The sequence below is a fragment of the Pelobates fuscus genome, chromosome 11 (assembly GCF_036172605.1).
Source record: "Pelobates fuscus isolate aPelFus1 chromosome 11, aPelFus1.pri, whole genome shotgun sequence".
In the NCBI taxonomy this organism is placed as follows: Eukaryota; Metazoa; Chordata; class Amphibia; order Anura; family Pelobatidae; genus Pelobates; species Pelobates fuscus.
This window is the reverse complement of record NC_086327.1, coordinates 47,387,122-47,531,300: the sequence shown is the minus strand read 5'-3', so window position 1 is coordinate 47,531,300 and position 144,179 is coordinate 47,387,122.

The following is a 144,179-nucleotide window of genomic DNA, read 5'->3' as shown; positions in this document are numbered from 1 at the left end:
TCTGAAAAGTCAGAGCATTCATCGGTTAAGGCAGCCATGTTTGGGCCTATAACACCCTGAGCTTGTCTCCAGAGGTTGCCGATGCTCATGTTCTGCCGAGGCTTATCAGGCTTTTTTGTCTTCCATCCCATTATGTTGGCAACAGCCTGAGGGTCCAGTTGATATCAAATATGTGGGTTTTGGGGTATATTGGCGGGTTATTAATAGCTTTTTGTCCAGGAGCTCGGACAGCATGCGACCGTTCAGTTCAGTGGCTTGGCTCCGCCCCCTGTAAATTTAACTTTAATCACACACATAAGGCTCTTGCAGGCTCTAGCAGGATATTAACAGAGCAGGAACAATTCTAAATTAAACAGACTGTGCAATAAAGGAAGTATAAACAGTAGATCTCTTTACATGAAGTGTCTAGGAGGCTTTGCGTGTCAAATTCAGGGGAGGTTTGACTATTGTTGCATAAACAACATTATTTAACTCCTAAGTTGCAGAGAATTAAGCAGTGATACTGCATGGGCATGATATGTACACCAAATCTGCCTCATTAAGCTAAAGTTATATTGGTGACTATAGTGTCCCTTTAACTTTTGTTCAGTGTTCATTGTAGAATCAGCAACCCACATTCACGCATACACACACAAGGTGAGCCATCAGGCCTAGCTATCTCAGATGTTACACCATACCATTTTTTTGCACAACCTATGTGAGGGACTCATTATGGGGTCTAAGCCCTTACTTCATTAGAAATGTCGACATTCACAATCCTTATTTACCCTATAAAATTGACTATACAAAGGCTTAACACTTCCTAAAGTCCAAGTGAACAAATATGGCTTCAGGAGGTAATATAGACATTCTTCATCATTTGTTGAGGCTCATTACATCAAAAGTGTTCAGGAGATATCCTGAGAGCAACTATGTAACTAGACAATGTTGGCAGTACAAACAAATAGGTATATACAATATATATCTACATCAAATTGCATAACCATTATCCAAATGTTCCAAATTCAGGATACAATATCAGAATGACTCAGCTTACAACAGACACAAGTTTAATTCAAAATATGGCACCTCAATTGGAACATGTTATGTTGTCTTTTTCAGAACCCTTCTATCGTTGGTTTGTCAGACAGGACAGATGATTACATATTAAAGGTTATCCACATAACATATTTGATAAAGGACATTTGAGAAGATAAATCAAAAGATGCCTTTAACGAGTAAAGCTCTAAGGTGGAGGAGTATGCATTACAATGATTACAAGAGAGACAAGGAAAAGTTCCATTCACTGTTTGAAGATGAAAATCTGTTTTTTGTTCATTTGTAGGTCTCTTTGACAGCCATGTCATGGAAGTTTTTTTTTATCTTCATTAAAAAATGCACATTTAGTCTTTATCAAGACAGGCTAGTATTAAGTACAGTGTCTTTGAAACTGTTTGAAGCAGTGCAAACTGTTCTTATTAAGGGAATTCTCTATTTTTGTCCTGGTGTCTTGTTGCTTGAGGACAATTCTTCAGTCTCTTTGAGGTGCCTTTGTTATAGCTATTCATAAAACAGATAGTGATGTTGTGGCCCCTAAATATGTGTTGCTCACAAATAAAATGGGATTCCAGGTTTAATCTCAATTGACCACCTGACTCAAGTGTTTTCATATAGATAAGGTACTTCAGATACTTCTTCTTTGTATTTTTGTACACATTTTTTTCAGAGCTTGGCTATTTTAGGCACAGTTTTGCAATTCATATTTTAGTTCGATAAAATTCTGAGATTAATGCATAACCTTGACAGTGCATTTTGCCTGTTTTCCCTCGTGCACAGAGGTGATCCAAAGGTCAGTCCCCAGCTTTTGTTCACCTTACATGTAAAATATATTTATTTATTTATTTTTTAATTCTAAAATATTTTACCAGGAAACATACATTGAGATTTCTCTCGTTTTCAAGTATGTCCTGGGTATCATGGATATGGATATCATGGATATTGTAGTTCCTCAGTGTATGGGACATTGCCTTTAGGCCACACCTGAATGTTTTTTTAAAGATCATCATTCAGAATTCTTCAACAATAACTTTATAAACACTAATTTAGGAAAATATAGAATTATGTACACTACAGGGTAAAAATAGTTCTTCTAAAACAATTTATAAAAAAATAAGTTTAGATCATCATAATTTAGTTCATGTTGCTGTGCTGCTTGGCTGAATTGCGTACCTAAAACAAATTTGTGAAGGCCAGACAGACAGGGCCTGAATACTATGAATAGTGGTACCAGTGGTAGCCAAGGCACTGGTGGAAGATATGTCAGAAGTCCTCATAGCTTAAAAATAGGTGTTCCAACTGTCAGAGGCCATGTTTTTCATCTTATTATATTTGTGTTATGAATGATTGTGTATTATGTAAGCCAACATAACTTTATTCAGCAAACGTAGGTCTTTATGTTGCAAAATTAGTTGGTTCTTGGTGGATTTACTACTGTAGCATTATTGTACTTTACAATGATCAATAACAAAATGTCTGTCAATCCCCTATCTTACACTCAAGACTGTTTTAAATGCCTCTGGCACCAGCTACTAGTTAGATACAGCAGAAACTGCAAAACCTAGTCTCACACTAGAATTAAGAACCCATGCTAGGAAAATGAATTTTTTCTTCAACATAACATTCCCCTAATGAAGGATTATATTTCCTTCAAACAGTTAATAAAAGAAAAAATAAATGTAACATTTATTTTGTCAACCTAGTTTCACACTAGGATCAATGACAAAATGCCTGCCAATCTCTTATCTCCAACTGAAAATTGGTTTAAGTGCTCATATCAGTAGTTACTAGCTAGATATGACTTAACCCCTTAAGGGCCAAACTTCTGGAATAAAAGGGAATCATGACATGTCACACATGTCATGTGTCCTTAAGGGGTAAAAGCTAAACCTAGTATCAATGAACCAGGCTAACTCCTACTCTAACACAAGCACAACAAGGGTAAACATCACTGCTGGTTTGTCTCTGTCAGTCATGTGATAATTGTGTGGCTAGAAGAATCCTGTTTGGAAGTATAGAGTATACAGGTATACATTTAATAGCTGTCTCATAACCATCAATTATCTTTATTGATACCTCGGGAGATCTAGCTCTCCTAATTGGGCAGACCTTTTGTCTATCATGAGAAACTAAGCTCCATATTACCCCAACTCATAAAAGAAAACAGCCTCTTCTCCATTGCATCCATCTTTTTTATGGTGTGAGGAACAACACTCAGAATCAAGTACCAAACATGTTCCTGCTCGTTGGTTCCCATGACATTCTGACATGTGGCAGCTCAACAACTGGATTTTCTTCATTACAGTTTGAAACAAATCTACCAGTCTCTTGTAAAGTCATTGATTTGATCACTTGCTTCTTCTGTCGACTTTCTATTACTTTGCGCACCTTATGAGAATGGATTCCACCACATAGGATTTGAAATCATCAGAAGAGCATTTGGACTATGTATTTGATATTTTTCCTGGTTTATATGCTTTTATTTTTTTATTCTGGTTTATCTTTTGCTTTTATATCTGTTCCTTATACTTTGCGGTTTTTATACAGTATACAGTGTGTACAGCCTTTGGTTAATCGGTTTAAATACTTTTCAGTGCTTATCCATATACCTATATAATAAGCATAATGCATGAAATAATGCTCAAATACAAAAATTGACCTACATTAGAAAAATCTTTTGACAACTGCTGATGATATAATGAATAACTTGGGTTACTGTGTTTAGTCTGTTTTCTTGTGAATTCATATATAAATTACTCTCATGACAACCAATTCCATTATGTGACCTCATTATATTTTTCCAGGCACATTGTTTCTTAATGCTTTATTCTGTCTAAAAGTGAAATAGTGGGTTGCAATAGAGGAATTAGCAGTATTGCTGTGAAATAGTACAATTATATTGTGTCACTCTTTTTTATGAACTACAATGCCCTCAGCAGCAGTGTTTGTATTGCTAGATATGATTTTGCTGGGATAATGACTATATTAGTTTTATGGACTGAATCTTAAATCTGCTACGTGTTACATTTTTATATCATTAAGATGACTACTAGAAGTGTGTTTAGCCCACCAATGGAAACATTGCAGTTACAACAAAACTGCAGTGTTTTACATTGCAGAGTTAAATCAAAAGGGCCACTACTAGTGATGTACCGAACTGTCCGCCGGCGAACAGTTCCCGGCGAAATTAGCGTGTTCGCGTTCGCCACGGCGGGCGGACACATGCGCAGTTCGATCCGCCCCCTATTCGTCATCATTGGGCAAACTTTGACCCTGTGCCTCTCGGTCAGCAGACACATTACAGCCAATCAGCAGCACTCCCTCCCTTCCACACCCTCCAACCTCCCTCCCAGCATCCATTTTCAATTCATTCGGAAGATGCATGCTTAGTGAGAGGAGGGAAAGTTTAGCTGCTGCTGATTACATAGGGAAATTGATAGCTAGGCTAGGGTATTCAGTGTCCACTACAATCCTGAAGGACTCATCTGATCTCTGCTGTAAGGACAGCACCCCAAAAAGCCCTTTTTAGGGCTATAACATCAGGCTGCTTTTTTTTTTTTTTTTTCCTGTGTAATGTAATTGCAGGTGCCTGCCTGCCAGCTTCTGTGTGAGGTTCACATTGGATACTGTGCCTATTTGCCCAGTGCCACCACTCATATCTGTTTTAACAATAGGTTAAGCTTTACATTTAAAATAAATATTTTTTTTCACTGTAATAGAAGAGCAGTTGCCTGCCTGCCAGCTTCTGTGTGAGGTTCACATTGGATACTGTGCCTATTTGCCCAGTGCCACCACTCATATCTGTTTTAACAATAGGTTAAGCTTTACATTTAAAATAAATATTTTTTTTCACTGTAATAGAAGAGCAGTTGCCTGCCTGCCAGCTTCTGTGTGAGGTTCACATTGGATACTGTGCCTATTTGCCCAGTGCCACCACTCATATCTGTTTTAACAATAGGTTAAGCTTTACATTTAAAATATATATATTTTTTTCACTGTAATAGAAGAGCAGTTGCCTGCCTGCCAGCTTCTGTGTGAGGTTCACATTGGATACTGTGCCTATTTGCCCAGTGCCACCACTCATATCTGTTTTAACAATAGGTTAAGCTTTACATTTAAAATAAATATTTTTTTTTTCACTGTAATAGAAGAGCAGTTAGTTGTCTGCAAGCGTCTGTGTTTCAGGCCTACTTCAGCGTGTGCTCTGCAGACCTGTGCCAGCGTGCTTTGACAGTTGCCAATCATATCTGGTGTCTCTATAGCGTGCTTTTACAACCAAAATTTTGTTTCCACTGTAATAGAAGAGCAGTTGCCTGCCTGCCAGCTTCTGTGTGAGGTTCACATTGGATACTGTGCCTATTTGCCCAGTGCCACCACTCATATCTGTTTTAACAATTGGTTAAGCTTTCGATTTAAAAGAAATAATTTTTTTTCACTGTAATAGAAGAGCAGTTAGTTGTCTGCAAGCGTCTGTGTTTCAGGCCTACTTCAGCGTGTGCTCTGCAGACCTGTGCCAGCGTGCTTTGACAGTTGCCAATCATATCTGGTGTCTCTTTAGCGTGCTTTTACAACCAAAATTTTGTTTCCACTGTAATAGAAGAGCAGTTGCCTGCCTGCCAGCTTCTGTGTGAGGTTCACATTGGATACTGTGCCTATTTGCCCAGTGCCACCACTCATATCTGTTTTAACAATTGGTTAAGCTTTCGATTTAAAAGAAATAATTTTTTTTCACTGTAATAGAAGAGCAGTTAGTTGTCTGCAAGCGTCTGTGTTTCTGGCCTACTTCAGCGTGTGCTCTGCAGACCTGTGCCAGCGTGCTTTGACAGTTGCCAAGCAATCATATCTGGTGTCTCTTTAGCGTGCTTTTACAACCAAAATTTTGTTTCCACTGTAATAGAAGAGCAGTTGACTGCCTGCCAGCTTCTGTGTGAGGTTCACATTGGATACTGTGCCTATTTGCCCAGTGCCACCACTCATATCTGTTTTAACAATTGGTTAAGCTTTAGATTTAAAAGAAATATTTTTTTTTTCACTGTAATAGAAGAGCAGTTAGTTGTCTGCAAGCGTCTGTGTTTCAGGCCTACTTCAGCGTGTGCTCTGCAGAACGGTGCCAGCGTGCTTTGACAGTTGCCAAGCAATCATATCTGGTGTCTCTTTAGCGTGCTTTTACAACCAAAATTTTGTTTCCACTGTAATAGAAGAGCAGTTGCCTGCCTGCCAGCTTCTGTGTGAGGTTCACATTGGATACTGTGCCTATTTGCCCAGTGCCACCACTCATATCTGTTTTAACAATTGGTTAAGCTTTCGATTTAAAAGAAATAATTTTTTTTCACTGTAATAGAAGAGCAGTTAGTTGTCTGCAAGCGTCTGTGTTTCAGGCCTACTTCAGTGTGTGCTCTGCAGACCTGTGCCAGCGTGCTTTGACAGTTGCCAATCATATCTGGTGTCTCTTTAGCGTGCTTTTACAACCAAAATTTTGTTTCCACTGTAATAGAAGAGCAGTTGCCTGCCTGCCAGCTTCTGTGTGAGGTTCACATTGGATACTGTGCCTATGTGCCCAGTGCCACCACTCATATCTGTTTTAACAATTGGTTAAGCTTTAGATTTAAAAGAAATATTTTTTTTCACTGTAATAGAAGAGCAGTTAGTTGTCTGCAAGCGTCTGTGTTTCAGGCCTACTTCAGCGTGTGCTCTGCAGACCTGTGCCAGCGTGCTTTGACAGTTGTCACTCATATCTTGTGTCTCTATAGCGTGCTTTTACAACCAAAATTTGTTTTTCACTGTTATAGATTGAATAGCAGTTACTTGTCTTCAAACGGCTCTGTCAGTCCTTCCTTCAGCGTGTGCTCTGCAGAACTGTTCCAGTGCACATTGCCAATCATATCTGGTCTCACAGTAGCTTGCACGCATAGTACCACTAATCCCCAAAAAAATGACAGGCAGAGGCAGGCCACCCCGCAGGGGCCGTCGTGGTCGTGGTGCTGTGATTCCCTTTTGCCCTAGAATAATGCCCAGTTTTCAGAAGCCACGTACCCTGAACTTGAAAAGTTCTGAGGACTTAGTTGACTGGCTAACACAGGACACCCAATCTTGTACAGCCTCCACTCGGAACCTTGATGCACCATCCTCCTCCAGCTTAGCTTCAGGCACCTCTCAAGATAGCACTCACCTGCCTGCCGCCACCACCAAAACTAGCACCACAGCCGCTTTACTTGGTATGTCAGAGGAGTTATTCACACACCCGTTTGAAGAAATTAGTGATGCGCAACCATTATTGCTAGAGGATGTAGATAACAGGGATATGTCTCAGGCAGGCAGCATTAAACACATGGAGGTACGGTGTGATGATGATGATGTTGTACCCGCTGCTGCTTCCTTTTCTGAGTTGTCAGATACAAGCGAAGCGGTTGATGATGACGATGCGTCCATGGATGTCACGTGGGTGCCCGCTAGAAGAGAAGAAGAACAGGGCGAAAGTTCAGATGGGGAGACAGAGAGGAGGAGGAGGAGACCAGTTCGGATGCAGGGGGGGGTCGTCGCAAGGAGCTAGTGGCACAGTCAGACAGCATGCATCGGCACCCGGGGTCAGCCCGACAGCACACCAATCAACGCATGCTGTGTCCACCACCAGAATGCCGTCATTGCAGAGCTCAGCAGTGTGGCATTTTTTTGTGTGTCTGCCTCTGACAACAGCGATGCCATTTGCAACCTGTGCCAAAGGAAACTGAGTCGTGGGAGGTCCAACACCCACCTAGGTACAACTGCTTTGCGTAGGCACATGATCTCACATCACAAACGCCTATGGGATCAACACATGAGTACAAGCAGCACGCCTACTCTAAGCCGCCATCCTCCTCCTGGTCCAGCATCTTCAGCCACGTCAACCACTGCTGTCCTTCTTGCCCCCTCTCAACCATCCGCCACTCCGTCTCCCGCCTTGAGCAGTTCCCGCTCATCTGCCCACAGTCATGTGTTTCTGTCAAGGACATGTTTGAGCGTAAGAAGCCAATGTCACCAAGTCACCCCCTTGCCCAGCGTCTGACAGCTGGCTTGTCCGAACTATTAGCCCCCCAGCTTTTACCATACAATCTGGTTGAGTCTGAGGCGTTCAAAAAATTTGTAGCTATTGGGACACCGCAGTGGAAGGTACCCGGCCGGAATTTCTTTTCACAAAAGGCAATCCCCAACTTGTACTCGATTGTGCAAAAGGAAGTCATGGCATGTCTGGCACACAGTGTTGGGGCAAGGGTCCATCTGACCACTGATACCTGGTCTGCAAAGCATGGTCAGGGCAGGTATATCACCTACACTGCGCATTGGGTAAACCTGCTGACGGCTGACAAGCAAGGAATGCGTGGCATTGCAGAGGAGTTGGTGACACCGCCACGAATTGCAGGCAGTCCTGCTGCCACCTCCTCTACTCCTCCTACTCCATCCTCTTCCATAACCTCCTCGGCTGAGTCCTCTTGTGCCGCTGCTTCTTGCTCCACATCAACGGCACCCCCCCAGCTCCCCAGGTACTATTCCACATCCCGGATATGGCAGTGTCACGCCGTCTTGGGTTTGACTTGCTTGAAAGCAGAGAGTCACACCGGACAAGCACTCCTGTCCGCCCTGAACGCACAGGTGGAAAAGTGGCTGACTCCGCAGCAACTGGATATCGGCAAAGTGGTGTGTGACAACGGAAAAAATTTGATAGCGGCATTGAAGTTGGGCAAGTTGACACATGTGCCGTGCATGGCACATGTGTGTAATCTAATCAAACAACGCTTTGTGCATAAGTACACAGGCTTACAGGATGTCCTGAAGCAGGCCAGGAAGGTGTGTGGCCATTTCAGGCGTTCCTACACGGCCATGGCTCACTTTGCCGATATCCAGCGGCGAAACAACATGCCAGTGAGGCGCTTGATTTGCGACAGCCCTACACGTTGGAATTCAACACTCCTAATGTTCGACCGCCTGCTCCAACAAGAAAAAGCTGTTAATGATAATGAATATTTGTATGACCGGGGTGCTAGGACAGCCTCTGGGGAACTGGGAATTTTTTTGCCACGTTACTGGACGCTCATGCACAATGCCTGTAGGCTCATGCGTCCTTTTGAGGAGGTGACAAACCTAGTCAGTCGCAGTTGTGTGTGTGCGTGTGTATGGCTGTCTGCCTGTGTGTGTGTGACAGGGTGAAGATTTCTTGCACATGGGTGTGACAGGGTGAAGATTTCTTGCACAGGGCGCCCAAAGGCCTAAGGCTGGCCCTGCGCATGGGTCAGTGGCTCTGCACCAGACTTCCCTCCAATTGATCAAAGTTAAAGGATTTCAAGTGGACTGATTACAATTACAGGGCCTCTAAAGAGTCCTGTATTGTTATTTGTCGTCACTACCTTCCCGCGTCGGGAAGATTTCTTGCACAGGGCGCCCAAAGGCCTAAGGCTGGCCCTGCGCATGGGTCAGTGGTTCTGCACCAGACTTCCCTCCAATTGATCAAAGTTAAAGGATTTCAAGTGGACTGATTACAATTACAGGGCCTCTAAAGAGTCCTGTATTGTTATTTGTCATCACTACCTTCCCGCGTCGGGAAGATTTCTTGCACAGGGCGCCCAAAGGCCTAAGGCTGGCCCTGCGCATGGGTCAGTGGCTCTGCACCAGACTTCCCTCCAATTGATCAAAGTTAAAGGATTTCAAGTGGACTGATTACAATTACAGGGCCTCTAAAGAGTCCTGTATTGTTATTTGTCGTCACTACCTTCCCGCGTCGGGAGTGGGTCATTTGCGCCCCTGCTGCCTTCCTTGCATGTGGTAGCTGTTTGTCAGGGATTTGTCAATCCATATCTGCCAAGTGACCCTATGACAGGGTGAAGATTTCTTGCACATGGGTGTGACAGGGTGAAGATTTCTTGCACAGGGCGCCCAAAGGCCTAAGGCTGGCCCTGCGCATGGGTCAGTGGCTCTGCACCAGACTTCCCTCCAATTGATCAGAGTTAAAGGATTTCAAGTGGACTGATTACAATTACAGGGCCTCTAAAGAGTCCTGTATTGTTATTTGTCGTCACTACCTTCCCGCGTCGGGAGTGGGTCATTTGCGCCCCTGCTGCCTTCCTTGCATGTGGTAGCTGTTTGTCAGGGATTTGTCAATCCATATCTGCCAAGTGACCCTATGTAGGGGGAACAGTCTCTATTCTGCTCTGTGTCAGTGTGTATCAGGGATCATTAGGATAGGTGTCAATCCATATCTGCCAAGTGACCCTATGTAGGAGGAACAGTCCCTATTCTGCTCTGTGTCACTGTGTATCAGGGATCATAAGGATAGGTGTCAATCCATATCTGCCAAGTGACCCTATGTAGGAGGAACAGTCCCTATTCTGCTCTGTGTCACTGTGTATCAGGGATCATTAGGATAGGTGTCAATCCATATCTGCCAAGTGACCCTATGTAGGGGGAACAGTCTCTATTCTGCTCTGTGTCAGTGTGTATCAGGGATCATTAGGATAGGTGTCAATCCATATCTGCCAAGTGACCCTATGTAGGAGGAACAGTCCCTATTCTGCTCTGTGTCACTGTGTATCAGGGATCATTAGGATAGGTGTCAATCCATATCTGCCAAGTGACCCTATGTAGGAGGAACAGTCCCTATTCTGCTCTGTGTCACTGTGTATCAGGGATCATTAGGATAGGTGTCAATCCATATTTGCCAAGTGACCCTATGTAGGGGAAACAGTCCCTATTCTGCTCTGTGTCAGTGTGTATCAGGGGTTTTGAGGACAGATGTCAATCCATATCTGCCAAGTGACCCTATGTAGGGGGAACAGTCTCTATTCTGCTCTGTGTCAGTGTGTATCAGGGATCATTAGGATAGGTGTCAATCCATATCTGCCAAGTGACCCTATGTAGGGGGAACAGTCCCTATTCTGCTCTGTGTCAGTGTGTATCAGGGGTTTTGAGGACAGGTGTCAATCCATATCTGCCAAGTGACCCTATGTAGGGGGAACAGTCTCTATTATGCTCTGTGTCAGTGTGTATCAGGGCTGGGCTTTGAGGACAGGTGTCAATGTTAGGTGATTTCTGCCCTTTATGGATTAAAAGCAGACTCTGCATCAACTGTGCATTTTTCCATGGGAGTTTTGCCATGGATCCCCCTCTGGCATGCCACAGTCCAGGTGTTAGTCCCCTTGAAACAACTTTTCCATCACTATTGTGGCCAGAAAGAGTCCCTGTTGTTTTTAATATTCGCCTGCCCATTGAAGTCAATGGCGGTTCGCGCGGTTCGCCGGTTCGCGAACATTTGCGGAAGTTCGCGTTCGCCATTCGCGAACCGAAAATTCCGGGTTCGCGACAACACTAGCCACTACACAAGCCATTTATTTGACATGAGGGGTTCTGATGGCCTTTAGTGGTCCTTAAATCACAGCCTACCAGTTAACTAATTGTAGTAGAGCTAGCTAAAAGCACAGCCTAAGAACGTATGTAAATTACAATTGATGTGGTGTACTCATGGTGCATGCATGCCTATGGCACTGCTGGAGAGAATGCCAAGTGCAAATGTTCACGTACAGCATTTCTTCTTTGTTAGATGCTAGAGTATACATGTGTATGCCCAAGGCATCATATCGTGGCAACATCACTGCAACATGGAAATGCAGGGGGACAAGTAAGTGTATTCACATATCTCTAATAATAATAATAATAATTTTAGATTTTTATAGCGCTTTTCTCTATGTGAGACTCAAAGCACTTTACAACTATATAAACATAAAGAAATAACAGTTAGGAGTTTCTGAAGGTCAGCTGAGTGGACTGAATGCCTGATGGAAGAGGTGGGTATTTAGCTTCTTTTTTTTTTATTTTAAAGTCCGTAAGGACATTGCCTCTCTGATTGCGTACGGTAAAGAGTTCCAGAAGATAGGGGCAGCGTGGCTGAATGCCCTGGAACCTGAGTCTGTCTTTATTCTTGGCACTGACAGGAAGGATTTGCTGGCTGACCAATGTAATTGGAATGGAATGTAGGGTGTCAGGAGCTCTTTCAAGTACTGTGGGTCTTGATTGTTTAAGGCTTTGAAGGTTAGCAGGCCAATTTTAAAATATGTTCACCATTTAATTGTAAGCCAATGCAGGGAGTGTAGAACAGGTGTTATGTGGCAGGAGTGAGTTTGATTGGTCAGTAGTCTGGTTGCTGTATTTTGTACAGTCTGAAGGCTAAGGAGTTCTTTTTCTGGCCCAAGTAAAGTACATTGCAGTAATCTAGCCGAGAGGATACAAATGCATGGATTAATGTTGGCATATCATCCTGTGGAGTTAAGTGTTGTATCCTGGCTATGTTTTTCAGATGAAAGTAGGCAGATTTTATTACGGAGGAAATCTTCTGTTTAAATGATAGTCCAGAGTCAATCAGCACTCCAAGGTTTCGTACCTTTGATGAACTGATGAGTTCAGAGCTTCCAAACTCCAGGCCAGTTGGGTGATCATGGGACATTTTTGTTGTCCAGGGTCCCCTCACCAAGAGTAACTCTGTTTTGTCTGGGTTCACTTTAAGCCAACTAGCATTCATCCATTCTATGAGGTCTGCTAAGCAATTGTTGATGCGGCGTGTTGGGTCTGTGGTATCTGGAGCAAAGGAGAAGTAGAGTTGTGTGTCATCTGCGTAACAATTTTGCCTAATTAAGTCCCCCAGTGGTAGCAAGTAAAATGTTAATCTCTACTGCATTAGTAACCCCAGTAAATGCTGAAATTGCATTTACTGCTGAAGAAAATGTCTTGCTCATATATGCTTGCACTGCATATCAACATTAAATGTCTAAGCATACATTGTATGCTCCCAGTGCATTATGGGGCAGTAACATCACTCCAACATGGAAATTTGTTGTTGTTTTTTTTTATTTTTTTTTACCTCTGTTGCATAACCAGGGGTCAAGTCATGGGGAAAAAAGTGTGGGAACTCATCCAAGATTCACCCTTCTCCCTAAAAAAAAAACATACGCTCATATATATATAGCTGGGTGAAGGGGTGACAGTGTGTGGAGGTTGAAAGTAATTGGGGGATGATAATATGGTATGGAGGGTGTGTCAGTGTGTATGGGGATGATAGAGTCTGTGTGTGGGTGACAGTGTGTGTGGGGGGGGAGTGATAGGGTGTGTGTGTGTGGAGAGGTGACAGGGTGTGTGAGTGACTGTGACAGGGTTTGTGGGGGGGCTGTGACTGTGTGTGGGGAGACAGGTTGGGGATGGCTGTGAAAATGTGTGGGTAGGAAGACTGTGAGGGTAGGGGGGCTGTGAGAGGGGCTGTGATAGGGTGAGTTGGTCTGTGCGAGGTCGAGGGCGTCTGTGAGAGGGCGAGGGGGTCTGTGAGAGGGCGAGGGGGTCTGTGAGAGGGTGAGGGGCTGTGAGAAGGTAGATGGGCAGTGAGAAGGTAGGGGCTGTGAGAGGTGCGGGGGTCTTTATGGTGGGCTGGGGGTCTGTATGGTGGGCAGGGGGCTTGTAAGGTGGGTAGGGGGCTGTGAGGTGGGTAGAGGGACTGTGAGGTGGGTACGGGGTCTGTAAGTGGGTAGGGGGGGTGTAAGTGGGTAGGGGGTTGTAACTTGGGTAGGGGGACTGTGAGGTTGGTAGGGGGACTATGAGGAGGGTAGGAGGGCTGTGAGGTGGGTAGGGGGACTGTGAGGTGGGTAAGGGGGCTGTAAGGTGGGTAGGGGGACTGTAAGGTGGGTAGGAGTGTAGTGAAGTGGGTAGGGGGGCGGACACATGCACACACACACACACACACAATTTTTGTAAAACCCACCCAGCCTCCCTAAATTTGGGAGAGCTGGGTGGATAATCTGTACCTGGGGTCCAGTGGGGCTGCTGGCCAGTCTGTGCAGTGAAGGTCCAGGCGGGCGATGAGGGAGCGCTGATCTGTGAGCTCTCCCTGCTCAGCTCCCTTGCGCTCCGCAGAGTGATGCCGGGAGCCAGAATATGACATCTGCGGTCACATGGGTGCAGTTCCATCCATGTGACCATGCTTTATACCTAGTGATGTCACAGAGACTGGACAAGATCAGAAGTCTGATGACTACTTGATGTAAACTCTGCTGCTATAACTTGCACATTAGAGAGCATTAATTAATGACTTAAGGCATCATGGGCACTGGCATTCTACTACCCATCAACCACAACTACATCTGCACTGACTAGACCACTAATGGCAGCTTCTCAACCACCCAGATGGTGTGTAACCATTGAGCAAGTCTGAGTGTCACCAGCGAGAGTAAAGAAATTATTTATATTATTTATTACCCATAGGAGACATCTGCCTCACTTCCCTATATCACCACACACTATCGATTTTAAATTCAAACTACATTACAATTACAAACAGATTATAGTCACAGTTTAATAGTATACCCAATAATAGTATTATTATTTAGTGTGTCAAAATCCTGCTTACTGGTAAAAAATATTTTGACACATGATGATGTCCCAAGCTGTCGTGGGTGCTAGGTATTTTCAGTCATCTTGAAAATTATTATTTAAAAAAAAAGGAACTGGCTCCACAATGATTATATTAAAGTATAGTGGTTATAGTGCCAGGATTGTGCCTCAAAATAATTAAAAGTAGGCATGTGTCAATATATATACATGGCAAATCAGTGAGCTGATTCTACCATGTGATGCATGTACTACCAACTCTATATAGATTTAGCAGCAAAACTTGCAAATCGCACACAAATTGAGTATTTGCATTTTGTGTGTCAAATAGTATTAGGAATCACACAGTTTTTCATTACTGCTTAATATTAACAAACAAAGCAACAGTGGTTTCTTCCATATACTTTCCTCACAGCTTTACTAATAGCTCTCTCACACAAGTAAAACTAATTGTTCACATAAAACAACAACACAGATGCCCTCCACAGAGCTTTCCTGGTAGCAAAATGCATGCAAAAGTTAAGCAAAGCTTAACACAATCTCCTACAGGAATAGTCAAGGATTGCTTTGGCCAGAGTGTCCATTTTTTACATCATTGTCCCCAACTAGTGTGCCATGGCTTATACATCATAGCCACATGTTATTCTCACTGCTCTACACTGTGCAACCTTGGCATGCCAGCAAATATGGCAAGCCATAAAATCATAGTCATATGTACATTCTTACTGCCCCTACGCTATACAGTCTTGCTCTTTGCTTTGCATGTCAGAGAACCAGCAGCAAGTTAAGGGTTTTTAACAACAATCTATTTTGTAGCATATGTATTAAACAGTACCTAGTGCCTTCATATAGCACTCCCTCACCGCCCGCCTTGCAGGCAAACAAGTCCTGCAGGAGCAGAAGGACGGGACGGCGTTCCTGCTATGGAAACAGTTCAGGAACGCCGTTCCCACGCATTTCTGCAGGACTCGAGCCCTGTGCATAACTCACTCCAGTAAAATCTGAAATCATTTTTACTCTGGAAAGTTGAATGGAATTGTCACTTATCATGAAGTAACAGTTCTGCTTTAAGAGCTATGATGTATTTTTCAGCCTTATGGCTAGCAAAGCATCAAGGAAGATGTAATTCTTCAATATAGTTTTTTTGGTGAAAAAAAAAATGCACCATTGCTTGATTAGTATAACAATCACCCTCTGTTATACAGAGGTTAAGGTATGTTGAAGTTTTTAAAAAGGCTCTAATCTTAAATTCACTAAGCAACAGTTGGTTCAAATACAAGAATAGTGAACATAATCCCAATGGTTATTTATTAAATGTTGCCGATCTGTATTTTTTAATACAACTTGGCAAAATTCAATGGTTAGTGCATTGATGATTCCCTAAAATAGAGAGGGGGGAGGGGGTTTCTTTCATTCTTTCACTGGGAACAAGTAATTTCTAGTTAGTCCCTTGTTTAGAATCAAATGATTGAAATGAATGACCAAATTATTGAAACTAATTTTATAAAAAATTAATATGTAACTTAATCATTGCAAAATAAAGTGCATGAAATATGACCTCATATTACATTGTAGCATACTCGCAAACTAAACAACAGTCAATGCATGTAAAATGTTTATTACAAATGTATGATAAAAAATGAGAACAACAGACATTGAAAATATGTGTATGAATATAAATAATAGAATGTCAAAATATTGCAAGAAAAACAAAAATGTAGCTTCATAAGATTGGTAGCTTGTAGTCAACAGAATAAATTATTTTCACCCAAACCATTATGTCCAGAAATAAATACAGAAATAAATAAATCGGGGGTGACCAAATTTAGTCTATTCCACAGTTCGGCGCATCAAATTTTGTTACTGAATAACAAATTCTGAAAAAAGCATTACAGCCAATAAAAGTTTGTGCTGACATACAAATACAGGTACAATATTGCCTAAATGCCTAGCTAATTGCTATACATTATCAGGCATTTTTGCAATGCCAATTAATACAAAATACAATGCCAATTAATGCAAAATAGCAAAATTAGATATGTTGGCAAAATTAGATATGTATCTAGATTAAAAAAAAAAAACAGTAAGTGAAATAATGTATATAGTTGTATAATATATAAAGTTTTATAATGCTTAATTGTAATTTTTTTCCTTCTGCTATTTTGTATTAATAAAAAATGGGAAGCATGAGTCATTATAAGTTGAAAAAGGGGATTTTTGGGATAAAAAATGAAAGGTAAAAGTCAGTGGGCAATTAACCACCCATTCAGACATTCCTCTCTGGCAGAAACAAAGTTTTATGACATCAATGAGATGCTGAAAGGGCACTGTTTTTTTTTCTACACTGAAGGGGGGCTTCAGTGTAGAAAAAAAAACAGTGCCCTTTCAACATCCCGCAAATATGTCTGCAGAAGTGACAGGCAATGCAAGACTCAGCCAGGTAGGGTAAAACCACTACATTGAGAGGCATTTAAAAAAAAGATGGAACAGCAGAATGAGTAATTAATGCTTATTATACTTATTTTTTATAAGGTGTGACTCAAAGTATCTTTGAAATTTAAATTGACACTAGCTGCCCTATTATTGTCCAATCCTTATTCTAAGGTGTTTAAAGATAGACTATGGATTGCCCTCTGCTGTTCAAACATTATTTTCAACATGTCTAAAGTGGAGATCCACAGTGAGCTGACATCATGTCATAAATGGTGCATGGGAAGTTGGCCAGTTCTCATCTTTTGGAGTAAATCCCCGGCAATCCTCTTGCAAGACTCAAGTACAGTTTTGCAGTACGTTTGGGTCTCCTCCATTTTCACCACCATACTCATGACTGCCACAAGTGTACTATCAATGAAAGAAATGCATGCTGGCCAGTAGAAGTACTCCATTAATCTGGTGTTAGCCTGCCGATTTGACACGGCCCTGGAGTGAAATACATATTTACATCGCATACAAATATTTTACATCTACCGATTAGTCCTTTGATATTTATTTACTATCTGTACAAATATTTAGTTGTGCTCTTGTTTTATATCTCAAGGACTATACTGGAAACCCCCATAGTTTACCCATTTTTTTTTATTTTGTGTTCCTTATTGACCTTTTTACTAGGTATATTAAAAAGTTATGTTTTATATATCAATGGGCCGGTTCTTTTGTTACATTCATTTTCTCTTTTATTAGTTTGCTTTGTGTGTTCATTTAGGGAATACGTCTCATTGGTTCTTCAAGCCTGACATCCTCTCTCTGCCCCTCCTTTTTTTTTGTGTGGTGAGGAGACAGGGGCTATAGTGTGGTGGCTTTGCTGTAGGTGGACTGTAGTGGTAGTGTGGGGATAGTGAAAAATAGTGGGGGAATATTGGCTAATTGATTTTCCTCACCCCTTCTGGGTGGTATATTTATTCCTCCTTCTTGTGTCCTCTACCAGAGTCCTTGGAGTCTGAGGGTTCTGTGTGGTATATTAGCTGTTCCTAGAACTACACTCTTCTAAACAGCAAACTCAGATTTCCCACCTGTAATCTGTTGAAGCCTGTCCCCAACTTGGGAGTCACAGCCCTGAATGCTCCTGTTACAACTGGGACTACTACTGCCTTAACTTTACACCTCCTTTCTAGCTCTTCTTTCAGTCCTTGGTACTTGTCCATCTACTCATGTTACTTTTTACTGATGTTATAGTCACTGGGTGTGACATCCACCACCACTGCAGTCTTCCCTTGTCAATCACTACGATGTCAGGGTGGTTGGCCAGTACTTGCTTCTCTGTCTGGATCTCAGCCCTGTCATTCTCAACTACCCTTTGTCCAGAGGGAAACAAACCATGCACTTATAAAAACACAGATAAAGAATACTTTTCTTTCAAGCCTTTTGGATGTACTGTATGGAGAGTCCTTATCCAATAATGTTCTCGTTGTAATAATAGGTTTTTGTGATCACATCCTCTTCTCAATGGAGGAATGTGGTCTATGGCCTTCAACTTAAGTGTAGGTAGCATATGTCATAAAAAACATATTCTATTCTCTGCATCAGTGGTACGCATCAGTATGAAGCTCATACTTCCCCTTATGATTGCAAATGCTATCTTGGGGCTTCTCCTAGTCACATATCAGATGGATAACTCTGGCACATAAGGGGAACTTGTTCTATCTAACTGGGGATCCTAGTACCTGCTTGGAGGAATGCTGTGAGACTTCCCTTGTGTCATATATCCAACCCAATTGATGCTGTTCTTGTGCTGACTGTCCATTTTGATTGGGAGGCTGGAACGTATTGCTCCCAGTCTGTTAGCAATATGAAAGCTGCCTACTTGTGGTGCATACCTTTTGTTGACAATCAGGTGCATTACACCACTCCTAGACGTAACTGGATCACATCATAGCTGTGATCTCATTATCATAATGTTTGGGGTTGCAGGGGCGACATAGACAAAGTAAAGTGGTCTAAACCACCAAAGTGGTAAACCATTTAAGTGGTGTTGCCCTGTTGTGGTTTCAATTGTGATGCCCAATAAGTCAATTTTAATTTATTTCTGACTTCTCTTGTTAAACTTGACTTGTTTCATTGACTATATCACTCTGGCCTTGGCTAGTTTTCTTGTTTTTCTATATTATCATAAACCTGACCTTGTTTTGTTTCCATTTACAAATTTCTTTCTATATTCTTGTGGAAGCCCAGCAACACTAAGTACCAATGATGCATCCTATATTGTATTCTCTGATTTTGACCTACGTTCTGTTTAGTGGGATACAATATTCATGACACCTGGTAACCTCAGCATGCGCACCTGCTCTCAACAGGTGGAAAATTTCACAGCTTTCCTTAGGTTGCAATCTTGATACCCACTCCAGGTATTACTGTGAGCTCAGAAATACTTTAGATTTTTTTTTGTATTTGTGTTCCTCTTATTTTCACCATTTCTCTTTGTCATATAATTACAATATCTAAACATGCATTAGCAAACACCAGAACCAGTGAATGGACAAGGGAAGCTTAGATGATTCTGTATTTTTTTTTTTTTGCCAACCTAAATCTGGGTAATTTCATTTGGTCAGATACTCAGTAACTGGCTTAAATGCTTAGTCTTCCTAAATTGTCTCAGTGACTTACACGTATGTACACACTTGTTGCCAAACTCCAATGACTGAACTTCTTCAGATCAGGATTAGAACCCTTTTCAGAGTTCCCACTGTTAGGAGAACAATATAATCTGATTAAACAGATTCAAGCTCATAAAAAAGTTAGTCTGTACAGATATCTGCAAGGAAAAAAGACCTACGCACAGAGCATTTCAAAATATAAAGTGGACTGCATTACCAAGACTATTAGCCATTACAGTCTGAAGCAAGCATAGACCAGAAGATCAATATTGCCAGACTATAAATTAAAAATGAAGGTTTAGAGGACCAGCTACAAGGGAACAAAGTTCTCTTTGAGTGAATCATAAAATCCTTCAGAGATCCTGCTGCAGTCTTTCAATTAATCAAGCAACTGTTCCCATGGGAGCCAGTTCAAGCCTTTGTTTAGGACCAAGCTCATGTGATTCTTTATACCATATTTCAACAATGCCAATAACACCATAGTCTGGTCAATTTATTCAGAGTGAATGTTGTCTAGTGCAGTCCATTTGGAAGGATAGTATTACAAGTATTTCTAGGCTTCTCCCCAATAACTCTGTTCAAGAATAGATTTTTTTTTGACAATCTTTATTTTGTATTTTTGCTTTGCAGTATTCAGTTTTCGATCACAAAGTAGAACAGAAGTAAAGATAAAACAGCTTTGACATTGTGTTATGATATTATTTAATATAAATGCATGCCGTTAACAGTGAGCATTTCATGAAGTTAAGTTCTACAAGTTAGTCCACCGGTATGGCATTTGAGATCTTTGCATGATTCTGTGAGTCTTGTCTATGTCATGAATGCGTAACTAGCTGCGGTTATCCTCTTGAGTGTTTGTAGGCTTTGAATGTGTTAGGCCCAACTATTCAATTCGCAATGTGGAGCGGTGGGAAGATAATGGGTCGTCCGCCCATTATTTTGGCTGTGTTCATAGTGGCTTTTTTGTCCATATAGAAATTATCTAACCCCATCATTCATGAGGCCAGTGTTGTGTATCAGAGCAGTAGTGAGGGAGGGGGAAGGGGAGAGAGCAAATAAGAGGGGGAGAGTAAAGGAAGAAGAGAAAAAAAAAGTTATCTCCTCTCCGCCCCCCCACGCCGTCCAACATAATTATTCCACTAGGAGTCATGATCTGGTAATGATAGCACCTGATTGAACTAATGTTCCCGCATAAGCACTCGAGATGTAGGTAAGCCAGGGGGCCCAGGTTTGTACACATTTCTCAGAGCATCCCCAAGATTCCATGGTGTAGATCTCTTTGACTTTAGCTACCTATTGCTGGAGGGTGGGGACACAGGACTGTTTCCAGAGTGCCAGGACCAGGCAGTAACGGCTGTTAGCAAAGGGAGGGTTAACGATTTTTAATATGTTTTCAGTTGTATTGTGGTGTGGTGTAGCAGCATGGCCAATTATTGGAATGCTAAGGGGGGGTCAGTGATTTCCTGTGTTCTACCATGAATCGTTTTCCAAAAGGGGACGATTGCAGGACAGGACCACCATATGTAGAGCCCGATCCTCTCTCCCCTCCCCCCTCCCGCAAAGCCAGCATTCCCTGGGTTTTCCGCAGTCGTTCAGTGCAGGACGTCTGGCACCAGCAGCTTGTAGCTTAACTCTGGAACTTAGAGCTTATCAAGCATTTGTGTGTGAATGTAAAGATTTTGTCCCATTCTTGGTCCGTGAGAGTGACTCCCATTTCTCTCTCCCACCTACTTGTGTACCCAAGGGAAACGTCATTTGACAGGTGCAGCAAGTACATGGTAGAGATGCCCCTTAAGACATGTGCCCTTCTGGTGCATAGAAACTCATATTGCGTCAGGGGTCTGTGTATCTGCCCTCGGTCTGGCATGGACCCGTAGTACCTTTTTACTTGGTGGGAGCGGAACTGCTCTAGTAGGGTTGGTTGTCTGTCCTGTACTAATGCATTGATGGTCTTAAGCTGGGTGGAGGTGCACCAATGTAGCCTGGAGACAGGCCAGTTCTCTAGCGCTCAGTCCACCGGCAAGTTCTGGTTTATTCATGATAGGGGTTGGGTGACGTCGTCAGTTGTCATTGAAAGCGGAGTGTGCACCAGATGCCAATTGTGGCATCTATCATGGGGTTATTTGTGTATAGAGCATTCAATGTCAGGTTACCCAGACATAGTGTGTACGGAATTTTGACTTCGGCTTGTTGAATCTCCATGTCCACCCACTGCTTTTTCAAGGAGTGAGCGTGCCAGCTATTACGTCATTGTCCAGGAAGGCCCCTGTTGTCCAGATGTTCAACTTGACTGCGCGGTTCAGGCAGGACTGATCCCTGTCTTGCGGTGGCTGTTTCAGCAGCCTGCTGGCTCTGCAATGTCAGCTGTCTGCCTCCAGCTCCTCTACTCTAGTCTCTAGGGCCTTAAGGTCCCTCCCTACCTCCGTACCTCCATTATCTCCTTTCTGATAGCCGTCGGCAATTCAGTCAGCAATTCAGCTTTATCCGTACGGGTAAGCATGTTGGCGGAGATGAAGGCCAACTCAGCCGAGATTTGTGTAAGTGTTTCCCCACCGGCTAGGCCTTCTGTGGAACTTGCCATGCTCTCTGAACCCAGCAAGGCCAACGCCATCTTTTCCGGATCACGGGTGCTCCGCAGGCCGTGTGGTGTGGCTAGGAATTCGTTCATGGGACCGGTATGCCTTGGGGAAGCAGTGTGGTAAGAACCCTTGGGGTAAGAACCCTTCTTGATTTCCACATATCAGATTTTAGCAAGTGATTTTTAAGTGCTTTTGTGATTTTTAAGTGCTTTTGTGAGCTTGGGCTTCGGAGCTGCTGGAGAGTGTGCCTTACTCCATTGCCAGTCTGGCCACGCCCCCAGGGTAGATCTTTGAAATAAATTATCTTAACTCTAAGAGACAACATAATCACCTACTGTTGGGTCTACCTCTTTAAAGTCATATATACATTCCAGAATACCCTGTATTCTATTTAGGCCCTAGATAATTGCATTACATTGATTCCAATGTCTCCTACAAACATTTACCTGCAGCATCAAATCATGTACCTGTCAGTCATCACCTAACCCAGGAATGGGTAATGGAAAAGACTAAGGGGTAAGTAGTACCCTGAAAGGAAGGCAGCAATTTGTTTTCCTTATTTATATGGTAAGACCCTAGAAAATAATCTTAGTGAATTTTTAAATTATACACATAGTTACCCGGCCAGTGGGTGGTATAGGTTTGACCTAGAGCAGCGGCCGGAAGAGAACATGGCATTCATTCAGTAAATCTGTGATGCCATCAGTAATTTGGAAGCACATCTTGATGTCCGTCTTTAATGTTTAACCCCTTAAGGACACATGACATGTCTGACACGTCATAATTCCCTTTTATTCCAGAAGTTTGGTCATTAAGGGGTTAAACCATATGTGGACCTACATGGTATATTTTATGTAGTTTAGACCATATAAATTAATCTATAATGTATAACACACCAAGGTTCACAAATGCTTTATTTTGAACGTTTAATGTTAGGATAACAAAATAAATTTCACATTACTATCTTTTAAGTATTTTTTGTCTTGTGGCTTGTTTTTTGTTGCTTAATGGTCCTTAACTATAACATACACAACACAAACTCTGTAAACCAGGAATATTCTTAGTGCAGCATGCGTTTATGTTCAGAAGTAGCCCTAAGCAAAGCAAGATTCCACTTATATTACTTTTTCAAGACATAAGAAGAGCTTATTTTGCTTTTGCATTGCTGAACTCAGATCTCAGATGAAGCTGGCATGAGAACAGACAAATGATTTTCTGAAACATTATGAAACAACCATTCTGGATTATATCAGATACACTGAATTCAGGAAAAGGAAATACGTGTCAGAATATTTACACTATTTTCCAGAAAAGTAGGCACACAGAGCTCACTTGTCACATTTTATACCAGGTGTATTCTGAGAAGAGTCTTACTAAACAACTGCTCAGACACTTTTTGCACTCAGTATAAACTGGGCTGGTACACACAAACACTAGTGCACAGGAAAATACTTTGTTTGTCCAACCAATCAGAGTGGTTTGACTGAATTTCTAAGCATGGAAAGGAATTTACGCAAGTTTTTTCTGCCTTGAAAGCTCAAGCTGCTTGGAGCACAGGAATTACTTGATTTTTTAAAATTGCTTTTATTATTTTATTTATTTTTTCATATTTAAATTTGCATTAAGAGAAACGAGAATTATGTTACATACAATCAAAGAAAAATACAAGAAGAAGATGGAAAAGAAAAATGGAAGAAAGTAATAGAAACCCCTAAACTAATGCAGCTACTTGCGAGAGTTGGATAGAGCATCTGGAAGATAAAGATTGCATATGCCAAGTCACCTCTTTATTCTACAAATTGTCGAGGGCCCGAAGGGGCAAGAATTATTTTTGGACCCCCTTCTAGCACAATGGTAGCCAAAATGTAGATCCCCATCTGTCATACAAGTCCACAATGCTTTGCTAGCTGGGGATCTACAAGTTGCCCATCCTTGCAGGGTTGTAGTAAGCACTGAGCAGTGTTTGTGTGTTTGAATGTAAGCATGTTTTTATATGGAGCATGTGTTTCTGAATGTTGGCTTTTAAATGTAGACGTACATTTGTATGTAGTGTATACACTGCCACCCACAGATACACACATACACACACAGATACACAGACACTCACGCATACGCACACTGGCACACAGATACACACACTGGCACATACAGACAGATACACACACAGACATCCATTTGGTAATTATGATAGGGTTTGGGGAGTAGGTGTGAGGGTGGGTAAACATGCCACAGGTAAGGAGTAAGCGTGACAGAGTTAGGGGGGTGAGTGTGATGGGGTGAGGAGTCGTAAGTGATTGTGGGAGGGTGGTGTGTGTGACAGAGTGAGATATTGTAAGTGTAACGGACGCTTTTGCCACAGTAAGTGATTGTGGGAGGGTGGTGAGTGTGACAGGGTTAGGGGGATTAGTAAAACAGTGTTAGTGTGACAAGGTTAGGGGGATTAGTATAACAGTTTTAGTGTGACAGTGTTAGCGGGGTTAGTGTGACAGTGCTAGCGGGTTAGTGTGACAGCGTTAGGGAGGTTAGTGTGACTGTCTTAGGGGGGTTCATGTGACAGTGCTAGTGAGTTCAGGTGTAGTGGGACAGGGTTAGGGAATGTTAGTGACTGGGTTAGTGTGACAGAGTAAGGGGAATGTGGTAGGGTGTGTGGCAGGGAGAGGTATAGTAAGTGACTGTGTCCGAAGTGTGACAAAGGTAGAATGACAGTAAAACATTTACTATATAGTTCTTTTCCCCCCTCCTGCTTACCTTCTGTGCAGACAGGCGGACACTAATTCCTTCCATGGTGGGTCAGGTGGGCAGCTCACTCCGTAGTGGTCCAGTGTGCTGCTGATGGTCTCCCTGATGGTCCAGTGTGTTGCTGGGGCTGCTGCACTGCCATGCGGTCGCGCTGCTCTGTGATGACATCAGATCACAGCCTAGCAACACACTGGACCACTAGGGAGACCATTTGTAAATGCTGGCAGGGAGATCCATTTATTCCTCTGCTGGCTTGAGGAAGGGGTGCTCGATCAGAGCTGGAGATTCTTTCTGCCGTCAGGGCCCCCCTTCACATGGTACCCAGGTGGAGGGGGAGTAGATGAAATAAAAACATACAAAGTGGCTGGGAGAAAGTACGACACAAAAGGGGGACTGTAAGAGACACCCAATGAGGCTGGTTAAGTAATTTATAACATAGGCCTCGATGTAATATTTTTGGATAAACTTTAAAATAATTTAATATTTTAACTATTTTAATTTTGGAATTATATTTAGATAATTGTAATATGTTGATATGTTTTAATATATGTAGTGATGTCCCGAATGGTTCGCTGGCGAATAGTTCCTGGCGAACATAGCATGTTCGCGTTTGCCATGGACGGCTAACATATGCGATGTTCGGTCCGCTCCCTATTCGTCATCATTAAGTAAACTTTGACCCTGTACCTCACAGTCAGCAGACACATTCCAGCCAATCTCAGCAGACTCTCCCTCCCAGACCCTCCCACCTCGTAGACAGCATACAATTTAGATTAATTCTGAAGCTGCATTCTTTTTTTTTTATTTCTTTTTTTTTTATTTTTGTTGTGTTTATTATACATTATCCTCTATAGCCAGTAACCTGTGTTTATTATACATTATCCCCCATAGCCAGTAACCTGTGTTTATTATACATTATCCCCCAATAGCCAGTAACCTGTGTTTATTATACATTATCCACCCATAGCCAGTAACCTGTGTTTATTATACATTATCCTCCCATAGCCAGTAACCTGTGTTTATTATACATTATCCCCCCTAGCTAGTAGCCTCTGCTTATTATACATTATCTTCCCCATAGCCAGTAACCTGTGTTTATTATACATTATCCCCCCACAACCAGTAACCTGTGTTTATTATACATGATTCCCCCACAACCAGTAACCTGTGTTTATTATACATTACCCCCCCATAGCCAGTAACCTGTGTTTATTATACATTATCTCCCCCCATAGCCAGTAACCTGTGTTTCTTATACATTATCCCCCCACAACCAGTAACCTGTGTTTATTATACATTATCCCCCCATAGCCAGTAACCTGTGTTTATTATACATTTTCCTCCCATAGCCAGTAACCTGTGTTTATTATACATTATCCCTCCATAGCCAGTAACATGTGTTTATTATACATTATCCCCCCATAGTCAGTAGCCTGTGTTTATTATACATTATCCCTCCCATAGCCAGTAACCTGTGTTTATTATACATTATCCTCCCCATAGTCAGTAACCTGTGTTTATTATACATTATCCCTCCCATAGCCAGTAACCTGTGCTTATTATACATTATCCCCCCATAGCCAGTAACCTGTGTTTATTATACATTATCCTCCCATAGCCAGTAACCTGTGTTTATTATACATTATCCCTCCCGCATTTCTGGACTTTTCGGGACTTTTGTTGCAGCCGCTTGGTAGATAACTCCCTAATTCCCACGGTATTAAGTAGTTATCTACCAAAAGGCTGAAAGACCTAAATTGGTCTTTCAGCCAAATTTACTAATACTAAGTAAAAATTACTTAGTATTAGTAAATTGTGCCCCTACTCGCAATACCACAAGTAGTGGCATGTCTATTAAACAGTGAGCAGCCTGTGGCTGCTCACTGTTAAAAAAAAAAAAATATATATATAAAAAAGGGTCCCCCCTCCCTGAGCGGGTGGGGGCCCTAAAGTAAAAAAAGGGGGGAGGACCTAATGTCCTCCCCCCTGGCTCCCACCCCTGAGCTGTGGGCGGGGGCCATTAACAAGAATAAGGGGGGGGTACACACCTAATGTCCTCCCCCTGGATCCCACCCCTGAGCGACGGGTGGGGGCCCTAAATACAAATTGGGGGGGGACCTAGTGTCCTCCCCCCTGGCCCCCACCCCTGAGCGGTGGGTGGTGGCCCTAAACAAGAATAAGGGGGGACTGAATGTCCTCCCCCCTGGCCCCCACCCCTGAGCGGTGGGTGGGGGCCTAAACAAGAATAAGGGAGGGGACCTATTGTCCTCCCCCTGGCCTCCACCCCTGAGCGGTGGGTGGGGGCACTAAACAAAAATAAGGGGGGGACACTTTTGGCCTTCCCCCTGGCCCCCACCCCTGAGCGGCGGGTGGGGGCCCTAAATACAAATGGGGGGGGACCTAATGTCCTTCATCCTGGCCCCCACCCCTGAGCGGTGGGTGGGGGCCCTAAATACAAATGGGGGGACTTATTGTCCTCCCCCCTGGCCCCCACTCCTGAGCTGTGGGTGGGGGCCCTAAACAAGAATAGGGGGGGACCTAATGTCCTCGCCCCTGGCCCCCACCCCTGAGCGGTGGGTGGGGTCCTAAATGAAAATGTAACCCCCCTCCCCCCGAGGTGACTAGGGGTCTTCAAACAAGAATAAGGGGGGGACTGAATGTCCTCCCCCCTGGCCCCCACCCCTGAGCGGCGGGTGGGGGCCCGAAATACAAATGGGTGGGGACCTAATGTCCTCCCCCCTGGCCCCCACCCCTGAGCAGTGGGTGGGGGCCCTAAATACAAATGGGGGGGACTTATTGTCCTCCCCCTGGCCCCCACTCCTGAGCGGTGGGTGTGGGCCCTAAACAAGAATAGGGGGGGGACCTAATGTCCTCGCCCCTGGCCCCCACCCCTGAGCGGTGGGTGGAGTCCTAAATGAAAATGTAACCCCCCTTCCCCCGAGGTGACTAGGGGTCTTCAAACCCCTAGTCACCCACTCCCCCCAAAAAATTAACTCCTTCCTACCCCCCTCACCCTAAAAATAATGAGGGGGTACCATTTAACTAAGTACCTTTAAAGATAAAAATACACTTACCATTCGATGTTTTCTTTCTTCTAAAATCTTATTTTTTCAGCCCCAAAAAAGGGCAAATAAAAATCCATACCGATGCAATAAAAAAAATAAAACAATGAGCGCCAAAAAAAATAATCCATATTCAACCGGCGAGGGCTCGGCGCAGACTGAGCTCTGCAGGGCGGGGGAAGGCTTATAAAGCCTTGCCCTGCCCTGCAATCAGGCTCAGAGCACTCTCATAACTCTCTGATTGGTTACTTAATCCACCAATCAGGGTGTTTTGAGTCAAATTACACAGCGTGGGAAAATTCCAAAGAACTTTACCACGCTGTGTAAAATGACACAGAGCACTCTGATTGGTGGATTTCAAACCAACCAATCAGAGTGCTGTTACAGGTAACTGTAGAGACTTACCTGCCAGTCTCTTCATTTACCTGTCAGAGCATTCTGATTGGATGGCTTAAACCCACCAATCAGAGTGCTCTGAGCCTAATTGCAGGGCGGGGCAAGGCTTTATAAATCCCCCCTCATTATTTTTATGGTGAGGGGGGTAGGTAGGAGTTTATTTTTTGGGGGGAGGGGGTGACTAGGGGTTTGGGGACCCCTAGTCACCTGGGGAGGGGGGTTAAATATGTATTTAGGGCCCCCACCCGCCGCTCAGGGGTTGGGGCCAGGGGGGAGGACATTAGGTCCCCCCCCTTATTTTTCTTTAGGGCCCCCACCCACTGCTCAGGTGTGGGGGCCAGGGGGGAGGACATTAGGTCCCCCCAATTTGTGTTTAGGGCCCCCACCCACCGCTCAGGGGTGGGGGCCAGGGGGGAGGACATTAGGTCCCCCCCAAATTTGTTCAGAGCCCCCACCCACCGCTCAGGGGTGGGGGCCAGGGGGGAGGACATTAGGACACAGTCCAGGTGTTAATCCCCTTGAAACAACTTTTCCATCACTATTGTGGCCAGAAAGAGTCCCTGTGGATTTTAAAATTCGCCTGCCTATTGAAGTCTATGGCGGTTCGCCCAGTTCGCCTGTTCGCGAACATTTGCGGAAGTTCTTGTTCGCCGTTCGCGAACGGAAAATTTAATGTTCGTGACATCACTAAATATATGGTATATTATTTGATTTTTTAAATTTTTTAAAAATTCATTTTAAAAATGTATCCAAAAATATTCAATAATTTGGAAAGCTTATACAACAATACTAAATCAAGGCCATAATCAGTTTTACATTTGAGTGGCAGAGACTGAAGTTAGGCACTTAACATAGTTCAATGAATCATTACACATTTTTCCAGCATTCATTTTATTTATATTGTTCATTTAATTTACTTCTGCTGGATCATATGTTTCCTTTTTATATTTATTGCAATTATCAACTGCTTCTTTCAAATAGTAGATAATTCTCTATGTATTTTTTAACTTGTAATATTCCAGTGCTGTAAATCTGTTTCAGTATCAAATAGAGATGACTACTGACCTGCTATAACCAATGATTATGCAATGCATCTTATAATAGCCTTTTCAAACCAACATTAACCAAGCTGTCTTCTGTAACAATGGGCTTTAAGAGACTGGATCCTAATCCAACCCTATAAGGATATTCTTATATGATGTCCCTTGGAAAATGATGGTGCCAAATGCAATTGTGTGTCTACTGCAATAAAGTATATTTGAATTAGAGCTGTCATCACAGTCATCTACAAAGCAGTTAAGGCTGCAATTGCAACCATTTTTAGGAGTGCAGAGGCAGTAGAATTGCTGCTCATGGCTTGATATGATTTCTTCTCCAGTATTATTGTAGTAACTGTGCAATCTATTCAGCAGCACATCATCTAGGCAGGCGTATGGTGGTGTTGAATTGCCCTGTAGAAGGAAAACTGTCATAAAAACAAATGAGACACATGGTGGAATGATACCTTTATTTATTATGGTTTTGGGCTTTCATCCAGGAAAGTGAAGCTGAGATGTCTTTACATTTATTATATTGTTCTACAACTTAGGTTGTACATGTCCCCTTACTGAAAAGTATTTTAATGTTTTCCTAGTTTACATCATAGTTAGCCCACTGGTTAATTGTAAAATGTCTATTAGTGAATGTCAAATCTAGTATCTTCTCAATAATTCCCAGAAACTAAACTTGGTTACGTTTTAAGATCTGTCTAATTATGGGTATATCATAGGTCATTTGCAAGATCGCGAGAGCAAAGCATCCAATTTCTATCGTATGCACATTTGCCTGGAGAAGAAAACAAACATTTTATTAATATTCCATTTGTGAAAACATCCTTGCTGATTTTGCAATATGCTACTTTTTTATGAATTACTGAGAATATCTTTTGCACTGCATGAAAATGTCTATCCCATATCACGCATAGCAACATGAATATGTAAATGAAACGTAATATTTCACCTTTTACAAAAAAAAATAGTGAAATCACTTACCTATTCAACAACTGTTAAAAAAAAAGTTCCAATACAATTGTTTTTAAATAGACTGAGTTTGAAGGATATTAAAGCTTTGTACCAGGTAAGCGCAATATTGTTTATCAATCTAGAAGATGCAGGCACTGGCGTTTCTGCTGTTAGTGATTATGACATTGCAAGTGTAGAAGTGGAATTCTCTGCCCAAAGAGCTTGTCTTGTCAGATTCTGTAGATAATAAAAATAAAAACAAAACAAAAGCCTGAATGGCTTTTTATATGCACGTACAATAGAAAGGAAAAGCATGTGTACCAGAGTTATTTTAATTGAGTCTCTACTAAGTATGTGCACCAGAATATTTAAATTAATAAAACATAAGTACGAATACTTCCTTAAATGAGGTTTTAGGGTCTGAGTGAAAAGCTCTTAAGGAAACACACAAACAACTATACACATGTACATGCATGCACACACACACACACACATATCTCACATGCACATACATATGCATTCACAAAGACATACTGTTCAAGTTAAACCATTTAATAATCATTTGTCTACCTCATCATGAAGCATCGTTGCAAACAATAACATAATTGGCTTTGATTTATTTTTCAGGATTTATTAAACCATTGGCTGCCTCACAAATCAGTTCTGCTATATACCCTTTGTCAGGTTTCTATCATGACTAGCAAGACTTTTTCCATTTCATACCGTTCCTTACCTAAATTCCAGGAACTGTTTCTCGTCTCTAGTGGCCTCCCTAGCCACTAGTCACCTCCAATTCTCACCTGTAGAACAAGAAATCAAGTTCTGCTATAAAAGGCCACACCCAACAAAGTAAGTGGCCTTGACTTTGAAGTTTGATGATTACCTAAAAATAGGTAATACTGGCTCCTGAGTTTACCTGTTGAATTTCCTTATTGGCGACCTATCCTGCAATCCTCACCAACCTGCTCTGAAACTTACCTGTACAACTCTTCAATCCAGTCTTATCTATAGCCCTGCAGCAAACCTACCTGGACTTCCTATCTCCCTGCTGAACATGCAACTTACGTAAAATCAACACTGGACTTTCATTTACTTTGTGGATATCTGTTTACTATTTCCTCGGATTTACTTATATTGCAATCTACTTTGCAACCAGCACAAAGGACTTACTTCTACTATATAACCCTTACCCAAAGAGACTGAACAACTGCAAACCTATTTAAGTATTTATATTTATTTCTGACTAGTTCTGTTTAGTTGTTTTCTTATCCTATTCTGGGGCATATTGCGTATATCCTGTTTTCCTATTTCCCCTATATATAGAACCTATAACCTCTCTTATAGGTTTATATCTATTGTACTGCCTATAACTTCTTATATAGGTTTACCTTATTGCAACTTAGGGCATATTGCCTAAATCCTGTTTTACAATTTCTCCTGTTTATATAACCTATAATCTCTCTTATAGGTTTATCTTCTGTTATACTTTCTATATCTACAATTATAGGATAGCCTGTGATTACTAGTATGCCTAAGATATCAAATAAAGACCCTGCAATTAACCTCAGTTTAAGTCTCATTCCTGACCTGCACAAGATCATGACACCCTTCCTTGGCTATAATGTTAACATTATAATGTGAAAGCAAAGCTGTGTGTATTCTACCACAATTAAAACACTTTGCTATAAACTTGACAATAATGCCCTTTCTTCTTTTCAATTATCCTTTAGATGTGTGTTTTGTTTTGTTTTTTTGGTTTTTTTTAAAAGAAGAAATATATAAAAGAAAAAAAAGGCTTGTGATTTACATGCTTTGCCAAAGCAGCTGTCGGATTATGCGATTTACCCACTTAACATATCTAAGGAACTATTGATATCCCAATTGTTTTGTTGACAAATAAGTTAGATGAACATCACACATGTTACTTGGCAGGAAGTAAGGAAGAAACAAAATGACAAGTTTCAGTCTAAATTAGTTAACTAGTTTGATTCTGGATAGATTAATAGTGATGTCCCAAACAGTTCGCCAGCGAATAGTTCCCGGCGAACATAGCTTGTTCGCCACGGATGGCGAACATATGCGATGTTCGGTCCGCCCCTTATTCATCATCATTGAGTAAAGTTTGACCCTGTACCTCACAGTCAGCAGACACATTCCAGACAATCAGCAGCAGACCCTCTCTCCCAGATCCTCCCACCTCCTAGACAGCATACACTTTATATTAATTCTGAAGCTGCATTCTTTTTTTTTAGACAGAAGTGGCTAGGCTGAACGTGTGTATATCATAGCTAGTTGCACTGAGGGTATGAGTATATAGCAGTACATTGTTGTGAAAGATGGCTGTCATGTTTAGGGTGTAGCTTGCACGTTATCAACTGTGTATTTTTATCATCAGCTCCACCACTAGTTATAAATCAAGTGTGAGTCGCCCCATGAGATGAGACTAGTGAATAACATAATAAATGAACGGTTAAGGTAAAGGCATGTAAGGAGCTACGACAATAATTACGACAAACAAATAGCAAACAAACATATAAAAAGTAAATTATACTATAGTAAACTATAAATATTACTTTTTCATTATAAAATGTAAGTGCTAATAAAAGAATGACCATGAACCAATCTTTGGAAAGAATAAAACATTTATAGTATGGGGCAATCTGCATTTCATACCCATTGAAGCAGGGCAACCAGGCCAAGGAGTAAAATAAACTGAATGCTCACTGGAAATTATGCATAGTCAGTAAGGAGAGTACAGGCAAATAAGCATGAGTCTGACAGACTGCTGCTAGGTTGTCATCTGTGGCATGAGACCTAGTACATGGTGGACCTACTCTTCAGATATAGATGGGTAAACTGATTAGAAAGGCAGTTAGCCTCTAGGTCTCCTGAATCTGGCTGGCTGTGTTGCATTCTCTGCCCAAAAGGCATCCCATAATATTCATTTCATAATGTCCATATGGTGGAGTGAGAGGGCTTTCAGAAAGCCTTGTGTGTCATCAAGCCATCTTAGGTTAACCTTATGGGCCTTTGGCAAGGTCTCATTTAGAGTCATTGTTGACAGGTCTTTATAAAAAGGTGACTTCTGATCCCCTTAACCGCCATTGCTGCTGTAGCTGGGCTGCCTTCATAGTTCACTCCTTTACAGGGAATCAGCTCAGGAATAAGGTCTTGTGAGAGGCCCCCTGGCCTTGCCTGGTGGAGGGCTTTAGGTGGAAGTTCTCTGGAACTGCATTTTGCGGGACCATGTTATAAAGATCATGTAATATCTCTGGTAGTGGCTCCCTTTGATCTACCTCAACCAGACCCCTTATATGTATATTGCATCACCTACCTCTATTTTAGAGGCCTTTAATATGTCTTTAAAGCTCTAAAATTGGCTGGCTGGTCACCACTGTGAGTACTCTCTCCCAGGCTTGATATTCTTGAGACAAGCCCTTTGATGGCAGCCCTGATTTCTGCTTTTCCTTGCTTGCAAGTGTCTTTGATATCTTGCACCATTGCCTGAGAATCCATTTTGGAGATCATAGATCGAGAGATCAGTTCAAGATCGCCCTCAGCATCTCAAGAAGTGAAATCTCTGAGGCAGGGAGGTCCCTTTGTGATATGCTTGCTCCGCCCAGGCCTCAGATTCTGTGAAGGATGGCACCATCTAGTTGGGCGATGTGGTGCTGGCCTGCGTGAATAGAATTTCTAAAAACTCATTGATGGTGTGGGACCTGAGTTCACATGTGGGTGTTCAAGGAGCTAGTCCTATGGTTCTGGTCCATTGTATGCTAGCATAATTGCTGCTAAAGCTGCTGCATACTGGCCAGGATTGCAGGCCTTGTGTACAGCATGTCCTGCTTGCCCGCCATCCAGTCCACACCCCCATGAGATTTAATTAAACAGGTGGATTATTATCAGTGTAAGAAGAGACTATGTTGAATAAATAAAATGTGGTTAGACCAATAAACTGAAGAGAAAAAAAATACAAATCAATCTGTTTCGATTGGTTCAGACTCAAAACAGCTGGATATACATCAGCTGTACTTTTTTGTGACGTGGTCTATAGGTAATAATAAAATGTTTCGAGAAAATGGCCCATCTGGCTAGTTTGGAATTGAGTCTTTGTAGTTTTAAGGTATTCCAAGTTTTTATGATTTATGAAAATAAGAAGAGGAATAAGGCACCCTTCTAGTGTGTATTTATTTTTTTATTGATAGAAACATAGACTGTGACGGCAGATAAGAACCATTCGGCCCAGCTAGACTGCCCAACTTTCATCTGGAAGCATATTCCAAGCATCCACTGCACTCTCAGTAAAGTAATACTTCCTGATATTTTTAAACATTTGCCCCTCTTATTTAAGACTATGTCCTCTTGTTGTGGTATTTTTTTATTCTTTTATATATACTCTCCTCCTTTACTGTGTTGATTCCCTTTTATGTATTTAAATGTTTCTATCATATCCCCCGTCTTGTCTTTCTTTCAAGCTGTTAATGTCAAGAACCTTTAACCTTTCCTAGTAATATTTACCCTGCAATCCACAAACCAGTTTTGTAGCCCTTCTATGAACTCTCTCCAAAGTATCAATATCCTTCTGGAGATACGGTCTCCAGTACTGCGTACAATACTCCAAATGTGGCATCACCGGTGCTCTGTTCAATGGCACTAGCAATTCCCTCTTTTAACTGCTTATGCCTCTCCCTATACAACCAAGCATCCTGCCTGCATTTCCTGCTGGCCTATTACACTGTCTGTTTATCTTTAAGTCATCTGAAATAATTACTCCTAGATCCCTTTCCTCAGATGTTGATGTTAGGACTGTATCAAACATTCTATACTCTGCTCTTGGGTTTTACGCCTAAGATGCATTATTTTGCACGTATCAACATTAAATGTCAGTTGCCACAGCTCTGACAATTTTTCTAGTTTTTCTAAATCATTTACCATTTGGCTTATCCCTCCTGGAACATCAGCTCCTATGCCGTAGTTACATTCAGTTTGGAAAGAAAGGTGATGGGATGTAAAGAGTAACATGGAGATCCTCTTCATGAAAGGATCACACTGACAGCATGATCAGAGACATCTACTTCAACAATATATTGAAGTGATGGATTAGGTTGACTGAGTATAGAAGCTGAGTAGAACTGTGTTTTCAGGTTATTGAAAGCATTTCTTTCTGAGATACCCCACTTAAACTGATTGTTTAAAAAAATAAACGGTAAACATCATGGGTGAAATCTTGGAAGTTAGCCGGAGTATTACAAAGTTTGAATGGCATTACTAGGTACTTGTAGTGGCCATATAGGGTATGAAAGGCTGTTTCCCATTCATCCCCAGTACGGATTCTGAGTAGATTGTAGCACCTCTTAGATCCAGATTCTTAAAAACTGAGGAATCTTTGATTCTTTCCATAATTGTAGGTATTAATGGTAGAGGATACCTGTTTTAATAGTGATTTTATTGAGTGATATATTGTCTATTATGGGTCGTATGGTGCTGTAGTAGTTAGTAACAAAAAAGATACTGGCACCAGCAGGTAAACAGAATGGGCAGTTAAATGCCTTTTTCAAGTAAAAGTCCAAGTATTCAGTCAAGGTATTGAGTTTAAGATAAAGGGAATATATGACCATAAGAGGTTTTTGCTCATTCTATTAGAGCAATTGTCAATCATACAGTCTATTTAGAGGTAGGTGAAAGGCTTCTTGTTCACTACAGATATCTAGATATTGGTGATATTGCAAGTGGACTGGATCAGAGGTAGTTCCTATGGTACTGTTTGGAAGACAAGTATTTTTCAGAAAGAGAAATGTAAAGAGAGAAGGTTATCTTTCCATTCAATGGTAGGCTTGCGTTGTCTCAACCTTGGTAGTCTAAGGATGTAATCATATATTGAATAAGTGATAACATTGAACACTATACCTACAGTATAAAGATTGAAAGGACATGGCCATATGTACTGTTTGCTTAATTATATGTCCAGACTTGTAAAGAGAACCATAAAAAGTAATTTCTTGATTTGGATTATCTTTTGGTACAAAAGGTATAATTAAAACTATGATAATATTTTAATTAATGAAATAGCCACTTGCTCCAGGATCAACTACCATGATAACACTGTAAGTCGTATCACATATTTTAGGAGGGAGAGTAGCAGCAGAGGAAGAAAATGCATTTGTTATATGAAAATCCTTACCATTTCAATTTCTTGTAGAAAGAGGACACAATGGGAATACATTTGTCGAGGAAACACAATACATTCAAAGTTTAAATATCCTTCGTCTTTGTCATTCTTCAGCCATGATAGGATCTATGATGCAGCCAATTCTCATAGGTTAATTTTGCTGAGGATCTGGAGAAACATATTTATGAGACAAATAAGGGACGTTTCTTTTAACAGGTTTATAGGAAATTTTACAGTTCTTTCTTGTAACTTTCTGTTCAGTTGAATATTAAGATCAAATAGATCATTTAAAGTCTCTGGTATCCCACTGCAGGCTAGTTTATTCCTGAAGCCCACAGATAAACATATTCTCTATTGGTATTTGAGGGCAGCCTCATTCCAGAAGGCACCTCTGGCCCATCATCTAAATTGAGTTATGAATACTCCACATATTGTTTTCCTTAGATAAGGGAATGAAGATAAGATTCAGCTAAATCAGATATAATAGAATCATCATATAACAAACATTTCTTTCAGGAGATTTTCCAGATTAGATAAATATAGGTTTTTAGATTCAATTAGATGATATGCCCATTTATCAAGTTAACCAGTGAGAAGGAAAGTAATGATAATAACGTTTACATGTTCATTTGAATAAGTTCTTCTTTTAATAGCAAATAGAAGTTTGCATTCATGTATAAGAGACCAAAAAGAGGTTCTACCACGTGAATATTTACATGGTAAGGAGAGTGCATGATCTACATAAGCATCAGCAGATGCAAGTGTTAATAAATATAAACGTTTCTGTAAATCTGATTGTCTAACATGTAGTTCATGAATAAATTATGTCAATAAATCAACTCTGTGTTCTAGAGATTAAAATGTTTGATTCAGTTGGGTTAAATCCATGATAAGGCATTATCAGTTGACGGGGCACTGTTCATTTTGTCAGGTTTTATATTAGTGTGTCAAACTGCAAAAAAAAAAAAAAATAGATAATTACACTTGCTATGAGATGTATCTCTGAATTAGATTGTTATTTTTATCTCTTTGTTCCCATGATGATTTAGGGAGATAAAATAGGTTATTTTCAATTCAAAGAGAGGTGTTTAATAACAGGCAACACATTAGTCTTTGGTGTAGAGAATGAGAGACCTTAATCGAGACACATAAAAAGAAAGATAAATGTCAATAAACAAGCCAATTTATTCAATTCGTTTCATTCCAAATGTACATTCGTACAAATTTCATGCTATTCGGATGCTTGGAAAGGCAAGACAGAAGAAGCACAGCACTTTGTGAAGTACATAAACAAACTTCAAACCCCGATTAAAGTAACATCACAGATAAATACAAGTGCAACAAATATCAGTTCTGGATCTGGATATTTTGTTGGAGCATGGTAAAAGAGAGTATCAACTATATATAAAAAAAACATTATTTGCATGCACTTCTCTTACAATCTACGTGCTATCAGGGACCATATATTGAATACTCGCTGGAATTCCTGTCCTTGGTATTGCAAAATAATTATTTCCATTTTGAAACCAATTGGCATTTACAAAAAGCGGGTACATTGATGGGGTAGCTATGGCCCCCATATATACAAATGCATACATGTATTATTTTGAGAAGAAATATATTTTTCAACTATATTCCAACTGTATTTTAAAGTATTTTAGATACATTAACGATATTTTAATATTTTGGAAAGGTAAGACAGAAGAAGCCCAAGGGGCGTGGCCGACCGGCAAACTTAATGAACGCACATTAATCCTCCAGCTCCGGACTCAAACTCAATCCAACACAATCGGAGAAATTAACGAACAATGGGTAACCACAAAAAGAACAGCAATACCCAGGGAATATCAGGGAAGACTCCGACAACAAAATCGGGCTCTCTAACCCGTTATTTTAAAGAAAATCCAGATCGATCTTCCGAGGCCGCGGCTGCGGCCTCGAGTATTTTGGAAACGGATTCCCCATCGGATTCACAACCTCGTAGCCCTTGCTATTCCGATAGCTCACAACATGTGGACATTCATGAGGAAATAGACTTAAAACAAATAATTAAAAACTTACCTTCTAAAGCAGACATCCAGCAAATGATAAACAAAATGGAGTCGTCCTTTCATTCCAAATTGGAGAAGATGGACACAGGCATCCAGCAATTAAATCTTCGTGTCACAGACCTGGAAGAAGAAAAGGATTTAATACAAACTCAAATTACCAATATTTCGACCACAATAGATTCTCATATTTTAAATTGGGCATCCACTCAGCGTCACATCGACGACCTGGATAACAGGAGCCGGAGAAATAACCTGAGGATTAGAGGTATGCCGGAATCCCAAGGGGAAAACTTAACAGGGCTCCTTACAGAGCTGTTTAATTTAATACTGGGAAATGCTACAGATAACCCAATCCTATTGGACAGAGCCCATAGATCAATACGGCCGAGAGGTCTAACACAAGAAACCCCAAGAGATATAATTTGCAGACTTCACTATTTTAATGTAAAAGACGATATAGTGAAGACTTTGAGAGATACAAGCCAACCCCTTCTATTTCACGATACTCCAATCCAAATATATCCTGATCTCTCCTGGTACACTTTACAAGCAAGGAGAGCCCTTAAGCCCATCACTGAATTATTGCGCCAAAGAAATATAAGATACCGTTGGGGATTTCCCTTCGCTTTGATAGTGTCAGCAAAAAATACAATCTACTCCATCGCGACTTTCAATGATGTTCTACCTTTTCTTCGAGCCCTGGATCTGCCGAATACTCCGGTAGTGGATTGGAATACCCCTCCACCGAATCAAGAGCTAATACAACCTTCCCAAAGACAAAGATGGCTCACACCGGCAAGGAAAAGAAGACAAGATAGGAGATTCCAATCTCCAGACCAGAGACTAAACAAACTCCCCGTGGAAGGCACGCCGCAAAGACAAAGCCTGAAAGACAGCCTCACAACATGAGTATTAAACTGGCTACCCTAAGAAATTTATCGACCCCCGAACCTGGTGACAGTATCTACTAACAGACGTCAAGCAAGGGACTCCTCTTTCTTTTTTTCTTATTCATCGGGACTAATATTTATATATTTGTATGTTTCAGTCGACATCTTGCAGAGACCAATGCAATCAATCCTTACAGGTCGTATAATAATACTTTACAACTTGTTTTATTTGTCTAAATGAATCTAGGTTAAACAGTTAAGACTTAAAAAAAAAAAAAAAAGTATATAATTTCATTCTGTACAAACTGTTCGTAGAATGTTTAAGATTGTAGGTGCCAAACTAGGATTTTGACTGGGAAAGATTTGTGATGGGTTTCTATCTATATATTCATACGCTTCACATACAGTTATTTCAAAAATGGAAAATAATTATATGATAAATTTCCCCCACGTATGATTCAGAAAGTCAACAGTTTACAAATCTGTTCTATTAGGAATGACTAACTTTTCCTCAGGTGAATTAGATTACCTATTCTCTAAATAATCTCGTAATTACGCCATACACACATACGAAACATTAGATACTATTAACCATCTTGATCTCCTATAAAATCCTACACTGAAACGTATCGCTATTTTCAGACTAGTTACCTCCACAAATCACCTTGACTCTAATCTGATTAATTAATCATTTGAACCTTTTAGGCTACCGTCCCTTATCCACTTACTATCACATAACGGGCAGTGGGCTAAAACATGGCGCCACTTTATGGTCATTACACATTAGAACCGGAGCATCCCTCTCCCTTTTACTCTCAAACATATATGCAAGGGAGATGACTGAATAAAGATCCTTATTATTGCATACCACAAAGCATAAATTCATATTTGACCATATGCAATCAGGATTATGAACTACCCAGGGAAGGACACGGAACTCATCAAATCCAGTCACACCTATCTAATACACCTCATTGGTGACCTAGTTAGAATTATATCAATAAAAATACAAAAATAAAAATTATATATACTTCTTAAAAACGAAAAAAAAAAAAAAATAATAATAAAATAAAATAATAATAAAAAAAAAAAATGAAAAAAAAAATGAAAATAAATAAATAAATAAAATAATAATAAATAATAAATAAATAAATAAAAAAAATAACACTCAGTTGTTTATATAGTCTAAGTCTTGACGACATTACCTTATTTATAGTGGGCATAATCTAAACTTGCTTAAATTTTAGTGACAAAGCCAACACCCTTCTCCAATCAATGACCTAGATAATATCTATCTCTGATAAATACCCATTACTTAATTAAGATCCATATCCCTAACATTTCTCACCAGCAAGAGAGGTTATAACATAAAATATTTACTTCTCCATTACAATAACCTAAACTATAGGATTGTAAACGAGTCCTCAGCTCAAGTGTAAGTTCACGACCCCAATTCATTTTAGGTTCTATCTTCTGCGTCAAGATAGTGCCAGATTTCCCTCAGGGGATTAATTTCTTACCCTCTCACCTTACAACCTTTCCTCATCTCTTATCCCCTATCTACCTTCCTCCCTTCTTTCCTATTTTCGTTGTTCCAGACACCCAATCCTCTTCATTTCCTCTACCTGCCCATCCTCTCCCCTCTGACTAATCCTTCCTCTCTATCTCCCACTTTTCTTGGAAACTTCGATTAGCGAGCAATCTGAATTTTTTTTTTCAGAACTCTATACAGAATAATTAGCCTTCATTACCTGAAGAAGCCCTACTATTGTTTACAAGTTGTTAATAGAGATTCGGGCCATTGAGTTCTTTTATCAATAATTAGTTATTATTGTTAAGTTTCAACATTGTTATTGGTTTTACTATTTAACCTTTCCAAGTACTGACTGTGCTACAACTCCACAATATTTCTGTTTTGATCCATAGAATTTGTTTGCAGGATCTGGAAGACCAAGGACTAACCCATCACACAAAAACCTAATAAACACTTCCAGAACACAAACACCCCCAATCTATCTCACATTAACCACTTTCACTGTATACTGCTTAAACATCTCCCACACAGGAGAAACCGGATTCCAACATTAGTCTTTGATTCAGACGATTAACTGCTTCTTCGCTCAGATAAACTCAAATCGCCCGATAAGTCCTATTTTTACTCTGAGTATTCTCGCCCCTAAAGAAATTTAAATTTAATTTACACAGAAGTGACCATGACTACTGTCAATATCCTCACACAAAACGCCAAGGGATTAAATTCTCCTGAAAAAAGGTCTATTGCTCTCACAGACTTCAAAAGACACAAAGCACACATAATATATATACAAGAAACTCACTTTAGGAAAAATTCTGCCCCTAACCTCCGCAATAAAGACTACCCTCGAGGTTACTATAGTCATTACTCAGAGGCAAAGTCCAGAGGAGTGGCGATTCTTCTAAGTCAACATATACAATTCTCCTTCCAGGAACACCTAGCAGACGACTCGGGGAGATTTGTATTTGTTAAAGGTAAAATTGGTAACACCCAAGTCACCTTAGCAAACATCTACCTGCCAAACAAAAAACAAAATCTTACTCTCCAAAAAATTTTACGCAAACTTTCCATATTCAGGGAAGGAATCCTCATAATGGGGGGAGATATGAACATAACCTTAGATGAATCTTTAGACACCACATCAAAATCTAGAGAATATCAATCCCAAACAAGATCTCTGATTAAAAACTGTTTATATGAAGCCCAACTCTATGATGGTTGGAGATCTATTAACCCCACCAAAAGAGACTATTCCTTCTACTCCGCACCTGCAGGCACCTATTCCAGAATCGACACTATTTTTATGCAACATAGATATCTCTCACTAATCAAAAGTGCTACATATGGCCCGATCACTTGGTCAGATCATGCCCCTATGACATTAACGCTTTCACTACCAAACACAATCACTTCATTCTCCCAATGGAAGCTAAATGACCTCATTCTCAATGACAAAATGACACTAAATAAGATTCGAGAATCAGCTTCCAACTACTTCTTAGAAAACACGAGCCATGACACTACACCTATCATGACCTGGGAAGCCCACAAAGCAGTAATTAGAGGAGAACTTATCAAGTCAGCAGCTGCACTTAAAAAAAAAAGAGAAAAACAGATTGAACAACTCACCAAAGACATCTCATATTTAGAAAACAAACATAAATCCACTCTCTCATGGGATGACCACAAAATGCTATCCAGTAAACGAACAGAGCTATCGACCATACTACAACTCCATGCCAAGAAAAAATTATCCTTAACGAAAAACACATATTACACTCAAAGCGGCAAAGCTGGCAAATTTTTAGCAAAATCCTTACAAACAGAAAGGCAATCTTCTTTCATCTCAGAGATTAAGAAAAAAGATGGAATCCTCACCTGTCACATGCCTGACATACTATCCTCCTTCCACGATTTTTATACTCAACTCTATAACCTCACAAATACAAAACCAACATCGGAAGAGATACTAGAGTTTTTGAAGCCCAGAATTAAACACACTATTCCTATAAACGAAATTACATTCTTAGACAATCCACTAACAACAGAAGAATTCATGACTACTGTAAAGGCTTTGCCCCTGGGCAAAAGCCCGGGCCCTGACGGTTATACCGGGAAATATTATAAGGAATTATCTTCCATATTAGCAAGACCATTCGTCAATGCGTACAATATGAAACAACTCTCATCCTCTATACCAGGATCAGCGCTCGAAGCGATCATATCCATTATACCTAAACCTGGAAAAGATACGACTTTATGTGGGAATTACAGACCTATCTCACTAATCAATATTGACTTAAAAATCTTGACAAAGATCATGGCTACTAGGCTCAAACCATTTCTGCCGTCACTAATACATCCAGACCAAGCTGGCTTTGTTCCCAGAAGAGAAGCTAAAAATAATACTACGAAAATCATAAATATTATTCATTGGGCCCAACTACACAAGACCCAGAGTGCCCTACTAGCCATCGACGCCGAAAAGGCATTTGATAGAGTCAATTGGTCGCTACTGAAACACATCCTGAAATATCTTAATTTTGGTCCCAGATGGCTGGAATGGATTGATACAATTTACTCGAAACCTACTGCGAAACTAAGAATCAATGGGCAACTATCAGACCCAGTAAAGATCTCAAATGGCACAAGACAAGGATGCCCATTATCGCCGCTGCTATTTATACTGGTGTTGGAACCCTTCCTACAAGGCATTCGTGACAATAATTCGATCAAGGGAATTCAAATTAAAAACCAAAATTACAAAATTACAGCATTCGCAGATGACCTTCTCTTTACAATTACGGATCCACACAAAACAATTCCTAACATTATGGCTGAAATGAAAATATACGGAAAACTCTCATTTTTTCAAGCAAATCTCACAAAATGTGACTTGATGCCAATCTTTCTGACAAAAGACATCTGTAATCAAATCAAGTCCAACTTTGCATTCCAATGGACTACGACCTCCTTTAAATATCTTGGGATACACATACCAAACAAATTGAATTCTATATATACAGTGAACTTCCCACCTTTGATTGACTCTATCACCAAAGATCTATCCAGATGGCACAAACCTTGCTTCGGTCTGTTATGCCGTATAAATATTATTAAAATGAATATCCTTCCTCGTATCCTCTACCTACTACAAACTATCCCATTACAAATCCCGTCCAAGTTTTTCTCTACTATCAAATCCTTATTTTTGAAATTCATATGGGCTCATAAACCCCCGCGCCTAGCCTACCAAACGTTAATTAAAAATCGAGAACAAGGCGGTCTGAACCTACCAGACATATCTAATTATTACAGAGCGACTCATCTACAAAGGCTCTACGAATGGTCAAAAACTTCCAACACGCTCCAATGGGTTGAATTGGAAAATAACTTCTCAGAAGTCCCACTCCATATACTTCCCTGGGTGCAAATAGACAAACAACTAATGGGAAAACTCAATAGACACCCAACGATCTCTACATCGCTACATATATGGCTCAAATTGAGGTCACAAACGGAGATTGCTCCATACCCGTCACCAATATATCCTCTCACTTTGAACCCCTACTTACTTGAAGGTTCCTCAGGGAAACAATGGGGCCTGCAATACAAAGGTCCAGTCCTGAAATTATGCGATGTAACAAGAAAGAACACACTAAAATCTCTACAAGAACTAACTGGCTCAGACAACCATACGGGAGTTCAGCTCTTTCTCTTTGAACAAATGAAACACTTCATCAAGTCCAATTCGCTTTTACAGTCAGGCACCAGACCCCCTACTGAATTTGAACGTCTCTGTACCGAACATCCACCTAAAATTAAGACCCTCTCAACTATGAATCTCATTCTCAAAGAAGTCCAAGCACAGAATTTTCCTCCCTTTACTCAGAAATGGACTGACGAACTGCAAATTACCCTAAACAACAACCAATGGAAACAGGCCTGTACCCTCATCCACAAATCTTCTATATCCACACACGCACAAGAATGCAATTACAAAAGACTATCTCGTTGGCACAACACTCCAGTTATTATACACAAATACTATCCAAATACTCCTGACCTATGTTGGAGATGTAATAATCCAAGAGCTAATCATGCACATATCTGGTGGCAATGCCCTATAATACACAAATTCTGGAAGAGAATCCACACGATCATTCAACTAATGTACCGGAAAAACTTTGACTGCATCCCAGAATACTATATCTTCCTTCTTAAACCAAAATAATTCACTAAACTAGACCACGCTTTGTTCTGTCACCTCGTAATGGCAGCCTCACAACTCCTCCCTAAATATTGGAAACAACCCCAGCCTCCTTCAATTCAGGAGTGGGTACTGAGAGTTGAGGAAATCAAATTGATGGAAGAAATTACATCAGCTAAACTAGGGAAACTTACTAAATTCTGTTCTGTCTGGAATCATTGGAATTCATATAACAGCAAGTATCCCCATCCTACCAAATAAAAAGTCATATCTGGGAGGAATACTACTAGCTTACCGGTGCCCGAACCCAGCCCACATCCCCCGGTATATATGAAATCAACATCATTGGCCCATTGGAAACGGCTCTCCCATCGAGATCTGTCAACCGGAACTCTACACTGGTTTAAGAGAATAGAACAATTTAAAACGTTAACCATAATTACATTTATCTAGCCACTTAACAAGACAATCATCACCAGTCCAACACGATACTCTCACTACATACTAACTTACCCTATTCTCTTCCTTTATCCTTTACATACAATAACCACCGCAAAAAAAGACTTGGTCTTCCAATCCCTCCAATCCCTTCACCTTCCCGATCCATTTCTCTCACTTAATTATTCATAGAATTGGTTATCAAGAGGTTAAACAGAAATAATATACATCATATTCTCATCACGATCGCGCAAACTCCTAAATTTAGGAAATTGCTTACTCTTTACTTCTCACAGGCTGTTATAAAACCAAGAATTTGGTCCACAGATACAACAGACTGCTAATAAGACCAAATGTGACTATGGATAAGCCTATTGTTTCCTGTGAGCTTACCATTAACTATTTCTTCGCAATGTTAGTACGCTTTTGTTTTTTCATTTTCACTGTTAATTACTATATTTTTCATGAAACTCTTACTGATATCTACATACCATCACGATATCTCTCTTTCCATATTGTACTTTTTATATGTTTAAACTGTATAACAATTGTTATATTATTCTTCTTGGAATATGTTGAAACTGAATACTTAGCAACCTGTTAACTCGCTATTTCATAATGTGACATTAAGATATATAAACTATAAAACAATAAAAAGATTAAAAAGAAAAAAAAAAAAAAAAAAAGACAGAAGAAGCCCAGTACTTTGTGAAGTACATAAACGAACTTCAAACCCTGATTGAAGTAATGCCACAAGTAAGTACAAGTGCAATTTCTGGATCTGGAAATTTTGTTGGAGCATGGTAAAATAGAGTATCAACTATATGAAAAACCCACAGACCCTAACACCTTATTACACTATGAAAGTGCACACCCAAGACACCTTAAGGACTTGTTACCTTGCTCTCAATTTCTTGAGACTTTTGAGAAATAACTCAAGAGTTCCAGTTACAGGAGCTCCAGTTACAGGAGATGTATAAGAAATTCCTCAATCGAGCCATCTCCACACTGGAAAACTGGTCAATATCAAGCACTGGATCAGCTTTCGAATAGATAGTGATATATAAATTGTCTTGTCCATGCGACCTTAGTTATATAGGCAAGACAGAAACAGCAGTGTGTGAGAGGATCAGGAGTCACCGATCCAGTATTCACCTAGCGTACAGGTACAAGAAATCAGATAAACCAATGGCTCAACATTTTTTGGAGAAGAATCATCCCTTGTCATCACTTAGATGCAAAGCAAGTGACCATGTTCCCAACCCGAGAAGAGGACGAAAAAGACCTGAATTAATCTTGCAGAGGGACCCGGTGGATACATAAGTTGGGCACACTTGCCGACTTAATGAGAAACTGTTATTTACAACATTCATTTAAGTGAGAATAATCCACAGACTTAGTAGTTACAAGGATTGAGTTATTGGCAATACAGGATTGTGAGAAATCTAGCAGCTCAAAGCAAGAGACTTATGTGATCTATGAAATTAGGATATAGAGTTTATTAATTATGGTCTTCCGTTTTTAACATCATTGTGGTTTTTAATGGTCTGTTATTTTATATGAATGTGCACATTTCCCAATCTGGTTACTCCCCTAAGACAGCTGAAGGCAACAACGTAGTTGGCAACAAGGGTTCCTTTTATTTACACAGCATATATGGCAAATACCTATTTCACATTAAGCATGTTACACTTAATTATGTATCAATTAATTATGTCCACTTGACACTTTGATTAATTCATTTTTAAACCTGGTTGTAATAACATTGTCTTTTGCACCTTTTTTCAGCACATTTTCCTCTGCAAGCACTTTAAAACACATTCAGCACTTTTCATGTCTGCACCAGTACAGGCACTTTAGCACACAATTAATAGATCAGGCACATTGTAATTCATAGCACTTTTTTATCAAATATAACTTATTCCTGCCCATATTTACTACAGGCAGTTGATAGTACATATCTTATACTAGATATATTTGCACATTGGTATGCACAGCAGTAGAACTTTATTATACATTGCCAATTTTTGAAAATGAAGTTCTCTGAAGTCCAGATAGGCTTACATTTGGAATTGGTGTGTGAAGCGCACGCCCAATTTGTTTCTATGGAGACGGATAATGTGATCAAAGAACACTTAATACATGTAAAGTTAGCTGATCATATTCTTTTTTTTGTGTTCTTCATTTATTCCAGTACAAGACATCACCAGCACTACACGTACATTAACATAGGATTCTGAATTAAGAAGCTTGTACACTGTGATCATTACATGTTACAGTAGCAAAATGAGTGAACAAGCAAGGTCACACAAATCCCGTAACCAGAGACCGCTAGTTGCATTTATGTCTCTAACTTTCCAGGTAGGTCATAACTCTATGTAAGCTTGGATATCCCGCCTGGTTTTTAATAGTATATAAAACAGTAAACAGATAACATATGATTAAAGACGACCGCACACGTGTTGCAGAGAGAAGAAAAGTGGTAAAACGACAGAGCTTAGTACGCAAGCGTACTATCTTTCCCATGACTCTATCGTCATACAATCGTATTTCCAGTATGTGCGGTCGGGCCATAAAAATAAGGAACTAAGAGATGAAAAAAAGAGAAAGAATTGAGGAAATGCCCTGATAGTCCGAGGTCTCAGAGAAGAGGGTAGAGGTAGAAGGGGAGGGGGCGGGGGGTGTGTCCGAGGAGTGTTGCCCGATAAAAAGGCATCTTGGGGAGTGTGCTACCCGTTCGCCGCTGTCCCCCATAGGAGTTTGTAATATCCCTCCCTGTGGGCCAGGTCTAGGTGATGCAATACACCACCTTTCTCAAATGTCCCTAGAGGTACGTTTGGATGGCCTAATCCATCCTGCCTGTCTCAGTCGCTTGCAGTGCTATTTGTCCAGTAGCTCCAGATTTTATCAAATTTCTTCAATGTCCCCTTGACCTGCGCCGTCAGCTTATCCATCAGGAAAGTATCTTTTATTTTTTGTTTTACCATCGCTATCGTAGGTGTTTTCTTCTGCAGCCATACCTACGCTAGGGCTCTTCTAGCTGCCAGATTTATCTTTTGGACAAGGGTTTGTTCCGTTTTTGTCCAACCATCCATGGATCTGGACAACAGAAACATCCATGGGTCTAGTTTCACCTCTCTACCGAGAACTTCTCGCTGCAAAGCAGCAATCCGTTTCCAATAGGTTTGTGCCTCCAGACATTCCCACCACATGTGTATATGCATACCCTTGTGACCGCAGCCTCTCCAACACAGGTCCGTTGGGATTTTACTTATTCGGTACAGCGTCACTGGGGTGGTGTACCACCAAAATAATGTCTTATAGGAGTGTTCCTATAAGGAGACGCACACTGAAGATTTAGCTGCAGCCTCCCATATATCTTGCCATTCTATTCCCTCCAAAACCTAATTAAGATCAGCTTCCCACTGATTTGTATATGTGATATCTGTGTGCTCAGGTGAGAATACAAACAGGAAATTAGGCCGTTTGGGAATTGTTCCTTCTTGCATATCCTTTCGAAAAACGTTAATTGTGTTAGCGCGGCCGTTTGGATCCGGGGGTCTCGGGCAAAATCTCTAAGCTGTAGATACCGGAAGTAATCAAAGGGACGTAGTGGTGCCCTGCGTTTTAGTGCATCAAACGTGATAAAGGAGCCGTTTTCAAACATTTCGCACAGTCTTTGCAGTCCCGAGTTCGCTATACCTTTGAAATCAAGGGGACACATGCCCAGGAGAAATGCTTTGTTTCTTAAGAATGGGGTCATGGACGACGGATCGGAGGTCAGTCCATATTTAAGGGCGGCGGCATCCCAAACTTTAAGGGAATTGCGTATCGCTGGGCATACCACTTGATCAATTGGTCTTTGTTCCTTAGGAGTCCACATAAGGAATTGGGCCCATCTGGGCCCATCATGGAGGATTCCAGATCCACCCACCTCCTCTCTTCTGGGGGAGAGTGCCATAGTGTGATTTGGGCCAATTGAGCCGCCACGCAATAAAAGTAAAGGTTTGGAAGCCCAAGGCCCCCCCTATCCTTAGCTCTATAAAGGACATTACGGGAAATTCTATGCCTTTTATTTTGCCAGATGAACTTGCCTATAGCCTGTTGAAGCGGACCCAAGTTGGACTTGCTCAAGTGGACCGGAAGAGCTTGGAACAAGAATAGTATCCTAGGCAGCACATTCATTTTCACTGAATGTATTCTTCCAATCCACGAGATCGTTTTTTCTACCCATTTCTCCATGTCGTTTATTAAATGTCTAATCAGTGGGACATAATTTTGCTGATAAAGTTGAGAGGGGTCTGCCGTCAACCAAATGCCTAAGTATTTGATCTGGTCTTTCGCTATTCGTATGTGATAAGTCCTCCCTATATACGCTACGTCTTCTTCCGTCATACCTATGGGGATTGCGCTTGATTTGTGTAAATTAACTTTATAGCCAGCCTCCTCGCCGTATTCCGTCAGAATCCCAGTCAGAGCTGCCATAGAGGCACTCGGATCTGTTAACGTCAGCAATACGTCGTCGGCGAAACCCGAGATAACATTTTGCGTGTCCCCCACAGTGATACCCTTGACATCTGGGGCATCCCGTATAGCTTGCATGAGGGGTTCCAGCGAAAGTACAAACAGTAAGCGGTGAGAGAGGGCAACCTTGTCTCGTACCATTACTCAGATGGAACGGTATGATTCGCACTCCTGAAATCTGAATCTGCGCCCTGACGTTTGAGTACATAGCCTGAACAGTTGTAACGAACTTGGCCGGCATGCCGAAGTGGTGCAATACTTCAAATAAATAAGGCCATTTAACTCTGTCAAATGCCTTTTCGGCATCCAGTGACAGCATCACTGTCGGGGTGCCCTTCGTAGCCTGTCTCCCTATAAGGTCTATATTGCATCTCGTGTTTTCGAACAGTTGTCTTCCCGGTACAAAGCCCACCTGATCCGGGTGAATCAGACCTGTAAGGATCGGATTCAATCTGCCCGCTAGTACTTTAGCTAAAATTTTGGAATCGTGATTAATTCGAGAAATAGGGCGAAAGTTCCCTGTAGCTGAGTCATCTTTGCCAGGCTTAGGTAGTAGAACGATATTTGCTAAGGACATATCTCTATCTGGAGTCCCCCCGTCCATCAAGTCATTGAACCAGGGTTCCATGTGCGGCAGAAGCTCTTCTCGGAAGGTTTTGTAATAGCTTCCATCAAAGCCATCAGGTCCAGGTGCTTTATTGCTTTTCAAGGTGGAGGTTGCCACATCTATTTCATCGGCCGTGATAAGATTTCCCAGGGCTGCTGAGGCTGCCGCATCTAGCTTGGGGAGATGTAGCCGAGAGAGGAATGCTCGTATCCCATCCAATCCCTGTCTTGGGTCCATGGTTCTGTCCGTCGAGTGGTTATAGAGTTTGGTATAATATTCCGTAAACACCTTGGCGATCTCTGTGGGGTTCGTCTGATAGTCGCCTGCTGCATTCTTGATCCTCGTAATGTGTGTGCCCCGTTGCCGCGGTCTAAGGGATCTTTCTAACAAGGTATCCATCTTGTTCGCCTTTTCATAGAAGGTTCATTTTGACCATATTATAGCTATCGCGGTGTCATCTAAGAGCGTTTCCCTAATCGAGTTCCGTACGTTCTGCACCGACGTCAAATTAGCAGGCATAGGGTCCGACTTATGCCGTTGTTCCGCCGTTCTTAAAGCTTCTAGTAATGATGATAATAGTTGAGACTTACGTTGTTTCTTCAATGTCGCTTCTCTAATCAGTATACCCCTAATGACAGTCTTATGGGCTGCCCACACCGTGGATTTCGGGACCCCCGACCCTAGCTCCCTGGCAAAATATTCCTTAAGTTCCGTACGAATGGTCTCAACGATTTCTGGGTCTTGAAGTAGGGATTTATTTAGCCTCCAGGTCCAAGGGGACGCCACGCTCAGCTTGTCTAAAGTAAGGGAGACATCCGCGTGATCCGACCAGGTTATGGATCCCACCCTGGATTCTGATACCTTGGGAACAGTTAGGGAGTTTACTAGAAAAAGGTCTATTCTTGAATACGTATCGTGTGGTGGCGAATAAAATGTATAGTCGTTATCGTCCAGGTGCTGAGCCCTCCATATGTCTATCAGACCAGATTGTTGCATGAATGTGTGTAATAATTTATCTTGCCCACTCCTTCTGTGCGATCGTGGGACTCCCCTACATGGCCCCCTATCCATTGCCGGGTATGGTCTGCATTAAAAGGCCCCCTACAATAACTATTCCGTGTGGTAGCAAGTTCACTATGTGAGTCAGCTCCGTCCAGAATTCTTTGGATGGATCATTAGGAACGTATAGATTAAGGATATGTATAGTGTGAGAATGCAGGGACCCTGACACCAATACGTAGCGTCCACCCGGATCCGCACTAACCTTGCTGACCCTGAGTGGGCAGCTATGATGTATGAGGATAGCGACTCCATTCCTCTTATTGAGAGCTCTGGCTTCATACGAGGTTTGGAATATATGGTCTTTAAGGGCAAACTTTGCTGATTTCGACAAGTGCATCTCCTACAGGAAGGCTATGTCTGGGTTCATGTGTTTTAGTTCCCTAAACATGAGCCGTCTCTTTTTAGGGGCGTTTGAGCCCTTAACATTAAGGGATAATAGTTTCACAGGCATGTCTTCTCCTGTAAGATATATCTATATTTAAACATACCGTCATATCTGTTCTTAGTCATAATGTTCAGAGCACCCTCCGACTCCCCCCCCCAGAGGAGATATATGAGGGATAGAGATAATAGGGAAGAAGGGTAGAAAGAGTTTAGAGGAGAAGAGAAGAATTAAACAGAACACTTTGTACAAAAATCGCCTGGTCTTACCTGTAGCCAGGCGTATTTGGGGTGAATGTCCCGTCTCCCCCAGAACGTCAAAAGAGCCCTGGGATGTTAGGGACATGGACCAGCCAATAAAGGCACTACTTGAGTGCCAACTGAAGCTTAAAAAGAAAAAACACATTGTACCCTGTGCATCTACGCAGGGTATTAAGGGCAGCCATATAAGATTTTACAAGTCAGGAAACCTAATAGCTGGGGATAGACTGTCATGCACAGTTCACTATATATGTCTACAATTTTTTTTTATTTATTAAAAAAAAATAAAAAAAAAAAAAAAAAAATAAGGCGAGTCTTGGAACAGGAAGTAGATAACCTGTCACAGATACACATATGTACATAATAAGCAAACATATAAAGATTTAGGCAACGTATATGAATGAATAGGTGTGGAGGGGCGTCCCCTGGGGCCATTCTTCCTACTAAAGCTGGTTATATGAGAGCCGTGGGGCAGGAGGGGGAAGCTACACCATGCTATCCTACCGAAGGAATCCTAGTTGCTACTGTTCGGCTCTGGCTCCGGTTCCCCTCTTCCCCTTCCACGGGCGGACGAAAGAGCGAACCCCAGCTACCGGGCCCGCCACATTCCTGAATTCCCGCAACCCCCCAAAAAAAAAGACAATACCGCTCTAACCCGCTGCACACAAAGGGAAGAGAGAGGGAGCGAAAAAAAACGGCAAATGGAAAAAAATGGAAAATATCGGCAAAACAGCCCTAACCCGCCCAACAAGGGGTGAAGACCCCCCACATTCCTGCCAGGGCCCGAGAGCTTTCCGTGTAGCTCCAACGGCTGCCCCTAATCTGAGCACCCCATGAGGTGCCCCCTGGTGGGAACAAGGCTTCAGAACCAGCCATCCCATCCGCATCCTACGTATCCCCCAGGAGCGACAGCCACCAAGATCTCCTGCCCGCTGTCCACTGATGGATCCAGGTCAGCCATCCTCAATGGGCCTCATTCTCCCGCCGCATACCACTCGCGAGGGAGGGGACAAAGCTCCTCCACGGCCGGGGGAAGCTCCGTCATCTCGACTGGGTCCTGTATACCCAGACTCCTCAGAAATTCCACAGGGTCTCCATCAGCATAGAGGGTTTTACCAACCGGAACGGAAAGCCCCAGGCGTACTTCACGCCATGTTTCTGCAGGAGCCCCGTCACCAGGCGTCACAGCCTCTGTTTTTGGAGGGTAGCAGGTGTCAGGTCTTGAAATAAGGTAAGTTTCTCTCCGCCATACCTGATCGGGCCTTCTCTGCTACACTTCATGAGGGCTTCCTTCGTCCGGTAAAAGAGGAACTTGATGATAACGTCTCTCGGGCGGGTATCATTCACCCGTTTCACCCTGAGAGCTCTGTGCGGTTTCTCTATGTGTCTTTGGTGATCCGGCACTTCGGGAAGCCGTGGCTTGAGGATCTTGGTTACCACTTCCATCAGCGGTCCTTCTCCTTCCTGTTCAGGTAAACCCCAAAGCCTGATATTATTCCGCCGGGATCAAGGTCATCTAGGGCAGACTTCACAGTAGTTAGTCTGGAGGACAGACGGTTAATCTGGGCTGTAGCGGCATTGTGGGCCATGACCATGGACTCCACACGCTGCTCGAGCACCGCCGTCCTCACGCCCAAGGCTTGGATTTCAGCCTTAACCTCATGGATGTTCCTGGTAATTTCGGCAGCTATATAAATTCGGACCTCCGCTAATTTTGCCAGGATCTGTGCAGTGTTAGCCTCTGAGACTTGGGCTAGGAGGTGAGTGTGGCGCCATCGGGCTCTCCCGTCCGCCATCTTGGGTGCTTTATTGCATGGCGCAGGAGGCCGCGAACATATCAGACACCATGGCACCCTGTTCCGCTGGATTTTTGGGCTGCTTTTTCAGGCCCGGTTGTCCATGTCGACTCCCCCGTGCGTTACCTCGTTCAGGTCAGTGTTTTTCCACTGTAGTTTGCTTTTGGCCTCGTGGTCCTAGCGGAGCTTCACTTGGACACGTCCATCTTGCTCCGGCTGCAGACCACGCCCTCAGCTGATCATATTCTAAATGCATCCAGGTTCCCAAGGCAACACACGATAGCTCGCCGTACATAGAGGCACCCACAGACCTATTTGCTGATCGTAAACTAATCACCATCAGATGATACACGTTCCAAGCACTGATGGACGTCAGTTTTACACACAGAGGGTTGGTGAATAATTGATTGGGTGTTCTATATGAAGGTGGTGGATAGTCATTTCATTTTGTTTTTGTCCTGAAGAAAGTTCAGATGTTGAACTGAAAATCCTGGAGTGCTGATACCCCCTCCTTCTGCTGTGTGTATATATATATATATATATATATATATATATATATATATATATATATATATATTGCCAGATCATATTTCCTAATATTGAGAAGCAGTACCATTTAACTGTATTGATAAACTAAAATAGTGTTCAGTTCAAATCAAGTTTTTCTAACTCTTCCGATTCTACCGTGGATGGAAAAATAGGTTTGCTGGAATATGATTTTGCCAAAGAATTATAAAATGCAATCTTATATTGTAGTAGACTTAACTGCAATAGCAAGGTGTTGCAGTAATGATTGCAAAAGTGTCTAGGCTATATTTTGGGCTTTTAACTGCAAAGGAAATAAATAACTTTCCTTATTTTCCACTTCTCATTTAGAAGCCCACATTCCTTTCATCTGTATTTAATGTAATGCTATTTATGTGTATTTACTGGTTTACGTCTTACACTTTAATCCCAGTAAAATACATATAATCAATACAAATAATCACTAAATTCAGAAGTTTAGCAAACATTCAGAAAAGACTGCACCTGTTTACATGCAAAGAGGAAATAGTTTTTGAAGTGTAGTATGAAAATATAATTACTAGCCATTCCAGAAATATAGTAAATCCCATAAGGCAATTATATGTTCTTTAGCACTTATGCAAAAAGCATGTGTTAAAATAAAAAAGTCTAAATACCCCCCCCCCCCAAAAAAAAAAAAAATAAAAAACTACACAGAACTTACAAAAAAGCACAAATCTTTACAAAAGTATTTTTTTCTTTTGTCAGGTTCCACATTTCTTTGGAGTTTAGTTGCTACACAACCAAAAAAGTAGAGACACCCTAGCATCTCTCTCTAAATTGTACCACATTACCTTGTAGTGTTAAACAGTGTTTTAACAGATTAACACTGAAGTAATGTCCCCAGGCACCTATCTGCATTTTTGTATTTGCTTCTCTGGCTAACGCAGAAGCAGGACTGTGCAAGGGCGTAACAACCATAGACTCCTCCTTTAAGATATCCCATCACAGTAAGTGGATGTGGACACTGAGCTAGTGGTGTTGAACTTGGTCCAAATGTTTTTTTTTAAATTAATTTAATAAACATATTTACTTCATAGAACATTAAAACATGCACTTGCTACACGCTGTTAGACAAAGATCCACCTGACTCAGAGTTTGGTCCCTTAAGCATCTTCTTAACAGGAACCCCCTCTCCCATGGTCACTACGGAGCTCCAAATTACATTCAGGTACTGACTAGTAAAAAACTCTCAATTTTTGACAACACTGAAAAGAAACAAGGAAAGATGTGTAAGTGTCAGACCTCTTTCACAGGAATCCAGAAAGCAAAATGAAAGTTGATGAGTCCAATTGACCCCCTAGGAGTACACATGCATACAATTCCCCAACCAATTGCATTAGAATTTGGATTAAAGTCATTAGAGGGCATAATATGCAATGAAGGACTATTCCACAAAATGGTGTGTAAAGAGCAGCCTTTAGCTTGAGCAGTGAAGAGGTGGAAGTGGTAGCATGAGAGCTGGCTACCAATCATGAGAAAAAGTAAAAAATATGCATGCTTTTACTCAAGATGGGTGGCCCATGAAAGGTTGAAAGTGTCAGTTGGTCCACCATCACCAACATCATTCATTGCCTATGGCCAATCAGTTTGAAGAAAGGAGTTGGAGAAGGGGAAGAGTAGTACCATAAACACTTTACAAACAGCTGGGGAGTCAGTTACACTATATGGTCATATTGTGTTATTCTACCACTATGTCACAGTAGCGCAATATTAGAGGGTCCTTTTCTAATTTTAACATGGGAGCTAAACATGATAACTGCAATATTCACTGCTTAAACTGCTTCCAGAGACTCTCCTCAAATGTATGCCTTCCTGTTGTCACCTCCAAAGGAACACCTATAATGGCGAGGCGGGGTGCTCACCCAAAAGAAATCTCATATAGATTCCAAATAAAAACAGAAAAAAGTGAATTTAGGACAAACCTGGAACAAGCATTCCTCTGCAGTGATGCTGCTGTAAAGACTAAAATATAGACAAAAGACAGATTAAGGAACAGACAAATATAAAAAAATGCACTTTAACATGTTTCGCATGTTTCAAATCAAGATTTAAAATGAGCATGTTTAGCAGTAATTTTTTTCTGATATTCTGGTATGTGGTGATTCGGAAATTGGAATTTTAGCTGATCACCCAATTGGCTTCAGTTCAGACAAATTGCATTTCAGAACAAAATCAACTAACTTGAAAACAAATATTTCCTGTTCTTGGTCCAAATTTGAAAAATGTATTATTTCATCCTGAGTCATCCTGAGTCATTTTTAGGTGAATAGAGCTTTAAGTCAAATCTTTCTATAATTTTTTTCTTATATATTTGCTTACATTGGATGTATTTTGTTTATATTTTAACCCTTGTTTTTAAATTTAGCTAAAATTGTGATTTATAGCTTACTAAAAAGAACAATCAGAGCAGCCCTATACTAAACTGTAGTTAGAGACTGTCACAACAAGAAAACCATAGGTTGGATTATGATAGACTGCACTACCATCACCACAGCTGACTTTCTCACCTCTAGATTATACTAACTCGGAGAACAAAGGAATCTGCCTCAAAATAGCTTTCTCAACAGAGACCATCTTGAAGAATGAATACAAATAAGTATATTAGTTATCAGGCACAATAAGGTTATGGTGGGTGAAAGATGATAAATGCATTCTGCCAGGCACGTTACACAGACAAATAGCCCCTTTGTGTATATATGCAATGCTGTTGTGATCAACATGCATACTATTTTTGCCACTACAAAGTCCAGGACTTTGAGTAAAATCCAAGCATTCATATTTGTTCATTCATTTTCAGTTTAAATTGTCACCTCTAGAGATGTCAGATTTTTTTTTTGTTATTACCAAGTTATTTACTAAGCAGGATCCTCATCTACCTATTGTTCGTGTAAAAATTTGTAATTGTCTAATTTATTGTTAAATTTCCTCATGTTATAATATTGTAAAGTGCTGTGGAATAAGTTGGGGTTAAATAAATACCAATACCAATAATAATGTTCATGGCACCCTATATTGTAAAAATACAATGAAAGCAAATAGAACTCAGTAGTAAGCATTACTTTTTTATGTAACTGCAATAGAAAAAAAATGCAATAGCATTATTGTATATGTGTTAACTAAATAGAAGAAGTACACAATCAAATTGCTTTGGCAAAGGGTTAACATGATAGAGCTGGTGGGAGTAACAAAGGATAGTATTCGATACAAGTGAAGTGTTTATTAGCAGACTTGTGCATTCAGTTTCAAAAGAATTGCAATTTGTCTGAATTTTGGCTGATCAGCAGACCAGCTGAATTCAGTCATTTCAAATTGCTGAACTCTTAAAATAGGCAACTGAAATCTCAAAAGTAACCTATTTCTCAAAAATAGGAATATTGGCTAAATGCAACTTGAATTTGAATGATAAAATATTCTATTCGGTCGGAATTTTGTTTACCGAATTTTAAAAATTATTAGCTTCAATTAAATGTTTTCTAAATAGTCATCTCACCATATCCTGATTACTAATAGCTTATAGTGTATTTAAGTTAATCAGTTACAATTTTTCTATGCGGTCAGTAAAAAAATGCCTGGTTGATCAGTAAAAAAATGCCTGGTTGCAAGCTTGTCAGATGTCCTGGACATATTTTAGTTATTAATGTGACAACCAAAAATAAACAAACAAGCATGCAAATAAATAAACATAAATCTAACACCTACACAATTTTTTTTTATATAAAATAGAATTTGTATAGATTTTTATAAATGGGGTATCCTGTGGTCTCCGGCAGTCTCCTCCCCGACCGTGATCACCAATTCAGGTAAGTCCAGGGCTCCTATTTGATTCTTTTCACTGAAAAGGCAGTGTTTGAATAAAAATGCCTGAAGGCAATTACTATACTCACCAGAACAACTACATTAAGTTGTAGTTGTTCTGGTGACTATAGTGTCCCTTTAAATTTCAAAATACAGTTAGAACTAATTTAAACTGATATAAAATTTATTTTTTTATTATTTATTTTTTATTTATTGATTATTTTTAATATTTATTAAAATACACTTTTAATGAATCATATTATGCGATGGGCCAACCGCACCAAAGCGGACACAATCCTTCTACAGGAAAAACACTACTCAGACACACGCCCCTTTCCTCTCCTGAGCCGACACTTTAAGGCCTGTCACATAGCCAAATCTAACTCAGGTAAACACAATGGAGTAGCAATCCTCTTAAGGAAATCATGCCCCTTCCGGGTCATCTCCATGCACAAAGACCCCCTCGGACATTTCCTCACGGTAGCAGGAACAATAGGCCCATCCAAATATGTGATTACATCCATTCATGCCCCTACAATCCCAGACCCAGAATACTGGATCACTCTACAAGCCCATCTCAGCCTACACCCAAACTGCCACAAAATCATCAGAGGGGACTTCAATGCCACAGTTGCCCCAACGATAGACAGACTAAGGCAACCACCCCGGACCAAAGCACATACCCAACCCTCCAGATCGGACAAACTCATGGCAGACTTTATCTCCCAGTCTAAGTTGATAGACATATGGAGAATATACCACCCAACAACCCAGGACTATACATTTTACTCACAACAATCTCACAACCATCAGGAACCTTGAATCCAAACACAAACACACCCCCACCCTTGACCTGACAACACAACTCCAACACCAAAGACAGGCCCTTAGGAACGCAATGGTAGCCGACACAACTAAAGCCTTACAATGGACAAAACAATGTTCTATGAAAAATCCAACAAAGCTGACACGCTCCTTGCATGCAGGCTAAGTAAGCGCACCAAGGCCAAACACATTACCAACATCCGCACCCCGTTGGGACACACCACAGACATACCCATGAAAATCATGGAGACATTTCAAAAATACTTCTGACTTATATGACCATTCCCTCCAACACAGACAACGAACCACCAACCTACAAGACCGCATCCACGTTTTCCTAGACAAAACACAACTACCCACTCTCCCTGACAGTGCAATCACCCAACTCTCCACAGAAAATCTCCGAACAGGAGGTAGCAGCCGCAATAGGAGCTACTAAACCCAACAAAAACCCAAGCCCAGATGGATACACGGTCATGTACTACAAAATATTACCTAGGACGTTTATACAACTCCCTACTATGAGGTGACCCACTCCCCAAATAAATTCTAAGGCCAACATATGCCTCCTACCCCAACCCAACAAACCCTCTCAGACCCAGGCCACTAAAGACCAATATCCTTACTGAACATTAACGTGAAAATATTCACCAAGATACTCACTAACCGACTCCTACCATACCTCACCAAACTGGTCCACCGGAACCGGGTAGGCTTTATTCCCTCTTGCCAAGCCAGCAACAACACCAGAAGGATGCTGGACCTGATCTGGGTGACGCTCTATCCTGACTCTACTCCTACCCCTCAATGCCGAAAAGGCATTTGACAGACTGCTATTGCCCTTCATTTCCATCACCCTGGAGAAACTCAGATTCCCCAAACCTTTTATAGACGAACAAAATACCTCAACCCCACTACCAACCTCCTCATACCTAACACGAACCTACCTTCTTTATATACAATGGAACGAGGCAGGGATGCCCATTATCCCCCATCCTCTTCACCCAATCTCTTGAACCCTTGATGCACCTCATTCGCACCACACAATCGATCACAGGCATCACATGCCAATGACCTCCTACTGACGCTCACAAACCCGCTACACACCCTCCCACCGCTCTTGAAGCTACTAGACGAATACTCTAAGGTCTCGGGATATCGGCTAAACCTAGACAAAACTGAAGCAATGATGCTCAACATAGAGGCAGGACATACAAACATACTACACAATACATATGCCTTCAGATATAAAGCCTCCCACATATCATATCTCGGAATTACACTACCAGCAGAACTACACCACACATACGCCTTAAACTTCACCCTGATGCTACAAAAAGCTACAAAAGACCTTCATAGTTGGAGAGACTTGTCTTTTTGTCATGGCTGGAACGCCTAGGCTCGGTAAAGATGAACCTACTGCCAAGCTTTCTCTACCTATTTCAAACCCTCCCCATTCCAATACCTACCTCGGACCTCAACTATCTACAAACACAAATAGACAAATAAATAAGGTCAAACAAACGACCTAGAGTAAAGCAAACAACAATGTATATCCCTAACAGAACAGGGGGTCTAGGCCTACCCCACTTCCAGCATTACTACCACAACTCACCCACATACAAAATCTACACTCCCCACCTGGGGTCAAACGCTGGGTAGAACTAGAACACAACCTCTTTGGCTTTGACATTCCCTCCCTCTACCTGTGGGTACCCTGAAAATTCCATCCCACACCACCACCGACACCTCCACCACTATCCAACTCCATAACCATATGGGACAAAGTCACCAGAAAATTCCCTATCATTAACGACCCAATGCCACTGACCCACATACTGCGCAACATGCCTTTACCCCTGGCATAAACCCTAAATATTTTGCGCATTATGAATACAATGACCTCTACAGACTCTACCACTTCTTGGCGGAAGCGAAAATACTCCAATTTAATGACCACCCGTAAAAAAAATCACCCTACAACAGACACGACTTCTTTAGATATATACAGACAATGCAACTGCAGCCACTACCAAACTCATGACCTTTGAACAAACATGCATATGCAACCCAACCCACAAGAGACAGATCACTGATAATTACCTACTCCGGATCACTAACCTACACCCAGGAGCACTGGCCTATGTGTCGGCTTGGGAGAGGAACCTGGGACCTTTAGAAGACCCAACAGATATCTGGGAGGCCAACACATACATATCCATCTGTGTAAACCACAAAGAACAGACCTATAAAACCCTGCTAAGATGGTACCCAACACCTACACGTCTATACCACATGGGCAGGTCAGACTCAGACCTGTGCTGGAAACAATGAGGACACAGGGCCACATATATACACCAATGGACAGATGTGGCCCACTGTCGACGGAGGTCGCAAACCTGATCTCCAACCTACTTCAAGTGACCATCCCCCTAGATCCCTCAATCTGGCTCCTCTCGAAACCCTGGGACCCCTTAACCGGAGCAAAAAATAAACTCACAAATAGAACGGCGCTGGCAAAGACAAGGACAATAGCAGAACTCTGGGATACCCCAAACATACCCACACTCTCCACGGTCATTCGCAAAACCAAGGAAGCAATGGAGTTGAATAGGATTTCAGGTCCACAAAACATCAAACATTTTTTACAAGATATGGGAACCGTGTTTAAATGAACCCTCCCTATCGTAACCAACTCCTATAGCACAATAGCCCTCTAACCTTGGGCCCCACACCCACGTACCACGGGGGGGAACTCCTGCGTAGGCAACAACATTGCAGTCCCCGGTCCAGGTCACGGCCATAGGCCCACAAAGGAGCCTGGACTGGCAACTCACCCAGAAACCCAATGCAAAAGACCTCTTCACAGTTCGCGCCTGCGACCCTCAAAAGGCAGACCCACACCATGCCCACACAACTGATGTTAAAACAGACCCCAAACTGCAACCCCCAGAAAGTGCAGTCGAACCATGACTTAAGCCCCGAGACCAATGGTTACAATTGTTGATATTTATATTAATGTTTATATGTATATATGACTATATTTATATAATTTAGTTTTATTATGTGTTGCCTACACAAACTGTATTGAATGACAATAACCCCAAAACAACAAAACAGGCAAACAATCTTACCATAACATGGAAACCCCATACACAAACTACCAAACACAACAAGCAAGCCAACGAAACACACCAATCTACTGTATGTTTATGATAACTTGACAACAAACTGTGTACTTGACAAACAACAGATCCAGTGGAATGTTATCAATGTTTTGTCTAACACCAGTTTCCTATCTGTAAAGCTACATTTTGACTTTGAAAACTCAATAAACACAGAATGTTTTTAAAAAAATAATGATATACGTGTGTGTATATAAAAGGGGCACTACATCAAACCTGCACACACAGTGAGGAGGACAAGACCAGACGCATGTCCTCTTTGATACGCAAAATCACTGTTCTCAAAGACGCACATAAACAGACTCTGGCAGATGACATATATCTCCGACTGACTGAGACACATTCCAATAAGACTGGGAGACTATTAGCCCAACAGTTACAAGACAGATGATGACTGTGCCATATCCATAAAATGTCTTGCAAGCGTTCCAAGAATACTACAGTGAATTGTACAACCTAGCCCAGTCCCACCAAGGAAAGGCCTCCCATCGGCGACGGTGCATGATCTCCAACTTCCTGGACCAGAACGTCTCAAAGAGACTCTCAATTGAGGAGGCAGATGAATTAGACCAGCCATTGACCATAGAAGAACTGAATGAGGCACTAAAGCTCTCTAAAACCCACCAGGCTTCAGGACTGGACGGCCTCCCCCTGGTATACTTACGCATGTTTTGAGACATCCTCCTCCCTTAGCTCTTGAAGGGAATAAACTCCATCCATACAGACGGACAATTCCCGACAGACTCATAGTGACAGTCATCCCGAAAGACAGCAAAGACCCAACCAACTGCTCTAGTTACCAACCTATATCGCTCTTAAATGTAGACCTCAAATTATTGGTGAAAGCGATGGCCCTGCGTCTCTCAACGGTTCCTCATCGGTCTGATGCAGATGAGTCTAGCTGAGCTTTATCCCAGGCAGAGAGGGTTGCGATAACACCATTAGAGGCCTTAACATCATCCACACTGCCAGGTCATCTATGAGGGAGGTGGTGCTGCTGTCCACTGAGGCCGAGAAAGTGTTTGACCACGTGGAATGGCTTTATCTATCCTCCACGCTCCAGCAGATGGGCTTACAGTAATAACCAAAAAAAAAAGTTACCTGCGCTCTTCTAAAATCCCTATGCATATTTAAACAAATAGAGGTTATTTAGTTTCTTAAATGGCCATGAGTGACTTTAGCCCACCTGCCACGTCAAAAAGATGCAAAAAAAAAAAAAAGAAGTGAAGTACTGGCGCTTTAAAATGCAGACTTTTAGATAAATAGTATCTGTCCATTTCAACTGTAGCAGCTATAGCACTTAAAAGTGTAACCCTCCAAGATACACCCCAAATTACAAAGTAACAACAAAAAGAAGTGTAGTGCTAAATTAAAAGATAGTGAAATGTCAAAATACTTATTCGCTTTGTGGATGTTTATGGAGTTTCCAATTAAACCTTAAGTATAACAGTTGGTGTACATCCAATTATCAGATTCCCAATTTCTAGAAGTATGAAAAATACAACCTAGTGTAGACCATATATAGCAGAAGTAGGAATAAAAATGAATATGTACTGGACACTCACAAATGAGGAGCTATAAAACCCAGCTCTGGTGTGGCTCATGTCAGGTCCGTTAAGGCGACCACCCCTACAGGAGATTAATATCTAGTCCTAGGGGAAGTAAATGAAGCCCAAATAGAGTAGTAAAGTTACAACCAGTGGTATTAAATTGTAATCCAACTAAATACTTACAAACGTAGAGCCCCTATGGCTCTGCAGTAAGGTATTGTGCAGTTCGGGACTACGCTCACTCTTTATATAGGTGATACCGGCAACCAAGGTAAAATAAAGTTAAATGTTTTAATACACTTTAAAATTTACAAATAAAAAAAGCAGCAATGTCCATATATTTAGTCCCAGAACGTGTTTCACCACCTCAAGTGGCTTCCTCAGCAGGATAAAAAATAAATCCAGAGTGAGGAACCTGTCCATAGAGAATGGTACAATCTTGCTAGGAGGTGTGTTCCTCAGTGTGAAATCAATTTTTGGCATTCATAAGGTTGACAACTAATGGTGCAGTATGTCCCAAATAGGGGTAGAATACAGTATAAAAGAATATCTATGGTCCTACTCACATTTTACAGAGCTATCTACTTGGCTCTAGTGTTGATAGCGTAGAGTGGTACAATCCCCACTTATGGAAACGTGAGGTCTATGTAGTCTTACTTGATATAGGAACCATATAAAATAAAATAAAAAAAGACAGCAATAGTGCTTAAAGTATAAAAAACAGAGGTGAGATGATAAAATAACAAGTGGTTACTAACATTTTATTGAGCAGGCTAACTGCTCAATAAATACAGCTTGAGTGGTATAATCCCCACCTAGGATTCTTTGGAGTAATATCCTCACAGGAAAGATAAAAACTTCTGGTACCAGGTAAAAAGGATGGTGATAATGGCAATAAAATAAGTTGGATAAAATAAAAAAAGGTATAAAATATAAAAAAGTAAAGTGACTGACTCGCAAATAGAAAGTGGCCAAAATACCTTTATTAAAAATATATACTCACCCATAAACTTTTTCCACTTGAAATAGTGAAATTTTGACAAAAATCCCTCAAATGGCCCTGATCAAAAGTTTACATACCCTTGAATGTTTGGCCTTGTTACAGACACACAAGGTGACACACACATAAGGTAAAATGGCAATTAAAGGTTAATTTCCAACACCTGTGGTTTTTTAAATTGCAATTAGTGCCTGTGTATAAATAGTCAGTGAGTGTGTTAGCTCTCAGGTGGATGAACTGAGCAGGCTAGATACTGAGCCGTGGGGAGCAGAAAAGAACTGTCAAAAGACCTGTTTAATATGGTAATAGAACTTTATAAAGATGGAAAAGAATATAAAACGATATCCAAAGCCTTAAAAATGCCAGTCAGTACTGTTCAATCACTTATTAGGAAATTGAAAATTCAGGGATCTCTTGATACAAAGCCAAGGTCAGGTAGACCTAGAAAGATTTCAGCCACAACTGCCAGAAGAATTGTTCGGGATACAAGGAAAATCCAACAGGTAACCTCAGGAGAAATACAAGCTGCTCTGGGAAAAGACTATGTGGTTGTTTAAAGTAGCACAACGATACTTGAATAAAACTGAGCTGCATGGTCAAGTTGCCAGAAAGAAGCCTTTACTGTGCCAATGCCACAAAAAAAGCCCAGTTTCATTATGCCCGACAACACCTTGACAGCTTTTGGTACACTGTAATTCAGAGTGACGAGACTAAAATAGAGCTTTCTGGTCACAACAATAAGCGCTATGTTTGGAGAGGGGTCAACAAGGCCTATAGTGAGAAGAATACATTCCACTGTGAAGCATGGTGGTGGCTCACTGATGTTTTGGGGGTGGGGTGACCTCTAAAGGCATGGTTAAAAATTGATAGCAAGATGAATGCAGCATGTTATCAGAAAATACTGGCAAACTATTTGCATTCCTCTTCATGAAGGCTGCGCATGGGACGCTCTTGGACTTTCCACCATGACAATGACCCTAAGCACAAGGCCAAGTTGACCCTCCAGTGGTTACAGAAGAAAAAGTTGAAGGTTCTGGAGTGGCCATTACAGATCTTAATATCATGCTATTCCGGCCTTTTCATTGCAATGTCATCGCAATCACATGGCTCGGGAGGACCCTACTTGCCAGAGGAGGAATGTCAGGCAAGTCCTGGAATATTAGACAAGTCCGCCCAGCACAATCGCCCGTGTGGGAATGCGTTTCGGACTGCCTCCTTAAGGATGGCATTCTTAAAACTGGAATAGAATAAGCAAGATGACGTTCCCTTAGTATTACTTTAGTGGAACACATTTTGTGATGTTATCATTTAAAGTTACCTTACTCTTACCAGTTCTAATGGGTTTCTTTCTCGCATTTAACACTGACCTTTTTTAGAATCGTTGATTTGCTTATTTTATTCCTGTTACAAACTGATATTTGTAACTGGCCCTTTAAATGATAAATTGCCCTGCTTCCCTGGATTGTGGAGAAGCCTATTTGCTAGCCTCCTTCCTCATGACTATGGCCCCTGGGAGATTGCGCCCCTGAAAACGTATGCACTTTTATTGGGTGTGTATGGCCCTTTAAGAACCGCCTAGGGACATATTGTGACTTTGTTGAACGTTGCCCCTTTAAGACGGTGTCCCCAAACCTTTAATACACTGTGTTCCTGGCTTTCTCCCACTTGGTTCAGTAAATGGGGCTTACTGAACCAAGTACCACACAGGCGGACCACTGTCAGGATCGGGACAGGGATCCAACACGCAGAGTACAAACAGGTACAGGATACGTATACCGGACCTTAGAATGGCCGGACTAACGTACGGAGAGTATAGAGAATGGTCAGAGACAAGCCGAGGTCGAGGGAACGAGAGGACAGGTAAGCGAGGAACAAGCCGGGTCAAGGATAACAGAGGTAAACAGAGTAAGTCAAACAAGCCGGGTCGGAACCAAAGGGATAACAGAAAATACCAGAGCACTATGTGACTAGACAGGCTAGAACCACGACAGGGCAATGAGCAAATGGGAGAAGCAAGTTTAAATACCCTGGCTCGGAGAGAGAGACACGCCTCCGACGAGATCTGATTAGTCTCTAAAGGATTGAGTGACAGGTCGTTCCGGGCTGGCGTCATGGCGTCGGTTTCCGGACGACCTGCTACAAAAGGAAGAGACTCCCTCGCGGCCGGCGTTTACGTGACCGGGAGGACCGCGAGGAACAGAGGAAACAGCCCGTCCGGAGGGATAGACGTCTAAGTCTCTGCCTCTCTCGGAGGTAGAGACTTCAGGTACCCTGACAACCACCCAGAAGTGGAAGTGTGCAGGCGATTTACCTCCCAGGCTGTGAGGTTACTGCAGGTTAGTTGACGACCGCTGGGTGGCCACAGTTCGTGCAAACGAACACGTGACGGTGGCCATCTTTGCTCATTCAAACGAGGTCAGCGGTATGTGTAGCCAAATTCATGGAACTAAAATCGGCTTCACATTTCCGCGAACACCGCTGACCCTTACCTTCTCCTGCACTAAACTTTCAGCTGCAGAGACTAAGTCCCGTTCGAAGATTCGAACGTCCGTTCGAATGGGACTTAGTCGTTTTTCTGCATGAAATTGACCGACCGCACAGCCCAAATCTATGGAACTGTTTTGGGCAGGAAAATGTGCTTGCGGTCGGTTATAAAGGACTTCTGTCTAACTTTTGATCTACTGCATGAATTTGGCTGATTTTTGAGAGTGTTTATGTGTAAAGTGTGCTGATTAATAATATTTTTTATGAAGATTGGATGTATGGTTTTAAAGTTACAGTGTATGTGTAAAAACTGTATTTTTACTGTCTGTGATAATTATGTTAATCCCTGAAATGCACACGTGTGAAGGAAACTGACTGCTATTATTTCACAGTCAAATTTCTATTTTTCTTTTAATGTACACTACTGTTACACCAGATATGAGTTGCACTGGTGTGACACTGTGCCCTGGCAGGCCCTGAAACGCACACGTGTGAAAAAAAGTTTTTGTTTTTTTAAATGCAAGCTATTGTGACACCAGATATGAGTGGTGGCACTGGGCAAGTGGGCACAGTATACGCTGTGAGCCTGACACACACGCTGGCAGGCAGGCAACTGCAATTAGATTACACAGGAAAAAAAAAAGCAGACTGATGTTCTAGCCCTAAAAAGGGCTTTTTGGGGTGCTGTCCTTACAGCAGAGATCAGATGAGTCCTTCAGGACTGTAGTGAACACTGAATACCCTAGCCTAGCTATCAATTTCCCTATAAATCAGCAGCAGCTACACTGTCCCTCCTCTCACTAAGAATGCAGCTTCCGAATGAATCTAAAATGGATGCTGTCCAGGAGGAGGGAGGGTCTGGGAGGGAGGGTCTGCTGCTGATTGGCTGGAATGTGTCTGCTGACTGTGAGGTACAGGGTCAAAGTTTACTCAATGATGATGAATAGGGGGCGGACCGAACATCGCATATGTTCGCCCACCGTGGCGAACGCGAACAAGCTATGTTCGCCGGGAACTATTCGCCAGCAAACTATTCGTGACATCTCTACTTAGGTGGTGAGTAACTTGAAGTGGAGATCACTGATTAATACAATGGGAAGTTAAAGTATTTACAAGTGTGGCAGAGCCTGACCCGACCACCTAACAACTGGTGCAGGACTCAAATTACCACCGTAAAAAGAGATCTATCATGATTTACCTCCACCTAACCACGTCCTCTACCCTCCAGAGAGTGGAGAAACACTTTCTACTTGGGAAGGATCTAAAATGTACCACGGTCATATATATGCTGAATGTCTGGAACTCTTACCCGGACAGAGGTCTGACTGCTACCTGGTATATCTACCATCTTGTGTCACTCCCAAACCTGGTCACAAAGGAGAGTGGTAATTAGAGAGAAGAGAATACATTGTATCACATTTGTATATATTATATATTATAGACAACCTTATTATAAAATCTTCAAAAACCAGCCACATACACAATGCAGGTCACTGTGGATTGGCTACTGAGGTCACCTGCACTGTTACTGACAGAATCACTGGGGTTCATAGAGAACATGGTTGTTTACCTGCAGACATGTATGTTTCATGACATTTAGTAATGTAACATTAATTGCAACCAGGTATACCCAAACCTCATAAACAACTTGAAGTAAAGATACCAGCTTAGAAGTTCAATGTATCTTGCGTTCTCTCAGAGAAGCTGGATGATACTGGCCAATGCCTTCTAGGAATCAAAGGCTTTACTGCATATATAACTCATGTATTAACTATTTCATCTGATTGATTCTGGAATGAAAAGTAATTTTCGGTTGAACGTCTTTTTTTCCCCTTTCCTCTCTTTTCTGTTTTTATACCAATCTAATTACTGCATTTTGTTTGCTTACATATTTCTTTATATATTATTACTTTCCTAGATATTGCTTCATTCTTTTTCTTTTCATGGGTTGCTTTACATAAAATGTGTCAAAATCTTCAATAACATTTTGATTGCAAACTCACTACCTCCTCCATTTTTTACGGTTTAATGCATTTATTCTTTGCTAAAGTTGACTTCAGCTGATTTATGTAATATTTTTAAATGATTTACTTAAAAAATATGCAAATTATCATAAGGCCTATTAATTGATAAGCTGCTAATGTATGCAGTATAGAATGAACATGAATGATGGTCCCAATCATGCTTACTTATAAGTGATTAATCAGTGACATGTATCGTATATTTTTTCAGGCATCTAGAAAATACATACAAAAAATGTAGGAAAAGTTCCACTGATTTCATATTTCTAATAATATCTGCCTCGCTGTATTTAAAAACAACATGCAACTATATATAAATGCAAATGTGCAATTGTAATTTCTTTTTTTTTTTTCTTTGTGTACGAAGATGTTTCAGATGTCCCCAAGGCATTCTTGAAAATGAAGGAAATCTCAATATGTTTTACCCGGTAAACATAAAAATAAATAACTACAAATATCATTATATTTATTTTCCATATTTCACTAGGCTTTTACCAAAGACGCTCTAGGACAGATAGAGCACAAACTTGAGGATGGTACATGAATCTAGGCTCTATGTTAAGGTCCATTAAGGACTTTGTTTTATAAATAACCTGACTTAGAGATCAAATAGTCTACAAAATGCCAAAATAAATTTAATATAAATGTTTTATTACTAAAAACCTCATTATATCATGGACTTTAATCTACTCTGATGGTATATTTATTATCTGTTATATATGGTTGTTATTTATGTTGCTGTCAATCTGGAATGAACAACTGAAAAAAAACAACTAGAAAGGAGGGAATATTAAAAAAAAATCTGAATTCTTAATTCCAAAACAGGCAAAATCAGGATGAAGCACACAGGATACCGTATATACTCGAGTATAAGCCGACCCGAATATAAGCCGAGGCCCCTAATTTTACCCCAAAAAACTGGGAAAACTTATTGACTCGAGTATAAGACTAGGGTGGAAAATGCAGCAGCTACTGGTAAATTTCTAAATAAAATTAGATCCTAAAAAAATTATATTAATTTAATATTTATTTACAGTGTGTGTATATAATGAATGCAGTGTGTGTGTATGAATGCTGTGTGTGTATGCAGTGTGTATATAATGAATGGAGTGCAGTGCGTGTATATGAGTGCAGTGCGTGTATGAGTGCAGTGTGTGTATGAGTGCAGTGTGTGTATAATGAATGCAGTGCAGTGTGTGTATATGAGTGCAGTGTGTGAGTGCAGTGTGTATATAATGAATGCAGTGTGTATGTATGAGTGCAGTGTGTGTATGAATGCAGTGTGTATATAATGAATGGAGTGCAGTGTGTGTATATGAGTGCAGTGTGTATATGAGTGCAGTGTGTGTGTATGAGTGCAGTGTGTATGCAGTGTGTATATAATGAGTGCAGTGTGTATATAATGAATGCAGTGCAGTGTGTGTATGAGTGCAGTGTGAATGCAGTGTGTGTATGTGTGTATGTATGAATGCAGTGTGTATGCAGTGTGTGTATGAATGCAGTGTGTATATATAATGAATGCAGTGCAGTGTGTGTATGAGTGCAGTGTGAATGCAGTGTGTGTATGTGTGTATGTATGAATGCAGTGTGTATGCAGTGTGTGTATGAATGCAGTGTGTGTATATAATGAATGCAGTGCAGTGTGTGTATGAGTGTGTGTGAGTGCAGAGCATTGGTGGGGGTGGGCATTTTATTAATTATTATTATTTTATTATTATTGTGATATATATTTTTTTTAATGTTGTTATTATTTTTTTTTATTATTATTTTTTTTATTTGTTTTTTCGTCCCCCCTCCCTGCTTGTTAGCTGGCCAGGGAGGGGGGCTCTCACTCCCTGGTGGTCCAGTGGATGGACTGTAGGAGGGGGCTGTCAGGAAGCTGTAACTTACCTTCACCGCAGCTCCTGTCAGCTCCCTTCTCTCTCCTCCGTCCGTGCAGCTCCCAGGTCAGCTTCCTCTGCAACTCTCGCGGCCGCGCGGAGTGTTGCCACGGTAACCCGTGGCAACGCTCTGACCCCGCGGCTCTCGCGAGAGTTGCAGAGGGAGCTGACCTGGGAGCTGCACGGACGGAGGAGAGAGAAGGGAGCTGACAGGAGCTGCGGTGAAGGTAAGTTACAGCTTCCTGACAGCCCCCGGTCCATGTCTGTATTATGGCAATGAAAATTGCCATAATACAGACAACTGACTCGAGTATAAGACGAGTGAGTGTTTTTCAGCACAAAAAATGTGCTGAAAAACTCGTCTTATACTCGAGTATATACGGTACATTTATAATACTTTTTTAAGGATTCCAACATGGACAGTACTTTATGAAATTCAACTGAAAACCACACAAATTTACAGAACTGCTACACATAAAATAATTATGCTACACATAACATATGCATCAAAATAATAATCCCATAATAGTTACATTGATAAGTTAGTAAGGGTAACATTACATAATAACATAGTAGTCTAGGTTGAAACAAAGACTATAGTCCATCAAGTTCAACCCTGAAACCCATTATTTTATAATATTGATCCAAAAAAGGCAAACAAAGCATTTTACAGTTATGCCACAAAAAGGGAAACAATAATTTTTTACCTTTACTTACTTTATTTACGAGTGCATTTATAATAGATTTTGCCAGGAAGGATACTATGCGATTTGTTCAATGTTCAGATATGTTATGGAGAACAAATTAATTGTTATGCATACAGTATAATAGGACAGTTTAAATAAGCATATAGGTACAAAGTTATACATACATCAAAATAATAATTTACATATATTACAAAATAATATATTGCAGAATATCTTAGAAAATTGACTTTGTTAAGTTCCACATACAGCTACACCATATAAAATATAGTTAGACTTAAACTTGCATCACCTATTCACACAAATATTATTACATAATTTTCATAAACAAGTTAAATCTTCAGGTATATGAGAGTTCAGACACTGGCAGGTAGAAGATAGTACAAACTATCACATTCTATAAAACTTAGAAAATCTTGCAGAAAATAGTCTAATGTAATAGATTAATAAATAAGAAAACATAAAACACCGGGATCAACATAATGAAATATTGCAACACAAAAAACAGTACTCTTTTCTAATTACGCTGAGTAAAAATTACAAAATGTAGGTGACATTAAAAATGTGATCTTATGCAAAGAGCATGCCAGCAATACAACATTTAGATAGTAGTTGAGAAACAGCAGACATTATGTAAAATACCATCATTCTTATCATTAGATATTGTGTATTAGTTTGTTACTCAGATAACATTCAAATAGCAATAAAAAGAAAATAAGTTGAAAATAAGTTAAATAAGTTGTGGTAAACTATAGAGACCAATAAAGTTTCTATGCATTATGTATTTGTAGTACTATATTAGAGATAATGTGTTGTAGGATAACAATATAATAATATAAACAAATGTATGACATCTATTGATTATAAACTATTTATGTGCCAGCGCTTGTGTTCATTTATTTTAACTCCTTAAGGACGGCAGGCATGTTATGCTATTATTAGACGTGCCAAAATTTTATTCATACACAATTTCATTCTAAGTGTATTTTAATATTTATATATATAATAATGTTATTGTACTACAACAAATAAAGTCTGTAATTTGAACCATTTTTTAAATTGTATAAATAAAGGAATTGTTACGGTTGCCTCCAGGCTGGCTGGAAGTTGGACCGTAGAAAAGGATGCTCCTAGCGCTCACCAAAGGACCATCAGCATCGTAGACACCATAACTACTGCGTAGCCACCATAAGTACTGCAGACTCCACGAACCACCGCTGCTGGGCTGATATCTCGCAGTCTGCTTTGCGCCCTGGACCTACGGCCAGGCTCCAGGTTCCTCTTCCTTCTGTAGAGCAAAGCAGGATCAGGAACAAGAGCTCTTACAAGAGCTCAGTAGCTAAGGGAGTATGAAGAGCATAGCAATCCCTGTAGTGATTATAGCTGTCCCCTACAAACATGAGTCAAGGCTGCAAGTTAGAGGGTCAAGTCATTCTCTTTTTTTGGCACCAAAAGAACCTTCTTTTATGCAGGATCCCCTTAGATAGGACCACCCACAGGGCGTTACGAAAGAACCAATCACACACGTACATTACAGAAACTCCCAGTAATTACACACGAAATCCTCCCCTCTGCCTGTGATATAATTATGTTACACAAGGGATTAACATAATTATCACAGACAGTAAAAATACAGTTTTTACACATACACTGTAACTTTAAAACCATACATCCAATCTTCATAAATTACATATTATTAATCAGCACACTTTAAACATAAACACTCTCAAAAATCAGCCAAATGCATCCAGTAGATCAAAAGTTAGACGGAAGTCCTTTATGACCGACCGCAAGCACATTTTCCTGCCCAAAAAAGTTCCATAGATTTGGGCTGTGCGGTCGGTCAATTTCATGCAGAAAAACGACTAAGTCCCATTCGAACGGACGTTCGAATCTTCGAATGGGACTTAGTCTCTGCAGCTGAAAGTTTAGTGCAGGAGAAGGTAAGGGTCAGCGGTGTTCGCGGAAATGTGTAGCCGATTTTAGTTCCATGAATTTGGCTACACACACTGCTGACCTCGTTCGAATGAGCAAAGATTGCACGAACTGTGGCCACCCAGCGGTCGGCAATTAACCTGCAGTAACCTCACAGCCTGGGAGGTAAATCGCCTGCACACTTCCACTTCTGGGTGGACCGCCTGTGTGGTACTTGGTTCAGTAAGCCCCATTTACTGAACCAAGTGGGAGAAAGCCAGGAACACAGTGCATTACAGGTTTGGGGACACCGTCTTAAAGGGGCATTGTTCAACAAAGTCACAATATGTCCCCAGACAGTTTTTAAAGGGCCATACACACGCAATAAAAGGGGCCATAGTCATGAGGAAGGAGGCTGGCAAATAAAGGCTGAAAAAAGTAGGAGGACTGACCAAGCATCTTTTTCCATCTCCCGGTTCCTAAAATCGATGCCATATACACGTCCCCTGATTGGGGACATATATGGGATTAAACTGATAGGAATAGTACTACTTAACACACCTTATAATAATGCAGAGAGAGGCAACGCAGAGAGAGGAGTCTGAAGAAGAGGAGTCAGAGGAGGAAGGTGGCTTTGAGGAGGTGGAAGACCAAACACAGCAGGCATCCCAGGGGGCCTGTTGTCACCTTTCGGGGACCCTTGGTGTTGTACGTGGCTGGGTGGAGGAAGAGACCTTCAATGACATCAGTGAGGACAAGGAACGGGACATGGCTAGCTTGGTATCCAACCTTGTGCAAATGGGGTGTTTGCGGTTGTGCAAATGGACTGTTTGCGGTTGTTTGCGGTGCGTTAAATGGGGAGTTTGGTCTGTCACTGTGAAGCGGGCATAACCCTTACACTGCCTGATCGATACAACGTCATACCTGATGTTTTAAAGCACGTTATTCCAAACAATTTAGGAATGTTAGGTGATTTATGCCCTTGATGGATTAAAACCAGACTCTGCATCAACTGTAATGTAATTTTCCATGAGAGTTTTCCCATGGATCCCCCTTTGGCATGCCACAGTCCAGGTGTTAGTCCCCTTGAAACAACTTTTCAATCACTATTGTGGCCAGAAAGAGTCCCTGTGTGTTTTAAAATTCACCTGCCTATTGAAGTCTATGGCGGTTCGCCCGTTCGTGAACATTTGCGGAAATTCGCGTTCGCCGTTCGCGAACGGAAAATTTTATGTTCGCGACATCTCTACAGGCTGGATTTCATACCAGGCAACATAAAATGTAGAACCATTTTAGTATGATGTTAGTACATGAGCAAGGTTGAATGCAATACCATTTCATATCCATATAGAGTTTATAAACTACCAAAAGAAAAAAAAATTTTGAATGTGATAGCTGACATTTTGGGATACAGGGGAGAATTATAAAAGGTACAAATTGAGTTCCATTCCAGGCATCAGAAAAGGTAAAACGGCATAACTCCCCTATGCTGATTATTGCACAAACATTAAAATGAAATAAAATGTAATATGTAATATGTAAGGTTTTAGTTGATCCAATATTGAGAAAAAAAGAACAATAAAAAAATAGAACAATATAAGGGACAAATGGAAGAATAACACAAAAACGTGACTTAAAAAAAATGTTCAAAAATTAACAGCATGATGTAGTCTCAAACAAAAAGGGTTAAAAAGCATACATTAGTGAGAAAGGAACATCATTACAAAAACAGTACTACGAGGTTGCTTCATAAGAGGAAATAAAATGCATAATACCGGATTAAACCACATAAAAAAAAAAACATAATTCTATTAAAAACTACATATGCTGTAGCCAATCAGTTGGTATTAAAAAATAACATTATATATCAAAAAAAAAATACACATAAAAATCCCCCCAAAAATGATGATGATAATAATACTAGTAAAAAAGGTCTTCTAAACATCTATTAGGATAAAAACAGTGAATCCCACGAAGAAAGCATAGAGAGAGAAAAAAAATACATTAAGAAGGAAGGAAGTCTTATGTTAAAAAAATGGCACAATTCAAATTCTGCATTTAAACCATTGGGTTGCAGGATGCCTAACAAATAAATCCATTTGCAAAGTCCCTAAACATTGGAGAGGAGGAGACCACACTAAAGAATTAGAAAGCATAGTTCTATACTTCCTAATTCTTTAGTGTGGTCTCCTCCATTCCAATATTTTGGGACTTTGCAAATCGCTGCTAATTTCAAAAGGCACACATCTGAAATTCCAGGAAGTGTGCTGATACTAAATATTGCATGTACACCGTGTTAATATTTTGCAGGTTCTCCCACACTCTAATATAAAATTGTCTTTTGGTTCTACCAATGTACTGCAAGCAATATGAGCATTGCAATACATAAATTACATGCAAACTATCACATGATAAAAAAAAATCATAATTAATAATGTAAATTAATGAAACTTAAGCTTTGTGCAAGGCCCGAACATGAAGATACAACTGCAAGCTTGCTATAGGTTAAGATGTTAAGATAAGATAGATGATTTCATTAGGATTGGATAATGCTTGTAAAGACCACCCCTGTTACCTACTGAATATAACCTGTTACACAGCACATTAAACGTCAGAAGTTACTTTGAACCTTAGTTCGTCTTGTCTCGTTCATTGGGGCTACTCACCATATGGTTTGGGGAAAAGTAGAAATACAGAGAGCTGCAAATTGATACAAGGGGAAATTCCTGACAGAGAACATTCCTCACTATCACCTATCATCCACAAGCAGGGGAAAATAGAGTCCCATTCACATCTACTTCCCATTCATCACCATTCATCCCAGTAACACAGAAAAAGAATAACCTATCTCACCTAACACCCATATGTTGGTTGATGGTAAAATTTGTAACTCACCTAGAGAGGAGTTAATTTTAGGGAGGTACTCCAGGCAAATCACTGTGGTTCCACCTGGTGACACCAAAGAAACAAAAGGAAAAATCCCAATATAGAGGAGGAAGAAGAACACGGACAAAAACCGAAAAACAAAACAAAAGAAAGAGCCGATATGTATCTTTAATCCTTCTAAAATTCCTTTCCTCTGACCATATGTCAGCTTTGAATAGAAGACTTAAATTTACTCCTCCAACCATGATGCTAATAATTTAACATCACTATCGATACTACGTGGTTCACCAGGAAACTAAATGTGAAGATGAACCCTGTGATGCATTCCAACACAGCAATCTTAAACCGAAATCTACTTTTTATCTTGTCAGTTTGATTTTGGCATGCATTGAAATGTTTAATGAATTGGTGATTGATGACATTAGTAAGATTAAGTTTAAAAATACCCTGTAAGTAATTTTAAAATGAAAGAAACAGAAGCATTAGAATATCTAGCCAGGAACCCTGATATTACAATTAAACCAGCAGACCAGGCAGACCTGGAAAAGGTAAACAGGGTACTAAGATACATGAAATCATCACTTAAAACACTACTAACAAAAGCAAAAGAAACAAGGATTTTAATGGAGACAGAATTCAATTATTTGAACATACTACATCCAAACCCTGACCCTCTATTTTCTGGACAAAACACACAAGCATCTAGAAAAACCATCAGGAAGACTGATTATCTTGGGCATAGATTCCATCACTTATAATTTGTCTCAATATATAGATTTATTCCTGCAACCCTATGTGACTTGAGCAAAGTCACATTTGAAGTACACCATAAATATGATTCATCACTTGGCTTCTGTGGAATGTCCAGACAACTACCATCAGGTATTAGCCGATGTGACCTCCTTTTACACAATAACTGTTCATACACAGGGCTAGAAGACACACAAATCCAGTTCATTATTGAGGTTTTTTTTCATTTTGAAGAGCAACTACTTTTAGTTCAACAGACAAAAAAAAAAACAAATTGGGACAAAATTCGCTCTGAGCTTTGCCAATTTATCAACATGCATGGAGTGAGAACATCCACCATTACAAACGCTACATAGATGACATTTTTTGTTTATCTGAAAAGGCTAAAAAGAAAATTTTGGCCAATTCCTCTATTCTCTGATTCAAAATACCTGGGGAATGCAGGGGCGTATTAGCTGCGAGGCAAACAAGGCATTTGCCTTGGGCGGCATTTTCCAGGGGGTGGCGAAAAAAGCCGCCCCCAAATGCCCAAGGCAAATGTCTTGTTAGCCTTGCGGCTAACAGACATGCTGGGCTGCTGGGCAGTCGGGAGGCGCTGGTGGGCGGCTGGCGAGGGAGTCATATTCCGGCTCCGCCTCCCACCCTCACTGTGCGGCGCGCGAGGGAGCTGATCAGACAGCTCAGAAGGAAGTGCTCCCTCGCCAGCCGCCCACCAGCGCCGCCCGACTGCCCAGCAGCCACTGGACTACCAGGGAGAAAGATGACCCCCCCCCGCAGCATTCCCAAAGGTAAGGAGGCTGGGGGGTTAAAGTAAAAAAAAAGTGTTAATGTTAGTGAGTGTGTGTGTGTCTGTTAGTGAGTGTGAGTGTGTGTGTGTCTTAGTGTGAGTGAGTGTGTGTCTGTTAGTGAGTGTGTGTGTCTGTTAGTGAGTGTGAGTGTGTGTGTGTGTGTGTTAGTGAGTGTGTCTGTTAGTGAGTGTGTGTGTCTGTTAGTGTGTGTGTGTGTCTGTTAGTGTGTGTGTGTGTGTGTCTGTTAGTGAGTGTGTGTGTCTGTTAGTGTGTGTCTGTTAGTGTGTGTGTCTGTGAGTGAGTGTGTGTGTGTGACTGTGTGTGTGTGTGTGTCTGACTGTGTGTGTCTGTTAGTGTGTGTTTGCCTGTGAGTGTGTGTGTATGTTAGTGAGTGTGTGTGTCTGCTAGTTTGTGTCTGCTAGCGAGTGAGCGTGTGTCTGTTAGTGTGTGTCTGTTAGTGAGTGTTAGTGGGGGAATGTACTTAAACACTACATATAGTGACCAATCATTAGAATTATTGCATCTGAAAACATATGTGGCAAACAAACAAGTCAAAACACAAACCTTCTTCAACTTTCAAAATACTTTTATTAGTACCTGGACTTATCTTAAGTCTATGCCTATCCCACGCATGCTTAAAATCCTCCTTGCTGTGTTAACCTCTACCACTTCAGCTGGCTGTTCCATGTGTCCACTACCCTCTCTGTAAAGTAATACTTCCTTAAATTGTTTTTAAACTTTTGCCCCTCTAATTTAAGATTATGTCCTCTTGTTGAGGTAGTTTTTCTTCTTTTAAATATAGTGTCTTCCTTTACTGTGTTGATTCCCATATCTCAATGTTTCTATCATATTCCTCCAAACTATACATTTTAAGATCTTTTAACCTTTCCTGGTAAGCTGTATCCTGCAATTCATGAACCAGTTTAGTAGCCCTTCTCTGAACTATTTCCAAAGTATTAATCTCCTTCTGAAGATACAGCGTACAATACTCCAAGTGAGGTTTCACCAGTGTTCTGTACAATGGCATGAGCACTTCCCTCTTGCTACTGCTAATACCTTGCCCTATGCAATCAATCATTCTGCTAGCAACTACTGCATCTCTATTACATTGTCTGCCTACCTTTAAGTCATCAGTAATAATCTTCCCTAAATCCCTTTCCTCAGATGTTGAGGTTAGGACTGAATGAAATACTGTACACTCTGCCCTTGGGTTTTTACGCCCAAGATGCATTATCTTGCACTGATCCACATTAAATGTCAGTTGCCACAGCTCTGACCATTTTTCTAGTTTACCTAAATCATTTGCCATTTGACTTAACCCTTCTGGAACAGTAACCCCGTTTCTTCCTTCTTAATTATTGTTTTCGTTTATTTTTCTTTCTCCGTGCTTTCTTTGTGGGATTCACTGTTTTTATCCGAATATGTTTTTAGGATACCTTTTTTATTAGTATTAACACATTTTGGTGATTTCTTGTGTATTTTATTTTTTGGTATGCAATATAGTATGTTAGTACCAACTGATTGGCTACAGCATATGTTGTTTTTCATGAAATTGTATTTTTTACTCCTTATGTCGTTTTATATGGCATTATGTATTATATTTCATTTAACCTTGTTGTACTGTTTTGATTGTGATTTTCCTTTCTCATTAACGTATGCTTTTTACCCCTTATTTCATTTGAAATGGCATATTTTTGAACAACAAAACTTTTTAGTACCATTTTTATGTTGTTCTTTTATTTGTCCCTTATATTATTCTATTTTTTATAATGATTTTTTTTTTCCCAACAATGAGTCAACTCAAATCTTGGATATTAAATTTTTATATTTAATTGTATTGCTTTTAATGTGTGTGCAAAAACCATCAGAGGGGAGTTATGCTGTTTTACCTTTTATGCTGCATGGAATTGAACTTAGTTTTTCACTTTTATAATTCTCCTCTGTGTCCAAAAATGTCAGCTATTACATTAAAATTATTATTACTATAATTATTTTTTGAAGCCCCTGTAGATCCCACTGTATGAGCAACGGCACTTCCTGAGAGCCCAATGAGAGAAGGAGTCAGAGGCAAGCCAATCCCCAGCAAATATATAGCAGCCCCATATGTAGAGTGTCCAGAGGTACAATTTCCCACCCAAACTCCCACACTCCACCACCCAAAACCATTGCCTGGAAATCTATTAATAAATAGGACTATACTTACACGAGGCCATGCATTTAGACTGGAAGAAATTAAATTTAGGCTAAGGCAAAGGAAATATTTTTTTACAGTAAGGGAAATACGGATGTAGAATTCTCTGCATGAAAAGTTGGTTTTATCATAGTCTTCACAGATATTTAAACATAAATTGGATGTGTACTTGCAAAAACATAATATTCATGGTTATCCTTTTTAATTAGTGTGGTAACAGCTTCTTCATCCAAAGAGAGATCTGACTGCCAATTAAAAAGTGTTTCAAACTGTTTTATTTCCTTTTATTGAATCAACAGCATAAACAGCTGTGGGAAGGCTGAACTTGTTGGACGTGTGCCTCTTTTCAGCTATGTAACTATGCACCATCATGGAAGCCTGCTTGAAAAGCGCATAATGGCTAGCCTCCAGACTATGGGCTTTGTCACAAACTTTAAAATTATATATGGCGTGTGGGGATATGTAATGTTAATATGTAGTTGTATAAAATACATTTATGGTGTAAATTGTATTGTGCAATGTGTCTTGGTGTCTGGCAGTTAATTGAATTATCTTGTTCTAACTCAATTATGTCCTGAGCACCAAGACACCAGGGAGTGGTTTGCATTGTTCTGGCTATGGTGGAATACTTCTAGAAGGGTGTCCCTTAAGTTCCCTGGTCTGTCGGACTCAGTGAGATCTCTGATGTGAAGGTTACATCTTCTGTCGCTGCTATCCAAAAGAAGGGAAACCTGATGGGAAGTAGCCAATTCAACAGTTGTATGCTGCCCGGTGTGTTGAGTGGACGTATGTTCACGGGTATTCGCCTCATCCTCCCGATGCTGCAAGGTATATCCTGAGGCCAATTTCTTAATAGATAGTATCTTATATCTCAGCAACCAGATCAGCTTTGGTGATCAATGTAGAAGTGATAGATCTCAACTCTTCTAGGAGCTGGTCATACATAGCTCCTGCCTAGGAAGGAGCTCAAGACATCTCTGAGGAACCTCCCATAGGGGCTGGTGAGGCTGATGCCGCCTGGATCTTAAGTCTTACAGGTCTGCAGGGGTAGTGATAATGTCATCCATTGGGCCAGAGGGGCATGACAATGCATGCATAGATTGTGACAGAGGTAGCCCTGTCTTGCAGCATCATGTTATAGGTACAGATGGGCAAAAGCACAGGCAATAGGAGGGCTAGGATAGCATTGTCCACTATCTAATTAGCAACTGCACATAGTTTGATGTAGAACACAATAGGTCAGGTCACCTGCAGCAGAGGAATAAAGGGACCATTGTACAGACACCGTCACATTAACTGAAGGGTCAATATGGCATTCACAGGTCAAGTGCTACTACCCAGTCAAGGGAAATAGTGTTAATGAGAGAGTTTAAAAGCAGGAGGCCCCAATATAGTACTCACAAGATAGCGGTCAGGCCATGAAATCTGACAAAATCTAGACTCAGTAAGCTGCTGGCAACCCTGGGAGGCATCTGGGAGGCCTGGGGCATGGCCGGTGTTGCTCGCTGTGATCTGTAGCTCCCTCTAGGCAGTGGAAAAATTAAGGAGGTGGCTTTGGAGGCCTTAACCTCCAAACACATAAGGAATTGAAATAAAGGGTGAAATCAAGGTGTAAAAATGGTCAAGGTGGAGAGGAGAAGCCTGCTGAGGGCTAGATGAGTCAAAGAAATGCAGTATGGACCTGATATATATTGGATTAGGATCATCCTGCTCAGGTGATGGTCCAGACATTCTCCCAACAGTTCCTTTTTTAAATTTTATAACATGACAGGAGGCTTCGTATTTGCTTAAGTCTCTCTTTACTAGAACTCCACAGCAGCACAGAAAACAACCAATCAGAAAAAAGTTAGGTACTATAAAACTCCCCTCCCCATGCATCATTTCCTCTTTCTTTGCTGCTCCGCATCAGTACAGGTCAGAGTACCTCTGCCTCCTGCTATTATTAGTTGGTGGCTCTGGGATTTGATTGACTTATCTATTATTTATATTTGTTACTCTAGTGATCATATTATATTCTTTTATGGATTTATATTTTTTATATTTTATATTTTATTTTTCATATTATATATTTATATATGTATTTTTTTTTTTTTTTTTTACATATACATCTTGTATATTATATTTGTTTGTACTTTTCTTCCTATATCTAGCTATTTATTTTATGTTTTTGTTTGGTTATTTTTTCATATTGTGTGGTTTTGGGGTTAATACCCCCCCTTTTTTACTGTCTCTGGGCTTCCCTGTTTCCTTGGGGTGGCCCCCTCTCATTGTGGTGTTTTTTGTGGGGTGTTTCCCAGGGATTCAGGCAGTTAACCCCTTCGTTCTTCTCCCAACCCCACTCTCTAACACCCCGCGGTTAACCCTCACCGCGGACTATGGACGCTTAGCTTGGGGTTCCAGGAGACTAGCTTTTGGCTAACTCCTCTGATTCCCCGTGCTCCAGGGTGAGTCTGCCGGCGCGCGGGGTATCTCGCGGTCAGGCGCGAGTACCCGGCGGCCCGGATCGCTCACGCACATGGCCACCTCGCCATGCGGCTCCCCCCTGGATCCACGTGCATCCGACCAGATAGAGGAGGGTGCGCCTGCTAAACGCGCCCCCTCTTCCTCCCATGGTGGTCGGACACAGAGTTTTTCTTCCCCACTGGGGTCTGGCTCTGTAACAGGGCACATACAGAGCCAGAAGTCAGGTAGCTCACTATTTCTGTGAGTATCTGGACTACATTCATATTTTAGTTCACATTGATATTTGTAAGTGATTATTCCAGGCTTGTCTCTTGGATTCTCACTTTGCATATTTTCTGCATGGTATTTGTATGCTTTCATTGATGTGACCTTCTTTTTTGCACTAAGGTATGTGTCCATTGTTTTCTTCACTACTCTCCTCTCATTATCTACCTCCTATTAGATATAGCCTAAGCACAGGTATGGTGGCTCAGTGGTTACAGACTTGCACTGGGGATTTTCATCCATGAGTTCAAATCCCCTGTATAGCAAGACATCAGTCTGTTGTGTAATTACATGCTGGCTGAAGGAACACGTGAATCATCTTTTGTTGGATCTATATGATGCAAGGACACGTGAAATTTTTATATTGCAAATTATGGTTAACTACCAGTCCCCATGCTTCGGTATTTATGTACATGGTCCATCCATGGAGACAGAGACCAGACTACTCTAGTAAGATACTCACTATCCTGGGCGTATTTAAAAAGCTAAGCAGACCTATCTCTGGCTCAGATTGATATGAGAGACCAGTCTATGCTGACTCTATTTCTTTTCAGATGGCATGCTGGTGGGACATATACTGATGACGAATTCTCAAACAGGTCTGCAGCTTCATGTGCATGCCTTCTCAGTTTTAAATTAATCACGCTGTATGTCGTGATTCATGAGCACTATCATCACTGGACCAGGTTCAGCCTGTAGGTGCTACGGCTGGTATACCACTATTTTGCCTGCTGGGCATTTAAGGACTGCCGGTCCTGGTTCAGGTTATTCTCACGGCATTACGCTGTCTATAAGGGTTGGTGTGTAGGGGTCCTATGTCACAGGATGCCCTGAGGATCTATGATTTCTAGGGACCTCTACCCGCGATACCCTTGTAAAGCGCTGCGGAATAGAATGGCGCTATATAAATACCATGTTATGATAATATAATAATGATCCGCAACCCAGGATTGGCCTGCTACGTCTGTGCCCATTCAAGCGGCCTGCTATAACTGTGCCCATTAGAATGGCCTGCTATGTCTGTGCCCATAAGAATGGCCTGCTATGTCTGTGCCCATAATAATGGCCTGCTATGTCTGTGCCCATAAGAACGGCCTGCTATGTCTGTGCCCATAAGAACGGCCTGCTATGTCTGTGCCCATAAGAACGGCCTGCTATGTCTGTGCCCATAAGAACGGCCTGCTATGTCTGTGCCCATAAGAATGGCCTGCTATGTCTGTGTCCATAAGAACGGCCTGCTATGTCTGTGTCCATAAGAACGGCCTGCTATGTCTGTGCCCATAAGATTGGCCTGCTATGTCTGTGCCCATAAGATTGGCCTGCTATGTCTGTGCCCATAAGATTGGCCTGCTATGTCTGTGCCCATAAGATTGGCCTGCTGTGTCTGTGCCCATAAGATTGGCCTGCTGTGTCTGTGCCCATAAGAACGGCCTGCTATGTCTGTGCCCATAAGAACGGCCTGCTAGGTCGGTGCCCCATTTATTGGCCTCCTATGTCGGTGCCTATTTGTCTGGCCTACTAGGTCGGTGCCTATTTGCTTGGCCAACTATCCTGTGTCCATTAGTTTGGCCTGCTGGGCCTGCTCTATTGGTGCCGAACCCCCTTTTGGCCGCGGGCCTGGGGGAATATCACTGAGGAGAAGCCAGTGCCCACCAGTGACGCGGAAATAGGCAGGTGTCCGGACAAGCACCATTGCCATACTATCCAAGAGGACACCTTATACAGCCATCTGGATATGGTAGGTAGGGTGAAGGCCCTAAACCTCAGACCTGAAGGGCAAGTTTTCTTACGAAGACTCGGACACACGTCCGCGGTTTGCGCCAGTCCGGCGACGGCGCATCTCAAAGGAGAACCTTGCACTGGCAAGGACCGGTACTCAGTCACCTACAGGAGAACGCAGTGTTTTCCTTGTCTTTATCAACTAACTCCGTATCTGCCTCCCGGTATCCATATAGCTATCGGTAGTTATTCCTGCGTAAGGTTAGCTTCTGGCCCTGTGCAGTGGGTCTTACTTGCCTTCCGGCCTGCTATTTGCCTTCTAGCTGAGATAGAATTTGCGTTTTTACTCATTCCTACGTTATTGTTGTCTTTTTCGTTTTTTCGTGACTTCCTTTTCCTTTTGCTCGGGTCGTCGAGAGGCCTTACTTGACCTCCTCCGACCTCCCGGGTGCTCGTGGATTGCGGAGAATGTCTCCTGCTTTCCTCAGACTACCAACGGTCCGCCTGGAACCCGCGCGTGCGCACGGGATCCGGACGGTCAGTTGATAGTTTTGCCATCGTTTTTCCCGTAGATTACCCTCAGCCTTATGCTGATACTCGTATTTGGTGTACCCTTAGTTGGCCACCCTGAGTCTCTAGGGACTCTAGCTTGGATCACAGGAGGGTGCGGCCCTCCATCACTTCGATCCGAGGACATTTTATCTTCTGGAGCAGAGAGCGAACCCCTCTCAGATACGGAACCGGACACTGATTTGTTATTAGAGGGCGCACCCCTCCCTCTCCCTCAGCCAGGGACTGAGCTGGATACAGGGGTCATGTTTGGAGGAAACATGCTCATGGAGAGGTACGGTCACGGATGCAGACTCTACTGTTTGGTTATTTACGGGTACGGCCCGCTCAGACTATCAGCCGGACGTTAGCACGTTATTTGATCACATTAGTAGAGAGCGCGGCTCTCACATACACTCGACGCTCTACGGTGCCATCCGTTTGTTCATCACACAGGCTTGTGCCTGTGCAAGACATCGAGGACTACATGGAGGGGCGTCCCTCCTGCATTCAAGTAGATCTGACGTCCGTGCTACTGGTTCCGATATAGAGGACTGCCTGGTTCATGCAAGATATCCATATTTAGACTGGATTCCTCTAGTCTATCTCCTGCAATGGAGGGATATTCTCACAGAGGTATAACGAGGGGTGACTCCCGCTTATTTATACACATTCCTGGAGATGGTTCGGCTATCGGATGGAACTCAGGTATTATGTGAGTGCAGGTTTGGGTATATTCGGCACCATAGAAAGCAGAGGATTGCTTTCTGTTTTTGGATATCCAGACCATTGTAACAACTGCTCAGACAGTTTTTCTCCCATATTTAGGTGGCAGGAGATACGGGGACCTACATGGAGCAAACGGGCTCTGCCTTGCTCGAGTAACAGGATTAAGGAGGGCCTATTACACGCTCTGAAGGTACAAACCGTACGTATGGTTCACATGGTAAGACCGGGAAACCCGGTTTGTCTTGACCTCCCCGGTCATCAGATCTTGGGATAAGATGGCAGGACTGCCCCGTCTCCTCGAAACGCATACCTGGTGATCAGGGTTCGGGGATGGAGGACCCTCCGTCTATACTCTAGTTATTCCTCACGGGAGCCGTTTTTGTTGGATTCGCGCTACCCTACTCTTCAACTATCGTCGAGGAGACCTACGAGACCTTATGGTGGTACCTGGTATACCACGACTCCTACACAAACATCTTTCACTCTTGGACGGGGGCATTTCTGGATGGGAATCTGCGTTCCTGTTTTCACTTTCCATTCCTTTGAAGATTTCTGGGATTCCCTATTCCCAGAATAGTCGACCATCGTTCCTCCACCCAAGTTCAGTTCGGAACCCTGAATGGACGTCCTTTGGAGCCTTTTCTCTACGGCGTCCGAAGTTTACACAGTCCGTTTGGAATATTGGAATCACTTAGTATGCGGCTGGTTTGGCCACACTATTGCCTGCATTATGAATTTATACTCGGATGTGACACCCCACCGGGTGGAACAGGAAGGTACGAAAGTTCCTCCTCGATTACTTTTGCGATTTTGGTGGTGGTCTTCGATGCATTCCTTGGAATTGGAGATCTCCCTGCAAGGCCGCATCGCCGAATGGCCCTGGCACGATCGGAGGAGCCGCCTTACGGGTCATGAGTTGAGACTTGGTGTCAGTTTTCTCCTCGCGACCCTAGGTCCTAGATCGGATTTCGAAGTTATACAACTACAGGAATGTGGCTAATAGGTCAGCCTACCAGCTCATGGACCGACTTCTAGGAAACAGGTTGCTACACCACGTACAATGGATTTACCGGCGGATGGTGCTTTTTTTCCGTATCTGAGATTCTTCGTCGGTTGGCATCTTCTTTGACCCGTCGGCTGTCATCTATCGTATTTGGAAGGTCCAATTAGGATTACTCTGATATTTCCTGGAATAATTACCAGCGACACAAACAGCGTTGGATTGGTGAACTGAGCGTTGAAACAGCAAATACGAAGCCTCCTGTCATGTTATAAAATTGTAGATTATGCTAGCTTTAGTGTACCTATAATCTTAATTTTATTAATGACAGGAGGCGAGTATTTCCCACCCATTCTTGTCCCTCCCTTGTTTAAGGTTATAGTTTAGATTATCAGGTAAGTATGCAACTCTGTTTGTTGTCTCTGCTACCTGTCGCTTGTTCCTTATGTCTGTGTTTTTTTCCATAAGTAGGGTTGGGATATTTATATATTAGGTTAATTTTGTTGCTAAGTTGGGTACCTACATGTTTATTCAGAGTACATTTCATTGGATAATCAACCTGTTCGATTCTGTTTTTCTCTCGTTTCAGTTTACAGTCCATCTACACTATCTAGTTTGACGGTTACACTTGGATGGTGGACATCGTTATATTCATCGTATCTAGGACTTCGTTTCTCCCCCATGATGTTCTCTGCCTTTTATTCTGTTTTGTCGCAGCTTGAAAGAGGAAATGATGCATGGGGAGGGGAGTTTTATAGTACCTAACTTTTTTCTGATTGGTTGTTTTCTGTGCTGCTGTGGAGTTCTAGTAAAGAGAGACTTAAGCAAATACTCGCCTCCTGTCATTAATAAAATTAAGATTATAGGTACACTAAAGCTAGCATAATCTACAATTGTATTATCACCATTTCATATTAAGATAAATAATTACATTTAAACATAATTACTTTACACATTTAAAATATATGTATTTATAATACCACCACTTATAGTAAAGAAAACGACTACATATTATTTGCATACATGATTTTAAAATGTACAATTAAACATTGTAGCATTTGACTTAAAATAAAATGAAAAATGAAAAAAATATGGCATTGACAAAATTTGTGTTGAAACAGTATTTGAGAATGTGACTTTCATTTTTCAGCAGTATATAGTCTCTTCTTTGCCAGTAAAAAAAAAGCATGCCTTTTTTCATTATATCTCTTCACTACAATATTGGTACTCACGTATTGCTTGCTTTTTTCACCACTTTCAAGTAAAAGTAGAATGCTTTACAGGAACTGTTCCCACCTGCTTGTTATCTTTAAACTTAACTCAGTCAACTTCCTTTGAACCGAGGCCAAGAATGAGAATTGCTTGGGTTAAAGAATGGAAGCACCTCCACCTTGTCTCTTTTCATGCTTACATACAAAGCTTCTCAGCTTTCTGTACTATTGCAGAGTAATATGATGGGTGTTTCCTGGTCGTCTACAGACAATAATAAAAGAATTTGAGATTTTTTTTTTAGGATTAAAAGTACATTACAGGATATCACATTTTCTAAAGAATGGTATATTCAATTACATTAAACTAGAGTTTGCTCGTAAATGTATAAAATAATTTTTCATGTTAACATATTATGTAATATTTCTTATATTTCTTTTAACAGATCTTAAGGTTGTTGCATGGGTTAAGATTTTTGTAAAGCCAGTAACACGGATGATATCAAAAGTTATATTCACATCAAAAATTCCAATTATTTAATTGTAAAAATAAATTTTTAAAACCTTGATTTTTTTAGTATTACTTACATCACTTTTCTGCGTATAATTAGATATTTGTTCCCTAATTTATATATTATAGTCTCATAAAAAAAAATAAACATACAAATTCTTATATAATTGATTAAAAGAAGTAAAACACTTACTCCGGATATTCCATAATCCCAGTTTAGTAAATAGAAGCAGTGTGGGGAATTTTTAGAATTTTAGAGATCTATACTGCTTTACTTTTCTCCTGGGCACCTATGTGTAGCTATCATATGACCAAACAGTGACTGGGACAGCATAAGGAGGTGAACTGAGTACTTTGCTTCAATAGACAATACAAGCATTAGCTCTGAGAATTTCCCTCATCCACATTCACAAGACATTGTCACTTCTATGAATTTATTAGGAACTATTGGTAACACCACACTGACAGTCAAGGTGACAGCCAGGAGGGCTTCCTGTTTCACTTCACTTATACAATCATTCAAGCAGAAGGGAAAACTTCCATAGGGAAGCATTTTTTAATGTTCCCCTATGGGAAGCATTCTATTGGGAGATTGCTGAAATCACCTCATTTGATTGGCACATTTGCAGTAATTGTAATAAAGGTGCTAATTTTGTCTGATTTGGATCAGGAGACTGTCCCCACTGAGAATTGCCTTGGAGCAGAGTGGGGCTAGCAGTGTAGGAGGAGGACTTACATTTGGAAAAAAATAATATATATATATATATATATATATATATATATATATATATATATATATATATATAATTTTTATTTTTTGTTGTTATAGTTTTATGGGGGCGGGGGGGATTTAGCCTGACATCAACAGAGTTAGAGGAACACTCCGAACCTTAAAACAATATATTTTTTACATTGGAGCTGTAACGGAATGCAGTATAGTAGTATACGATATCCGTTGGTATATCCAGGAAATCCACAGTCAGAGTAGAAAGCAAGGCAATATTCCCAATCCTCCCAATAACCGGACGAAACACAGTTTGGGAGTCAACTAACTCGGTTTATTCACAAGCAGCGTATTTATGCAGTTCCCCATGCAAGGGGTTTCCATACAGATAATCCAGGGGATTTCTCCCAACATGCATCGTGACTTTCCCAACAGGCATTGCTGCACGAGAAGGATACTCCCACCAAAATGGACGATTAAGTGGATTATCCCCTCGTGCAGCAAAACCGACAATTGACATTAAAATACATAATTCACATAATATTCGGTACTTTGGAATAACTGAACGTTCGGTAGATAGCTGGGGTCGGAGCGCACATTTTGTGAGAATACCGCTCCGATCCCAGCTGAATTAACCGAACGCCGCACATAATACAGTTAAACATTAAAGTGGGTTTAAAAGTACCGAATAAGTACGGGACACATAATGTACCGAACGCGGAACTCCCGAACGCTCTGGAAGTCCAGCGGTGTTCGGATCATTGAGTAGCCGTTTTCAGTTCCAGGCTCTCGACGACCGAACACCGCTGCAGAGACAAAGGATCCAAGATGGCCGACCGCCGCATGGTCGGTAGTCGAACGACGGCCACCTAGGAGAGCCCTTAATTACCGATTGCAACAATGTTGCAATCGGTTAATTGGTGCCACATGACCTGTGAATGTGTGGTCTACCTGGGGAGTCCACATTCGTACGGCGAACGGCCAGGATAGCCGTGTTTCGTCGTACGAATGCTTTGTATGCTGGCAGCATACGGCTGCCAGCATGCGAACGGCCATAGGACAATACATATACATTTAACGTTACACAGTATACCTTCAGCCTACGGACAACCTGTAATGAATATAGTTCAGAAGTGGCTAGGTTTGCCACAATGCTCCCCCAGAACCAAGCCGGCATACACAGTCTGATCCCAACGGATCGGCTTGGGGATGTCCGGGAGAGTACTCACAGATCACTTCTCGAGTTCAGTCTGTCTGGATAACCCGTCAGCGTTACCGTTTTGTTTTCCTGGCCGGTAATGGATAGTAAAGTCAAAGGGCTGCAGCGCCAAGCTCCAGCGCAGCAGCCTGGCATTGTCTCCAGACACACGGTTTAGCCACACCAACGGGTTGTGATCTGTGAGTAAGGAAAAAGGTTGTCCGTACAAATATGGCTGTAACTTTTTAAGGGCCCACACCACGGCCAGGCATTCTTTCTCGATGGCGGCGTAGCTCACTTCCCGGGGTAGCAACTTGCGGCTTAAATAGGCTACGGGGTGTTCTCCGCCATCGGCTCCCACTTGGCTCAGTACTGCCCCCAATCCAAACATTGAAGCGTCTGTGTGAACAAGAAATCTTTTAGTTGGATCAGGAGCAGTTAACACAGGAGCATTAGTGAGAGCTGTCTTGAGTCGTTGGAATGCCTGCTCACACTCTGGGGCCCAGACAACCAGTCGGGGAAGGTTCTTTTTCGTCAGGTCCGTTAGGGGTTTTGCCAGGGTGCTATAGTCGGGAACAAACTTCCTGTAATAGCCGGCCGTCCCTAAGAACGCCAGCACCTGGGTCTTAGTCCTGGGGGTAGGCCACTTGGCTACGGCCTCAATCTTGGCTGGCTCGGGCCTCTGCTGCCCACACCCTACCCGGTGGCCCAGATACTGCACCTCGGCCATACCTATGTGGCACTTGCTAGGTTTTAGCGTTAACCCAGCCTCCCCAATGCGATCTAGGATCGCCCCTATGTGGTGTAGGTGGTCTTCCCAGGTCTGGCTAAAGATGGCTATATCATCTAGATAGGCACAGGCATACTCCTGAAAACCGTCCAGTAGCCGATCTACCATCCGCTGAAAGGTAGCCGGAGCGTTTTTCATCCCGAAGGGCATGACCTTGAACTGGTACAGGCCAAACGGGGTGACAAACGCCGACTTGGGGATGGCGTCATCGGCTAGAGGGATCTGCCAGTACCCCTTACACAAATCAATGGTAGTGAGATACTGGCCCCGTGCCATCTTATCTAACAGCTCGTCTATCCGGGGCATCGGGTAGGCATCAGACACCGTTTTGTCATTTAGCCTCCGGTAGTCAACACAGAATCGGGTGGTGCCATCCTTTTTAGGTACCAGGACTACCGGCAATGCCCAGGGGCTATCGGAGGGTTCGATAACCCCTAGCTGCAGCATTTCGTCTAGTTCGGCTTTCATATGGGTACGGACTGATTACGGAACCCTATATGGAGCCTGGCGCATAGGTAGCTGTCCCGGGGTCTCCACTCGGTGGGTGGCTAGCGGAGTGTATCCAGGTAAATTGGAGAAGGTAGTCCCTTTGGCTACAATCAGCGCTTGTACCTGGGCACGCTCCTGGGGGCTTAGCCGCTCCCCCAGCTGAACTCCCCGGGAGGGCTCTATCTGTTCCTCGGGTTCTAGTAGGTCAGGTAAGGGTAAGTTCTCCTGATCCTCTAAGGAGGAGGCACAGATTGCCGTCACATCCTCGATCCTCTCATGGTAGGGCTTGAGCATGTTCACGTGAAGCATGCGTCTCTTCCCTACCCCTGAGCAGGGGCCGATCACATAGGTAGTGTCGCATCGCTGCTCCACTACCTGATATGGGCCTTGCCAGATGGCCTGCAGCTTATCTGTGCGGACGGGTTTTAAGATCAAAACCTTCTGTCCCACCTTAAAGCTGCGGTCCCTGGCTCCTCTATCGTACCAGCGTCGCTGGCGTTGCTGGGCCGCCTGGAGGTTGGTGTGTACAGCCTGAGTTGGCGCCTTCCAGACGGTCCCTGAACTCCAGGATGTATGATATGATAGGGGTTTCGTTAGTGGTACTCTCTCCCTCCCAGTGTTCCCTAATTAAGTTCAAGGGTCCCCGAACTCTCCTTCCAAATAGTAGTTCAAACGGGGAGAATCCTGTCGACTCCTGGGGAACCTCTCTATAGGCAAAGAGTAGGTGAGGCAGAAACCTCTCCCAGTCTTTGTGGGTCTCCCCGAACGTCCGAAGCATCTGCTTCAGTGTCCCGTTGAACCTCTCACATAGCCCATTGGACTGGGGGTGGTAGGCGGAATTAACTATTGGCTTAATGCCACACACCTTCCACATAAGTTGGGTAACTTCGGCCGTAAATTGGGTACCTCGGTCCGAGATGATCTCTTGGGGAAACCCTACTCGGGAAAATACCTTCATTAATGCTTCCGCTATGGTCTCAGCGTGGATATTAGAGAGGGCCACAGCTTCGGGGTACCTGGTGGCGTAGTCTACTATAGTTAAGATATATCTTTTGCCAGAGGGACTGGGTTTTGGCAGGGGCCCTACGATATCCACCGCTACTCGGCTGAAGGGTTCTGCGATGATGGGTAGGGGACATAGCCTGGCCTTGTGGCGATCCCCTCGTTTACCTACACGCTGGCAGACGTCGCAGGAGGTGCAATACTGGCGCACATCCTGAGAGATCCCGGGCCAGAAGAAGGCATGTGTCAAACGGTATCGGGTACGGGTCATCCCTAGGTGTCCTGACAAGGGGATGTCATGAGCAATTCTCAGCAGCTCCTGTCTATACTTCTGGGGTACCACTAGCTGTTTATTAGTTAAGGTGACAGACCCCCCCACATCTTTTGCCGTGACACGGTATAGCAACTCTTTCTCCCAGATGAACCGCTCCCCCTCTAACCCTGCTTGGTCTGTTTGTGCCCGGTCCCTATATACTTGGAGGGTGGGATCGGTCTGGACTTCGGTCGCAAAGGTAGTCGGGGTATCCCAGGACATGGGGGTCAGTTGGGGAACATGGTCTCTTACCTGAGCCTCAGAGTGTATCGGTGTAGCCGTGGTGCGAGCCTGTTGCCGGGTGGTTACGGGGTGAGCCTCCTGGTACGGAGCCTGGGGGATAAAAGCGGAAGTCATTTGGCCCAAGTCATTCCCCAGCACAACATCTGCAGGTAAATTCTGCATCAGCCCCACTTCCACAGTCCCCTCTCCCATACCCCAATCCAAATGAACTTTGGCAGTAGGTAGCCGGTATACTGCTCCCCCGGCCACCCGTACTGCCACGGAGCCGCCAGTGTGGGTTGCGCCTGGTACCAAATGTGGTGCAACCAAAGTTAAAGTGGCTCCCGAATCCCGGAGCCCTTGTACCTCCTTCCCCTCCAGGGTCACTAACTGCCGATGATGTTGTCGGTTGTCGGTGGCTCGGACTGACATTACTTCGTGCAGCACCCCTAGAGGCTCCTCAATTTGAGCGCTCAGCAATTCTTGGGTGGCGGGTGCCACCTGGTAATGGTGCGCAGCAGCCCTGGGTGCCAAATTTTGTCGCACCTGATTCCAAGCTTGCCGGCTCCGGTTTTGGGTGCACTCTCGAGAAATGTGCCCCCACTGCTTGCAGGTGTGACACTGAATGTTAGCCCGGCCGTTGTATTGGGAGGGGGGTGGTGGAGTATTCAGTGCCGGCCTGTGCAGGGGTACGGTGGGGCCGGTAGGGATAAAATTATTGGGTGACCCTGTAATCCGAGGGAGAGTCTTATTTTGGGCACCGTGATGCCTCCTGGCATCAAAATGCTGATCCGCCAATCTAGCGGCTTCGGGTAGGGTGAGTGGTTTACGGTCTCTCACCCATTCTTGTGCTTCTGGGGACAAACCATTAAAAAACTGTTCCAGTAGCATTAACTGCCTCAACTCCTCCATGTTAGTAGCGTTGCTGGCCTGTATCCAGCCTAGTGATGCTTGGTCCAGCTTGTGCGCCCATTCGGCATGAGAATCTTTCTCAGGCTTGCGCAAGCCCCGGAATTTCCGCCGGTACGCCTCTGGGGTAATAGCATACCTCTCCAAGATCGCCCTCTTTACTTTAGGGTAATCTTTGCTGTCCTCTCGGGGTACAGCACGGTAGGCTTCAGCTGCCCTACCCGATAATTTGCCTGCCAGCAGCGGCACCCATGTTGCGGGTTCCAAATCGTGCAAATCGCACAGCCGCTCAAAGTCCTGCAAATACCCATCAATTTCGTCCTTTTCTTCACAAAACGCTTTAAATGCGTGATGTGGGACTTTGGGCTTTACCTGTCCGTAGGTGGAGGCAGTAACAGACTCTGCCCTAGGCGGTGTCGCTGGTGTGCTGGTTGCCATCAGATAATCCTGTACATCCGATACCATCACGGTCAATATTTCCAGCTGTACTGGTTGCGGTAGGAACGCCAACCTGGTTCGTAGCTCTTTTTGGAATGGGGTCTCTTCCATGGCTGGTGGGGGTGTAGCGCTGCGGGCTCTGTCTCCCTCCATCAGTTCAGCGATCAGCACAGCCTTAGATTTGTTGCTGGCTATCTTACCCCTGGCTTCCAGTAGTTCTTTTAAAGTCTGTCGTTTCAGTATGGTATAATCAATCTCCATACGAATTGCCCTTGCTTTCCTTGTTCGGTAGTTCCAGTTTACACGAACGCTGTTTTTTCGGCTGTAAGGTTCGGATCCCGTCGCTTGCCACCAATTGTAACGGAATGCAGTATAGTAGTATACGATATCCGTTGGTATATCCAGGAAATCCACAGTCAGAGTAGAAAGCAAGGCAATATTCCCAATCCTCCCAATAACCGGACGAAACACAGTTTGGGAGTCAACTAACTCGGTTTATTCACAAGCAGCGTATTTATGCAGTTCCCCATGCAAGGGGTTTCCATACAGATAATCCAGGGGATTTCTCCCAACATGCATCGTGACTTTCCCAACAGGCATTGCTGCACGAGAAGGATACTCCCACCAAAATGGACGATTAAGTGGATTATCCCCTCGTGCAGCAAAACCGACAATTGACATTAAAATACATAATTCACATAATATTCGGTACTTTGGAATAACTGAACGTTCGGTAGATAGCTGGGGTCGGAGCGCACATTTTGTGAGAATACCGCTACGATCCCAGCTGAATTAACCGAACGCCGCACATAATACAGTTAAACATTAAAGTGGGTTTAAAAGTACCGAATAAGTACGGGACACATAATGTACCGAACGCGGAACTCCCGAATGCTCTGGAAGTCCAGCGGTGTTCGGATCATTGAGTAGCCGTTTTCAGTTCCAGGCTCTCGACGACCGAACACCGCTGCAGAGACAAAGGATCCAAGATGGCCGACCGCCGCATGGTCGGTAGTCGAACGACGGCCACCTAGGAGAGCCCTTAATTACCGATTGCAACAATGTTGCAATCGGTTAATTGGTGCCACATGACCTGTGAATGTGTGGTCTACCTGGGGAGTCCACATTCGTACGGCGAACGGCCAGGATAGCCGTGTTTCGTCGTACGAATGCTTTGTATGCTGGCAGCATACGGCTGCCAGCATGCGAACGGCCATAGGACAATACATATACATTTAACGTTACACAGTATACCTTCAGCCTACGGACAACCTGTAATGAATATAGTTCAGAAGTGGCTAGGTTTGCCACAGGAGCGTTTCTTTGAACAAAGTTAACCACAATAGAAAGAGCACTAACTTGTGCTTTACAAAGTTATATCTTAAACGTACAAGGTGTGTGTAAATATAATTATTCAGTACGGCTTTTACAGAGTTTTTCCAAAGTGTTTATCCAAACTAAACCACGTTTAAATTTTACACTATCTGTTTCAAATCAAAGTATGTGCATACTTTATCCAAATTCTGATTTTGAAATGCTTCATTATTTTAAATTAACTAAAGAAGGTTTTTATTTCAAATACTTTAACATTTTTAAATTTAATCTAACTTCTGGTTTAAATTGTTTAATTTACTTTCTCAATAGCTTAGTTAGGAGCACAAGTAAAATTTAACACAACTTTAAATACATACAAATTTCTGGAAATGTTCAATTAATTAAGGATTTAACTCATATTCTAATATAATATATTTGAGTTGTATCTTATATCCGAATGTGTAGTTATTGAGTGTAATTAGGTCATTATCCTGCATTGGGTTCCTTGAGAATAATGTCACTGCATTGACACACTGTTTGTTGAAGAATTAAAGAGTAAGCTGTCTCTATCTCCCATGCTAAGCAGAGTTTTGGAATCCTGTGAGGCAACTCATATTGAAAGACTTGATGATCCTGACATCAAGCTGTCAGTATATAGTGAAGAATGATTTGAACAAATTCTCTGCATTCTGCTTCAGGGTAAAATCTATTGAGGAGATATATTAAAAATGGACAATTTGTTATGATGAAAACTTTATTTAAAATTGTAGATTTTCAATGTTGAAGGTAGATATTCTGTGTGATATGAATATATTCAAAGCAATATAGAGAGTGCTTTACCATATTTCGTAAGTAATTAGTAACAGTTCTTAAGTTATTTCTTAAAGCATGTCTCTGTTTTCCTACATTAAACACATGGAATAAAAAATGTATGTGTTAGAAAATGTGAATGTGTTTAAAGGACAGGAACTACAAAAAATATTAAAAATATTTTATCAAAATATTGATACATACTTAAAACTCAAGATACCTTTATTATGCAAAATCTTTATTTTGAAAACCTGTACAGAGTATAAATGATGCACCCCACTAATTTATAAACCATGCTGCCAGTATAAGATTGCTGAATCCTACACACGGGGACAAACTCTCTTCTCTCCCACACCCACTATGAGTGTTACCAAGTGTATAACGCAGTACGGCCCAGTCCAAGGGTCGCCCTATAACCCCCAAGGCCAATAAACATTATCACCCCATAGCAGTTAATACCTTTGTCACCCCCCAGGGCTCTGGGATCCTATCATATTTCATCACTAGAGGACCCATACAGATACCCACATCAGACTCATATGGATCAACCTCAGACCACTCTGAGGTTTCCATGGGGATTGGGGGAGGGGCTCAGCTGTATACAACTCATGTATGCAGCTTTCCCACGCTGAACACATATGGGCATCCTACTTTAAACCTTCATCAGGTTTTTTTTCTCACCCTTGTTGGTCCTAGACCAGTATGAATATATATGTTAACTTATAGAAGGATGTTAGCAATATAGGTTATAACCACTGTAGCCAACTCACAGGCTTCCTATTTTAAACTTTTTAAACTACTTTCTTCAGATAAAAAGCACTAGATCGTTATGAATGTATCCTCATTTGCAGATCTTGGGCCATAAGGAAGGTATAGCCACAGCTAAACCTAGTTAAAACGCCTAGACTATGCCATTTGGCGCAATCCTCCGGCCTTCTTTTCTAAACCTAAAATAAGTTGGGGTCTCAGACACGCTAATACTGCACCCTGAGACACACGCTATCATGACTGGACAAGGTCACATAGAACAGCCCACAGGATCTCAGAGTCAGTAAGATCTCAAAATGCCTTTATTTAGAAAAATCTTTATTTTGAAAACCTGTACAGAGTATGGATGCACCCCGCTGATTTATAAACCATGCTACCAGCATAAGATATACCATGTTGCAAACTACAACAAACGTATGATATGCTGACTGCCGAATCAATCCCAAACACAGGGACAAACCCTCTCCTACGCCCTCTACGAGTATTGCCAAATGTAATGCAGTACAGCCCAGTCTTGCGTCGCCTTATAACCATAACAAAGAAAAGTGGGAAAAAGCACCCAGTATACGTATATGAAAAAGTTGTAACAACCTGGAAATATGAACCAGGATACATGGATCAAAACCAGATCTTTAATAATAACAAACAGGACATAGCGTAATACAGTCAAATATATCAAAGAAAATATTTGGTGTTGGTAGAAAACTCACAAATGTATGATAAATCAGGCTTCTTACCCCACCAGGGGTTAAAACGAGACAGGAGTGTCGGAAATCTCAGGTGATGAAGATTCTTTATATATGAAAAGGAAAAAGATCACACATAGTGAGGTATCATGAAAACCAAAAGAACACTTATTAAGGTGGAACTTAGCAGCAGCGTGGTATGATCTTGAGATACCAAGAACAGCAAAGTGGAAAATAAAAAAAAAAAAAAACAATCAAACAAAGTAAAAATATTTAAAACAAAATCCATAAAAGTCCATATGATATAGTAAAATCCAACGTGTTTCGTCCGATCAATAGGAGACTTCCTCAGGGATCTATGTGAATCCATCATAGTGGGGACTTATTATAGTGCTGGCAATCCTTGTGGATCAATTTCACCTGATTTTTGGCGTGCGTTGCACTCTGGAACGCAATGACGTACATCCTGTGTGAGCAAGGAAAATAGCGTGGTCGTTCATATGAATGCGGCATTTGAATGGATACAAAGGCGGCTAGTTCGGTGTGTGCGCACGTTACTAAAACCAAACGAAATTTGAAAGGAAAATAAGACAGAATAAGCAAACAGTTGCCTTAACACGAATAACAAACATAAAGAGGAACAGCAGACCTGGCTATTACACTGTGTTGTATGTAAACGTCTAAGGGAATAAAACCATACTAATATGGAAAACAAGCAAAAGGAATGAGTGTAATAAGAATAAAATGCAATGTTGATCTATTTCTTAATATGTGGGTGAAAATAAATGGGAACCTGTGATAGCTCTGCCTGGAGTGGCGGAGAGGTATCTTGGATTTCTGGCGGTCTGGGCGGGCAGTCGGGCAGGTGACCTCTGGGAGTGTAAATGTACAGGTTCATTTACCTCTATGTGCAAAACTGTATAACCTGTGCTTAACATGACCGGCCTCCAAGACAGGGAGCCCCTCCCAAAACCACACGCTAGTGAGATGCGACCAGATGATAGCACGGGGAGAGGACGACCGCTCCACCTGACATCCGACCTCCTTCTGTGACCATCCACAGACTGTCCTCACCTTACCCTACCCACTACTGACAGGTAGGGACAGATCCATGTCCCACCCACGGTTACCAAGCTACCCCCCCATCTAACCACTCTCCGCCTGCGCACTTCCCTCTCACCATTTCTCTTCACTTCTATACTCTACTTTCTCTCACTTTTACTGCTCCCACTCTTCCTTTTAACCCCTCTTTTTTAAGGCTCTTCTTCATCTTCTCTCCTCTTCTATATCCAACCCCCATCCCGCTCACTCACCCCCCACCCCAACCGGCACACCACACCGTTACAACCACATTAACACCACACGACTCACACCACTTTCCAGCATGCTGGCCTCTCTGACCTGCCTATCTATAAACTGCAAGGGACTAAATAACCCATCCAAAAGACATCAACTCATGCGTTGGGCAAACAGATCAAAAGCTGATATACTACTACAAGAAAAACCTTTCCCTCTCCTGAGCTGACACTTCTGAAAAAAAATATTTGCCAGTTTCCCCACTGGAAAACAGAATGGAGTAGCCATTGTAGTTCGCAATTCGTGCCCACTATCCATTGATCGAACGGTAATAGATCTCCAAGGACGATACCTCACGATCGCAGGCATAATTGGCACACACAAATATGCATTTACGTCAGTATATGAACTTAATACCCCTTACAACTCCTTCTGGCAAACATTAAGGGCCCACTTGACCCTTTTACCCTCATATCATTTGGTGGTAGGAGGAGACTATAATGCCACATTCTCTCCTTCATTTGACAGACACCATGATAAACAACGAACACGCAACCACAAACCCCAACAGCTAGGCAGACACAATATTATCCACATTTGTCTCACGATCATGTCTAATAGATGCATGGAGATCCCAACACCTAGCGACCCTGGATCTCAACTTCTTCTCACACCCTCATCAATCTCATTCCAGCATAGACCTGTTCTTAGTCTCCCCTGCTCTGTCCACAGCCATTGGCTCTATTACATGGTCTGACCATGCAGACATAATACTCACGATCACACTACCCTGTACGATGTGACCTTGGTCATGGCGCCTGAACCCCACCCTCTTACAAAACCTATACACCTGGGAATCTATCTCAAAAACAATGATGGAATAATTTAGCTTAAACACTGACTCAGTGGAATCCAAATGTACACCATGGGCAGCTCATAAATCCGTCCGGAGAGGGTTGCTGATCACCCTAGCATCCATACAAAAAGAAACAAAAACAGATATCACAACTAGAAAGCACGTTGGAGGACCTACGATCCCTCGAAACAAAACTTAAACAAAACTCCACACCGGAATTAAATGTGCAAATCTCAAAGTGCCAAGAAGATATAAAATAATACATGGCAAGGGAATCTGTTAACCCTCCAATGGACAAAACAGCTATACTATGATCAATCTAATAAAGCCAACACACTATTAACATGTAAGCTAAAACAAAAAAATTGCTCAGAAACTGATAAATAAAATAACAATCCCAGACAGGACTCTGGCAGAAAAACCTAAACAAATTGCAGAAGTATTTAAGAAATACTTTACTGCTCTCTACAATCACAACCCCCACACAGGCAACACCCAACCTCAACCAAAACTCTTATAGACCACTACTTAGACCAAGTCCCACTGCCATCCCTCACCAGGGAGGCAGCGGAAAAACTAATAGATCCGATCACACGAGAAGAAGTTGCTATCACCTTTAAAACTTAAACCAAACAAATGCCCTGGTCCAGACAGATTTACAGGGTTATATTACAAAACAGTCACCCCAACACTGATCCCACAGCTATGCAATCTTTTTAACGCTATATTAACAGGAGAAGCATTACCGAAGGAAATGCTCCAAGCCAACATCTGCCCCCTCCCCAAACTCAACAAGACCCACTTAGAATAACAAAGAACAAAAGGGGTATAAGTGGAGCTCTAAAATACCTGGACAAATGGATATGCTGATTATAGAATATTACAGAAATCTGTGAACAATATAAAACACATTCATAGTGTAGATGGTATATATATACAGAATGAATAGAGATATGATAATTTCCAACTCACAAGCATAGAGCCAATTGGTCACCTGGCTCTTGGTGTGAAGTACTTTGGGATCTTTTCAGGGGAAATCCACCACCCTTGTTTCCTCCTTCTAGTCTCCTCCACATGCAGATGAGAGTATTGGAATGGACAGGAAGACTCCAATTGTGAAGATAAGCAAATTTATTGGTGCAAATAAAAAATACAAAATAAAATGGTCAAATGATCCAACATTGCTAGTAAAGGTAAAATATAGAGTCCAAAACGTGTTTCCCCATTGACTGGCTTCCTCAGTTGGTGTGTAATCTGTGTGGTGCTCTTCCTGTGTTTTATTCCATTTTGATTGCAGGATTATCGGCATCTGTGAACCCGGAAGTCGTCCGAACACCCGGAAGTGACCTGATTGGAACACACGTTCCGTCTAATGGAATGCACGTCCCATTCGTGTGCCGGTCATGTGAATTAGATGCGACTTCCTTTCTCTCTTGGAACGCATTCCATGCGTTCCACCATACCAGTTCGTTATAATAAATCCTTTGTGGCATCTAATTTATATAAATGTATTATAAATAGAGAAGTACCTAAAGGTAAACGTATAATCAACTTTACATATACATAGAAATATTACCAGACATAGGGGTTTCTTTCTTAATGTAAGGTGCTATGGGTTTTATTAAAAACACTTTTTTTTCTTCTTATTAGTGCAAACAGCAGAAAAAACTTATTCATATACATCATGTCCCCATAAAGTATATAAAAAAAATGGAGGGAGAAAAAAGGATATACAATTCTACGTTTAAAAAAGGGGTATAAAAAGAGAATATACATATATGCAAATGCACTAATTCGTTCATAAAAAAATAAATAAAAGTATTACAAGTATAATAAAAAAATTTACAAACATAAAAATATATACTTATAAAAAAGATGTAAAAATTAATTAATTAAAAAAAAAGTTGGCATCAAGATAAAAAATGGCATAATTCAAAATCCAAATTTAGTCCATGGGGTGCTAGAGTATTCAAATTGAAAATAAATGTAATTTCTTCAATTCCAATTTTTTTTTGTGAAGTCTCCGCCCCTCCAGTTTTTTTAACCAATTTAAGTGCAACAAATGTGAGATCCTGTGGGTTCTGATTATGCGAGACACTATGTGTTTCAATGCCTTTTTTAATATTTCTAACATGTTCGGAGATTCTAGTGTGCAGGCATCTAATTGTTCTCCCTACATATAACATGTCACATGGGCTTTTCAACAAATACATTATATTTTTAGAGAAACACGTTAATTGGTCTTTTATTGCGAAATCTTTCTTTGTAATTTCGTTAATATTGTTTATATTTCTTTTTTTACTATTAGTTTTCCTACATGCTGAACATCCTATGCATCCATAAAAACCTTTGTTACTAGTGAGAAAATTATTAGAGCTTGATGGATTTTTGTAAATAATTCTTAATACTCTTACATCCCCTATGTATAATTTAAGGTTTAGGCGGCAATATATTTTTCAGATCAGGGTCATCTTATAATAAATGACAATATTTATTAATGGCATATCGTACTTTCTTGTTCTGAGCAGAGAAATTACAAATAAATGATTTTGTTTGTTTTTTGGTGAGTAATGTTTTTCTTTCCAACCCTTTGACTTCTTCTATACTTGCTTGAAGGTTTTCTACTCTATAACCTTTTTCTATAAACTGTTCTTTAATTACCTGAGTTTGTCTTATGAAGTCATTCTCTTGTGTGCAGTTGCGCTTCAACCTCATAAATTGGCTTTTGGGTGCATTCGTAAGCCCCGGAATATGATGGCAGCTTTTGAGATCTATGTATCCATTACAATCCACCTCTTTAAAATAATTTTTAGTATGAATTTCGCCGTTTTCTATAAAAATGGTCAGATCTAAAAAATTGATTTCGTTTTTACTATGAGTGGATGTAAGACTGATCCCCCAATCATTGGAGTTAAGAAAACGTAAAAAATTCATAAGACCTAATTCGTCCCCATTTCAGATACAAAATATGTCATCGATGAAATGGCGGTAGGTGACCAAGTTCGCATAAGAACTGTGTTGAAGGATAAACTTTTCTTCCCAGTACGCCATAAATAAATTGGCGTAACTGGGTGCGAACCTGGTCCCCATCGCCGTTCCATTGATTTGCAGAAAAAAAACTATCCTTGAACCAAAAAAAAATATTGGTGAGAATTAAGAATATGCCTTCCTTTATAAAATCAATCTGTTCCTGTTTAAAATCTGATTTTTCTAAAAAAAATTGCACTGCCTCTATCCCCTTATTATGTGGGATGATACTGTAAAGAGAACTAACATTGCACGTGACCAATATGTAGTTCTCCTCCTATTTAATGTCAACAAGAATTTGTAATACGTGCATTGTATCCTTCAAATATGATGGATTTTTTACTACTATTGGTTGGAGCAGTACGTCAATATATTCAGAAATTCTCGAACGAAATACTTTCTATTCCAGAAATTATTGGTCTTCCTGGGGGGATTCGTTAAATTTTTGGGCAAACAATAAAATACCGGGATTTGAGGATTTAAAATATTTAAATATTTGGCCTCTGCTTCTGTTAAAATGGTTTTATCCAATCCCTCCCTAATGTATGCTCCAAATTTATCCCTGATTTCTCGACTGGGGTTGGATTTTAGTTTTTGATATGTATTTGTATCTGATAGGAGTCTTTCGGCTTCACCTACATATTTTTCCCTAGATAGAACTACAACTCCTCCTCCTTCATCCGCAGGTTTTATTATGAAATCATCATTCTTCTGTAAATTCCTTAACCCCTTAAGGACATATGACATGTGTGACATTTGGTCCTTAAGGGGTTAAAGCCTTTCTTTCCGTTTGTGAGAGATTTTGTTGGTATTTATTCGTTCTCTTTATTTTGCTGACTTCTTTCATTACCATTGTTTCAAACGCTTTATACGACCGATATCATTACTAAACACGGATGTCAAATTGTTCAAAAAACTCATAGCGGAGTGCCTCTGCCCCTTCCTTCCAAAGCTGATACACCCAGACCAAGTAGGATTCCTCCCTACCAGACAAGCCAGTGACAACACGAGACAGAAGTACAACTTCATCTGGATCGCACATGCCAGCACATCCCAACTCTCATGCTTTCTCTTGACACTGAAAAATCGTTCAACAGACTATTATGGCCCTTCCTCTTTGCAGCTCTACATAAATTTGGACTCCCAGCCCCTTCATAGATGCACTAAAACCACTGTATGGTTCCCCCACTACAAATCTCCTTATCCCAATCACCCGTCTACCCACCTTCAAAATATGTTACTGCACAAGGCAGTGGTGTCCCATCTCCCCCATTCTGTTCGCCTTATCCTTAGAACTGCTCTTACAAGCCTTCATACGCAAGGATGACTTGCTAGTTACTATAACAGATCCTCAACATTCGTTGCCCCCATTACTTTCCACGTTAGAGAATTATGGTCTCTGGTTACAAACTAAACATTGACAAAACAGAAGGCCTACTGATACATATCGCCCCACCAACCCTTTGATGTCCTACAATGGTTCTACACCTTTTAATCCACTCACATACACTACTTGGGCGATATGCTCACATGAAAAGACATGCCTGTATCATAGTTGGGAAGGCTGGCCTCCATTAAAATGAACATACTACCAATGCTCTTATATCTATTCCAAGCTCTCCCTATACCAATCTCAGGGCCAGATTTCAAAAAGCCCTCTGCATCTATTGTATGGGTTGCGGTATGTATACTGAGAAGGCGGATGACCTCCATCGACCTAGTGATTTAATAACATGGACTGGTATGTCCTGACTGGAGGCCATAGATGCAGCCTCCATCCTGAACAAGTGTCCGGAATATCTACTAGGATTTAAAGCCTGTCTTGTTAGTAACAATCGTAAATACAACATGAACTTTGATGAAGTGACAGTGACAGCAAAGGTGTGTCTGATGGTGAAGGTAGGGTGAGGAGATAAGTCTCCAAAACCTTAACTGGGCACCATCTGTTTTACGTAGGGTAATATGTAATCTGAACCGGTTGTCTAGGTAGACTAGTCTTGGTACCAGGTAGTGACAGTACATAATGATCGTGATGTCCAACCGGATAGGAGCGTTTGAGGCATTCATGGGAGTGATTTTTGCTATGGATGGTAAATTAGCGTGGTCTAAGGAACCCAAAAAAGGTCAGATAGATTGTAGCTTTAATGACCGTATTGGTGATAGGTTCAAAAGGGGTTGCATCTAGCAAGTCCGATATGGCCTTGAAAAGCTGTTTATCAATGTATAACCTTTGATGCGGAGTAGGACCGCTGGCTTTGTGTATGCCTTTAAGTATGGTCTTGCTTGGGTAAGAAGAAACAAAACTAGTGTTGACTGGGAAATATGAATACATATGGTGTTGAATGCCCGTTAAGTATAGCTTGATAGTATTATGGGACAGCTGCAACTTAAAGGACCACTATACTGCCAGGAAAAAAAAAATTGTTTTCCTGGCACTATAGGGTCTTTAGGTCCACCCACCCTCAGGGTCCCACTCCGGGTTCCCTCAGCGCTGGGAAACTCTCCTCCCTCTGCCGACATCAGCACCAAATTTAAACCTCTCATGGGAAAGCATTACTCAATGCTTTCCTATGGACGTCCAGCGTCTTCTCACTGTGATTTTCACAGTGAGAATCGCGGAAGCATCTCTAGCGGCTGTCCGTGAGACAGCCGCTAGAGGCTGGATTAACCCTCAGTGAAACATAGTAGTTTCTCTGAAACAGCTATATTTTCAGCTGCAGGGTTAACACTAGAGGGACCTGGCACCCAGACCAATAATGCAGAGTTGCGGTAAAATCCCTCAATATCCTGCACATCCACTGGCCAACTACCCCAGAGCCACTGATTGCCAAATATGGCTGCAAAACCAGTTGTAGCTGTAGAATCCATCCAAATGAAGGGGGAGTCTACTGACAACTGAGGAAGAAACATGCTCTTCCCATTCTGCGATGGCATGTGGATTGAGGGGGATACGACTATCGTTGTTGGAAAAAACGGGCAGCTAAGGAGTCTGGAGATAAAGGCTCTACCCTGCGGGATGATTCGTATGGCAAGGAAGGAATTAAATAGCTTAATGGCTTTGTTTAAGTTGACTGGGGGGGGGGGGGGGGATTGTTCTCATTAAGCAGAATGTCATCCAGGTAGAGGATTACTGTATGATACCTACACGTGTTCAATAGAAGCCAACACAAGGTCTCAGCGAAGGTGTCAAAAGTCTTAGGGTTGCTTTTCGACCCGAAGATGAGTCTTGTGAAAAAGTAGTATAGACCCTTCAATTTGATACCGTGCAGATGCCATAGAGCTGGTTGAATGGGTAGCAGTTTGAAGGTGTTAACAATGTCTGTTTTACCGAGCCAGGACCCAATCCCTGTTGTAATGATTGCGTCAATTGTGGAATACTGCAGCGAAAACTCCTCTGAGGGAATCAAGGCGCTAAAGCTGGGAATACCCGAAGAGTGAGGTGCGGAGATCAATCTTTGTGTGCCTGAAATTTTCACGGTTACCACACCTATGGGGAATGGAGGTTCCTTAACCCCTTAAGGACCAAACTTCTGGAATAAAAGGGAATCATGACGTGTCACACACGTCGTGTGTCCTTAAGGGGTTAAATGGTCCTAATAAGAAACATTCTCCTAGTTCTTTGTGTAACAGTGTATTAACAGCGTCCGTATCAGCCATAGCTGATTGGAGGTTATTGCACTTCACAATACCTGCTGGTATGTGAATAATACCAGTATGAAAACCTTGCGTGATCCCCTTTATTAAGAAATCGACCAACTGCTTGGACGGGTAAGTGGTTAAAGAGCTAGCCAGAGCTAGCCAGAGAACTAACATTTACCAAGGTCAAATAAGGTTTAGCATGCATTTTATTTGAGCACATATACTTAGCATGGGCCCTAAAGCAGTGAGAACATACATGCAACAAGCGTCAGTATAACCGCAGGTAACTTCATTGAAATTGTTACACACCTGAGATTTTCCTAAATATACAATAGCATGACCCAGCTTATCCTTTGCCAGTTTGTCAAACTTGGCTCGGGCGCCTGGGAAAGCCATGGTAGGATTGATGACGGAGGAGATCGGACAATAGTCTGTGGCATGCACTCAGATTGCACAAGCTGGTGTCCTCAGATATATCGCCATATGCGTATGTGTGATTCTCCATGACACCCTGAGAGACAATCAATAAAGAGACAAGATTATAATCTTCGCCTTCCAAGATGTCTTTTTTGAGATTCACGGGTACCATATGGGCGGGAGTGATGATAAGAGTAACCAACTCCGGGGTTACTTTACCCGATTGTATCTGTGGTGAACCTGGAACTTCTGCAACAAAAGCACCAGATGATGACAAAGGAAGGCAACGAGCCTCAATTCTATCCAGTCTATCATTAACTTTCCCAATGGAGGTTACGAGTGAGGAAATCATGGCATGGTGCTCCGAGTTGCTGGAGCCACTCGTTCCTTCTCGTGCCCCAGTATTGTCAGTATGTGTCTGCATGAGCCAAAACAGTTTCGCTTTCCTGGCTGTAGCCGGGAAAGGGATGTTGAGTTTCCGAAGTTCCACCATGATGCGGGGAATGGTCCAAGACCTAATAGAGGCAGGGTTACAAATATCACCTTTTTGAGTAGGAGAAATGGACCTGACAGGAGTACTGGGAATTGACAACTTGTCTGCTTCATCAGGGATCTGAGATATACAGAAAGAAATATTAAACACCATTTAGAAAATTAGGTGTTTTACTGACTTGCTTACTAGTGCCAGGAAGCGAAACAATTCACTAAGTTCGGGAAAAGATGAGGCCCTGTTAATTGCCAAGCAGCTAGAGAGGCTCTACCTTTTATTTGGCGCAAAATTATTTGTGGCCATTGCACTTGTGTTGGGGTGTCGGCCTCTCGGTGACAATTAAGCCCAAAGATAGTAGGGGAGTGACATGGGAGGCCCTCCCTATGCAACCGTGCGAGGTGGCTAACTATGGCCTGAGGGGCGAATTTCACCTCTAGCGTGGAGGATAGGTGTTGGCCTTGTGGGACCACTGTAGACAAGGCAGAGGTGCAATAAGCTGGAAGCCAGTAAAACCTAAAAGAAAATTGGGATGTTGAGGAGTCGCCTTTGGTAAACGTACCTGAAGTCTATTCTTGTGTTTGTTAGGTCAGAAAGTAGTTGTAATCTATTTAAATTGAATGGTACAAGTTGCAGCGTGGATATGGCAATAATAGGGGAAAAGCCCACCAGACAAAAGGGAGGGAAAAAAATATTATATATTTATATATTATTAACTTACCTGTCACAGAATACTGTGTTTCCCACTAAATGAAGTAGAGAGGGGAAGGAGAGGCCTATAACTAATAATAACAAAGATGAATATATAAATTAGCATGCATATATGCCAATGAAACACCTGGAATCGTACTCCTTAACAAGACCACCTACTTACAAGATATAGGATTGGTCTGAAGAGCAAATGCTGCTCTAAATCTTCGCCTTGAGATCTGAAAATGACACATAAATAAGTTTGTAAGCAAGCCGATGACATGTATTAACATCAATCGTAACCCCATAGTATGCTTAAGGAACTATTACATGGAAAACAATGTAGAACCAAATACCATCCTAAACAAAGCGCTATGCGTATACTATGTACCTATAACTGTGCTAACTACAAACCTCATCCAGACTGACTTGCTGAGCCCAACATTATAATTTACAACTTATACATAGAAGAAAATACATTTTGTCAACCAATAGTTTCCAAGTATGAGGCTCTCCTATATACCTCTATACTGCTGCAACATCAAGTTTTGACCACTAGAGGGCTGCCAGCCAAATGACCCTGAGCTAGGAAACCATAGCAACGTATGGAAAGTATTTGCCAAGCTTTTGTGAGCACAGGCGTAAAAGAATCGTATAGCTACTGTTAGCTGAAACTAGGGAAATTATTGAATCCCCCTTACTAAGCGAATAAGTGGGAAAAGGACACAAATAGTGTCTATATAAGGACTATATAGCCGCCTATTTATTAGCCCAGTATATATGGCCTTTTGATTTTGACAGACTTGTTTTCTGGTTTCTGCTTCATTACTGTATAGCAGTGCCAGTATCTGTCAATAGTCGGCAAGCAGTATTATCACTGACAGTTGATTCTACCTTATAGCACAGTTTCAAAGTGTCATAATTGGGTAATGGGAATTGTTTCGCTTCCCAGATACTTGGTAACATTATTGGGCTATTTTCTTATATTGATTGTATCAGTCACACTGTTATTTTATGCTGGGATTGTGTATCATATCTGACATAACAGCTCTTGCCTGACAATTTACAGCTCCAATTTACTCAATTTATGCAATAATAAGTGCCTGTTTTGGAGAACTACATTGACGTTTTCCCTTCAGGACACTTTTTCACTTTATTGTACAGCTGTATATCAACATAACCCAAAGGGAAACTCTACTCTGGCACAGTTTGTACCTACTCTGTTCTACTGTTCAGGGTCTATTGATACCCGACAGTGTCTCACCACTAGCCTTTTGGACCAGGGATTACTTAAATCCACTGGATTGCCTATATGTAATAATATAGCCTGTATTTCATGCATTCTCTGTTCCATTTAGACATTTACCTATATGACATAGGATCTCTCCTGTAGGTACGTACTGATCCATACCTCTAAACTAGTTAGTATTTGGATCATTGCTAGTAAGCTTCGTTAGATCCCCCTTTTTTATCATTTATACACTCTAGATGATTTTTTCACTTTGTGTGTGTTTTTTCACATTTGTCTTTTAATGTCGGATGACGTAATTAAGGTTTTCCATTTTTTCTTCCTTTAGCTTTTTGCCCATTTTTTTGAGCTGACTACTGTACTTGGGTAACACCTGCATCTATGCGTTGAGATTTGGCACCTGTAGTCTCTTTGGTGCCTTTTTTCTATCTCATGGTTACGCAGGTATTGTTCTTTCTCTCTCTATTTTAAACTTTAATAGACATCTAGTCTGCAAAGTCAGTGGACATGACAATAGTTGATGTGAAACCAGACAGAGCATGCCACACACTTTTATCATCCCAGTAACTCAGATGGTCCACACAAGGAGGCAAAGGAGGTTCAGACAGGTAGGCTCTGACCATTTCAGAGGTACTACTTTCATTTAGGCTGCTTGCTAGCTCACTTACTCCCACCAAACAGCAAACAGCCTCAACCCAAACTGTGTGCAATCTTCTCTGCTGTCCTAGGATAATGCTGCTGCTGCTGCTGCTGCTGTTGCTGCTGGGAGTAGTAGACAATGACAACATGGTACTTTCAATGTGCACATCATCCTCATCCAGCATGCCTCTCTTTTGCTGCAAATCATGGACAGTGTCTGTTCCTCCAGTCTGTTGGATCGGAAAGCACCTTTCCCTTAATTCTAGGGTCACACAGGGAAGTTTGCGTCAGTTCAGGGCAATTAGTAATTTGTTTACTTAGGAAAGCTTTGAGTAGATTTTTCAGCTGTCGGACCACTACTGTTAAATCAATGGGAAGTGGGCCACTATAAAAAAATATTCCTTGTTTTCCAGGAAGGCATCCATCTTGTTTAAAGGCTGGTGCAAAAGTGGATGACCTGTCCCAAACTGTCATTACTGTGGCTAGACGTTTCTGTCACATGCCTAAATGGAATAAGAACTGACGCTAGCTTACCTATTATTCTTCAGTCCTCATACCTGTCAGGCTGTCAGCCTGCTTACTCGGCTCAGCTCTGAGTGCCGCAATCTCTCCAGGCATTCTGATGGATGCTGCACGCTAGCGTGTGGATTGTTTATGTATGCGGCCGAATTACCCACGGGTTTCGGCACATACAATGACATCAAGGATCAATGTAGGCAAGCCAGGTACCCCTCTCGAATAGTGGTAAACTCCAAACAACTTTCATCCAACACAGATAGTTTATGCCTATATATACTCACCTCTCCCATTCCTTGTTGCCCTGTTGTGTGTCACGATTCCGGGGAACCCAACACGCTAACGCACACACAGACACACACACAGAAAGTGTGCAGTACCGGTCCTTAGAGTGGCCGGGCTAAGCACACACAGAATAGTCAGGAGACAAGCCGAGTAAGGGGAACCAGAAAACAGAATAACGAGAACAAGCCGAGGTCAAAGGGTAGGAGAAAGTCACAAAGTCAGTATAACAAGCCAGAGAGTACGTAACCAGAAAGCACACGTTCACAATCAATACTATGAAGCAAAGACCACAACAGGGCGCAGAAAGACAGGAAAGGTAAGTATTTAAATCCTAGCCTGAATCCTAATTGGCTAACCACCAATCAGTATTAACAAACACACGTGGGGGATATCTATACCCCCCACTGTGTTTGTTGCACTGTAGCTTTAATGCCGGGTCACGTGAGTGACCCCGGCGCTTAGATAATAGTGCCGGCTCCCAGCGTGCAGCGTTAGACATGCTGCCGCTGGGAGGAGGAGAGGAGGACGCGAGCGGCGTGTCAAGAGGAGAGGACGCCGCTCGCTTATCGGTAAGGGGAGAGGGGAGCCCTGACATAACCCCCTCTCGAAGACCGCCCAGAGGGCGGGAAGCCGAAGGCTTCAAAGGAAACCGCGCATAAAAGGAACGGATCAAGGAGGGGGCATTCAAGTCAGAGACAGAAACCCACGACCGCTCCTCCGGACCGTAACCCTTCCAATCAACCAGATACTGCAACCGACCTCGAGAGAAACGAGAATCAAGGAGAGCAGCCACCTCATATACGTCACTAGAGACTGCGCGAAGACCCAGAGAACCGATTACAGAGCAAGGGCTTCAAAAGGGAGGTGTGAAAGGTGTTAGGTATGCGCATGGAAGGGGGTAAGGCCTCTCTTTTGCTGCAAATCATGGACAGTGTCTGTTCCTCCAGTCTGTTGGATCGGAAAGCACCTTTCCCTTAATTCTAGGGTCACACAGGGAAGTTTGCGTCAGTTCAGGGCAATTAGTAATTTGTTTACTTAGGAAAGCTTTGAGTAGATTTTTCAGCTGTCGGACCACTACTGTTAAATCAATGGGAAGTGGGCCACTATAAAAAAATATTCCTTGTTTTCCAGGAAGGCATCCATCTTGTTTAGAGGCTGGTGCAAAAGTGGATGACCTGTCCCAAACTGTCATTACTGTGGCTAGACGTTTCTGTCACATGCCTAAATGGAATAAGAACTGACGCTAGCTTACCTATTATTCTTCAGTCCTCATACCTGTCAGGCTGTCAGCCTGCTTACTCGGCTCAGCTCTGAGTGCCGCAATCTCTCCAGGCATTCTGATGGATGCTGCACGCTAGCGTGTGGATTGTTTATGTATGCGGCCGAATTACCCACGGGTTTCGGCACATACAATGACATCAAGGATCAATGTAGGCAAGCCAGGTACCCCTCTCGAATAGTGGTAAACTCCAAACGACTTTCATCCAACACAGATAGTTTATGCCTATATATACTCACCTCTCCCATTCCTTGTTGCCCTGTTGTGTGTCACGATTCCGGGGAACCCAACACGCTAACGCACACACAGACACACACACAGAAAGTGTGCAGTACCGGTCCTTAGAGTGGCCGGGCTAAGCACACACAGAATAGTCAGGAGACAAGCCGAGTAAGGGGAACCAGAAAACAGAATAACGAGAAACAAGCCGAGGTCAAAGGGTAGGAGAAAGTCACAAAGTCAGTATAACAAGCCAGAGAGTACGTAACCAGGAAGCACACGTTCACAATCAATACTATGAAGCAAAGACCACAACAGGGCACGGAAAGACAGGAAAGGTAAGTATTTAAATCCTAGCCTGAATCCTGATTGGCTAACCACCAATCAGTATTAACAAACACATGTGGGGGATATCTATACCCCCCACTGTGTTTGTTGCACTGTAGCTTTAACGCCGGGTCACGTGAGTGACCCCGGCGCTTAGATAATAGTGCCGGCTCCCAGCGTGCAGCGTTAGACATGCTGCCGCTGGGAGGAGGAGAGGAGGACGCGAGCGGCGTGTCAAGAGGAGAGGACGCCGCTCGCTTATCGGTAAGGGGAGAGGGGACCGCGGGCGGCGACGGGCCGAGGGTGAGTGCTGCGAGAGGATTGCAGCCTCCCCTCACCGCCGCCCGCGGAGCCCTGACATAACCCCCCCCTCGAAGACCGCCCAGAGAGCGGGAAGCCGAAGGCTTCAAAGGAAACCGCGCATGAAAGGAGCGGATCAAGGAGGGGGCGTTCAAGTCAGAGACAGAAACCCACGACCGCTCCTCCGGACCGTAACCCTTCCAATCAACCAGATACTGCAACCGACCTCGAGAGAAACGAGAATCAAGGAGAGCAGCCACCTCATATACGTCACTAGAGACTGCGCGAAGACCCAGAGAACCGATTACAGAGCAAGGGCTTCAAAAGGGAGGTGTGAAAGGTGTTAGGTATGCGCATGGAAGGGGGTAAGGCCAGGGAGTAGGAGACGCAACACCTCATTTCAGAGGTACTACTTTCATTTAGGCTGCTTGCTAGCTCACTTACTCCCACCAAACAGCAAACAGCCTCAACCCAAACTGTGTGCAATCTTCTCTGCTGTCCTAGGATAATGCTGCTGCTGCTGCTGCTGCTGTTGCTGCTGGGAGTAGTAGACAATGACAACATGGTACTTTCAATGTGCACATCATCCTCATCCAGCATGCCTCTCTTTTGCTGCAAATCATGGACAGTGTCTGTTCCTCCAGTCTGTTGGATCGGAAAGCACCTTTCCCTTAATTCTAGGGTCACACAGGGAAGTTTGCGTCAGTTCAGGGCAATTAGTAATTTGTTTACTTAGGAAAGCTTTGAGTAGATTTTTCAGCTGTCGGACCACTACTGTTAAATCAATGGGAAGTGGGCCACTATAAAAAAATATTCCTTGTTTTCCAGGAAGGCATCCATCTTGTTTAAAGGCTGGTGCAAAAGTGGATGACCTGTCCCAAACTGTCATTACTGTGGCTAGACGTTTCTGTCACATGCCTAAATGGAATAAGAACTGACGCTAGCTTACCTATTATTCTTCAGTCCTCATACCTGTCAGGCTGTCAGCCTGCTTACTCGGCTCAGCTCTGAGTGCCGCAATCTCTCCAGGCATTCTGATGGATGCTGCACGCTAGCGTGTGGATTGTTTATGTATGCGGCCGAATTACCCACGGGTTTCGGCACATACAATGACATCAAGGATCAATGTAGGCAAGCCAGGTACCCCTCTCGAATAGTGGTAAACTCCAAACAACTTTCATCCAACACAGATAGTTTATGCCTATATATACTCACCTCTCCCATTCCTTGTTGCCCTGTTGTGTGTCACGATTCCGGGGAACCCAACACGCTAACGCACACACAGACACACACACAGAAAGTGTGCAGTACCGGTCCTTAGAGTGGCCGGGCTAAGCACACACAGAATAGTCAGGAGACAAGCCGAGTAAGGGGAACCAGAAAACAGAATAACGAGAACAAGCCGAGGTCAAAGGGTAGGAGAAAGTCACAAAGTCAGTATAACAAGCCAGAGAGTACGTAACCAGAAAGCACACGTTCACAATCAATACTATGAAGCAAAGACCACAACAGGGCGCAGAAAGACAGGAAAGGTAAGTATTTAAATCCTAGCCTGAATCCTAATTGGCTAACCACCAATCAGTATTAACAAACACACGTGGGGGATATCTATACCCCCCACTGTGTTTGTTGCACTGTAGCTTTAATGCCGGGTCACGTGAGTGACCCCGGCGCTTAGATAATAGTGCCGGCTCCCAGCGTGCAGCGTTAGACATGCTGCCGCTGGGAGGAGGAGAGGAGGACGCGAGCGGCGTGTCAAGAGGAGAGGACGCCGCTCGCTTATCGGTAAGGGGAGAGGGGAGCCCTGACATAACCCCCCCTCGAAGACCGCCCAGAGGGCGGGAAGCCGAAGGCTTCAAAGGAAACCGCGCATAAAAGGAACGGATCAAGGAGGGGGCATTCAAGTCAGAGACAGAAACCCACGACCGCTCCTCCGGACCGTAACCCTTCCAATCAACCAGATACTGCAACCGACCTCGAGAGAAACGAGAATCAAGGAGAGCAGCCACCTCATATACGTCACTAGAGACTGCGCGAAGACCCAGAGAACCGATTACAGAGCAAGGGCTTCAAAAGGGAGGTGTGAAAGGTGTTAGGTATGCGCATGGAAGGGGGTAAGGCCTCTCTTTTGCTGCAAATCATGGACAGTGTCTGTTCCTCCAGTCTGTTGGATCGGAAAGCACCTTTCCCTTAATTCTAGGGTCACACAGGGAAGTTTGCGTCAGTTCAGGGCAATTAGTAATTTGTTTACTTAGGAAAGCTTTGAGTAGATTTTTCAGCTGTCGGACCACTACTGTTAAATCAATGGGAAGTGGGCCACTATAAAAAAATATTCCTTGTTTTCCAGGAAGGCATCCATCTTGTTTAGAGGCTGGTGCAAAAGTGGATGACCTGTCCCAAACTGTCATTACTGTGGCTAGACGTTTCTGTCACATGCCTAAATGGAATAAGAACTGACGCTAGCTTACCTATTATTCTTCAGTCCTCATACCTGTCAGGCTGTCAGCCTGCTTACTCGGCTCAGCTCTGAGTGCCGCAATCTCTCCAGGCATTCTGATGGATGCTGCACGCTAGCGTGTGGATTGTTTATGTATGCGGCCGAATTACCCACGGGTTTCGGCACATACAATGACATCAAGGATCAATGTAGGCAAGCCAGGTACCCCTCTCGAATAGTGGTAAACTCCAAACGACTTTCATCCAACACAGATAGTTTATGCCTATATATACTCACCTCTCCCATTCCTTGTTGCCCTGTTGTGTGTCACGATTCCGGGGAACCCAACACGCTAACGCACACACAGACACACACACAGAAAGTGTGCAGTACCGGTCCTTAGAGTGGCCGGGCTAAGCACACACAGAATAGTCAGGAGACAAGCCGAGTAAGGGGAACCAGAAAACAGAATAACGAGAAACAAGCCGAGGTCAAAGGGTAGGAGAAAGTCACAAAGTCAGTATAACAAGCCAGAGAGTACGTAACCAGGAAGCACACGTTCACAATCAATACTATGAAGCAAAGACCACAACAGGGCACGGAAAGACAGGAAAGGTAAGTATTTAAATCCTAGCCTGAATCCTGATTGGCTAACCACCAATCAGTATTAACAAACACATGTGGGGGATATCTATACCCCCCACTGTGTTTGTTGCACTGTAGCTTTAACGCCGGGTCACGTGAGTGACCCCGGCGCTTAGATAATAGTGCCGGCTCCCAGCGTGCAGCGTTAGACATGCTGCCGCTGGGAGGAGGAGAGGAGGACGCGAGCGGCGTGTCAAGAGGAGAGGACGCCGCTCGCTTATCGGTAAGGGGAGAGGGGACCGCGGGCGGCGACGGGCCGAGGGTGAGTGCTGCGAGAGGATTGCAGCCTCCCCTCACCGCCGCCCGCGGAGCCCTGACATAACCCCCCCCTCGAAGACCGCCCAGAGAGCGGGAAGCCGAAGGCTTCAAAGGAAACCGCGCATGAAAGGAGCGGATCAAGGAGGGGGCGTTCAAGTCAGAGACAGAAACCCACGACCGCTCCTCCGGACCGTAACCCTTCCAATCAACCAGATACTGCAACCGACCTCGAGAGAAACGAGAATCAAGGAGAGCAGCCACCTCATATACGTCACTAGAGACTGCGCGAAGACCCAGAGAACCGATTACAGAGCAAGGGCTTCAAAAGGGAGGTGTGAAAGGTGTTAGGTATGCGCATGGAAGGGGGTAAGGCCAGGGAGTAGGAGACGCAACACCTCATAGGGACCAAGGAACTTGGGCGCGAACTTCATCGAGGGAACCCTAAGGCGGAGATTACTAGAGGACAACCAAACCCTATCACCTGGAGCATAAGAAGGAGCCGCACATCTGCGACGATCAGCAAATCTCTTTTGAGTAGCAGCAGCACGACAAAGAGCAGCATGGACCTGATCCCACATCTTCCGTAAGGAGGCGAGGTGCTCGTCCAAAGCGGGCATTCCCTTGTCGGAGAACACACCGGGAAGGACAGCGGGTTGGAACCCATAAGCCACCATAAAAGGACTTACGCCAGTAGAAGAATGAGACACAGTGTTTCTGGCAAACTCAGCCCAGGGAAGGAGATGGGACCAGTTGTCCTGGTGTGCATTCGTGAAACAGCGTAAATACAACTCCACAGACTGATTTGCTCGTTCGGCAGCTCCATTAGATTGCGGATGATAGGAGGAAGTAAATGATAAGGAGACCCCCATCTCAGCACAAAAGCCTCTCCAAAACCGAGAGACAAACTGAGGGCCCCTGTCAGATACGATGTCTTGTGGTATACCATGCAAGCGGAACACTTCTTTGGCAAACACCTGAGCCAACTGAACCGCAGAAGGTAGCTTCTTAAGCGGAATGAAGTGCGCCATTTTGGAGAACCTATCCGATACAGTCAAAATTACTGTCTGCCCATCAGATGAAGGAAGATCCACAATAAAGTCCATGGATAAGTGTGTCCACGGTTTCTTGGGTACAGATAGGGGCATAAGGAGTCCCAGGGGTTTAACATTAGGGGACTTACACTGAGTACAGACACGGCAAGCCTGCACGTAATCTACCACGTCTTTTTTGAGTGAGGGCCACCAAAACTGTTGGAAAAGACCCTTGTAAGTCTTGGTAACCCCTGGATGACCAGCCGTTTTGGCTGTGAGGAATAAAGTTAACAACTTCTTTCTGTCTTTTACTTTCACGTACAGCTTACCAGTAGGAGTCTCAGAGGGTGCTTGGGATTGGTATGACTTGATACCATCAAGAAAAAGAGACGAGATAACCAAACGGGTAGTAGCTATTAAATTAGTTGTGGGTACAATGGGCTCAGGAGTGGAGGTAATAGAATCTACAGGTTCGTACTGGCGGGAGATGGCATCAGCCTTGACATTTCGATAACCAGGCCTGTATGTGATTATGTACTGAAAACGTGAGAGAAATAAAGACCATCTAGCCTGACGAGAGGATAACCCCTTAGCATCTGCGATATAGGATAGATTTTTATGATCGGTTATAACCAGAATCTTGTGTCTAGCTCCCTCTAACAAGTACCTCCATTCTTTAAATGCCATCACTATAGCTAGTAATTCCCTGTTCCCAACGTCGTAATTCTTTTCAGACTCCGACAAACGTTTTGAAAAGAAACCACAGGGAAGGAGGGGTTCGTCATACGATTGTCTTTGTGACAACACTGCTCCTATACCTGATTCAGAGGCGTCTACTTCCAGTACAAAGGGAAGGGAAGGATCAGGATGGTGTAACACAGGGGCAGTGGCAAATGCCTTTTTTAGAGTCTCGAAGGCCACAATAGCATTAGGATTCCAAACCCTGGGGTGTAAACCCTTTTTTGTTAGTTTAGTGATAGGGGAAATAATGGATGAGAAGTTTTTAACAAACTTTCTATAATAATTGGCAAACCCTATAAATCGCTGTATTGCCTTAAGTCCTTGGGTAAGGGGCCAGGACAGTATAGCTTCCAATTTTGAAGGATCCATGCTGAATCCTTGTTCAGAAATAACATAACCCAGGAATTGTACAGAAGTTTGGTCGAATAAGCATTTCTCTAATTTACAATAAAGACCGTTCTGCAACAACCTTTTAAGCACCATTCTAACATGAGTATGATGTGTCTCCAAATCTGGAGAATATACCAGTATGTCATCAAGGTAGACTACGGCACAGACATGCAGTAGGTCTCTAAGGACATCGTTTATGTGATCCTGAAATACGGCAGGAGCATTACACAATCCAAAAGGCATGACTAGATACTCGTAATGCCCACTACGTGTATTGAATGCCGTTTTCCATTCATCGTTCTCTTTGATACGAACAAGGTTATAAGCCCCCCTGAGGTCTAGTTTTGTAAAATATTTAGAACCTTTGACACGATCAAACAACTCCGTAATGAGAGGGATCGGATAGGCATTTTTAATCGTTATATTGTTTAGTGCTCTGTAATCTATACACGGTCTCAAATCGCCCTCCTTTTTCGCCACTAAAAAGAAACCAGCACCAGCCGGAGAGGAGGATATTCTAATAAAACCTTTAGTTAAGGCCTCCCGTATGTACTCCTCCATGACCTGGTTCTCTTTCTCAGAAAGAGGGTAGACCTTACCCCTAGGAGGCATAGTACCCGGTAATAGATTAATGGCACAGTCATACTCACGATGTGGAGGTAACTTATCTGCCTCCCTTTTTTCGAAAACCAATGCAAGGTCTGCATATACAGAAGGGACAGAAACAGAAAGTGGTTTAGCTGTGGGCACGTTGAGTAAACAAACGGGACGTACCTGGGCCATACAGTCTCGTTGACAAGATTCCCCCCAGGAGAGTATATCTAAAAAACCCCAATCAAGTACTGGGTTGTGTTTAACTAACCAGGGAAAACCCAGAACGATGGTAGCAGTAGGGGAGTCAATTATTTGGAAGGTTAATCGTTCCTTGTGTAAAGCACCCACAGACATAACTATATCTTGGGTTTCATGGGTCACCAGAGGTTTCTCAAGTGGTCTACCATCTATGGCCTCAACGGCCAAGGGTGTGGCCTTTCGGATCAAAGTCAGGGCTGCGGTTTTGGCAAAGTTCTCATCCATAAGGTTGTCTGCCGCACCTGAATCGATCAAGGCTTTAGTTGTTATAGTGGTTTTATTGACCAAAAGAGAAACTGTCATAAACGGTCTGGAGATGGACACATGAGGGGACAAGGTCATAACACCCGAGGCCGACCCCTCTCTGGGCCTTAGGTGCTGTAGTTTCCCTGTAACTTAGGGCAGGTATTACAGTGGTGCCCCCTCTTACCACAAAAAAGACATAACCCCTCCCTTCTACGATACGTTCTTTCAGCCTCAGTTAACCCTGTAGCACCCAATTGCATGGGTTCGGGGGATGATTGTCTAGGAGCAGGTAATGCTAGTAATGCAGTACTGGGTAGAGCAGGTAACACCCGTGTATCCAGCCGTCTTTGAGTACGCCTCTCTCTAATACGGTTATCAATAAGGATTACATAGTCTATAACATCATCCAGAAGAACAGGCAGTTCCCTGGATGCTATTTCATCCAGTATGTAAGCGGCCAAACCCTCCTGAAAGGCTGTTACGAGGGCGTCATTATTCCAAACCACTTCAGCTGCTAGAGTTCGGAATTCGATAGTATAATCCGCTACAGATCTGTTACCCTGTCGAACCCTAAGCAGAGCTTTGCCAGCAGAGGCAACCCTACCGGGTTGATCAAACGTGCGTTTGAATGCTGACAAAAATCTGCAAAGGACATAGGAGACTTATTTTCCCACATGGGGTTTGCCCATGCTAAAGCTCTCCCAGAGAGCTTTAGCTTTATCAAAAAGGCAATTTTGGACCTGTCGGTGGGATAGGAACGTGGATTCATCACCAAATGGATGTCAATTTGATTGAGGAAACCACGACACAAAGCTGGGTCACCACTATAGCGCTGTGGCGGTGTCATATGGACTACATGTGCAGGAACGGGTACTGGAGTGGCAATGGGTTCGGGCACAGCAGCAACCGCCTCCTGGACGGCAGGCTGCAGGTGTGCAGTACGAGCCAGTATGGTCTGCAAAGCCATAGCAAACTGATCCATACGGTGGTCCAAGCCATCCATTCTAGCCTCCTGATTAACTAGGATCTGTGGTATGGCAGCAGGTTCCATTATGGCCCTGTTGTAATGTCACGATTCCGGGGAACCCAACACGCTAACGCACACACAGACACACACACAGAAAGTGTGCAGTACCGGTCCTTAGAGTGGCCGGGCTAAGCACACACAGAATAGTCAGGAGACAAGCCGAGTAAGGGGAACCAGAAAACAGAATAACGAGAAACAAGCCGAGGTCAAAGGGTAGGAGAAAGTCACAAAGTCAGTATAACAAGCCAGAGAGTACGTAACCAGAAAGCACACGTTCACAATCAATACTATGAAGCAAAGACCACAACAGGGCGCAGAAAGACAGGAAAGGTAAGTATTTCAATCCTAGCCTTTAAGAAGTGCCTTAAAACCCATCTCTTTAGGAAAGCATATGGCCTCCAAGACTAACCCTTACCTCACATACCTGTCTCTTGCCCTCTCCTAAAGGGCAGTCCACTTTATTTGATTGCAAATTCCTGTCCTAATGTGTTTTACACCCACCTCCTATAGAATGTAAGCTCGATCGAGCAGGGTCCTCTTCAACCTATTGTTCCTGTAAGTTTATTTGTAATTGTCCTATCTATAGTTAAATCCCTTCTCATAATATTGTAAAGCGCTACGGAATCTGTTGGCGCTATATAAATTGCAATAATAATAATAATAATAATAATAATAGCCTGAATCCTGATTGGCTAACCACCAATCAGTATTAACAAACACACGTGGGGGATATCTATACCCCCCACTGTGTTTGTTGCACTGTAGCTTTAACGCCGGGTCACGTGAGTGACCCCGGCGCTTAGATAATAGTGCCGGCTCCCAGCGTGCAGCGTTAGACATGCTGCCGCTGGGAGGAGGAGAGGAGGACGCGAGCGGCGTGTCAAGAGGAGAGGACACCGCTCGCTTATCGGTAAGGGGAGAGGGGACCGCGGGCAGCGACGGACCGAGGGTGAGTGCTGCGAGAGGATTGCAGCCTCCCCTCACCGCCGCCCGCGGAGCCCTGACATTGTGGTTTCTTGGTAGTCCAATAGCGCATTCCTTCTGTATAGTTGTTTGGTACCTTGACTTGCTCTTGTCTCTTGTTTATTGTGCTCCCTCTAATCTATTGACCTCGGCTTGTTTCATCATTATTCCTTACCTCTGTAATCCTTTGACTTCGGCTTGTATACTGACTCTGATTATTTGTATAACCCGGGCCATTCTAAGGACCGGTATTACAAATATTCTTGCTTGTGATTCTGTCTGTGTGTTCAGGTTCCCAGATTCTTGACAATACCCTAGTGGACAGTCAACACCAATAGAGTTGCGGGTAGATAGACTATGGCTTGTTCTCTGCTGTTCAAACACAATTTCCAGCCTGTCTAAATTGGTATTCCACTGCATTTTGACATCCTGCTGTAGATGTCATGTGGAAGTCCTTTTTTCTATTGCTCCTGCCTCTGGAATTGACTATCTCTCATATTACTGTGGAAATGCTGTGCAATCCTCAAGTATGCAGTAGAGGTGCCACCAGTGTGCCATAAAGGAAAGGAAGGCATGCTAGCAAGGTGGAACACTCCATAAATCTGAACAATCAGGTGATGTTGTTAGTATGATGTTTTGATGTGGCCCTTGAATGAAATTCAACAATTTGTTAAGGAGTGGGTTGGTGGATAATTCCCTTGGATGATGAGAAGTTGTACTGTCCCTGTCCAACCCGCCCCTGTTGAAAATTGTCACTGTCAGCATTATACATTTAAATGCTCATAGTTGTGAGTGAAGTTTCACAAGTACAAAAGTAACCCTAATGTCCAGCTTTTATGGTGTTTTGGAAAGTTACCGGATCAAATAAAGAGCTTACCCGTTTTTATTTCTAAACATTTAAATTTGCCAGATCGAATATGTTGCCTTTAATGCTGTATGGCAGCCCAGGAGCAAAAATTACCCCCATCATGGCATACCATTTGCAAAAGAAGATAACTCAAGGTTCAGTCTTTTTAGCAGCCAAATGATCACAAACCCTGGCCAAAATTTATATTTGATTTTTTGTATTTGATACACAAAAACTGCACTTTTATTGAAGATATCCTCATCATTATACATTTTACTTTTTAAACACATAAATTTTTGTGTTCAGCAAAGCCTCCCAAGTACAACAGTGCCTCCCATGTACAGTTTTTATGGGGTTTTGGAAAGTTTCATGGTTAAATATAGGGCTTGCACAATTATTTATCTGAACTTTTAGCCTGGGCTATATATATATATATATATATATATATATATATATATATATATATATATTTATTTATTTATTTGTGTTAGGGGCTCATGATAGTACAGAGGAAAATACACTGATGATTGTAAGATGGTATTAAAAGAGCAAGTCGGTTGTGGTGTGCCGGAACTGACGATGAGGTAGGCCTGTAAATAAAGAGGGCCTACCAAGAAGAAATGTAAATAAAAGGAAAGTTAATAATGAGGAGTGGTGGGAGGGTCATTCAGCGCTGACCTCGAACGGTATGGAGCCAGGTAAGGGGTGTCCCTTAAGTAGGGAAGGGGGTGTGTCATACGCCTCTCCCACAATTACAGGCCAAATTGCATTAATTCTAGTGTTAGGGGCTAATGATAGTACAGAGGAAAATACACTGATGAGTGTAAGATTTTATTAAAAGAGCAAGTCGGTTGTGGTGTGCCGGAACCGACGATGAGGTAGGCCTGTAAATAAAGAGAGCAAAAATAGAATATCAAATTTATTACTTACCAACAATACATACATTAACCAGACATGTCTTGAAATGCATTTCTTAATTCTTGTACAGGGTTAGGTATGTATCGAGATTAAGCAGAGGATTTCCAACGCCCCAGTGTCTTAATAACATGAACCGGAATGTTTACACCGTAGGCTGTGGAGGCCACTCCTATGCGAAAGGAATGGCCTGAATAGTTAGCTGATTTGAGGTCTAGCTGGGTTAGTAAAGACCTGGCGTGGGTCATAAAGGTGGAAGTAGTGAGTACCGAACCTTGTAGAATGAAAAGTGGTTGTGATGGTGGTGCGTTGCTATGCTGGGTATATGAGTCCAGTAGCTTGACGGGGCACCACCTGTTGTGAGTAGGATAGTACTTAACCTCTACTGGAGGAGCATGTTGACTGGTTTTGGAATGGGGCAGAGTCAGGATATAATGGTCCATGTGTTTCGTTACGTGTGAATGAAGCAGGATGTGAGTAGACTGCGTCATGTTGATGGAGGTCTCAGGAAACCATAAAAGGCTACGTATATTGCTGTTTTAATGACAAGATTTGTGCTGGCATCAAAAGGTTTTAAATCTAGTAAGTTGGATAGGTCTTTAAAAATATGAAAATCTATAGGTAGCCTCTGAGCCGTATGCGGGGGTTCATCTCTGGATACCCCTAAGGATATTCTTCACTTGGTAAGAGGACATGAAACTCGAGTTGTTTGGTTGTAAAGTTAGCATGTGATGTTGGATGCCTGTCAGATATAGTTTGATTGTGTTGTATGATAGTTTGAGTTTGAGGTGGCAAAAGAAGCAAACCCCAACAAGGATGTCATGATGAAAGGTTGCAAGATGTTGTGTTCCGCAAGGAATCTTTTAAATAAAATGAAAGCTCTGTCTAAGTTTTCCTGGTATTAGTGGACAGTGCTAGTTTGGACAATGTTCTGCTATGTTGCATGATAGCGTCTAGTCCATTACTAGATGGTGAAATAGTGGAGTGGTCGTGGCTGTGAGCACGGCTGACGGGAGTATTTGACGAAAAACCTGGAATTTAAAACGAGACAAATTGTCAGCAGCCGTGTTACATACACCTGGAACATGAACACAACACAAGAAGAAATTATGACATGCAGCCAACCAGGTGAGTTTCCTCAGAAATCTCATAATAGTCAGGGATTTGGAGCAGCCTTTGTTAATAATGTGACAAGTTGCTTGGTTGTCTGAGTAACAACGTACTGATAAACCTGTCCATAAATGCCCCCATGCCACGGCAGCCACCACGATCAGATAGATCTCAAACAGAGCTGAGGTAGTGGAAAAACCCTGAACCTCTAAAGACCAGCTACCCCAAAGCCATTCGTTCCCAAAAATTGCTGCGAAACCTGTGGTAGACGCCGCGTCTGACCAAATGGTAGGTGAGGAGTCAGACAATTGAGGGAGGAACATACTTTTACCATTCCAGGTGGTTAAAGATTTTCTCCACATAAGCGGGTCTGCCGTGGCTTGGGTATCTAGGGATAACCTGTGGGCATCATGTAGAAAAAGTGGGAACATGTAAAGGAGTCGTGAGATGAAGGCACGGCCTTGAGGTATGATGCGCATAGCAAAATTGAGTGACCCCAGCAGAGACTGTAGTTCTTTGCGGTTGCAAGTACCGAGTTGTATGTAGAGATTTATGTTGGTGAGAATGTTTTCTACCTTGGTGCATGGCAGGCTAGCTTGCATGGTGGCTGAGTCTAGTATGATACCCAGGAATGTGATAAAGGTATCTGGTCCTTCGGTCTTGGTGGGGGAGACTGGGACACCCAACTGTTCAAATAGGCTGATGGTTTCCTTGAGGCTACTGGGAGGGGAAATATTCTCATCGACCAGTAGGAAATCATCCAGATAATGTAGTACTGTAGGACATCTGGCTATATTTAGTAATAAACAGCATAGGGTTTCAGCGAATACGTCAAAGATGGCCGGACTACTTTTAGAACCAAAAGATAGACGTGAGAAAAAGTAGTAGTTCCCGGCCCACTTGATGCCATGTAGATGCCACAGTGTAGGGTGGATAGGCAGTAACTTGAAAGCTCCGACCCCCGCCTGTATGATAGCCGTAATGGCGTGATCTATGGTGGAATATTGTAGTGAAAATTCCTCAGAGGGTATGAGGGAGTTCAGACTAGGAGTGACGGAGGTGTGTGGTGCTGATAGATCGATGATAAGTCTCTGTTTATGGGTAGATTTCCCCGTGACGATACAACCATGTGGTGAAAGGGGGGGACTGGAAAGGCCCCAATAGGAAGCTCTCTGCCACTTCCCTGGCTATGAGTGTGTCAACAGCTGTAGGGTTTTGCTGTGCAGACTGTAAATTAGGACATTCCAGGATTCTGGAAGGCATGTGTATGATACCTGTGTGGAATCCTTCTGATAGCCCCGAGATTATTAATTCCACCAGATGTCTAGATGGGTGATGTAACAGTAATGTCGTAAGTGTAGAAATGTTTATCGATGTTAAGTATTGTTTAGGATACATTTTATTAGGACACATGGTTTTAGCATGTGCCCTGAAACATTTTAAACATATATGCAATAACCGACATCCACTGTAATTACATGATCCGACATTAAATTTGTTACATATCTGGGACTTGCCCAGAAACTTGATAGGCCGTCCCAGTTTGTCTGTGGGCGTTTTTTCTGTAGTACCAGTGGAACTAGTGCCCTGCGAGGGGGCACGTTCGTTCGCAGTGGTGGGACAGAAATTAGCCATATGAGCCATAGAGGAGCAGTATGCACAAGCCGGCGTTCTTAGACCTGCAAAGTGTCTGCAGAAAATGACCATATCTATCTTGCTCCAGTTGGACCTTGTCCCATACTGGGAGAAAGCGCCAGACACTTTAGCAGAAAAGGATCTATGGTAATCGTAGAAAGCTGACCCACCATATTTGTTGCCCAGGTCCACCAGCTTGTGCATATACAGATCAAACTCCTCACGCCTGTGGGGATAAACTGCACAGATGACATTACGGTAAATGCCAAACGCCAACACAAACTCAGGGATAGTCAGTTTCCTATTAAGGCGGGCATCCCTAGATTTGACCACCACAGAAATATCGTCATAAGTCTTATGTTCCACCACATCCTGGGAGGCAATCAGCAGTGAAGCCAAGTTGATATCTTTACCTTCCAGGATATCCTTTTTTGAGGTGCTCAGGGATCATATGGGCAGGGTTAACCTCTTGATCGTCAGAGGTGGTGGCTGGAGAAACTAATTGCAACTCAACCGGTGCTGGGGGGGTTGCAGCGGGCGTCCCAGCCATGGTAAGGGCTGAGGTGACCGCTTCGAGTTTCTCCAGCCTGGAGTTGACCCTGCTCAGGGATGCCATGAGGGATGAAAGCATGCCATGTATATCTCCCGGGTTAGACTGGCTAGTCCCTTCCCCTGCATCAATGTTATCGGTTGAGGTGTGAAGTAATTTGTACAGTTCTGCTTTCCTTGCTGTTGCGGGGAATGGGATTTGTCGTCTCCTGAGTTTGCTGGTTATGCAAGGGATTGTCCATGATCTGAAGGATGCCAGACTAGCCACCTCTCCTCCCTGTGATGGAGTGTTTGCTCTAGCCGGTGTGCCTGGTAGGGAGAAATCCTCTACCCCTTCCTGAGACATACTACAAACAAAACAATTAATTAGTGTAAGAAAACCACCAAATTGTACTGGCAGGCTAGCTAAGCCGGATCGCGAAACATTATACTTGTTTGGTGACAGGTGAGGCCCTACTAATTGCCAAGCGGCTTGAGAGGCTCTATCTATGCGTTGGCGCGAGGGGATTTGAGGCCACTCGTCGTAGTGGCAGGAGTTTTAGGCCACTCGGTGACTGTAAGACAGAAAAACAGGGGAAGGGAGTGACAGATGAGGCCCTCTCTGTGCAACATGCGAGGTGGCTAGCTAACGTGTGGCCCGATGGGTGTTTGCCTCCGAAACGTTGAGGCGGGGTGTTGGCCTCGCGGGACCACTAACTGATGGCGACTGCCAAGAAGGGGTAAATACCTATTGGGAAGCCTCTGAGCCTATTGCCAGTACTCTAACCTAGGGGGGAAGAAATGAAATGTATGGTAGAATTTATTTATTTATTTATTTATTTATTTATAAAATATTTTACCAGGAAAGATACATTGAGATTTCTCTCGTTTTCAAGTATGTCCTGGGTCCACAAATACCATGAGCAGGTGTACGTACCTGGTAGTATGACAAATCTCACAGGAAAAACCGTGTGGTGCAAATATATTTAAGCTTGACAGCCTGAAACGGGTAAAAGAGAGTAGTATGATGAGTGTGGATTGTTGGAAAGAAACAGACTTGTAGCCTGTACCAGCGATGTTTTTTAAGGCTTGCTGGCGTATGACTTGTAAAATGAAATGTTGTGATATACCATGGGATATAAATGTTTACTCAGGAAAAGTGATGCCGTTGCTTTAATAAAACATCTATAAGAGGAAGGTGAGGGAGGCCATGGCCTATGTATAAACAGCATATGTGTTATATAATAACAGTGTGTAAGGGAAACATAAAATTGATGTAAGATATATATATATATATATATATATATATATATATATATATATATATATATATATATATATATATACATATTATTGTGCAGTAAAACGACGTATGATTGGTTGGATCAGAAACGTGTGATTCAACCCAAGCATGCATGAAAAGGAAACTATAACCTTATGTATGTGTCATAGTTAACAACAAAGAAATGAGGCCTGTAACGTAGGCTGAGTCAATTTTAAATGAAATGGATAATTATGGAAAACTCCTGGAAGCGTGGGATCAAATGATCCATACAGAAATGTTAGCTGGTTTAATGCACCTTGATAGAATAAGTGATACCTTTAAATAGAAATAAAAATAGTCTGTCTATTAAAACAAGCAACTATTTAACCGAATGTATATACATGAAATGATGAACTGTAACTCACGAAACAGATATATGCGTAATACATAGCAGAATAACCGAACCCAATATGAAGGGAACCAGAAGCTAGGACGAATAGTTTAAACGTATGCATTTTTATGCGAACAGTAAGCGTGCTTAAATATAACATGAATAAAGTGCCGAACGGAAAACACAACCGAAATGATAATCATTCAGTGTAGCAAGGGAACAGTGTGTGCGAAATTATCACTTCACTTAATACGCCTGATTTAGCCGAACAACCGTACGAAATTAAGCCGCGAAAAGGCTTGTGTAATTGCGACATAGCAGAGAAAAACCGTAAAGCGAGGACCAGTGCTGAACCGTGCGCCGTGGGAACCGATCCTGGCGTGACAGGTAGGTCTAACTTACGGTTTAGGAGTCCCTGGTACGCGATCTACGATGAAGACCGGGGTAAGAAGCTGGACGGACGGAAAAGGCCTGAAACAGGATTCCTAGACACAGCTTGCCGCAGAGAAACTCGTGGGTAAGAAAACCAAGATGGCGTCTGAGGGAACCCGGAAGTGGATCCTCATTCAGCGCTGACCTCGAACGGTATGGAGCCAGGTAAGGGGTGTCCCTTAAGTAGGGAAGGGGGGGTGTCATATGCCCCTCCCACAATTACAGGCCAAACGGCCCTAATATATATATATATATATATATATATATATATATATATATTTGTGTTTTTTTTAATTATTCTAATATATATATATATATATATATATATATATATATCTCAAACAGGACTGACCAGTCAATAGGTAAACTGCAAAGGAGGTCCTACAAGTAATATACTATTAAATTTGAAACTTGTGTTTGGTTACTGAGCAACTGAATTCGATACCATGTTTGTCTTACACCTTGAGACTCCACATTTGTACATAACCACATAGCAAAGTCAACTAAGTTTCTTATTAGAGGAATTTACCAAACTTGGAGCCAGCTGTTGAGACAAATTAGGAGTTCCTCTGGCAACTGTACATGTTCTATAACAAGCAATATGTTCACTTCTACAGTCCTTAAACAAGATTAATACATATTTGTTTTAGCAATGTTGCATATTTTTCTATACTGTACACTATAATCTGTAATGAACACTGTTTTCTGGGCAAAAGTTCCTAGTTCTGGAAGACCAATCCTGTAAAAGGATGGATTTATCAGTTTCTAAAGAATACTAAAAAATACCGTATCAAGAACTGGTTTAGAGTAGCCCCTCTCAGTAAATCTATGCCTTAAGAGGATTGATTGATTCATAAAATCTTTCATATTAGAACAATTGCTGAACTGGAATATTCTTCGTCATAAGACGTTGTTGACAAGAAGAGGCCAAAAGTAGATTGTTGCCTGAGTACTACTTTTGAAACAAACTAGTTTGAATGGAGTGATCATCAGATTTCAATGATAAATCCAAAAATAAAACCTAAATTTGGCTGAAATTAAATGTAAAGTTCATTATCATTGCAATAGTCAATGAAACTATGTAAATTAGTAGCAGATTCACCCCCAAATGATCAACAGATCATCAAAATAGCATTTATACACAATTATATCTGAAATATGAGTAAAAGTACCTCCAAAGATGCATGACTCCTTCCACCACTTCATATAGAGGTTGGAGTAAAAGGGGACAAATTTAGTCCCCATCGTTGTCTCACATTTTTGAAGATAAAAAATGCCTTAAAGGGAATCTCCAGTGCCAGGAAAACAATCAGTATTCCTGGCACTGCAGGATTCCTCTCCCTCCCACCCCCCAATCCCCAGTTGCTGAAGGGGTGAAAACCCCTTCAGTGACTTACCTGAGGCAGCGACATGTCCCAAGTCGCTGCCTGCTCCTCCCCTGCTGCTGATCCCGCCCACCGGCCAAGGAGACCTAATGCGCATGCGCGCACCCCATAGGAAAGCATTGAAAGCGATTTTCTATGCTTTCCTATGGGGAATTGAGCGACGCTGGAGGTCCTCACACAGGACTATAGAGCAGGAAGTTCCCTCTAGTGGCTGTCTAATAGACAGCCACTAGGGGAGGACTTAACCCTGCAAGGTAATTATTGCAGTTTAAAAAAAAATGCAATAATTACACTTGCAGGGTTAAGGGTAGTGGGAGTTGGCACCCAGACCACTCCAATGGGCAGAAGTGGTATGGGTGCCTACAGTGTCCCTTTAAGCAGAAAAAATTTTTGACAAAAGAAAAACATTTTTAATAACTCTACATTGGGGAATACTAGACACAGCAAGAACATTTGGTTCAGCTGTACCATTTTCTCTGAGAGAAAAAAATAGTTTGGAATGCCCAAATTTCATACAAATGTTGGTTCGACAGAATTTCATACCAGAAACAGTGTTTCGGAACTGAATCAGAGAAATCAAAAGAACCCAAAAATGGCCAATCAGTGTACTGCAAAATATAAACATAGAAAAATATTAATCATGTGTTTTTTTTGTTGTTTTTTTTGCCATGGATGGAATACAGAATCACAACACAAAACAGACAAGTTTGGCCATTGTACATTTTGGCTGGTTTGTCATTCAGGTATAACTCAGCTTGGAAGTCGTGAATTGGACTGATTACTTGATCGCCTAAATTTGGATCAATTGCAGTTTGCACCAAAACAAATCTCCAAATCTAAGAAAAACAAGTAGCAAGAGAGTTGAGAACGAACAACAGATCAATTAACCTGCCCTTTGGTGGTTCTCCGCTCAGATCTCAAGCTGGTTTTAGCTCATCTTGTGCCATTACAGAGAGAACATATCTGAAGCATATCAGACTGGTCCTACCCGTATAGGCAGTCCAGATCCAAAATGCCAGAAAGTTCCCTCTACAGGAGGGATAAAGCAACCCCAGACACCCGTTTCAACCTTGTAAGGTATCATCAATGAGGTATAGCCAATATCCCTCTATGCACCGTGAGCAATTGGTCCACGTCTGGATTGCCCTTTAAACTTAAGGAGAGAAAACAAGTAGCAAGAGAGGTGAGAAGGGAAGGCTAATTGAGCTGCTGTATGTTCTCACCTCTCTTGCTACTTGCTTTTTTTTCTCTTCTTAAGTTTAAAGGGCAATCCAGACTCACCTTGTCTCAGGTGGTGTCTCACCTTTATGGCTACTTTTTTTTTTTTTATCTCCAAATTTAGTAATTGCAAGTTGGAGTTTAGTGGCAGTGCTTAGCAGTGAAACTCTACACTAGACACAAAAAACAGTGTTACATGATGATGAATGATGCAGGCTATACACCACTCAAAGTTTATGTGAGTGCCAATGTGGAAGTGTCTAAGCAAGACAAAGTAGTTTTCTTCCTAAGCAACACACTCCCCCTCCAAAAAACACAGTTAACAAATAAAAAACACATTTTAAAAACGATATATTGTCTCCCACTCCCACACAGGCACAGGATTAAACTTACAGTATCACTGCTGATCTACCTCCCTCCCTATCTGCTGTCATAATGTCTGGAATAATCTTGCTTGGAAGTACAGATTGTTTTACTGTACCTCCCTTTCTCCCTCTATTAGTCAGTTGTTACTTGATCTGTGAATAAAAGTAACATTTAGTGGCTATACCCTATCCATCTTCTAACTCATGATAGGATAGAAAAATGCAGGTCATCATGACAAACTAAGTTGCCTATTTGATGCCAACAAAAAAGCATCTTCTCCATTCCACCCCCCTTTTTTATGGAATTAGGAACTCTACTAAATCACAAATCAAAACAAGCAACGCAGGGAAGTGAAATTTAAAGAAGTGTTATTGGCAATGTGTCTGTTTGTTGGTCTTCTTCCTGTTATGCTTGTCATGTATGATTTTTGTATAAAGATTTAAGAAATAAAAATGTTCCAAAACCAAGTGAAGAGAATATAACAATCCAAAAAGCTCCATAAGAGGTGATATTTTTACTTCACCATTTTGGATGCTCTAGTGAATCTGTCTATGCTTCACTTCATAAAGAGCACCTATCAAAATTAAAGTTGATTGTTGAAATAGCACTCCTAACAGCATATTCAATTCAGTTTGTTGTAGTGATTATGTTGCTAAGGATATAGTGGCGCTCTCCCAATGTGTAATGTGTAATTTGTCAAATCTTTTAAAACAACTTGACAACTTACCTGGGTCCCTCTTGGAGCCTGCCACCACATCCCTGCTTCTGGTCATGCAAGACTGCACCCTTTGGCTGAGAGTGTAAGGGTTTTGGTATTTTAAGATCCTTTTACCTTCCCATTGTTGTGTGGTTAAGGTGACTTCTTTAGATTTCACATCCTTATATTTTTCAAACCCCTTGATGATAATCTACTACTTGAAAATGTACTCACTTTTTTACTGGATAAAAAGTATCTCTTAAAGGGACACTCTAAGCACCATAACCACTACAGCATGCTGTAGTGATTATGAAGCCTGGATTGCCATAGTGCCTCATGAATGTAAATAGTCACATTGTTAATGGTTTGTCTTCTAACCTGGGGACTGCCGGGTTCTGCTCTCTGCCTCCTCTTCTAAACCTTCAAGAGAACTGGAATCTCCTGCCATGCAGTGTTCATGCTGTCATGGTGCTTGAAGAGTTCTTTTAACTCATTATGCCACTATATATCATTAGTGATGTCGCGAACCCGAAAATTTCGGTTCGCGAACGGCGAACGCGAACTTCCTCAAATGTTCGCGAACCGTGCGAACCGCCATTGACTTCAATGGGCAGGCGAATTTTAAAACCAACAGGGACTCTTTCTGGCCACAAAAGTGATGGAAAAGTTGTTTCAGGGGGACTAACACCTGGACTGTGGCATGCCGGAGGGGGATCCATGGCAACTCCCATGGAAAATTACACAGTTGATGCAGAGTCTGCTTTTAATCCATAAAGGGCAGAAATCAACATTCCTAAATCACAATGGATATGGATTGACACCTGACATATGACATATTGACACCTTGACATATGGATTGACACCTTGACATATGGATTGACACCTGTCCTCAGAGACCCTGATGCACACGGACACAGAGCAGAATAGGGACTGTTCCCCCTACATAGGGTCACTTGGCAGATATGGCGTGGTCGTGGGAGGAGGATCACTTCCCTCTAACTAACCTCTTCCCCTGTTAGATTCCCATTGTGCTGTGACATCACCCTTATACGCTGTGTAAATCATACTTTTTAATTTATTTTGCAAATGCTGCATCCTTTCCGACTTGTAATTCGGTAACATTTCCACCACTGCCTGCTTATACCGGGGGTCTAGTAGCGTGGACACCCAGAACAGGTCATTCTGCTTCAGCCTTTTTATACGAGGGTCCCTCAACAGGCACGACAGCATGAAAGACCCCATTTGCACAAGGTTGGATGCCGAGCAACTTATTTCCCGTTCCTCCTCCTCACACAGAGCAGAATAGAGACTGTTCCCCCTATATAGGGTCACTTGGCAGATATGGATTGACACCTGTCCTCAAAGCCCCTGATACACACTGACACAGAGCAGAGTAGAGACTGTTCCCCGTCCTCAAAGCCCCTAATACACACTGACACAGAGCAGAATAGAGACTGTTCCCCCTACATAGGGTCACTTGGCAGATATGGATTGACACCTGTCCTCAAAACCCCTGATACACACTGACACAGAGCAGAATAGAGACTGTTCCCCGTCCTCAGAGACCATGATACACACTGACACAGAGCAGAATAGAGACCGGGGGTCTAGTAGCGTGGACACCCAGCACAGGTTGTTCTCCTTCAGCCTTTTTATACGAGGGTCCCTCAACAGGCACGGCAGCATGAAAGACCCCATTTGCACAAGGTTGGATGCCGAGCTACTCATTTCCCGTTCCTCCTCCTCACACAGAGCAGAATAGAGACTATTCCCCCTACATAGGGTCACTTGGCAGATATGGATTGACACCTGTCCTCAAAACCCCTGATACACACTGACACAGAGCAGGATAGAGACTGTTCCCCGTCCTCAGAGACCATGATACACACTGACACAGAGCAGAATAGAGACCGGGGGTCTAGTAGCGTGGACACCCAGCACATGTCGTTCTCCTTCAGCCTTTTTATACGAGGGTCCCTCAACAGGCACGAGAGCATGAAAGACCCCATTTACACAAGGTTGGATGCCGAGCTACTCATTTCCCGTTCCTCCTCCTCACACAGAGCAGAATAGAGACTGTTCCCCCTACATAGGGTCACTTGGCAGATATGGATTGACACCTGTCCTCAAAACCCCTGATACACACTGACACAGAGAAGAATAGAGACTGTTCCCCCTACATAGGGTCACTTGGCAGATATGGATTGACACATGTCCTCAAAACCCCTGATACACACTGACAAAGAGCAGAATAGGGACTGTTCCCCCTACATAGGGTCACTTGGCAGATATGGATTGACACCTATCCTAATGATCCCTGATACAAACTGACACAGAGCAGAATAGAGACTGTTACCCCTACATAGGGTCACTTGGCAGATATGGATAGACACCTGTCCTCAAAGCCCCTGATACACACTGACACAGAGCAGAATAGAGACTGTTCCCCGTCCACAGAGACCATGATACACACTGACACAGAGCAAAATAGAGACTGTTACCCCTACATAGGGTTACTTGGCAGATATGGATTGACACCTATCCTCAAAGCCCCTGATACACACTGACGCAGAGCAGAATAGAGACTGTTCCCCGTCCACAGAGACCATGATACACACTGACACAGAGCAGAATTGAGACTGTTTCCCCTACATAGGGTCACTTGGCAGATATGGATTGACACCTGTCCTCAAAACCCCTGATACACACTGACACAGAGCAGAATAGGGACTGTTCCTCCTACATAGGGTCACTTGGCAGATATGGATTGACACCTGTCCTCAAAACCCCTGATACACACTGACACAGAGCAGAATAGGGACTGTTACCCCTACATAGGGTCACTTGGCAGATATGGATTGACACCTGTCCTCAAAGCCCCTGATACACACTGACACAGAGCAGAATAGAGACTGTTCCCCGTCCACAGAGACCATGATACACACTGACACAGAGCAGAATTGAGACTGTTTCCCCTACATAGGGTCACTTGGCAGATATGGATTGACACCTGTCCTCAAAGTCCCTGATACACACTGACACAGAGCAGAATAGAGACTGTTCCCCGTCCTCAAAGCCCCTGATACACACTGACACAGAGCAGAATAGAGACTGTTCCCCGTCCTCAAAGCCCCTGATACACACTGACACAGAGCAGAATAGAGACTGTTCCTCCTACATAGGGTCACTTGGCAGATATGGATTGACACCTGTCCTCAAAACCCCTGATACACACTGACACAGAGCAGAATAGGGACTGTTCCCCCTACATAGGGTCACTTGGCAGATATGGATTGACACCTATCCTAATGATCCCTGATACACACTGACACAGAGCAGAATAGAGACTGTTACCCCTAAATAGGGTCACTTGGCAGATATGGATAGACACCTGTCCTCAAAGCCCCTGATACACACTGACACAGAGCAGAATAGAGACTGTTACCCCTACATAGGGTCACTTGGCAGGTATGGATTGACACCTGTCCTCAAAGCCCATGATACACACTGACACAGAGCAGAATAGAGACTGTTCCCCGTCCACAGAGACCATGATACACACTGACACAGAGCAGAATAGAGACTGTTACCCCTACATAGGGTCACTTGGCAGATATGGATTGACACCTGTCCTCAAAGCCCCTGATACACACTGACACAGAGCAGAATAGAGACTGTTCCCCGTCCTCAAAGCCCCTGATACACACTGACACAGAGCAGCATAGGGACTGTTCCCCCTACATAGGGTCACTTGGCAGGTATGGATTGACACCTGTCCTCAGGGACCCTGATACACACTGGGGGGAGCTACTGTCCTCCCCCACCCCTGCGCGGTGGGTGGGGGCCATAAATCACAATGGGGGGACCTACTGTCCTCCCCCCCCGGCCCCCACCACTGCGCGGTGGGTGGGGGCCATAAATCACAATGGGGGGACCGACTGTCCTCCCCCCCCGGCCCCCACCCCTGCGCGGTGGGTAGGGGCCATAAATCAAAATGGGGGGGGACCTTCTTTCCTCCCCCCCGGCCCCCACCCCTGCGCAGTGGGTGGGGGGCATAAATCACAATGGGGGGACCTACTGATAGGAGTGGAGTATTGTTCATATCATTGTATTACCTCCCGCGTCTCCTATCAGTGGATGTGTATATGGCAGCCATTTTAGGAACCACACACCTGGGACCCGAGCAAGGTCACCTCGTTCAAGCTGCTCTGGTTCCTTGATGAGCCAGCTGCCCGTGAGTTAACATGTCCCGTGGAGAAGCACTCTGTCCTGTAAAGCCTCACCACAAAAAAATTAAATAAATAACAGCACTCGGAGTGGTGAGTTTAGTAAATGTTCATATCAGTTTAATACCTTCCGCGTCTCCTATCAGTGGACGTGTATATGGCAGCCATTTTAGGAACCGCACACCCGGGACCCGAGCAAGGTCACCTCGTTCAAGCTGCTCTGGTTCCTTGATGAGCCAGCTGCCCGTGAGTTAACATGTCCAGTGGAGAAGCACTCTGTCCTGTAAAGCCTCACCACAAAACATTGAAATAAATAACAGCACTCGGAGTGGTGAGTTTAGTAAATGTTCATATCAGTGTAATACCTTCCACGTCTCCTATCAGTGGACGTGTATATGGCAGCCATTTTAGGAACCGCACACCCGGGACCCGAGCAAGGTCACCTCGTTCAAGCTGCTCTGGTTCCTTGATGAGCCAGCTGCCCGTGAGTTAACATGTCCAGTGGAGAAGCACTCTGTCCTGTAAAGCCTCACCACAAATTTTTTTAATAAATAACAGCACTCGGAGTGGTGAGTTTAGTAAATGTTCATATCAGTTTAATACCTTCCGCGTCTCCTATCAGTGGACGTGTATTTGGCAGCCATTTTAGGAACCGCACACCTGGGACCGGAGCAAGGTCACCTCTTTCAACAGGCGACAAGATTTGGCCCTGTAAAACTCTCCTGGAAATCTATGGATATGGCAGTGATTTCTGTAACAGGGAGATGGAAGAAGATGCTTGGTCGGTCCTCTTACTTGAAATTTGGGGCACTGCGCGGGCAAGCTAATGTGCCACCAGAAGGAGTGGTGAGTATATTATTGTTCTGATTAGTTTAATACCTTCCGCGTCTCCTATCAGTGGACGTGTATATGGCAGCGATTTTTAATTGTGGAATCACCTCCCCTTTTTTAGGCCAAGGTTGGAAGATGCTTAGACCAATGGTATATTGGTGCCATCTTGGAGGATTTTTTTTGGTTTGGTTTTTGAAGCCACAGTGCTGCACCAGTGGGCCTAAAAATTAGGCATGTAAACATGCCTGAAACATTTGGTATTGTTGCAGGCGCTGCTGTAGCAGCGGCCAGAAAAAATGATGTTTGTTTACCAGGCAGAAAGTGCCCTAAAACATGGAGGCTTGAAACCTAGTTGGTGGCGGATAAATCACGCAAGTCAAACGTCATTCAGAGCTAAAATACAGCAGCGTGTGGACCATTTTTAGCCCAAGGCAGCTCATCTCATCAGGCCTTTTTTAATCGAATGTATCGCCCAGTGTCAGTCCCTTCGGGATCCATCCCTCATTCATCTTAATAAAGGTGAGGTAATCTAGACTTTTTTGACCTAAGCGACTTCTCTTCTCAGTGACAATACCTCCTGCTGCACTGAAGGTCCTTTCTGACAGGACACTTGAAGCGGGGCAGGACAGAAGTTCTATCGCAAATTGGGATAGCTCAGGCCACAGGTCAAGTCTGCACACCCAGTAGTCAAGGGGTTCATCGCTCCTCAGAGTGTCGATATCTGCAGTTAAGGCGAGGTAGTCTGCTACCTGTCGGTCGAGTCGCTCTCTGAGGGTGGATCCCGAAGGGCTGTGGCGATGCGTAGGACTTAAAAAGGTCCGCATGTCCTCCATCAACAACACGTCTTTAAAGCGTCCTGTCCTTGCCGGCGTGGTCGTGGGAGGATGACTTCCACCTCTCCCCCTGTTAGATTCCCGTTGTGCTGTGACATCACCCTTATACGCTGTGTAAAGCATACTTTTTAATTTATTTTGCAAATGCTGCATCCTTTCCGACTTGTTGTAATTCGGTAACATTTCTGCCACTTTCTGCTTATACCGGGGGTCTAGTAGCGTGGAGACCCAGTACAGGTCTTTCTCCTTCAGCCTTTTTATACGAGGGTCCCTCAACAGGCAGGACAGCATGAAAGACCCCATTTGCACAAGGTTGGATGCCGAGCTACTCATTTCCCGTTCCTCCTCCTCACTGATGTCATTGAAGGTATGTTCTTCCCCCCAGCCACGTACAACACCATGGGTACCAGATAGGTGACAACGAGCACCCTGGGATGCCTGTTGTGTTTGGTCTTGCTCCTCCTCCTCAAAGCCACATTCCTCCTCTGACTCCTCTTCCTCACAATCCTCTTCCAGCGTTGCCGCAGGTCCAGCAAGCGATGCTGATAAGGCTGTTTCTGGTGGTGATGGTGACCACAACTCTTCCTCTTCACGCTCATCTACGGCCTGATCCAGCACTCTTCACAGGGCACGCTCCAGGAAGAAAACAAATGGTATGATGTCGCTAATGGTGCCTTCGGTGCGAGTGACTAGGTTTGTCACCTCCTCAAAAGGACGCATGAGCCTACAGGAATTGCGCATGAGCGTCCAGTAACGTGGCAAAAAAATTCCCAGCTCCCCAGAGGCTGTCCTAGCACCCCGGTCATACAAATATTCATTAACAGCTGTTATCTACATCCTCTGGCAATAATGGTTGCGCATCACTCATTTCTTCAAACGGATGTGTGAATAACTCCTCTGACATACCAAGTAAAGCGGCTGTGGTGCTAGTTTTGGTGGTGGCGGCAGGCGGGTGAGTGGTATCTTGAGAGGTGCCTGAAGCTAAGCTGGAGGAGGATGGTGCGTCAAGGTTCCGAGCGGAGGCTGTACAAGATTGGGTGTCCTGTGTTAGCCAGTCAACTATGTCCTCAGTACTTTTCAAGTTCAGGGTACGTGGCTTCTGAAAACTGGGCATTATTCTAGGGCAAAAGGGAATCACAGCACCACGACCACGACGGCCCCTGCGGGGTGGCCTGCCTCTGCCTGTCATTTTTTGGGGGATTAGTGGTACTATGCGTGCAAGCTACTGTGAGACCAGATATGAGTGGCAATGTGCACTGTAACAGTTCTGGAGAGCACACACTGTAGGCCTGACAGAGCCGCTTGAAGGACACTGACTGACTGCTATTAGCTTACACTGGAAACCTTTTTTCTTTGTAAAAGCATGCTATAGAGACACCAGATATGAGTGGCAATGTGCACTGTAACAGTTCTGGAGAGCACACGCTGAAGGAAGGACTGACAGAGCCGTTTGAAGGACATTGACTGGCTGCTATTAGCTTACAATGGGAACCTTTTTCCTTTCTAAAAGCACGCTATAGAGACACCAGATATGATTGGCAATGTGCACTGTAACAGTTCTGCAGAGCACACACTGTAGGCCTGACACACCCGCTTGAAGACAAGTAACTGCTATTCAATCTATAACAGTGAAAAAAAAATTGGGGTTTTAAATGCACGCTATAGAAACACCAGATATGATTGGCAATGTGCACTGTAACAGTTCTGGAAAGCACACACTGAAGGAAGGACTGACAGAGCCGCTTGAAGGACACTGACTTGCTGCTATTAGCTTACACTGGAAACCTTTTTTCTTTGTAAAAGCACGCTATAGAGACACCAGATATGATTGGCAATGTGCACTGTAACAGTTCTGGAGAGCACACGCTGAAGGAAGGACTGACAGAGACGCTTGAAGGACACTGACTGGCTGCTATTAGCTTACACTGGAAACCTTTTTTCTTTGTAAAAGCACGCTATAGAGACACCAGATATGAGTGGCAATGTGCACTGTAACAGTTCTGCAGAGCACACACTGCAGGCCTGACACACCCGCTTGAAAACAAGTAACTGCTATTCAATCTATAACAGTGAAAAAAAAAGGTTTGGTTTTAAATGCACACTATAGGGACACCAGATATGATTGGCAATGTGCACTGTAACAGTTCTGGAGAGCAAACACTGTAGGCTTGACAAAGCCGCTTGAAGGACACTGACTGGCTGCTATTAGCTTACACTGGAAACCTTTTTTCTTTGTAAAAGCACGCTATAGGAACACCAGATATGATTGGCAATGTGCACTGTAACAGTTCTGGAGAGCACACGCTGAAGGAAGGACTGACAGAGCCGTTTGAAGGACACTGACTGGCTGCTATTAGCTTACACTGGAAACCTTTTTTCTTTGTAAAAGCACACTATAGAGACACCAGATATGAGTGGCAATGTGCACTGTAACAGTTCTGCAGAGCACACACTGTAGGCCTGACACACCCGCTTGAAGACAAGTAACTGCTATTCAATCTATAACAGTGAAAAACAAATGTTGGTTTTAAATGCACGCTATAGAGACACCAGATATGATTGGCAATGTGCAATGTAACAGTTCTGGAGAGCACACACTGTAGGCCTGACAGAGCCGCTTGAAGGACACTGACTGGCTGCTATTAGCTTACACTGGAAACCTTTTTTCTTTGTAAAAGCACGCTATAGAGACACCAGATATGATTGGCAATGTGCACTGTAACAGTTCTGGAGAGCACACGCTGAAGGAAGGACTGGCAGATCCGCTTGAAGGACACTGACTGGCTGCTATTAGCTTACACTGGAAACCTTTTTTCTTTGTAAAAGCACGCTATAGAGACACCAGATATGAGTGGCAATGTGCACTGTAACAGTTCTGCAGAGCACACACTGTTGGCCTGACACACCCGCTTGAAGACAAGTAACTGCTATTCAATCTATAACAGTGAAAAAAAAAATGTGGTTTTAAATGCACGCTATAGAGACACCAGATATGATTGGCAATGTGCACTGTAACAGTTCTGGAGAGCACACACTGTAGGCCTGACAGAGCCGCTTGAAGGACACTGACTGGCTGCTATTAGCTTACACTGGAAACCTTTTTTCTTTGTAAAAGCACGCTATAGAGACACCAGATATGAGTGTCAATGTGCACTGTAACAGTTCTGCAGAGCACACACTGTAGGCCTGACACACCTTCTTGAAGACAAGTAACTGCTATTCAATCTATAACAGTGAAAAAAAATTGGTTTTAAATGCACGCTATAGAGACACCAGATATGATTGGCAATGTGCACTGTAACAGTTCTGGAGAGCACACGCTGAAGGAAGGACTGACAGAGACGCTTGAAGGACACTGACTGGCTGCTATTAGCTTACACTGGAAACCTTTTTTCTTTGTAAAAGCACGCTATAGAGACACCAGATATGAGTGGCAATGTGCACTGTAACAGTTCTGGAGAGCACACACTGTAGGTCTGACAGAGCCGCTTGAAGGACACTGACTGGCTGCTATTAGCTTACACTGGAAACCTTTTTTCTTTGTAAAATCACGCTATAGAGACACCAGATATGAGTGGCAATGAGCACTGTAACAGTTCTGGAGAGCACACGCTGAAGGAAGGACTGACAGAGCCGCTTGAAGGACACTGACTGGCTGCTATTAGCTTACACTGGAAACCTTTTTTCTTTGTAAAAGCACGCTATAGAGACACCAGATATGAGTGGCAATGTGCACTGTAACAGTTATGGAGAGCACACGCTGAAGGAAGGACTGTCAGAGCCGCTTGAAGGACACTGACTGGCTGCTATTAGCTTACACTGGAAACCTTTTTTCTTTGTAAAAGCACGCTATAGAGACACCAGATATGAGTGGCAATGTGCACTGTAACAGTTATGGAGAGCACACGCTGAAGGAAGGACTGTCAGAGCCGCTTGAAGGACACTGACTGGCTGCTATTAGCTTACACTGGAAACCTTTTTTCTTTGTAAAAGCACGCTACAAAGACACCAGATATGAGTGGCAACTGTCAAAGTACGCTGGCACAGGTCTGCAGAGCACATGCTGAAGGAGGCTTGACACCCAGACGCTTGCAGACAACTAACTGCTCTTCTATTACAGTGAAAAAAAATATTTTTTAAAAAAATCTAAAGCTTAAGCTATTGTCACAACAGATATGAGTGGTGGCACTGACTGTGCAAATGGGCACAGCATCCAGCCTGACACAGAAGATGGCAGGCAGGCAACTGCTCTTCTATTACAGTGAATTTTTTTTTTTTTTTAAATCTAAAGCTTAAGCTATTGTCACAACAGATATGAGTGGTGGCACTGGGCAAGTGGGCACAGTATCCACTGTGAGCCTCACACAGAAGCTGGCAGGCAGGCAACTGCTCTTCTATTACAGTGAAACATTTTTTTTTAAATCTAAAGCTTAAGCTATTGTAAATACAGATATGAGTGGTGGCACTGGGCAAGTGGGCACAGTATCCACTGTGAGCCTCACACAGAAGCTGGCAGGCAGGCAACTGCTCTTCTATTACAGTGAAAAAAAAATATATTTTTTAAAATCTAAAGCTTAAGCTATTGTCACAACAGATATGAGTGGTGGCACTGACTGTGCAAATGGGCACAGCATCCAGCCTCACACAGAAGCTGGCAGGCAGGCAACTGCTCTTCTATTACAGTGAAACATTTTTATTTTTTTTTGAATCTAAAGCTTAAGCTATTGTAAATACAGATATGAGTGGTGGCACTGGGCAAGTGGGCACAGTATCCACTGTGAGCCTCACACAGAAGCTGGCAGGCAGGCAACTGCTCTTCTTTT